Source organism: Heterocephalus glaber, unplaced genomic scaffold (genome assembly GCF_053883595.1).
Source record: "Heterocephalus glaber isolate CG9 unplaced genomic scaffold, H.glaber_assembly_v1.0 deba00001509, whole genome shotgun sequence".
Taxonomy (NCBI): Eukaryota; Metazoa; Chordata; class Mammalia; order Rodentia; family Bathyergidae; genus Heterocephalus; species Heterocephalus glaber.
Window position 1 is genome coordinate 28,659,822 of NW_028258325.1, and position 144,179 is coordinate 28,804,000.

Genomic DNA, 144,179 nt, shown 5'->3' on the forward strand with positions numbered 1-144,179 from the left:
TGAGCAAGAATTTTACAAGTGTATTGAGGAACCTGGATATCTGCAGTGAGAAAAAAATGAAACTGGACCCTAACTTAAACCACATTGAAAAGTCAACTAAAAATGGTTTAAAGGTTTAAACATATTTCTTGAAATTATAAGTATTCTAGAAGAAATGGGGAACATTCTCTTTGATATTGGGCTTGACAATTATTTTTTGAGATGTAACATCAAAGACACAGAAAACAAAAACAAAATGGATGAATAGGTATACAGTCAACAAGAAAAAAGATTTCAAGACTGCAAATAAAACAATCATCAAAAAGAAAAAGTAACCTTTGAAATTAAAATTTACAGTCCTTATTTGTAATTGTAGTTAATATTTAAAAGTATGAAGTACTCAAGTGTAGAGCAAAAATACAATAATTTGACTTACAAATGGAAAAAGACATAGATACTTCTCCAAAGAATTAACTGAAATGGTCAATATGTGAAAAGGTGCTCAATGTTGCTAATCATAAGAGAAATGCAAATCAAATCTACAAGGGGAAGTTATCTCACACCAGTTGCATAACTAACTGCTCCAAGACAGAAACATCTTGAAAAGAATGTGGCAGAGGAAATCTGTTCAACCCATGGTATCTGGGAAGCAGAGAGCAGGGGACAAGCCTAAGAGTTTCTGATCCACTAAGACACACCCAGAAGTTTGCTTCAATAATGTACTAGGCCTCTCTGAAGTCAATCAAATTAACAATCAATATTAATCATCATAATTACATTGAGAAATTATTAAGAAAGAAGGGAATCTTGCCACTTGTGATAACATGGTTGGAGTTGGAAGACATGCTAGGCAAAATAAGCTACATACAAAAAGAGAAATATTGAATGATTTTAGTTATATGTCAACTCTATAGCAGTAAATTCATGGAAATAGAGAGTAGTAGGATGATTACCAAGGGCTCTGGGGGTGGAATATAGTGATCAAAAATGATAACGTTGGTAAAGGGTACAAAGTTTCAGTTACAAATTAATAACTTTGGGAGTTACAACATAAAATATGGTGAAAATAGTTAACAAAAATGTATAGTATGCCTGTAATTTGCTTACAGGAAGATCTTGTAATAAATCTTACACTCACATGCACACACACATACACACACAATTGAAAATATATAGAATTAATAGATATGCTAATTAGATTTATAGTGGAGGTCATTTTACAATATTTATATTTTTCAAGACATCCAGGTGAACACTTAAATTTTTGCAAGCTATTAAGTCAAAAATATCTCAACCCTATTGTTAAAATGAAAAAGGAAGGAAAGAAAGAAGGGCGATGAAATAAAAAGACAAACAGAAAAAATGAAAGTAAAAGAAAGAAAGAAAGAGAGAGAGAAAGGAAGGAAGAAAGAAAGAAAGAAAGAAAGAAAGAAAGAAAGAAAGAAAGAAAGAAAGAAAGAAAGAAAGAAAGAAAGAAAGAAAGAAAAAGGTGGGCAAATATACTTATATACTTGCTGATAGGAAGTGAATTTGCCTTTAAAACACCCTTAATAGGATATTGCTCCCTCAGAACAACCTATAGCAAACAGAATCTAGGATTTGTCATACATATATTGGAGAATTCTTTCTAAGCTATTCAATTTTCCAATATCAAATAGAGCTGCCATAATTTAAATGCTTGCCACTGTGTGCAGAGCCTTACAAACCTATTAGGGAATTTATTTCTCCTGGGACAGAGGTATATCTCACACAAAAAAAATGAAAACCTGGGAAATTACTTCCATTTCCCAGAGCTTTTTTAATTTTTTTTTTTTTGCTTATCTGAGGCTGTTGCCCTTTTTATTATTAAATCAGGCCCATTCTATTTGTAAGATGCATTTTCAAGCATTAAAACTTTTCAGTCCATTTCACTAAGACAATTCTCACATTTTAAAGCCCCAATCCCTTTTACGTCTGATCACAGGCTCAAGAACCTGCAAGGGGAAGAACAGTGCCTCTCTTGTTCTCCGTTCATTCTATGACTGGTTTCCTCCATTGTGGGGGTGATAAAATAATGGATTAATGTCAAAAGGTAAAATCATTGGATGTATGACTGCTTTTCACAATGTTACTCTTTGTAGGTCCTTCTGTTCACATTTTGGGGGCCTCTTGGTGCTCTAGGAAGATCCACTCCTCAGATTTCAGATATGGATAATATATTTTCATTAATACTTAGAACTTCATGATAATATCCATCTTGTGACTGTCATCTTCAGATAGTGAATAGGTCTAAGAGTGAAAAACTATGGGAAACTCTGACATGCCTGTTAAAATGGGACCCTATGTGACTAAATAGCTGCAGAACTTTCCAGGCTTACCTGAATGAATCTCCGGAATGTGTGGCAAATAAACTTGTTTCCTGCTCTCTAAATGCATTGGTATCTAAGAGAAAACTACTACCTATCATAAAAGCATGGAAGACTCTTGCCTATTTTTCTGGTATATACTGCTCACATATCTTGCCATCTGCAGGAATCTAAATTATGTTTCTGGTATCTGCACAGGAAGAAAGAGAAAAATTGTATTTGCCAAAAGATTGAAGTTTGATAAAGGACTGGAGAGTACTTTGTTATATCTTAAAGGAAGGGGCAAGCACAAAAATGAGATGAATCTTAAGAATAAAAGTAAAATGGAACCACTAGGATTATTAGAGATCACCGAAGGGGAGATGTAAGACATGTGGCAAATCCTGACTGGACATAGTTGCTGGAGAATAACAAAGTAATTTTTTTATTTGTGCATTAAAGTCAACCCACTCAATGCATCAGTTGTATTTTTAACTCATTTGAGTTTCTTGTCTAAATTGTCTCTTTATAATTACTTTAACTTTTTCTTTTATGATTTTTCTTTTGTTTTTGGTTTATATGCTTTTAATTCCCTTCTCAATCAAGCAACATAAAAATTATTCAGCCATTGACATTTCACTATTCACTTTCTGTCCTCAAATATTAAGGCAGATGTTATATCTTCTATTACTCTATAACTGATTTTGTAAGATGTATCTTCAGTATACGTCTTATTGAGATTCTGATGCATTTGATACTGTTTAGCATTTTTTAAAACTCTACTTCTTTCTAGCTTATCTGACAATGCATTGTCTAATTTTTACTTTGAAACCTATTCTATTCTCATTTAAAGTTTTGACACCTATATTTAATCTTTAAATATACAATCACCTAAGGAATTACAAATTAGTCCATTGTTCATAGTTTTTGTATTTTCTGTTTAGTTTTTCTAATTTACTCCCTTATTAAAAATTTCATCAAAATATTAATGATTGCCAATATCTCTTTTTAGCTGTCACCTCATACTGCATTTCAGTCTTAAGCATTTAGGTACATGTAAGTCAGATCTGCATGTTTGAAAAGTTACCTCTAGCTCATAATATTTACAAAAAGAATTGAATACTATTTTCATGTGTTAAACTTCATATATATATATATATATATATATATATATATATACCTACATTCCTGATAAAAACATATTTTAGGTACACAGATCTACAAAATGCAATCCATTTTGTATTTTTTCACCTCCTCCCATCTCCATTCCATTATCAACACCATCAGAAAGGCTTTCCTGAAATTTACTTCATCTGCTTTGCTCTCATATTAACCTGCACATACTTATTTTAATACCTGCATTGTAGTTGGCCCACTCATGTGCTTGCCTCGCTCATTAAAATGTATACTTATGCAGGATGGAAGCTATTAGGCACTTTTCTAGTATTGAATCTGACAAAGTCTACAATCAAATAGTATAGATTCCACAAGTATTTTCTGCCTTGAACTGATTTTCAGTATTCTCTTCTGAAATAGTATTTTTCTTCTCACAATAATTTTGGTAGATGACATCTATGTGTTACACTTAGTAAACAAGAATTGTGGTGTGTAAATATTAGTTACAGCTAACAATCTCAATTTATTTCTGAAGTGGAGCAGTATATAAATAAAGAGCTTGCAAACTGATTGCTAAATTTAATTTATGAATTCTTTCATTGCTCTTTAACTATATGTAATAGAAATTTTTTAAAAAGTATCGAAAAAGTCAGGAAAATGTCAGTTTGTATGGAAGAAGCTGTAAAAGTACAAGAACACTTCAGTAAACTGCTGTAAAATAAATTTAAAATGTTCTTGTTTTTTCCATTTCTACTGTGCAATGTACTATTTCCCTTCTTTTGAATTAGCCAAAGCCCTTAGCAAACAGATTTATTTGATCTTGCTGTACACTGGATTTCTAAAGCCAGTTTTCTCACTTTTATTTTCTGCAAAATATATAAATTTGTAGTTTACAATGATGGCTGCTCTTTACCATGTTTTAGCATTTTTTCTCATTACAATCTGATGTCTACATCCTCTTGATATTTTTTCTCCATCATTTCACAGCATGTGGCAACGTTGACCACTTCCCTTGGACATACAGTACTTCTTCCTTCTCCAAATATTTTTCTACCCCAGCTGCTCATTCTGTTTCATTTGTCTTCAAGAGAGAAAAGGCAACATTGATTTATTCAATCAAAAAACATGTTAAATATCTCTTGCATCTCATCATTTTGCAAATGATAACACAGTGCTTCTTTCCAAGTAACTTCCTATTTTAATGGAAAGAGAAACCAATTTAAAAATGTAAAACTGGGGTCATTTTAATGGCAGAGTGTTTACAATGAAGAGCCTAATAATGGGTGTCATTCTGAATAAAGAGGCTCATTGGGGTTTTTTAATCAAAAGGACACTAAAAGAAAAAAATCTAGATATCATATATGAGTGAGCATAGTGAGAATTTTTCCATAGAACTTTTATTCCTAGGTAAAGCAGTGGAAAAGTAAATTCAACTACGAATCATTGGTAGAAAATAAGAAAGTATAAAATTAAGATTGAGCAGCTTTATGTCCATAAGTAACAGTCAGTGCTTTAGAAATTCTTATGCTAATTTCTCACCTTCTACAACTAATATGTCCTCTAACAGTTTTTTGATTGCATAAAAAGCTATGTGGTATTTATATAACATTCTCTCTTTTTCCCCATCTGGTACATTGTATATCTAATTTGAGTGCAGTAGTCTGCTGTAGCCCACAGCTTTTATCACAGTTTTTGTGATATTTCATACTGATAGGATGACTCCTGTCATTCAGAATGCTCTTACAAAGTCTTTTGAGGACTAATAAATATGAAAAATAATCCTTCATGACATTTCCTTCAATTTAAGGTAACAGTTTCTCTATAGCTGCCTGATTTACTGATAACTGTCATTGGGGAAAAGGAATTGTCTGCAGCCCAATGTAGATGAAAATAAATAATGCTGCAGATTAACTGTAAGTGTAACCTTGCTAGAGACATTGTATCTATTTGAGACATATTGCAGCTAGAAGGAAGACAAATACTGAAGATGAGAACCTTACAATTTGCAGAACAATGTAGTTTTCCTGTTTCCCTTAACAAAAATCAAACTTTTCTTTCTTTCTTCTTTTTTTTCTCTCTCTCCCTCTCTTCCTTCCATTTCTTTCTTCCTTCCTTTTCTTTCTTTCCTTCTTTCCTCTTTCTTTCCTTTCTTTCTTTCCTTTTTCTTTCTTTCTTTCTTTTCTTTCTTTCCTTTCTTTCTTTCTTTCTTTCTTTCTCTGTCTCTCTTTCTCTTCCTTTCTTCCTTTAGGCCTTTAAAAAAATTTCTATTTAACTAGACTAGAGACTACATCTCAGTCTCTTCCTGTATAATACTGAACCACAATTATACTTGCCTTATAAAATTGTTCTGATGATTAACTGTGAAAGTCTTACAATAGTGATGACATACAACAAGCACTATTTTCATGTTTTAATTTTTGAATCATATCCTAAAAATTTCTTTCAGAACCTTTACTCAGGGCTAGTCAAACCTTCAGGAAATCGTAATATAAGTGAGGGACTCATGAGTCTCTCTCTTACATTCTATAGATAGAGAGAATTGTCCCTAAGTTTTTTCTGTCCTAAGAGCAGGGAGCTGTGAACACCACTTTGCAAGGAAAAAAGAACTTTGAAGCTATAATTAAAGTTATGGTCCATAAAAAGATAGATAAGGACTCACATGAGCCCAATCTATTTGGATAAACACTTAGAATGCAATACTCTTTGGAATCAAAGATGCAGCAGAAAAAAGAGAGATGTTTCCACCAAGATAATTAAATAGCTACCACACCGTTATTGAAACTGAGAGGGAATAAGATGAAAGACAGAGAACTGGAATCAAAGAAGCAAAGAGCAAGAGAGAGAAAGCGAGAGAATGAGAGACACAGAGAAGATATAGACAGGAGAAGGAGAAGGAGTAAATGATAAAAATATATGAAAATCAGCAATACATAATTTAAAAACACGTCTCATTTTATAAAATCACTTAAGACAGGAACAAAGTTCTAAAATATATAGAAAGGAATCTAACAAAATTGTAAAAAGGTATAATTGAAAGGGAATTGGAAAACATGCATGGAAGACTTCCATTTACAAATTTTTTTAAAAAACATGAATGCTCCCCAAATCCAAGATGTTATGAGAAGAAACATGTTTTGAAGGACATCTTTGCTACTAATTAGAATATATTATGAAAAATACTATTTAAATTCTAGCAGTTGTTCAAGATTATAGAAAAAGACTACTATCTATTAAGGAACCCGGAGTCAAAAAGAGAATAATATTTATATACTCAGCTGTAATTTAGTAGCAAAAGCCTTAAAATAACCACAAAATATTATTCAGTAGGATTTTCATACAAAATATTTCAAAAAATTGAACAAATATAGGAAAAGAACAAATTAGATATATTTCTCACAATAGTACAAATACAAAAGCAATTAAATCTTTGGGAAAACTGAAGGAAAATCTTCTGACTTTATATATGTAAATATGCATTAAAAACAGAGATCAAGAATCTTAAAGAAACAATTTTACTCAAATAGTTTATTTAGAAAAAGACACTCAATGTCTAAAGAAGAAAAAGCCAAGTAAATTCATATAAAATAAGTATAAATTTATGAGTGAACTACTTTTGAAAAAAAAAATCAGAATCAAAGAAAGGATACTTCATAATGGTATGATGGGATAATGTAGAGAAAAGAATAAATTTTTCTTTATGAACATGTACCAACACAGTTATATTAACAGAAAATTATGTAGCATGAAAATAACAAGTGGGTAAAAGACAGTAATAGGGCAGAACTTTTGTGTATTGAAAACTTAGTTTCTTATTAAACAGGAAGCCTATTGTTTAAGATGAATAAGTTCTACAGATCTTCTATACAGTTAAGTGCTAATAGCTAAAAACATTTAAAATTTTCTAAGAAGGTAGAACTTATGTTATATTTTTTTCACAAAAATAAGTTAATTAGTTGATTATAAAAGGAACTGGAGAAAACTTTGTGAAGTGGTGGATTTATCTATGGCCTTGATGGTGGTTGTGACCTCATGGGCTTCATGTACTCTCAAACTCAATGAGTTGCATAACTTAAGGACAGCTTTTCACAGGTTCATAATAGTTTAATAAAGCAACAAAAAAAAAAGTTTGTGTGTATATATATATATGTGTGTGTATATATATTCAATATATAGAAATATGAATTAAACAAATATAATCTTTTCTGGGAATGTCTGTGGAATGATGTAACTAGGAAAATTATTCACATATTAAAAATTTAAATGTTATGTACAAAATTTTAATGTTACTCTTTGTGCTATTTATATGTTACAATTTTTTTTTAAATGGGTACAACTACCAGTCATTTGTTCTGGTTTACAACACTACATTCCTATTAAAAACAATTATCATCATAAATTTTGAAAAAGTTTGTATTTAAAAACTGGCTTGAGTTTTGTGAAAATATTTATATCTTTAAATTGTCTTAAAATTAACTATTTTTGTTAACCACTGAAAATGTGTCATAAGCAATACTGACTTTTGTATTTAAATTATAAAATGTATTATTTGATCGAACTCTGCTTTATATTTCTAGAATTTCAAGAGGTTATAGATTTCTTGTTTTATTCACAAATAAAAATTGAAAAATATTTTAGCTTTTAACTAAAATATTTTAGTTTTCATTAGTTGATTAGTTCATTAATTTGTTTATCCAACCAATGCACATACATTTACCTAAGCACAGTGCTAATCTTTGGACTTCAAACATAATTTTAAAAGCATGATTTCCATGTTATTTAGCATATTTGAAATTTTTCTTCCCACTATTTTGGTGTAAAAAAAGGTTTTTTCTAACTAATGCTGAATACCTGGTCAGAAAAAACTAGAAAAAACTTTTTTTTCTGCCAGATGAAAGTATTTGAGAAGAGATATATAACAAGAAGATAACCAAAGTAGTTAGCAGGTTATTAAAGAAATCTATTTCTGTTGATTTCAAAACCATCATTGTGTTCATGTTAAGCACACCATATACTACAGTCAACAAGACCTCCTTACTAATGTTTAAATGAAATAATATATGTAAATCTCACATCTAATTATGACAAAATATAATACAGTTATATTTCTAGAAGTAAATGAGTAAGGCACATTAAAGTATAAATTTCCCAGTTTTTTATTCTTTTATTTTAAAATAACTAGAAACTATACTCATCCTAGTTATGATGGGTGTAATTGTTAAATGCTTAAGTCATGTTTAAAACAATTGTAATCATTTGATCCTGATGATAAAAGTTATAATCACTCATTTTGACAACACAATGATAGGTTCTTTTTATAGATCACTTAGATGTTCTGATCTTAAGGAAGTGCAGTTAAATGACTTACATTTAAATTATAGACCTGTTTAGATTTTTTTTAAAGCCCTATTGGATATTTTAAAAATATAAATATGTCAATTTTAAAGCTCAATTATACAGAAAAGTTATTTTTCATTATCTATTCTTCCATCAAGTAAAGAACTGCTTCTCAAGAAAAGTAATTTACATAATGTTTGAATATATATGTATGTATGTGTGTGTATATATACATATTTTTTATGGCCTGCTTTGTAAATTTACATTCTTTGCAATTGTGAGACATATAGCCACATCATAAATGATTCACATGTTGCCCAGAGGTACAGTTAAAGAAAGCAAACTGATGTCCAGAATGCATGTTTGGATAAAGTTCTATTAATAATAAATTAGTCCTGTCATGTAGAGCTCAGGATATAGTGTCTGTGCACCAAAAATGATAATCTTGAAACTGGGCAACACTTTATTAAGAAAATGTGTCTTCCAGAAGGATAATATATATCATTTTACACTTTGTTTTGATTGCTTCAGACAAATAACAGTTTATGTGGATCTGGGCATTTAAAAAAAATTTGTATGGTATCTAATTAAAAATAAATAAGAAACTTCCATTAGTTTCTATATCAATATATTATCCTCATTTTTGAATACTTTATCAGGTTGATATACTATTCTAACAATATGCTATGAAAACCTTAAAAAAACTTTCATATTTAACCTTTATTTCAACAGACTTCTTATAGTCTAATGAGTTTATAATATTTGAGTCATTTTTATAATGTGCTTCTTTATATAGATGTGAACAATCGTTCACTATATATTTGTATTTTACAGTTATAATTATGAAATATTACACATTTTTTGCAATTTCACAATTATTTTTACCTCATGCAGAATGAATTTACAATTTTTAAGAAAAGTAAAGCTTCTGATTAACAATGTGGATTGAAGGCATCTATTTAGTTTCCTTATTTCTGAAAATTGCCACACTGGCCATAATGTGATTTTTAAAGGTCTTTCCCGGAAGCACAAAACAAAGGAAAGGAAAGAATAGCTAGACATGTTGAGATAAGGAAAGAAGATAGGCAAATAAGAACTGGCTTAATGAAACCAGAAGGTATGACTCTAAGGCAAAAAAGGAAAACTAAGTTTACATCATAAAACTCTCAAACACTGAGGAAGATATGAGAAAAGAGATTTGACAAAGAAATAAAAATGAAAGGAGGGTGAGGTTATCTTTTTACACTAAGGAACCAGTGGAGCTGTTCTACAACCCTGTAAACCTGGAAGTAAACTACAAAGCTTGCAAGAAAAACTCTCTAGCCAGGAGGCCCAATGGAGGACCTAGGTTTCACCCTGCAGTCATGACATTAAGTGAATGATTAATTTCAGGATGTGAAGTCCACCGTCTACTTTCTCCATGTACAGATCAAAATAACTAGATTTAAAAACAAAGAATATTGGAAGCCTCATTGAAATACAGTGCACTGTAAAGTAAATTCTTAACGATGCTCTTGTGAAGTGTGTGTGCTCCAGGGGTGGTCATCTTTTTCGATCAGCTTCTTACTTTTCTATAACTGAGTACAAAATTACAGCCAAAGATCACCACATATTTTAAAAAGTGGACACAAACAAGCAAACAAAAATCAAACAAATACAAATTGGAGGCAACAAAGATGAGATTGGGGTAATAAAACTGAAAAGATTACCATTAATATTCTTACAATTGAGTATCCATAATAAAAAGATGCTATAATAAGTAATTAACAGAAATAAAAATAAAAGTATGATAGGAGAAATTTTAATATATGGGTATATATAAACATATATACATATTCTGACCTAGAAATCAGCAGGGTTTTTTTCCTTTTAGTACCCCTTGTTTGTGATATTTTTGAAATGTTTGTGAATTCTTACTCCTCACCTTAGAAAGGCTATTAGGATGAAAATTAGAGACAGGTTTTCACACTGTGCTAAAACTGCGAATTTTTTCACTCTGATGGAAAGAATGTAAAAATGTTATTTAGAAAGTAATCACAAACACATTTTATCTGGTAGTTTTAAAGTACTATATGTCATATGTAAATTATATATATATATATATATATTTTTTTTTTTTTTTACTTTGAAATTTCCTATATCTCTTCCTCCCATGATTTTAAAGGCTCAGTATGAAAAAAATTCCACATACAGTCATAACAGTACCTGCTTGAAAACAATAAAAAATTCAGAACAAAAGTGAAAGAAATTTTTTCCCAATGTATAGCTTATTGTCTAGTTTCCAAGCCAAAGTGCAGAGAGTGGAATCAAGCTGTTCTGCCTCGGGCTTCCTAAGAGGCTCTTTTGTATACATCATATCAAGAGGTCAGCCAATAACTGGCAGGATATTTGCATTCTGATGACACTCTCCTTTCCGGGTTTCTTTCCTTGGTAACAACCAGTCCCAAATCCCTCTGGCACTTCAAGCAAGATTTCATGATGAGTTCTTAAGACCCCTTATTCATCAACAAGGGACTGATCTTAGGGGTGAAACCTGTAAATGTGTGTTTCACCTTCTGTAGTTTACTTCTTTTAAAAGGTTGATTTTTTTTCCAGATTCTGTTGGTTTGATTTGCTCCAATTCCACCAAATATTTTTTGTTATATTTTGTCCAGAATTTATAATTATTATCTGAGTTAAAGTTAGTCTAAAATTAATCACCTGAACCTATTTTTACTCATAGTTATTGAAACACATTTCTTAAATTGAATTGGAACATATATGTCAGGATATCAGTATTTACTCATATTTATTATAAAACATTCCAAGGCTTAATAATCTATTCTCCAGTATTCCTTATATTAAAAATGTACACAAATTATTTAGTAAACATGAATACCAAATATTTTAATTTTGATAAAAATTAAAATACATTTTGCCTATTTATGCTACTGATGAAGTTACAGTCTTGTTTTGTGAGATCTTATTCATCTTTTACTATTTACAAACAGTGACAAGTAGAATAAGTTACATTTATTTTTGAAAATAATTTTTGATCAGGCTGATTCATTGTCTTTTCAAGTACTTTGAATTTGAACATATTTTTACTGTCTAACAGTATATGATTTGATGCATAGCTAAAATATTTTTTAAAGATATGAATTATGAAGTACAGATTTAGATAAATATAAAGGAAAAGGAAAAGCACTGTTTTCCTACTTCGTGCAATGTTCATTATAGGCTGTTTGGAGAGGCTGACATTTAAGTGCAGCTATGGTGCATGAGAAGAGATCACTTCCACATGTTGGTATAGTATTAGAGTGCAAGTGAGTTCTGGGGTGGAAAAGAGCTCAGTGAGAGGTAAGACTATAATATGAACAGATTGTTATGACACATCAGCATAAATGAAAAGAAAGCATTTAGTAGGAAGATTTGCAAGGGCACAGACACTTGTAAGCCATGGTAGTATGGAGTTTTAATTTTTCTTTTAAGTGAAGAAACAAACAAAACAATCTACTAGAGAATTTGTGAGTTAATATTCTTACTTGTTTCTTAAGAAGGCCTCTGTCTTAGTCAGCTAAATTGGCTATAACAAAATGCCCAAGACTCAAACTGCAAGCATTTATATCTCACAGTTCTGGATGTTAGGGAGTGCCATACTATTTAATTCCAGGAAGAACTCTTCACACCTGACAAATGGCCAGTTCCTTGTTGCACCCATATCTCCCAAAGCCTCTATTTCCACCCATCACATTAGAAGTCAGTTCTTCACCATATAAAATTTGGGGCACAATTCAGTTCATAACAGTGACAATAGGAGAAAATAGGATAAAATGCTTATCAGAACAAGAAATAATTGAAATGAAATACTTAGTAGAGCAAGAAATGCATATTAGGTAAGAACGGTGGCTGCTGATTGGTCAAATATGATTGATTATATTTGCTGATTGGGGGAGTAGAAAAAAAAGTTGGTACAAACTGCAATCTCAGGGTATAATAGAGAAATTTAAAACTGTGTGGGTTATCTGGACAAGATAGCCTTTGATCCCTTTGGAATGAATTTTATTATAATATATTTTTTACTATTACAATGAAAAAATTAGGAAGGTGGTTATGTTATATTCTATCTGGTTGTAAAATGCATATTTACATGCAATTATTTTTTAAAATTTAATAAGCTTGTTATTAAGTTCTTCTGATAAAGTATTAATCTTATATCCATATCCCATTCAGGGCTCGTATATAATTAACTCCTTGTACATCTGTTCTACTTATTGAAATATGGAATTTCAACTCTTCTGCACTGGTTAGTTAGCACCCCACCCCTGGTGGTCTTACTCTTCATTACTCAGGACCTGTAGATCTTTGTGGCCCAGTAACAGGATGATTAAATCCTAGCATATTAAGGAGTGACCAGAACCCTGTTCTGATATTATTATTTAGTGCTGTATTCACTCCACATAACTGATCTAGAAAGTACGCATTTTGGGCACCACACAAGACCAAATACTTTATAGTTGCTCATTTTTTCTTCAGCTAAAATTCCTAGGCTATACTCATTATACACTTTGGACCAATTTCTAAGAAACATTAGAGAATTTGTGTTGTGCTTGTAATAAATATAGAGAGAAATTGAGGTAGACTAGAAATTTTGGTAAAACTATAAATTTTAATTAAGTTTATTCTTATGTTTAATTTTTAGGTCTTGAAATACACAAATTTTATTCACGTCATGATTTAGGCGTTTGTGAACTTTAGTGATTTCATTTGCTTTTGCATTATATTTGATAAATTAAATATTGTTAATGAACATTCTTCTTTTTTATATTTCCATCTTTCATGGATGTGTCACACAGGTCAGTATTCTTACCAAGTGTTATATGGTATCATTCTGAACATACTTATCATTACATTTTCTATTCTTTTCAAAAAGAGAAGGGGCTGAGGATTTAGCTCATTGGCACCATGCCTACCTTGCAAGTGCAAGGTCCTGAGTTTGATCCCTGGTTCCAGAAAAAAAGAAAAAAGAAAGAAACAAAATGTGCTTGCTTTTAGCAATAGTTACAAATGTTACTTAGTTAAAATTTTTTTTTGTATTCAATTCTTTTATTGCTACATTATAGGTATACAACACAATTACATTTCTCATTGGGAATTGTGCCCTTATATAATGCATCTTGGTTCTTATTTTTTCCCTATTCCTAGCCCTCCCTTCACGCCCTCCACCCTTCCCTATTTACAAAGACTTTATTTCCATTTTTTCCATTTCTCATCATGTATTCCTTTCCCTTCTTTCCTTTCCCCTGTGCCTCCCACTACCCCTACCTCTTTGGACCTTTTCTTCCTATTTTACATTATCGATTATTCATTCTAATAATTGGTACATTTTAGGGATACAATATAATGACATTCATCATTGGAAATTTGCACCTTTACATAGTCTCTCTTGGTTCTTGTTTTTCACCTTTGCCCAGCCCTCCCTTCAACCCCTCCAGCCCTCCCTATTTACAAAGATTTTGCACCTATTTTTCCATTTTCTCATTTTATTCCCATTCCCTTCTATCCTTTCCCTTAGCCCTCCCACTTCCTTCCCCTTTGACCCTTTTCTTCCTATTTCACATGACCTATTATACAGTTAATCCTTATTTACACTTTCAGTTTCTCACACCACAGAAACTATTCAGTATTTACACATCTGTGTCCTATTTATTTCACTTGAGTATTGCCTCAATGTGCATCCACTTTAAGCTATAAATGTCTCTAATTTCTCATTTTTTATGGCTGAGTAGTACTCCATTTTATAAAAAAAAACCACATTTTCTTGATCCAGTCTCCAGTTGATGGGCATTTGGGCTGTTTCCAAGTTTTAGCTATTACAAACTGTGCTGCTATGAACATGGGTGCACATATATCACTGTGGTATGATTCTTTTAATTCTTTGGGGAAGATCCCCAGCAGTGGAATAGCGGCGTCAAATGGGATTTCCAGTCCTAGTTCTCTGAGGTATCTCCATACTGATTTCCACAGTGCTTGCACCAGTCTACACTCCCACCAGCAGTGGAGCAGGGTTCCTCTTTCCCCACAGCCCCGCCAGCATTTGTTATTGGTTGATTTCATGATAGCAGCCATTCTTTCTGGAGTGAAGTGGAATCTCAGCACTGTTTTCATTTGCATCTCTCAAATGACCAGTGACATTGAACATTTTTTCATGTATTTATTTGCTATTTCTACTTCTTTGTCTGAGAAATGTCTGTTCATTTCAGATGCTCATTTTTGGATTGGGTCTTTAAATTTGGGAGATCTGATCTTTTTAAGTTCTTTATAGATTTGAGATAGTAGACCTTTGTCTGAGGAAAAGCAGGTGAAGATTTTTTCCCACATTGTGGGTTGTCTCTTCACACTGCTGGTGGTTTCTCTTGCTGTGCAGAAGCCTTTTAATAAGAAGAGATCCCATTTGTTGATTGTTTGTGCTAGTTCATGGGCAACTGAGGTTTTCTTCATAAAATCTTTTCCTACACCAATGTCTTCAAGGGTTCTACCTAACCTCTGTTCCAACTGGTTCAGAGTTTCTATTTTAATATTTAGAATTTAATCCATTTTGATTTTAATTTAGTGCATGGTGAGAGATACAGGTCTAGTTTTAATCTTTGGCAAGTTGAAGCCCAATTTTTCCAGCACCATTTCTTAAAGAGGCTATCTTTCCTCCAGTGAGGGTGTTTGGCTCCTTTATCAAAGATGAGATGGCTGAGTGTGTCTAGCGTTGTTTCTGCATCTTCTAATCTGTTCCACTGCTCCTGAAGCCTGTTTCTTTGTCAGTACCATGCTGTTTTTATCACAGTAGCTTTGTAGTAGAGTTGCAGGTTGGGGATTGTGATACCCCTTGCCATGTCTCTGTTACCTAGAATTGCTTTTGATATTCTGGGTCTCTTCTTATTCCAAATGAATTTTTGGATTGTTTTCTCAAGGTCAGTGAAGTATGCTGCTGGGATCTCAATTGGAATTGCATTAAATCTATATAGCAGTTTTGGAAATATGGCCATTTTCACTCTATTAATCCTTCCTACCCAGGAGCAGGGGATGTCTGTCCATTTTCTGATATCATCTTCAATCTCTCTTTTCAGAGTGCCATAGTTTTCAGACAAGAGGTCTTTGATTTCTTTTGTTAGGATGATTCCTACGTATTTCATTTTTTTGGATGCTATTGTGAAAGGAATTATTTGCCCTATTTCTCTCTCAGTGAGTCTGTCATTTGTGTAGAGGAAAGCTATTGATTTTTGTGTGTTGACCTTTAAACCAGCTACTTGACTGAATTTGGTTATTAAGTCTAGAAGACTTTTGGTGGAGTTCTTGGGGTCTTCTATATAGAGTATGATGTCATGTGCAAATAATGACAATTTGACTTCTTCATTTCCTATCTTTATTCCTTTTATTTCTTTCTCTTGTCTAATTTCCATGGCTAATGTTTCCAGAACTATATTGAACAAGAGTGGTGATAGTGGCCATCCTTGTCTTGTTCCTGATTTTAGTGTGAAGGATTTCAGTGTTTGACCATTTAGTATGATATTGGCTGTTGATTTTTCATAGATGGCTTCTACCAGTTTGAGGTAGAGACCATCTATTCCAATTTTTTGCAGGGTTTTTATCATAAATGCATGTTGGATTTTGTCAAATGATTTTTCTGCATCTTTGGAGATAATCATATGGTTTTTGTCCTTGGCTCTATTGATATAGTGTATTACATTGATTGATTTTCATATATTGAACCATCCCTGCATCCCTGGGATGAATCCCACTTGATCAGGGTGTATGATCTTCTTGATGATCTTCTGCATTCTGTTTGCCATTATCTAATTAAGGATTTTTGCATCTCTGTTCATTAGTGAGATTGGCCTATAGTTCTCTTTTTTGGTTGGGTCTTTCTCTGCTTTGGGGATCAAGGTGATGCTTGCTTCCAGGAATGAATTTGGGAGTATTGCTTCCCTTTCAATTTCATTGAAGAGTTTAAACAGTAGTGGCAGCAGTTCCTCTCTAAATGTCTTGTAGAATTCAGCAGTGAAGCCATCAGGGCCCGGGCTTTTCTTAGGTGATAAGTTTTTAATTACATTTTCAATTTCATTGGTTGATATTGGGTTGTTCAGAATTTTTAGGTCTTCTTCGTTCAACTTTGGTAATTCATATGTATCTAGGAATCTGTCCATTTCTTCTGTGTTGTGCATCTTATTGGCGTATAGGTTCTGGAAGTAGGTATTGATGATCCTCTGGATTTCTGCTGGGTCTGTTGTAATTTCACCCTTTTCATTCCTAATTGCATGGATTTGGGCCTTTTCTTTCCTTTTTCTGACAAGGTTGACTAAAGGTTTGTCAATTTTGTTGATTTTTTCAAAGAACCAACTCTTGGCTTCATTGATTTTTTGTATCGTTCTCTTAGTCTCCATTGCATTGATTTCTCTTCTGATCTTTATAATTTCTTCCCTTGTATGAGCTTTGGGGTTGTCTTGCTCTTCTCTTGCTAGAAACTTGAGGTTCAGCATCAGGTTGTTTAATTGGGCTCGTTCTGTTTTCCTAATATATGTATTCACTGCTATGAATTTCCCTAGTAAGACTGCTTTCATTGTGTCCCATAGATTCCGATATGTTGTATTGTCCTTGTCATTTAATTGAAGGAACTGTTTGATTTCTTCTTTAATTTCCTCTGTGACCCATTTGTTATTCAGAAGTGTGTTGTTCAATTTCCACGTGTTTATGAAGTTGTTTGAGTTTCTTTTGCTATGGATCTCCAATTTCATCGCATTATGGTCTGATAATATACAGGGGATAACTTCAATTCCTTTGCACTTACTTAAACAGGTTCTATGTGCAAGTATGTGGTCTATTTTGGAGAATGACCCCTGTGCAGCTGAGAAGAATGTGTATTCTGATTTTGTGGGGTGGTAGACTCTGTAAATATCTGTTAAGTTCATTTGTTCAAGAGTTCGATTGAGTTCTAGTATTTCATTCCTTATTTTTAGTCTAGTTGATCTATCTATTTGTGACAGTGGGGTGTTGAGGTCCCCCACTACAATTGTATTAGTGCTTATATGACTTTTCATGTCCATTAGTATTTGTTTTATATAGTTGGGTGCACTAGTGTTTGGTGCATAGATATTTATGATTGTCATCTCTTCCTCTTGGATTCTTCCCTTTACAAGGATGTAGTGTCCTTCATCTCTCTTAATTAATGTTGGTTTGGAATCTACTTGATCTGCCAAGAGGATAGCTACTCCTGCTTTTTTGGGGGTTCCTGTCGCATGGAGTATTGTTTTCCACCCTTTAACTTTCAGTCTATGAGTTTCCTTTTGAATGAAGTGTGTTTCTTGTATGCAGCATATTGTTGGATTTTGCTTCTTGACCCATTCTGCCAGTCTATTTCTTTTGATTGGTGAATTGAGACCATTAATGTTGATGGTTATAACTGAAATGTATTGACTTGTCATTGCCATGACTTTTTCTTTTTGTTGGGTTCTCCCCTTTACATTTAATTTCTTGTCATGCCAGATGGGTTTATTCTGCTTTGTTTCCTGGGGTTGTGATCCTCAAAGTCTGTTGCTAGGCTATTGTGTAAAATTCTTTGGAGTGCTGGTTTGGTATTCATGAAGTTCCTAAGGTGCTCTTTGTCATGAAAGTATCTTATTTCTCCATCCATTTTGAAAGATAGTTTTGCAGGGTACATCAGTCTGAGTTGGAGGCTGTTTTCTTTTAGGGCTTGGAATATGTCACTCCAAGCTCTTCTTGCCTTGCTGGTTTGTGTTGAGAAGTCTGCTGTGATTCTGATGGGCTTTCCTTTGTATGTGATTTGTTTCTTTTCTCTGACTGCTTGGAAAACTTTGTTCTTCTGTTGTGTTTCTGGAATCTTAACAATTATATGCCTATGTGTAGATTTTTTTTGATCAGGGCTATTTGGAGTCCTATATGCCTCACTTATCTGTATGTCAAGCTCTTTTCCCCTGCTTGGGAAGTTTTCTGCCATTATTTCTGTGAAGAGATTTTTTATGTCATCTGCACTCTCTCCTGTTTTTTCATTGAGCCCAATCAGTCTTATGTTATTCTTTTTTGCATCATCTAGCAGCTGCTGGATTGATTTCTCATGTTCCCTTATAATTTTGAAGCAATTTTTCTTTTCCTGGTCACTAATTGCAATCTTATCTTCTATATCTGAAATTCTGTCCTCACATTGGCTCATTCTGCTGTGTAGACTTTCAATGGAGTTTTTCATGTCCTGGAAATCTATTTGCATCTGTTTTATGGATTCCATTTGTTTCTTATGTTGGGATTCCATCATGTTCCTGAGCTCCTCTCTAGATTTATTAATCATGTCTTGCACTAAGGGCACAATTTCTCCTGTTATCTGAGAAATTATTTCTGATTTCATTTTTTCCAGATCCCCTTTTGTTGCCAGTTCAGTAGGTCCAGGTGGTTGAGTGTTAGAGGGTTCCATCTCATTTCCCTTTGGGGTTGCTGTAGGTGATCTGGAAGTCTGGTTTTGAGACTTATTTATGTGTTTTCTCATTTCGACTGGGGTGGGGGGCTGTTAGTGCCTGCACGGATTACCTCTTCTGAGCTGGGTGAGGTGGGCCAGGGGCCGGGAGCAGCGGTAGGGATGGTGACCCAAAAGCCCTTTCCTGTGGGCTGGGAGCAGCTGGAGGGATGGTGACCAGGAAGCCCCTTCCTCTGGACCAGGAGCAGTGGGACGACGGCTCAGAAGCCCCTACCTCTGGGCCGGGAACAGTGGGACTCAGTACCTTAGTCTGGTGGTCTGGTGTCCTCTGCACCTTGGTAATGTGGAATCAGGTGGCTGCCTGTCTGCAGTGGGGTGATTCAGTGTCTTCCGCATGACTCAGGACCTCGGTAGGGCGTGCACAGACCTGCCTGTCTGCAGCGGGCTGATTCGGCATGTCTTCCGTGCTACTGGGGACCTCGGCAGGTTGTGGCCAAACCTGCCTGTCTGCAGCGGGGTGATTCGGCGTCACTTAGTTAAAATATTGAATAGCCAGATAATCGTCCATCTTTCCTAGTACCTGACCTTGTTTTCAGGGCATAGCCTGTGGAAATGATTGTTAGGTTAGCGTGAGTACCTAACTCTAATGTCCTTTGTTTAAAAAACAATTGGTTCTGAAAAATAACCAAGATCTCCTAATAACAGTAAAACTCTTATTTTCCTAAACTATTGAAATCTTGAAATAATTTTCCCTTTATTATGTTTCATTATCTATTGACACTGTAGGATTAGGAAAGTACATATGTATATTTTATTGCGGGTGCTCCACCGAAGGAACACAATACATGCCTCTTGCATTGATTCAATAGGCATCATAATTAGAAGAAATTCTACAAACTATGCTCACTGTCATATCAGTCCCCAGGTTCAGCTCCTTTTAAAAAATTTTCTATGAAGATATATACATATATATATATAAGTATCAAAACAATATTGTGATGCACTTTTGCATGAATATGTGTGCCTGTGTGTGGTGAAATAATTTGTAAGCTTATAATACAAAACATTGTAAAAACCGCCTTTGTTTAAAAAAACACATTTAATTTCCTTTTCTGCCATACTAAAATGCTGTTACAAGCAGTTTTAAATTGCTATGTGTGTGTGTAATTTCCTACTATAGTTTAATAACTACAATTATTATTTCATGAGGCACCATTAACTTTTATGGTTATTTTCCTACATATATAAAGTTACTGCCCATTTGATGTCCTGGAAATTCTTATATCAAAACTAACATAAATGATTGCGAGTATAGGGCTCCAGTTATGTTTTTCTAAGAGCATAGTTTTACTGAATTTGAATGCCTTGGCCAGGAAAAATGACAAGGTTGCCAAACATAAAATCAGCCCTCCTTATATAGAACTTTATTTTTATTAATCTTTGGGGGATCTACATATCTTCTGTATCTATATTTCTATCTTTATATTTATCCTCAATGAAAAAATCTGAAGACAATGAATTTACTCTAAGTCAGTAGTCTTCCTCTTTTTGTATAGTTCTTTTGTAAAACAAATATATAATATGGTTGTTAGTTTATTGGCCAACTATTTTACCTCAAAGATGACTGTGTTTTATTTTAGATATTTAGGATCAAAATGTTCTTTATGGAAACTGATAGTTTGAGGTACAAATTAAATATTCCTCTATATATAGCAATCATAGTGGACATATTGGAAAAAATTTTAACCTGATGTTCCAAATACCAGAATGTACTCCGGGCTGTTGATCTCTAGATTCTGGGCTCTTTGTCTTGAAGAAGCTGTGCCACTGGTACTCACCACTCAGCCATCTTTTGTGTACCAGAATGGAATATATAAATGAGATGGGTTTTAAAGTGATAGTGAGTGGGAGAAAATATAATTTATATGGATAAAGAGCTTAAAATGTCCAAATTACAGATACTGTAATAAAAATTGAACAGATACTCTAATAAAAATTGAAGCAGTGAATTATAAGAAGAGTAGCAATTATTCTTCTAATTTATATAAACATATTCAAGAAGTAAGTCTTGCCATGTTCTAAAAGGTACAGGAAGAGGATTTTAAGAGTGACGTCACTCATTCTTAGATATAGTGTAGATTTTTATAGTCTCACCAATCCATAAGAATGAATACTGTCTTGATGTGTTTAGTTTGGAGGGCATTGAGAAAGATGAAGGACATTGCTTATGTTATTTTGCTTATCTTTTCTGTAATAGGTCAAGTTACAAAATTATTTTTTATTCCATTTCAGGCTTCTCATTTGGAAAAGCTCATGGATTTGATGTTCCTAATAATGTAACTCAGTTTCTGGATGTTGTGAGTCCCATTTTAAATCTTAAATTCTTAGGAAGGTAAATATAAATATCCAAATTGAACCCGTTGAGTGTAAGTGGAGTTTCAAATCCAAAAGAGGAAGAATGATAGGATGGTAATATTGTGGGTAAGGCAGACTTTTACAGCCAATGAATGCTGCCAAGCTTTATTAGTATATGTTTCTGATCTCTCTTGTTACTTCTGCAATATCCCCTCATATCATTATTTCCTTATTTCACTATGCTGCAAAACTCTGCTCTCCCAGTTCCTAGACTATACTAAAATACTTTCCTCAGATGTAGACTTTTCAAATTTTCTTCTAGCTGGAGTGTTTCTCCAGGGACTTCTTACAGCATTTATTCTGATGGCCTCTGCATTACAATCTTTTCCATATTAAAATTTGAATCTTCCTCTTCTGTGCTGGATCTTAACTTTTAACAATCTATGCAAAGGATTTATTATAATATGTAGTTTCCTTTATTCTTTTTTGTTTACATTGTATTATCTGCTTGCCATCAGAATTTAAGTTTCATGAAGCCACAATCTTCTTTATGCTTACTTCTCTGTCTCTAATGATTAGCACAACAATCAGCACACTTGTAAATGAATAAATTTAAATAATTTAATATCAAAACATAGACTTGAATTTATAATTCTTGAGATCTCCTTCCCTCATTACACAGCTTTAGAAAATAATGCTATTAGCATGTTAACATTATTAGGTACAATTGATGAATACATGTAAGTTATTGATGCAAAAAATGAGAAAATTACACATAGAAAAGCATTATCAACAGTTAATATTGCTATCAAGAAATATTCATGCTTAAAATATTCATTTTAACACTAATAATTAAAGTTCTTATACACCAGAAGACTGTGTTAATATGCCTAAGTGTGTGGCATCTAGAGTCAAACTGAATTTAAATTCTGGCTTGACTCTTTTATGCTTTTGCCACTTGATTTCTGTGTGTCTCAGTTTCTGTAGTATGATCAAATAACAATAGTGTCTTAATTAGAATATTACGAGCATTAAGCAAATAAATATACAAAAAGATATTGTCTGTAATGATGTTCTCTTTATATTCATTAATCATTTGTTTACTTACCTAAAAATGAGGGGCACAGAAGGTAAGCTGCTTCTTAGTTGTCTAAATTCTTTGTCTAATGAATGATCATTACATTTTCGTGGTATCAGGACCATTGCAAATGTGAATCCAATATAGGCACTTAAATTTGAGTCATACTTAATCTAAATTAATCTTAACTGGATTGGTTATTTATTTTATAAATCTTATTTTTTTTCTGTAGTATAGTTCTAAATTCTATTTCTCTTCTTAACCTATTTAACAATAACCTCTTTAATGTCCACACAGGAAAAAATTACTGCTTTTATCTTGTTTATTTATGCTCATACCAAAATTATTATTAGCAATAATTACAGCAAAAATCTCACTTTCATTTTTGCTCAATGCAGAATATATTTTTTTAAGTTTGGACAGACAAGATAGAAATATATTGACTGCTTAACCATTTGAATCCAGAGATAATATCATCAACTTTGTCAATGAATCCAATGTTTTGTTTTATTAATGCACTCTATATCCTAAATTATTTCCTTTTCAAAATGAAGAAAAAAAGCTTATCACAATAGTGCAGCATGTTAGGGCCACGTATTTAGCTCAGTGGTTCTGGCGCCTGCCTTGCAAGTGCAAGGTCCCGAGTTCGATCCCCGATACAAGAAAAAAAAAAAAAAGTGGAGCATGTGATTCAAGTGATTTGTTCACATAAAGAAAAGTGTTTAGTATTTGTGGTTTCCACAATTGGTTTTAAAAGACACTTTGAAAGGTAAAAAAAGCTTAACAAATTTTCTAATTTAAATAGATTATAAGGGATAGATGGATGTTTTAATGTATCAAGATGAAAACAGTGCACATAAAGGTCAACAATTAAGAACTTTTCTTGAAATCAGAGTCAGTACTTACAGTCCTTAGGTCTGCTGGTTGCCAATATGGTAACTTTATTACAATGAGCAAAAGATGTTGAAACTACTTCAGCAATGTTAATGTAGAATAAATCTAAACAAAAATAGTTATTTTCATTTAAAAGTGAACTTACTTAAAATATCCACTGGTCTAAGATCAGATCATTACAATACCAGACATTCATAGAACTGATCCTTAGCTGCCTTTCTACCTTAATTTTTTCTTTTCAACTAGTAATTGCAAACCAAAATTTTATTGTTCAACAGAACAAAAATAAAAGTCACATATAGTAATTCTCCTATCGTAACTGCTGATATTTATCTTTTTACTTTAATAATTCTTTTCAAATCAATTACGTTGTATAAAACAATTCTTACTTCCTCTTTTAGTTCCTTTCTCATTGTTGGAACACAATACTCAATACCCCAACTCTTAGGAGAAAAGGTTTATTTTGGTTCAGTTTGTAGAATTTCAGTCTATAGTTAGCTGGCTCCAATTCACTGAAGAGTATCATGCCCTTATTTTACAATTACCTCCCCAAAGTCCCACCTATGAGCACATGAGCTTTGAGGGAATATCTAGACATCAACCATGATATTTTGCTCCTGGCTCCCCAAAACACTCATGCAAATCTCTATGAAAAATCCACTTAGCCCATCTCTAAGAGGTGCCAAAAACCTAACATTTTTGCATTGCTGAAAAGTCTAAATCTAGTCTCTTTTGAGATTTTAGGCAAACTATTAGCTGTGAGCCCCTATAAGATTAAAAAGAAAGTTAAACACTACCCACAAATTCCCAAGGTAAAAATCCCATTCAAAAGGGAGAAATAGGGAGATAGGAATGGAACCAAAGCAAGACAGAAATCCAGCAGGGGAAACATTATATCCTGAATTCCACATCCAGCACCCAGGCAATTCTGTGGCTAGATGTGAATTCCAAAGGGTTTGTGTGGCCCCACCCCTGTGGCACTGTGGGTAGTTGAGCCAGCTTTGCTCACTCCTTGCAGCTTTTCTCAGATGATCCACATTTCTAGCTTTTCCAACATCCTGGGATGTCTGCTGCACTTTAGACTTCACAGACACAACTTCACACACTTCTCTGTTAGGGGCACACTGCCTGGCCTCCCAGGTCTTATAAAATCTGGATAAATCCCTTCCTGACCCCTCAACTCCTGCATTCTGCACACTCAAAAACTAGCACCACATGGATGATGCCAGGATCTGCCACTGGAGGAGTAAACAAATTCTTTTGTATCTTGGTGGAGGATACAGAGGCCTCCAAGTGCCTGAATGACTGAGCATAGTAAACTAAATCCAGGGCAATCAACTCCATGGGCAGCTCTTCTCCAACAGTATCCTGGGGCTCTCTTCTGAAAGCAAAGTGCTTCAGCCTTACATCTTTGAGACTGCAAAGAGTGAGGTCTTGCACATGCCCTCAAGCCACTTAATGCTAATCTTTTCAGCTCTCCTGAGATCCATCTTTCCAAGCCTCAACTTTACTGAATCTTCCCTTCTGGTCAAACTCAAAACCTTTTAAATCATTTAGCTGGACCATTCTTCTTGTTTTTCAATGTAGAACTGACTAGAAGCCTCCAACAGTAGCCATTCCACAGCTGCAACATAAGTCTGGTTTGAAATTTCTTCTGCCAGATTAATTAGTCTACCACATTTAATTTCAGTATCCAATGTCAGTATCAATGTTTTAGGATAGGAGCGCAATGCAGACAAATTTTCTGTCACAGAATAATGCACATGGCCTGGAGTCTAACTGCCCATGCAGTCCTTGTTCCCAACTGAAACTTCCTCAGCTGGGCTTTATCAGCTGCATTTTGTTCAGCATTTTGCTCTAACCAGAATCTCCCATCAAGTTCTGCTTATAGCATTCTAGGGCTGCTTCTCTAGCTGGCATCTCCAAACCTTTCCAATCTCCTTACATGAACCAGTTTGAATTCCAAAGGCTTCTGAGCCACAGGGTCTTGTAGTCATGGCAAGGACCCCACCAAAATCTGTCTCAGTTACTTTCTTATCACTGAGACACAATACTTATTTGTAAATTAAAGGAGGAGGGATTTATTTTGGCTCACAGTGTGTAGAGATTTCAGTCCCTAGTTGGCCGGCACCAAGACAAGGAAGCATAAGTTTATAGTGACAGACATCATAGTCCTCAGCAAGGATGGGAAATGTTTTCTGTCAATGATCACATTGTACATCTTTATGGTTCTGTGAGCATTAGCTTTAAGGAAGACAAAAAATCTGTGTTCCAAGAAAACTTTTAATGAACACTGAAATATGAATTGCATATAATTTTCATGTCTATTAAATAAAAGTTATGGAAAGCCATTGTTTTAGACTAAGCTCTTCTACCCAGCCTCTGCAGAATATGCTCAAAATCAAAATGCTAAAGTTCTGCCTCACAGAGCTGAAACTAAGCAGTTTATCTGACCTTCAAAGAAACCAGGATTAGAGAGATAAAAACTAGATTTCCCAAACAGCCCAATATCATTTGGCATGATAATGAAGTTACCTTTTCCTTAACTCTCACATGAAAAAAGTAACCTAAAGAAAGATGGTATTAACCAGTTATTTATTTTTTTTATTAATGTCTTCCCCACCTTTGCTTTACAAGGAAAATAATATTGAAATGACTTTTTCTTGTTTCATCCTTCTTCAGCCCTTCTCTAACCAGAAATCTATTGAAACTTTTACATGTTTATAAAATAAAGTTTTGCCCCATTTTGAAATAAAAATAGATAATGAAAATCGTTGAACTATTGTAATTTTGTCCTTTTACACGTCACATCACATAATAGTTATTCAAATTATTTTCAACCATTTAAAAATGTTGCAACCATTACCTCTCAGAGCTTATTGTGCCAAAATGGGTGTTGGGAAATTGGGCAGCCTGGTCCTCAGTCTCTGAGGCCTGATCTAGAAAGATGCTCTAGATGAAACTCAAAACCAATTGTCTCTTGGAAGCAGGAGTCAACTAATCTTTATTTCTTTTGTGATCCACTGCATTCTTAGGCTCAGGCATTTTTTCTTGTATTCAGAATCTTTGAAAAGTACAGTATCAGTGCTGTCACTAATAATATGGAGTCTGTCTCCCTGTCCCTTTATTTGGGAATTGATCATGGGCCTGTTTCGAACAATAGAATGATGCAGAGATGAATGCACCATTTCTGAGCTTAGGCCTTCAGGGAGTACAAAATTCATCCCAGGCTCCTAGGGTCAAGAAAGTGAGCTGGTCCCAGCACCCGGAAGGAAGCTCCCTGCCTCCATCCCAGGCTCCTAGGGTAGTGAAACTCAGCCGGTCCCAGCACCCGGAAGGAAGCGGAAGCTCCCCCGCCCCCATCCCAAGCTCCTAGGGCACAGAAGGTGAGCAGCGTGGGTGCCAGAAGCACCCCACCCCCCCACCCCCCGGGGAAATGAGAAAACACATAAACAAGCCTCAAAAACAGACTTCTGGATCACATACTGCAACCCCAAAGGGTAACAAGATGGAACAATCTGACACTCAACCACCTGAACTCTCTGAACTGGCAACAAAAGAGGATCTGGGAAAAATGAAATCAGAAATAATTTCTCAGATAACAGCAAAGATTTTGCTCATGGTGGAAGACATGATTGATAAATCTAGACAGGACACAGATACAAAAATAGAAGATCTAAGGAATATGATGGAATCCCAACATAGGAAACAAATGAACTCCATAAAACAGATACAGATTTCCAAGAGATTAAAAACTCCATTGAAAGTCTGTGCAACAGAATGAACCAATGTGAGGATAGAATTTCACATATAGAAGATAAGATTGCAATTAGTGAGGAGGAAAAGAAAAATTGCTTTAAAATTGTAAGGGAATATGAGAAATCAATCCAGCAGCAGATAGACAATGCAAAGAAGGATAACATAAGACTGATTGGAGTCAATGAAGAAAGAGGAGAGAGTGAAGATGACATAAAAAAAACTGTTCACAGAAGTGATGGCAGAAAACTTACCAAGGAGGGAAAAAGAACAGGACATACAGATAAGTGAGGCATATAGGACTCCAGCTAGCCTTAATCAAAAAAAATCTACACATAGGCATATAATAGTTAGGATCCCAGAAATCCAACAGAAGAACAAAATTCTACAAGCAGTGAGAGAAAAGAAACAAATCACATACAAAGGAAAGCCCATCAGAATCACAGCAGACTTCTCAATGCAAACCCTCAAGGCAAGAAGAGCTTGGAGTGATGTATTTCAAACCCTAAAGGAAAACAGCCTCCAACCCAGATTGATGTACCCTGCAAAATTATCTTTCAAAATTGATGGAGAAATAAGATACTTTCATGATAAAGAGCACCTCAGGAACTTCATGAATACCAAACCGGCACTCCAAAAATTTTAGACAATACCCTAGGAAAAGACAATGAGGATCACAACCCCAGGAAACCCAGCAGAATGAATCCATTGGGCGTGACAAATTAAATGCAAAGGGGAAGAATCCAACAAAAAGAAAAAGTCATGACAAGCCTTTTAAAACTTTTGAACTTCATCTCCCTAATGAGTGTATAATTCAATCTTGTCATTGCACTGATTAGTATTTTTCTGATTCTAGAATTGCACACCATTCCTTGTGCTATACTGGCTATTATCTTCTTATGTCTACATTTTAATTGGGTTGTCTATTAATGAGCTCTAAGAATTCTTTATATATTCTGGTCATAGGTTATATGCATTGTAAATATGGTCTGTTTAAGGACTACTTTTCATTTTAAGGATGTCATTTAAAGTTCTCAATTTTGATGGAATCTCATCAATTTTTTTTCTTTTATACATCATGTTTTTTGTATCCTTGCCTACCCTGAATTCATAAATAGTTTCTCTTATAATTTCTTCTTAAATTTTTATACTTTTAGGCTTTCTTATTTAGGTTTATAGAACCCTTCAAATTATTTTCATGTATGGAAAAAAAGGGTTGAGGTTAATTTTTTACATATGGATACCAGGTGTTCTAGTGTCATTTGCTGAAGACACTGTCTCTTCCTTGGCTCTGGAATTGAGTTTATATTCTATAAAATGCTAATGTTAAATAATCTTTCAAAACTCAGCGGACCCTATATGTGTGGTTCTATTTCTAGATTCTCTGTTTTATTCCAATGATCTATATGTCTTTCCTTACACCAACACCGTCTTGATTACTGTAGCTTTAGAAGAAATCTTAAAATTAGGTACTAAATGTCTTCCAACACTTTTTTTTTAACTTTTCTAGGTCCTTTGTACTCCTACATAACTTTTAAATTTCAATATCCAATTCTTCATTTATAGCAAGTATACACAGACCTGAATTTTTATATCTACCTTGTGTTTTCTAATCCTGCTAAATTCAAGTACAAGTTCTAGGGGCTCCTAGAGATTTCTTAGTATTTTCTCTGTAGATGATCATTTCATCTACATATAAAGATTTTGCTTCTGCCAGGCCAATCCTATCCTAGTTGTGTCATTTTATTGCCAGACTATTTTGGTTTAGACCTATGTTTCAAAGTCTAATGGATAGATGAAGAGTAGGCATGTATGCCCTTGTTCCCCACTTTAGGGAGAAAGCATTGTATCGTCTCCATTCATAGAAGGAGTTTTTGTTGGAAGTATGGAGTACATGTCTTTGATCTGTTGAGAAGGTTCTGCTCTACTTCTAGTCTCCTGATAGCTTTTACCATGAACAACTGTAGAATTTAGTCCAATACTCTTTCTCCAACTAGTGACAGGATCATATGGCTTTTTCCTTTCCTCTGTTAAAATGATGACTTTTGGGGGTGGATCTTCCAAAGCTGAACCAACACTGCCATCCCTATAATAAAACCACTTTCTACCTACTGCCAGATCTGACTTCTAAGAGTTTGTTTTGTTAAACAAATTTCTACCTATGTTCATACTTTTTTCTTCTATTATCTTTATCCAGTTTTAGGATTAGCACAATTTGATTTCCTAAAATGAAGGGAGAAGTGTTCCTTCTTTTTTCTGCTTTAAATGTTTGATATAATTTATCAGTTAAAATGTTTATGAGCCTGCTGTTGTCATATAGGTAGGTTTTCAAGCTAGGAATATACTTTCTTTAATAGGTGCTATTCAAATTTGATATTTCCTCCAGAGTTAGTTTCATTAATTGGTCTTCTAAGTTACTTCTTAGAAGTTGTCAAATTTATTTCAAAGAAGATATTTGTAATATGCTTTCTATATCCTTTTAAATTCTGTAAAATCTGTGGTAATGTCTCCTAGATCTTAATATTGTAATTTTAAAAATGTGTAACTGATATTGTGTAACAGGAAGAAAAGGTCTAAAAGAGCACAGGAATTGGGAGGGGTAGGGAAAGGGAAAAAAGGAAAAGGAAAAAATATGTGAAGGGGAAAAAATGGAAACAAGGTCTTTGCAAATAGGAAGGGTGGACAGGGTGAAGGGAGGGCAAGAGAAGGGGGAAAAAATAAGAACCAAGAGACTCATGTAAAGGTACAAGATCCCAATGATGAATGTAACTGTATTTTATACCTAAAATGTACCAATAAACTTAATGGGGAAAACAATTTTTTTAAAAAGTATATGCTTAATTTTTTCCTGTTGAAAAAACATAGAATTCTCTTTTCTCTTTTTTTCTGCGAGTATTTAAATTAGAATACTTGTAATTATGAGTTTTTTCTGTCTGTATAAAATGCACATCAACTTTTTAAAAATGAAATGTAATAAGTACGTTGCCAGCTTTTAGGCCTAGGAGCATGTTCTCAAGGACCGTGGTTTCATGTCCTTCAGAGATAATTATCAAGAAAGATTTTTCCCATCTCCTAATATCTTTAGGAAGATCAGAGTCTAACTTCTAAGGGCAAGTCACTCCAAAATTATCCTTTACCATAGATATGAGTTATTTTTGTTCCTTTGGATAAAGCCAATTAGTTTACACACATGGTAACCTAGAATACCAAGTGAATTTAGAATGACAAGTGTGACCAATAGTGCTACCAAGTGCTTTTACATGAGGAATCATTATTTTTTTGAGAATATGTATTTAAAAGGATGTTTTTACTTGGAAATACAAAGAAGTGAGCTTTGTTTCTGCTCTGTAATCTCTATGGATTGGTTTTGATGTGCTTTGCATTTTGGTTTAATACTTATTTTATAATAAAATCATGTTCATTCTCTTCATTCATGTGCAGATTTTGTGGGTTGAAAGAACTTTTTGTTTCAAGTTATATTTCTCCACATCCTCAGGAAGCATCATAGGTTTATGTTTGCTATTAGGAAGCTCTTTTACCAACAAAACATGAATAATCTAGCGCAGTACCCTCAAAATAAAGGTAATAAATAGATCCTCATGCCAGCTTCCCTTGAAGACTCCATGCCCAACCTTCCCTAAAAGAAGAAGTTTAGCTGCAATCAATGGAACCCACAGCATGGCTGTAATCCACAGAACACACAGGTTTCTTAAAGACATAGAAATGAATGAATAGTTTAAAATAACACTTCTTGTCTCATATAACAAGAAATACTTCTTTCTATTTTTCAATATTTAGTAAATTGTTGAGATAGCGTAATGTAGTAAGAGAAGCGAGGCTTCCAAATATATTGTATTAGACTTAGATTTTAGAAAAAATAAGTCACTTTTCATAGATGTATCTGTGAATAAATATAACATACATTGCATGTAAATCTGGGTAAATCTGAGTTGAACAGTTAAACAAAACTGTGTAGTATGACTTTCACTATGTATGACTGACTTATTTGGAGAGAAATCCTAAATTTTCATGATAACATAATAATACATTCTGTCTGTAAATGTTAAGGAAATTATAAATTTATCTGCTGTTTCTCTAAATCATTATTTCACTGATTTGCTTACATTGCAATAGTTATAATTGGTTCCTTCCCAAACTTAATCACTTCATATAAAATACCATGTTTATCAAGAGCAGAAAAATAAATTGGTGAGTTAGAAAGAAAGTTGTAAGATTTCTAAGTCTTTTAAAAAGAAAACAATGTAATGTAAGCAATTAAAATTATGTTGGGAGTAAAACTTTGTAAGCAATGTTACATCTTTTATTGAAGTTCCTTGCTCTAAACCATGTTATAGTTTTCTGAATTTTCTTTACCATAACAAATTTAGAGAAATTATTTTTAATTATTATTCCATTAAAAACCTGACTAGCCTGAAACTGCATTCCCCTTGTATATATGATAATCCTTAATAAAATGTGGTATCATTCCAACAGCAAAATGATAAATCTATATACTTGCATTCTGGAAATAACATATGAAAGGTGTGAAGAAATAGTATCCTCAATAGTTTTCATCAAGAAGACATGTTTTACTTTTTGCCTTATTCTTCCTGTTTTTCTATATAGTTTATTGTATTTTGTTATTTCCACAGTCAAAAATACTTGGGACAAGGCTTAAGGGTGATCAGTATCATGGAATAGCAAAAAAAAAAAAAAAAAAAGAAAGGAAAAAATAAAAAAAGTGAGAGCTAAACTTGATAAAACACTCTTGGTACTGTGAGGATTTTTAATACTGTTATATTTATGCTTGCATATACACAACAGAATTGTGCATTGCACTGATTCCATTTATTTTTTTCACACAAAAGTCTGCCAGTTACTATTTGAAGAGTATGTTACCTTTGTAATTATTGCCAAAAAATTTGCACCTGGCAAAGTTAAATAGGAAGAAAATATTTCTTTCAAGCTATTGCAAGAGGGAAGACAGACTGATCTCTGTTCCACTGAAATAAAAGGCACAATGGTTAAGCTACTGCTGAGTTAGTGGGAAAGGATTGGAAGAATTACAGTACACAATGAAAGATGGGATGTGTGAGGACAGTAATTATTTCTGAGTTTACAAACATCTTTTTTGGTGATGATCCAATTCGCCTTTGCTAATTGATGAACACTGAAGTTAGTCCTTCTCTCCCCTGCCACTGGGAAGTAGGAGTAATATCTCCCATGATAATTACATTTTAAAGGAATTGCTCTCCAGTCCTTCAGAAAGACAGTTCTGGCTTGTAAAACTTGCATGGGGCTATTGAAAATTTTTACATCTCAAAGGGAAAAATAAATGGCAATTATAAGTTTTGCCATTTTAAGGCTTGAAAAGAAAGTAGGTCAGGGTCTCCAGGCAAGACAATCCTCCCCCCATGAGTGCATGAGTTTTGAAGGGACATCTAGATTCAAGCCACAACATTTACTATTATCATCTCAAGTTGAAGCCATTTTCCTAAAAATAACTCAAATTTATCTTCCTTTATGGTAGAGTAGCATTCCAATGTGTATAATACATCATTTTCTTTATTCATTCATATGTTTATGGACACACAGCCTGCTTCCAAGATTTATCTATCATAAATTGTTCTCCTATAAACATGAGTATACATACATCACTATTCTGAGTCTTTAACTCTTTTAATAAGATACCTAGAAGGGGAATTGCTAGGTCAACTAGAATTCTAGTTGCTGTTTGTACTTCTACAGTGTCATACATGTCACATCATGTTCTCTCACACCAAGATTTGTTTCATAGGATTGCTAAAATAATGTTCATTAATTGGATTTAATCTCTCTGCAAATTCAGTGTTTATTAATTGGAGTCAATATAGCTCTATCATCTCTCACTTTTCAGTTATACTCCCTCCTCATCTCTTTCTGTCTTTCCCATTTCATACCCTCACAACTACCCTCCTTTCTACTTCTTTTCTTTCAAATAAATATTATCAATAAAATCTATTTTTTCTTTCTTTTTTAGAGGGTACATGTAGTGTGGATGTGTATATGCAACTGTGCATCAGTGATCATTATTGCTTTCTTTTCTATTTTTTATTTTATTTTATTTTTTATTTTTTGGTCCTGAGGATGGAACTCAAGTCCTTGCACTTGCAAGGCAGGTGGCGGAACCACTGAGCTAAATCCCCAGCCTAGCTAAATCCCTGGCCGGTCCTATTTTTTATCTTCATCAGGTCTGCCTCATGAATGGCTATTTCTTGAGTCCTCTAATTTGCTGTTTCTGCTAGTTTATAACTTAATCCAATCTCTTTATATTGTTTCTTACTTTCCATTTATATTTTCTCCCCTTTTCTTGTTTTTTTCTAGCCCCTCACATAATCTCTCACTCTTTCAAATTTTTTCTTTCATTTTTTCTTATTCCTCCTCTTATTTTCTAGCTTATCCTTCATTATTAGTATTTGCTTTCCTAGTTTACTGAAAAGTAGAGAACTTTTAAAGCAAGTTTTAAATTATGTATTTATGTATGACTGTTTTTTTGTATGTTGATTTTACAGAAAGTTTTTTTTTCACATAGAATGGTATAGATTGAAGCTAGGACTCCAGAATGTTGAATAGTGGGTTTTGTTTTGTTTTGTTTTGTTTTGTTTTTTGTACTAGGGATCTAACTCAGGACCTGTGCTTGAAAGGCAGGGACGGTGCCACTGAGCTAAATCCCCAGACCAAGTAGGTGCTTTTATGCTGAGCCACAACTGAAACATGAGCACATCACAGAGAGGTGAATTACTACAGAGATCTTCAAAGAAACAGCAGAGTATTCTATCCCAACTGATCTACAGTTTCAACACAAACCCAGGAATCATGAGAAAACAAGCAATGAGATATCTCCAAAAATTAATAAATCCACAAAAGCTGACTCCGCATATCCTCAAGTGGATGAAATCCCAGACAAAACATTTTAAAAATTGGTAGTTAAAATGATCGAGAAGATCAAAAAAGAGACAAATAAATGCCAGATTGAGCCAGCTACTAAATTCAATCAATGACCTTAAAGAAAACACATGTAAAAAGCTAAATGAAAATAGAAAGATCATACAGGAGGTGAAAGACTACTTCAGTAAAGAAATAAATGTTAGTACAAATAATTAAGCAGAAATCCTAGAAATGGAAAGAATCTAATAATCAAATTTAAAACTCAATTGAAAGTATTAGATGGAGTCAATATCAGCAAAAAAAGATAACAGAACTTGAAGACAAGGTGGACACACTAAAACAGTCAGTAATAATAAAAATAATAAAAACAAATATTATCTAAGAGCTCCTAGATGACTCTAAAAATAAGCTTAGGAGTCATGGAACTTGATGAGGGAGCTCAAATAAAGGTTAATGGCATAAAATTTTTATTTGCTGACATTATTGCAAATTTTTCAAAATTTGAGAATTAAAAATTATAGAACTTTAAAGAAAGAAATTGAAGAAAAAAAATTTTACATATAGAGACATTTTTCTCTGTGATGAGGCCATCTGCCTTTGCTAATTCATGTAGTGGCCACTAAAATGACAACAATTTTCTCTACAGAATTATGAAAAACTGCCTTGATATTTATATAGAATTAATAAAGACCCAGAATAACCAAATCAATACTGAGATAAACAAACAAAGCTGGAGTCATCACAGTTCAGGATTTCAAGTTATACTACAAAGATATAGTAATAGAAACATCACATTACCAGCACAAAAACAGACATGTAGATGAATGGAATAGAACAAAATACACAGAAACAAGTGCATGCACCTTCAGCCATTTGATTTTGACAAAAGGGCCAAAAATATATATTAAAAAACAGGCTATTTAAAAAATAATTCTAGGAAGCCTGGATAGCCAATCACTTGCAGAAGACTGAAGCCATATCCCCTTCTCTCACCATATAATAAAAGAAATTAATGCAGATCAAAGACCTAGATATAAAAAAGAAATGTTGAATATGCTGAAAAAAAAAAACATAGTGGAAATATTCAAAGCCATAGGCACAGGCAAAACATCTGAAATACAATTGCAACAGTACATTAAGTAATATCAAGATCAATAAATGAGATTACATCAAAGGAAAAAGTTAGTACAACCACTATGAAAATTGGTATATTAATTCCTCATTAAAGTAAAAATAGACCTCCCATTTGATCCATCTATTCCTCTCCTGAATATACTCCCAAAAGAATTGATGACATCATACTACAGTCAGTCATGTATATCCATATTTATAGCAGCTCAATTTATAATAACTGACTACACTCTGGAAACAACATGGATGCCCATCAATAGCTGAATGGATAAAGGAAGTTTAGTGTATATACAGAGTGGAATATGGTTAATAATGACAAATAATATCCTGCCATTTTCAGGCAAGTGGATGGAACTTGAGACCATCATTATAGGGGAAATAAGCCAGAAGCAAAAAGTTAGATGTCATATGTCATATCTTGCACAAGAGACACAAAATATAAATAAAAAAATGAATAAAATAAAAGAGTGAAGAGGGAAAGCCAGAAGATGAACTCTTGGAAATAGAGAAGGACATCAAAGTAGGGGATGAGAAAGGAGGAGAAGGACTAAAATTGAACAAGACATGTTCTATTCATACATCAGTTTCCCAAAATGATCATCATTATTTTGTAATACACACACATGCACATGCATACACACACAAGAACAACATTGCAGCTTCAGGAAAAAAATTATCCAATGTTACAATATCTTTCCCTTTTGGGCTATTCATTCCTCAATTATATTTTTTAAAAAGCTATACATTGAATCCATTCCTTTCTGCTGAAACATGAGCCTCTCATCTATAAATGAGCTCATGACTTTCACGTGTACATTAAGCTCTATAGGATTAATCCTTTACTTCAGATTCACTCCCTTTAGATTCACAAGTTCCACAGATTTTTCACTCCCAGCAACACCTCTCAAGAGCCCATAATCCCTTCTGAGTATTGTACTGTTTTCATTTTGCTTAATAAATCAATCATCTGTCCATCTGTTTATGTATCACTATAATTATCCTGAAATACTTTACTGTGACAAAAATGTTATACCTACAACCTTTTTCATGACTGCAGTGAGTTGAGGTATAAACATCCTATTTGGGACACTCCCTCAGACCTTGTCTTGTGATAATCCTCTTATGGATTAGATCTAAAAATATCCCCCAACAGCTCATGTTAAGATGTAGAGCTGATCAGAAGGAAAAAAAAAAATATATATATATATATATATACATATATATTATATATGTATATATATATTAGGCCCCATATCCTTCTTTCTCTCTCTGCTTCCTGGTCACTATAAATGGATTTTCTCTGCCACTCCCTTTATCCATGCTGTGTCTGCCTTAGGGCCTGCTAACTGTGGACTGAACCTGATGAAACTGTAAGCCAAAATGAATCTCTCCTCCTTCAAGTAGGGTCATTGAGTACTGTGTCCTAGTGATGAAAAACTAGTACAAATATCATATACATCTAGATAGTCATAAAATTCAGTCATTGATGTTCATATTTTCAAGATACTATTTTATAATTATATACTGTGTTTTGAATGACCCAGATGTGTTTTCACTTATTGCAAATGTTATTAGCCACTTAGCTTCATTCACTCTGATTTGTTTCCTCACCACTGACTAAATCAAAGGAAACCATTTGTTTTCATAGGAAGAAAAAAAATATTTAGTCAAAGCTATCTCAGAGGAGATGGAGGGGCCTCATTTGCCTCAAATCATCTCATTGTGTCTAGGTGTGCAAGGTTCTTCTATAGTAATGAACAGAGGGAGGATGAATAAAATGAGGCAATAAACATCTCCAGACTTGCTTTATTGTTTCCAGCCATTTTTAGCTCCCTTTCTTGTAGAACTTCTGTCACTTCACCTGGTCGAAAGAGAAGAGGTATTGATTATGTGTTTAGAAGGAAGTTTGGGGAAACCCATTAATTCTAAAAGAAAAAAATCTAACTTCTAACATTCCTTTTTGAAGTTAGATTTACAAGTTATTTTTTTAAATATAATTTAGTAATATGGTTACAGGAATCAATTGTGTGTACTTCTTAATTGTTAGGTATGATAGCTCTACATATTTGAATATATTTCTACATATACATGTACAGATGCACTTGCGTAGAAAAAGAAATTAAAAACTTTAGGTATGGATTATAGTTTACTGTAAACTGGAATAATACCCATATTTAATTTATTTTTAAAACTATACACCTTCCTATAAAATGATTAAAACCAAATTGAAATGTTCTATTCATCATTTTGTTTTGTGAACAAACATGAACTATACTCTGCTTATTTCATTTTATTTTTTGTAGAAATAGTCTGTATTCAATGTTTTAACATCTGTTTGACTTAATTCTTGAGAAATCTCTGACTATATTATTACACTATTGTTTTTCTTTATTCTATCATTTTAGGTGCATATAGTTGAAATTAAACATTTCTAAGTGTAAATGCTAAATAGCTGGATAGATAAAATCCAAACTGATTCAGTTCTCTATTTTACATCGTTACATGGTTTTTGCATAGGTATTTCACTTAAAAATATATTTAAATTCATAGGTGTTATGCTATTTTGGCTATTTTCTTTTCCTTTTAAATTTTTTCTTCTATTGTTCTTTCAGGAGTTATTTAATTTTTAATTTTTCTTCTCAATTATACTTGGTTCTGTAGTAGGAAATAATATACCATATTTCTATTTTTTGTTGTTTTTCCAAGAAAATTTAACATAAACCATAAAATTAATTAATATTATTACATTATCTTATTTCTGAGTAATGCAAATGCTTAGTTTTAACTGTGTTTACTTCTATTCTGTCATATTCTTTTTTTTTTTTTTTTTTTTTTTGGTACCAGGAATTGAACTCAGGACCTTGTGCTTGCCAGGGAGGTATGGCGCCACTGAGCTAAATCCCGGGCCCCTGTCATATTCTTTTGATTATCGACTATAAATTCCAACTTTTGTTTGTTATTTTGGCACGAAAATAGTAATTACCTTTATTATTTTTACAGTCAAAGTTTATTTAGATGCATTCATATATTTTCGATTTCTGACATTTTTATTGATATATGTTTGCAATGCACAAAATTTATGTTCATTTGGGATAGTTTTTTTCTTTCTTGCTAAAGGTCATACAGTACAAGTTACTTTGTTAGAATCTATTGAATGTAATTTTTTGGTTTTATTTGTTTGATTCTTATTTTACCCTCATTCTTAAAGCAGTGACTGTCAATTATCATTCAATATTTGTCTTTGGAGAAGAGTTTCAAAAAGATGAATTTGTGTGAATGATGTGTGTGTGCTGCATTCTTCTATTTTGAAAATATAAGACTATCTGAAACTTTTAATAACATCTAATTAATTCTGGAAAAAGTTTAGCTATTATTTTTGGATTATTGTCTATTATTTTTTCTCCTTTTTAACTAATTTTCTGAGAATTCAAATTAAATAAATGTTAATCTTCACTCACTTTTCCATTTTTCCTTACTCATTTTTATAGTTTTCAGTTCTTTGATATACTTAATTTGTTGACATCAGAATAGCATCTTCAGCTCTATCTTCCAATTAACTACTTCTTTCTTCATTTTGATCATCTAATCTTTTTTTTTTTTTTTTGGTACCAGGGATTGAACTCTGGTCCTTGCGCTTGCGCAGCAGGTGGCGAAACCACTGAGCTAAATCATCTAATCTTTATACACACATGTCTTCTTTCAGATTTTGGTTGATTCTTTCATTATGAGTTTCAAAGGCTTTATTTTAAGTTGGAAAAGAGTGGTACAGAAAATTTGTATAAAATGATATTTTGCTGTAAAAACCCAAGATCATCTCTGATTTTCTTTATATTGTGTTAAATGCCGAGGATAAAATGATAACTTATACAAGACTCTGCTCCCCATAACATTAATTACTCTGTAGAAAACATCATAGATTTACTATCCTACACTCACCTTATTGTATTACCTAGGTGTGGGAAATTGTAGAATTTAGCTATCTAGTTGTAAGAATTGATCACAAGAAGTTTGTTAACTGAGAAAATAGTCATTTCTGGGAAATTCCACAAGTCTGTTAAAAGAATGCTAGAAAACTTTAAGAGACATTGTAAAAGTCTCACAGGAGAAAAACAGGTTTTCCTAGTTTTCTTATTTACCATTTCCTGGGATCAGAAAACAGCAACCCAGTGACTCCAAATGGGTGGTGAGAGAGATACAACTCATTATACACATCTGTGATGTTTGTGGTGGGCCGGTGGGCTTGATTTTGGCTGAAGTTGTCCTGCTCTCTTGGTACCCTCTTTTCATTAGTCTGATTCTTTCATTAGTTTAAAAATGAAAGTATAGTTTTAAAATGCTTCCTTTGAAGACAGAGATGTACATAAAAAGCTAAGAATATATTTCATCTCTCAGAGTATACATTTAAAAATATATTTAATATATAACCCACCAACATTAGTTAATATACCACATAATATTTTATATATTTAGGTTATGAATAGAGTTAGATCTTGCATTGATTTCTTGAAATTAAGGCTTTGTAAATTGAATTTTTGAGTGATTTTCACAATTCTTGTAAGTCTGTACAATAGGAAAAGTTAAATTCCAAAATATAGCTCTCTGTATTATATGAAATATGAGAAAATGCAACAATGTGATGATAGTTTAAAAAAGTAACAATCTAAATGAAACTATTATATATATTGTTAGAAATATTTTGCTAATCAAATAATAGATCTCATGAAGAAATTGACTAAAGTAGACTTTATTGAAAGCATACTTGAGGTGTTTTTAAATTTAGTACAGTATTTGCTAAAATCAAAGCAGAATGAAAATTGAAGCTCATTTATAAAATGCTTTATTATGTATTTCTTTCTTGGGATCATAAGTTAATCAGGCAACATAGCAAATATTTATGGGTATTTATAATAAAAAAGGCTTTTTCATATTTAATTATCAAACAAATGCACTATGTCACACTTGAGAAGCTTTTAAATGCTTTAAATACTTTTTTTAGCATTCACCAAGAAACCTCTACCATCTCATTTGTTTGATGGGAATATTTCTGATTAAATAATTAATAACAACCTCCACATCAGTTCTGCACTGCTCTGAATTATTATACACTTTTCACACAACAAAATTTTGAAATGTGTATGGAACTCTCAGTTTCCTCCTTAAACCTATCTTCAAAATGTTCCTTTTCATTGGGTCTACATGCCCCTATATGTCACTGAGTGTGGTTTTTCATATAGACAATTTCCAAGACATGTGAGTGAAGAAAATGCTGCTTTTTAAAAAAAATTTATGTATACTTGATACAGACTAGACATCAATCTATTCCTTTCCAACCATGATAAATAGCTACCATCATTCTGGTGTTTTTTCTAAGCAAATGCCGGCTACAAGTAGGGTAAATTATATTTTATTTGATTTTTAGTAGACCTTTCTTTTCCCCTTGTATAGTTTGATGTATTTCTCTGTATGCTCTTTCATTTCTTTCCTTGTTTCCTCTGCTTTAGGAATCTTTCTTCTCTTTTTCTTTAATATCACTGTCTTTACCTGCAGTTGTCCTTCATCTACGTTTATACCAGTTCCATTCTTAAGAAACACATTTATCTGATTCTTCAGTTCTAGTTTAACAGAAAGAATTAGGGCCAGGGATTTAGCTCACTGGTTCTGCCACCTGCCTGACAAGTGCAAGGTCCTGAGTTTGATCCCTGGTATCAAAAATTTAAAAACAAGGAAAGAATTGCATGAGTGGTCTTCAAAATTATTATTTTTTTATTTAGCAGTTTTCAGCAGTTTTTTATGGTTTTATGGTATTGCAGACTTTCTGTTTGTCCTGTCATGTTGGTGTCAACTTGTGTATTTTGTTCCAGCTGCTTCTCTGTAGTCTAGTAGATAAATTGACCTTTCTCAATTCTCTGCCATTGCTTTTTCTTGGAAGATTCTATGTCTCAAAATATAATCTATTATCTTTATCTACCATCTGAAATTTTGGTTCCTCAGCACCAAAGAAAATTTCTCAAGTATTAGACATATTTAATCATATTTCTCATCCTCAAAGAAGTTAAGTAATTTTTCTTTAGACAGATTATATAAAACTTTCTTGAAGTAATACACATCTATTTTTAAGAGCAATTATTGATCTTTTCCAAACATTTAAAGAAGTTTCATCCCAGCTCTGTAACACAGTGATTGAAATCTAGCCTTGAAACTATTTTGGTAGTTAAGTGCAGCTTTATAGAAATCAATCATCATTTTGGCTGTAATATTAGTATTAAAATATTATAACTTAATCTACTTGTGAACTGCTATTATATTGATGCTCAAATTCAAAACCTTTACCATATTAAGGTTCAAATTCCATTAAAATAAGCCATTTATATCTACATTTTGAGATTAATGATCAAATTAAGTATGAATCTCACTAGTATTAAAATATGTTCTCTTTTCTAATATACTGATATAACAAAACCAAACAAAACAAAAACAAAAATTGAAAGGATAAGTATAAATTTCAGTTTACACTGAGTAAAAAACAAAACTAAGTTTCTTTGGTAAACTCTCTAAACCAGCAAAGCATTTCCAAAGTTTATGGCCTGATGTTTTCAGGGTTTACAGTTAGATGAGTGTTGGCATGGAGGGGACATGGAGGAGTATTCTCTCTCTTGGTTCCAGGGAATCATAATGGTCCTTGACCATGTCTGGGAGGGGATAGAGTTGAGTTAGAAGGCCACTTCAGAATTTGTGATTAACTTACATCAATGGTTCTGTCTCTGGGAACATTAACAGGTGATTTTTCTAGGCAATAGATATGGGGCCACTCATGCCCTTTGAAATTCACATGTTACTACCATGTATTCCTATAGCTATAAGACTTAATGTTTTTCCTGCTGTGTTTCAGTCTTGCTTCAATCTGATTCATATCTGTCCTTGTCTTTTCAAATGAGAATGTTTACCCTGTATCATTGTCCCTTGGAATTACATAACTTTTTTTACATTAAAGGTTCACAGATAAGATTTTGCCTTTAGTCTCATAAAATGCTTAGACTAGGAATTTTGAAAAAATGCTTGAACTCTGAGACATTGAGGAAAGAATTATTGCATGTCCAATTATATCTGGGACTGTTAAATTAAGCTATCTGGAGTTATAAATTTATTATTGCCTTTATTTGGAGAGTAAGTATGGTTTATGGAAACATGTTTGGCTATGAAGTTGACAAAGGCCAGATTGTGCCAAATTTAGTGGATTCTAAAATGCTTATAAAATTAGTAAACCACAATCTTTGGTATGTGGGTTAAAGAGTCATGACCTTGGTTACTGAACATAGTAATGTACCCATTTCTCACTGAAGCTCTTGCCTTATAGAGCTACATGGCCAACATGAACTGAACAGTTTTTCTCCATCAAGCTCTTTGGCCATAATGTTTCTGTTTGGAGCCTGGTTCCCATGGACTGAATATCCTAAACTATGAATCAAATAAACCTTCCCTCACTTTAAGTTGTGGGTGTCAGATATTATGATATTATGTTCAGCAGCTGGAAAACTAACAAACACAGAATATTGGTACTGAACAAGTGGGGTCATAGTTATGACTGTAGCTAACATGTGGTTTAGAACGTTTTGAACAGCTTCTGGGAGGATTTTAGAGAAGTTTGGTAATACAGGCTACAAAAGTCCTAGAATGCTTTAAGCCAAGCTTGATGAGAGAGTCTGGTCAGAACTCAGAAGACAAAAATGTTATTAGGAATGGAAAGGGTAAAAGTCTCAGAAGTCTTCAGTTTGGAACAAGGATTCCAATAGCAACTGGACTGAAGTCCATGTATTACACTCTAGAAATAAATGTATCTATATTTTGGCCATATTCTAAGATTTTGCAGGAGAGTTAGATTAAGAGAGGCAGAGTAATTAATCTGGAAGAAAAAATTTCAACCCAGCCCAATATTCAAGCTATGATGTATGTACTATTGGTTGCTTTCAGCCACGTTTATAGTGAGAATTGGGTGCAAAAGACAAAGCAGAAAAATTTGAAACACTTAAAAGTTGGCCCATAATGAACAATGTTTCAAGTTGGCGCCAAAGTAAGCATGACATCTAAAGAGATTATAGCATTAAAAATAAGTAAAGTACTTCATACCAGCACAAGTAGAAAGATAAATTGAGGTTATCTCAAGAATCAGCAAGACACCACTCCATCCACTGCAGGATCAAGGGTACAAATGTGTCAACCTTTCATATGATAAGAGATTCTTTTACCTGCTGCTAGAGAAGGGCCTCCTAGGGAATTGTTTTCCCACACTGAGCCATTCCTGCACTTGAAGGCCACAATGGGGCCTGCCAACAGCTTTCACTGACAGCAGACACTGGCACCATCCCACAGAATGTTGTATTTACTGCCATGCAGAAAGCAAGAGTTGTTGGGTCAGAAAGGCTGCCACTAAGATTTCAAAACAAAGTCTAGAAGGCCAGGCAAGAACTCTATTAAAGGGAACTGCATGAAACTGTCAAAATGAAGCCAAATGTACAGTGGACATGCTGCCAAGGAAAGCTGTAGGTCATGAATGGTGTCAGCCCAGGAGAGAGTCTGTGTAGGCTGCAACCAGCATGGCCATAAGGGTGGGTCTTCCAAGCTTTTGGAACTCACATTTTACTACTGTGTGCCTTGGATGCCAGATATTGAGTTACAGAAGTGAACATATGTTCTTCTGGGTTTTGGTCTCAGTTTGGTCTAATTCTTTTCTATCCCCCATCCTTTCATTTTCTAATAGAAACATTTACCCCATGTCACTGTAACTTGGGATTATGTAACTGGTTTTTGATATTTACCAAGATTTATAGCTAAAAGTTTGTCTTGAATCTTAGAAGAGAATTGGACTTTTGAAAAATGCTGAAACTTTGGAGACTTGGGGAATGGATTACTGCATTTTCCTAAGCAATACAGAATTAATTTTTTCAGGTATAGATAGAGGAGCCAATAGTGCAGCAGGTGAAAGACTTCTGTCACTCAGGGTAAGGAAATGTGTACTTGTGACAAAATAATTTTATCAGAATATAGGAGATCAATGTCCCCAGCTTCATCTGGTCATCTTAGACATCTCTATCCAAATTTACATTATCCCACTTCTTCTTTTTTAAGTTTATTGGTACATTTTAGGTATACAATATAATGACATTCATCATTGGAGATTTGTACTTTTACATAATACATCTTTATTCTTATTTTTTCCCCATTCCCCTGCCCTCCCTTCAACCTCTTCATCCCTCCCTATTTACAGATTTTGTATGGATTTAATATAAGAAAAAAAATGATCCCACTACTTTCTGATCCCACTACTAATTGTTTTAGCTGTAGGTAGTCTTTAAAGCTGAACATTAAACTTGTGCTGTATTCAGCTAATTACATTTTGAGGGTTTGTGCTTAGTTTTTTCCAACTTCAACCCTCCCACTAAAGGAGAGAAGATTCTCCTTCAGGATAAACTTAGAAGCCTCTAGATTTCTTATGCATTTCTAGAGATGAGAATTTAAATTTTTAAGCTCACTGTTTTCCTTTATTAGCTTGCCCAATGATTCTAAGAGCAACCAGACAGAATTATTTCTTTCTCTTCCAAAAATGTTCAAAATTATAGCACACAGAATCACCAAATTTCTTCCATATCACAGAAAATTAAGATAACCACATAAATTTAGGTTGAATATTATTTTAAATAGTTCACACCATGGACTCTCAGTACTTTGTATATTATCAGAAGGAGAGACCACGGCAATTTTAGTTCTCAACAAATTAGAGATCCAATTCCAGGAACTACTGAGCCAATTAGATAAGTTCATCCTAACAATTCTGTTTCTCCACCTCTACTTGCAGTTTCAAAATTTGCATTATTTAGTGTTCTCTAGAGAAGCAGAATCAAAATAAAATATATGTGTAATTATTCATAGAGTTTCACTGGGTAGGCTTACAGCATTCTAGGCAAGAGAGCTCAAAATAGCCATCTGCATACTATAAAACTAAAGGATCCATAGTTTCCCAACCCAGGGAGACAGAAGCTGCAGAACAAGAGCAATCAAGGATGCAACACCAGCCCAAGGTTCAAGATTGCAGGAGAGTCACTGTTACAAGTCTGCATTGCAAGGGGGAAGAAAGTGAAGACCTGAAGATACATATCCAAAAGTGATGTCAGCAAAAGTGACTGACGAAAACTGGAACTTCTCAGAAAAGGCAAATTTGTTCCTCTTTCCCCCTTTTTTCATTCATTAAGTTTATCAGTACATTTTAACTATACATCCTGATCACATTCATCATTGGGAATTTGTACCTGTACATGATACATCTTGGTTCTTGTTTTTTCCCCATTCCCCTTCCCTCCCTTCTCCCCATCCACCTCTCCCTATTTACACAAGCTTTGTTTCCATTTTTCCTTCTTTTCTCATATTTTTCCCTTCTTTTCTTTTCCCTACCCCCTCTCCCTACTTCCCCTTCCCTTTTAGACCTTTTCTTATTTCACATTATCTACTACACATTTTGGTTCTTTCCCTTTTTATTTCCATTCAGGCCTCAATCCTATTGGTTGGTACCACACACCACTGGGCTGGATCTTCTCATCTCAATTTAGTCAGTTGCACACAGACACACAGACACACACAGACACACACACACAGAGAGAGAGAGAGAGAGAGAGAGAGAGAGAGAGAGAGAGAGAGAGAGAGAGATCTGTTTTAGTAATCTGCCAGGCATTTCTTTTTTGGAGGGGTACCGGGGATCAAACTTGCTGGGCAGGCAGTGGTACCACTGAGCTAAATCCCCAGCCCATGCCAGACATTTCTTAATCTATTAAATTTGACATATGATATTTAACAGCCAAGACTCTCAGATCACATCTGAAATTTTTAAACACAGGTCACAGGATATGTCGGGGCATATGGAGTATATGGGTGGGATTGATATTTGCAGACCCATTATTCGTGGCAAGTATGTCTTCTCCTAGAAGATAGTGCTTGTAGCAGGACCTAGAAAAGAATGGATCTCTAAATGAGCCCACAGGAAAATGTAGAAGTTTCTGATTCTGTATTCTGGATCATGGTCAGTAAACCTGTCTCCTATCCACTGGTCTGACATCTCAAAATAGTCCTGCACAATCTCTGGTTTCACCATAGTTTTGCAGATTTCTACTTCCATATGAAAGCTCCCACAGAGGCACTTATCTCTATGTATATCTGCTAAGCAATTGTCTTATAAGCTGGAGACCTACTGTGTCATCTTATTGACAACATTGCTGCTTTTTCTGATTAAGACTGGCATCCCTTAAAGACTAGTAGATATTATATATTCTTTAGAGTGAGTTAAACCTCTCAATAATCTTATAATTACTTTTGTCTTCTTTGGTAAGATTTTCTCACTTCTCTGAATTATTGTTTTTGATCTCAGTGAAAATTTCTTCTCTGAAACAAGAGAACTATCTAATATCCAAGGATTGGTTCCCATCACATTATTTTCTCAGGAAAACAGCAGCAATGAGAATGTGGGCTTAGGTTGTTAGCTGCAATTACTCAGTTTATATAAAAGATGCCTGAAGTATAACTCCAAGGCCCTTCATGACACTGAGTGTCACCATGGAGTTGCTTCATGTGTCTGTTTACTCAGCAATAGCAATAAAACACACAGAATATCACTCAGGAATTAAACCTGCCCTGAGGACTGTTGAAATCCCAGGTTGAGGGCAGAGAAAAGTAACTCTGAAAAAAAAAAAAAGAAACAGGAAAAAAAGAGACAAATTTGTTACTGCTTAATCCTTTATTTCTCTATGCATTCAAAATATTTTAAAGTTTATTGATGCACAACTGTTGTATATAAATGTACAATTTTACAATAATGTCAAAAAGTATGAAGCTATCACCACTAAAAAAATGAAAATTTCCATAAATCCCTAATATTTTCTCATGTTTCTTTGAATTTCATCTCTCTGTTCATACTGTCACAAGACAACAGTGTGTACAAATTGTATTGTCACTATAAATTAGTTTATATTTTTAAGTATTTTATGTAAGCATAGTCTGGTTATATATTTTTTTAAAAACTCACTGCTATGATCTTAAGAATTACTCATGTTGTGGGTATTGATAGTTTGTGTCTTTATTTTATTGCACTTAAAATATTCCATGTAACATGAGCTTGACTCACTTAAGAAATATTTTGGTGTACAGTCTGCTATTGGGATTTATCAGAATGTCTTACAGCAGATACCTGGAAGTTTTTTATCCTGCTTAAATAAATAGTTTATATTGCTCTGGACTAATCTTTTCTTCTGAAATTTCCAATATTCTTTCAGAACCTGGGAGTATACATTTATTTCAAAGCTGTGTTTTCAGCTCTAGAAGATTAATATCAGTATTTGTAAGATTGTTTATTTCATTCACTGTCAAAGTAATGCTTTTCTCTTTCTGAACATTTGCAGTGTATCTTTAATAGCCATTTTAATGTCTCTGGTTAATATGTCCATTATCCATATCACTTTAATCTGCTTCAATTAAGTAGTTGATTTATTTTGTATGGATTGAATGTCCTTACTTCTTTTCATGTTTACTATTTTTATATAATCCCAGACATTGAATATTCTATATTAGTTAATGCTAAATGTTTAGTTTTCTTTCATTATTGCTAGGCTTTGTTGTAGAATTGTTATGATATCAGGAATTTTTTTTTTTTCTTTTGTACCGGGGATCGAACTCAGGACCTTGCGCTTGGCGAGGCAGGATTCGGAACCACTGAGCTAAATCCTTGCCCCGGGAAATGATGTTTTGATACTTAAAGGGTTGCTTTTAAGCTTTGTTTATAATGTCCAACACCATCTAGGTTACTTAGGTGTCACTGTAGCAATATAAGCCAATACCTGTCTCAGCACTTCGCTCGATGTTTTTTAGGTAAGGAGATATTTTCACTCCACGCATAAGCATGTGAACTATTTGAATTTTCCATGAGCTCTAAGGTATCTCTGTGTGCTTCGTTTTAGTGACTCTTTCCCTGGATTTGTTTCTTTTCATTATGTTTTTTTGGTATTCAGGTAAAGACTTGAGAGGAACGCTGGATCTCGAGTTGTCTGCAGTTTTCTCCTCTCGGACACTCTAGAAAGTTATCTCTAAACACTGGAATTTATTTAAGCTCTGAATCTGTTCTTCATTTTGGAGAACCACTAGTCTGTAAACTCTCTGGAGAGTTAGCTCATTCAATTCTATGGCTCATATCTCTTTCTCTCAGGAGTTAATGTCTCGTTTGTTGTTTAATTTCTGAAAGCTCTCATTTCATATGTTTTCTCTACTTTGTTCAATATTTAAGGTGAGTTGGTAACTAGATTTCATTTTCTCCCATCATGGAGAGAGGTGGTATTCTGAGCATTATTTTTAAAAATTAATTTCTCAAGTATCTCATTTATTGGTTAAGCAAAATATACTTTTCAAGAAGCAAAAACATTTCACGTATATTTTCCTACTCCGAAAACTGTAAAGTCAGGAATTTTAATAATGGCTGAGCTTATTAAAAAATCAGTAAACTATATTAATCAGTAAAACACCACACATTTTGTTAGTAAATTCAACCAAATATCCCTCTAGAGAGAAATGATAGGAAACAAGTGATATTTATGCATAAAAACCTGAATTTCCTAACATTAAGCTAAAGAAGCTAGATAAAAAATATAATATTACGGGAGACCATATTTGTACGTATAAAAAAAAAAATATGCCAAAGAAACATTTACCCTTGACCAATTCTGGGAGGAATATTGACTTCCACAGTTAAAAATCCTCATATAACATTTAACCCCTTCCAATGGTAACAGGAGGTGGCTATTAAATTATTAGAGCTGTGCAGTATGTAATAAAGCTTATTTTATGTGGCTATGATTTGATACTTCTGTATAAATGGATCCATGAAGTTTAAACTTGTGTTTTTTAAAGATCAACTCTATTCTAATAGCAATACAATTGGAAGTCACATTTATCTCATACCTCAAATAAAGAATGGTGATTAAATGGAGCATGGTCTCACCTTCTTGGATGCTAGTAACATTGTATTTGTAGATATGTCTTACAAACATTTCAACTTAAAGGATTTTGTTGTGTTTTATTCACAGGAAAGGATTTATATCTTATTTAGTCAAATTTATGAATATTTGATTTTCTAAAAGTCTATGTATTTTTGTATTCTTCTAAAATATTATATAATAATGTTTCATAATTGAATTTAAGTGTGATCTCAGATATATTTTGAACACATGTGAGAAACTATTTCTTTTTATTACAGTTTTGTTAATGTTGCCAAAGGAAACTTAGCTGGCTCCAAACCATTTCTTTAAAGAATTCGAAATACCACATTGTCATTTACAATCTTATTCAAAATTTCCCACTAAACATAACTACATGCAATGGATAAATTTTATTTTCTTTGAAGGCATATAAGAAATCAAACTATATTGAAGAATTACTGTCCAATGACCCAAGAATACACAGATCCTCACAAAGGTGGTGTATGATGGGGTTGGGATAATGCTCAGTAGGATCAGGCCCCATAGGCTGCAGACCCCAGCCTAGTTGTTAGAATGATCTATAAGTGCACTTATAATTCTGTCTGGAAGAGGATGCCATCATCCTAAATATCAAAGTATTTACTACAAAGATTTATACAAATCTAATATTTGGCAGACAATAAATAAACTTCAGGAATATAAGATATAATGGGATGGGGGCAGTGGATTTAGCTCACTGGTTCTGCCACCTGCCTCGCAAGTGCAAGGTCCCAAGTTCAATCCCCGGTACCAAAAAAAAAAAAAAAGATATAATGGGAAGAATGAAATCAAGGTAAGGAATATATCACAGGGTCAGATAAAAGGGCTGAAAAGCAAGACCAGACCAGGCCACAACAAGCCTTTATTAGGGGAACAGATCTGCTGGGCTGTCTCTGAACAAAGGAGAGACAAAAGCAATATGGCTGGAGCAGGGAGAATCTTTTATAGAGACTGAGGTGGGGCTTGTAGGGGCTGAGGTGGGGTTGAGTAAGGTAGTGACTAGGGAATGGAGGAGCCAGTGACGTCAATAGGTGGTAGGAGGTGAGTATTAGGTTACTCTCTAGGCGGGAACAGGGGCATGCTGGGAAGAAGGGTTTGTTCTTTGGTGGGAGCAACCATCTTGGCATGATGTCACACAGGGGAGGGGGCAAGGCACCATAGGAAGAGGGCAGCTACTATACACAATAATTGCTGAGGTAGTGGGAGACCTATCATTCCAGGCTTTTGTTTTATGATAATTGGGTGAAGGTCTCTTCTTCTGGAGCTGCTTCTTGCTGACAAGGGGTGAAAATTGGGGCTAGACGTGGATCTGATGAGACCCATGGCAAGTGGGGACCTCTTCCTTTTGTTGTAGTGGCTGGTACGCTGCCATGATGAATTCCTTGACTGTCTGGCTGGTGAATGCCCTCATTCGTTCCTGCAAGAAATTTTGAAAACAGCGAACCAGGCATGGTCCAAAGCAGAGAATTAAACAGATAATACTGAGGGGTCCCAAGAATAGTAATAGCCAGGGGAGCCTAGAGCTCCAGGAACCAAATGTACCCCACCATTGATTAGTACCTTGGAGGGGCATATCTATCTGGCCCATTGAGTCTTAAGTCTTTTACATTTGACATGCAATTTTTTTTCATTATTTACATAGGTTTTACAGAGACAGCTGGATGTTTAAGGGCTCATTTGTTATAGAAGAGACTGTTATAGAAGTAAAAGATCATATCTCATGATCTAAGGGCCCATGTGTCATGTCATTGCTCTTAGAGAATGAGTGGAAAAGTGATAAACACAATTTATATAATCTTTATAATCTTTTTTTGGAATATAAAAGGTGTATGTAACTGAGAAACTGTCTTTTGGAGGCCAACATACAGATGAATGTAGTGTAACTATGAACCTGACTTGTCCTTTAAATTCAAAGCCATGAAAACACACATTTTAGGTTGATAGTTCCAGCAAAGTCATGGAATAGTTGTGTAAAAGACAGTTTTATTCCTGTATCTCTGTTTTTGGAGGCCTCCTAGATATATTTAAAAATAAAGAAAACTGATAACCTCAACAAGGACACTGCCCAATTTAAGGAGATCAAATATAACATAAAAGGCTTGATCTTTTTAGACATGGGTAAGTATCCAGGAAATATGAGCACAATGATAGAAGAGGCATCATAAACAGAGAACAAGGATGTACATTATTTTAAAAGGAACAAATCTTGTAGCTGCTTGGTATAGAAATTATCTTGACTATGGCTGACGAGCAGGTGATTTTTTCCCAATTTTTTTTTCTTTTTTTTTTTTTTTGATCACTACACAATAGTTAATTAGTTATCACAGAATCAGGAAAACACATCTAAAAAGAGAGATCTGGAGACCAGTGGTTTCTAGGATTGGGTACCTGTAAAGAACTTCTTTTAATTTCTCTGAAAAGAATCTATACACACTTGTAGCTAATTCATGGTTTTCCCTTCTAATTAGTCCACAAAGTTTTGGCTTTTATTTTATTTTATTTTATTTTTTTGAAATGGCTGTGTCATGAGTGAACCAAAAGATTTTTATGGATGGGCTATGTCTTAATTTTTCTGAAGTCTAGCTTTATTTTTATGTCATTATTTTATACCTCTTTTGTTTATTTTTCTGCCAGGTGTTTAAGACCAAGTTAAAGTGAGATCTGTGTCAATCAATATGAGCCTCTTGTTATCTATCAAGGTCAGTTAAGTCTCCCCAGGCCATTACTTTGGAATCATGTATAGTGCCTCTCTACTCCTCTGTCAGTGTCAGCCATCAGGATGGGTCATGGCCTTGCTTGACCAAGTTGCTTTCAGTGAAAGCATTGGAGATTTTTTTTCTTGGTGACCCTCCTTTGGCACACAGTATATTGTCCTCTGGTGTCCAGCAATCTCCCAGTTTAGGAGGTTGACTGACTTACCAAAGATGTAGGACCCTGTAGAGAAGGTTCCCTCATGTCCTGGATCTTTGTTGACCTTGAGATGCCAGGGCCAAAATATTGGCTGTCCTCATAGCCCAGTTACCTTTTAGTTTTGGTCTCCAAACTTTAGTTGTTGAATACCCAGAAAAGAAGATCAATTGAGTTAGCATTGTAACAAGAGTAATGAACTTAACTATTATAATTTTACCTGAATATCAAGCATTTTGGAATTTAAAATATAGAGTACTGTTACTGTTATCAGTCATGGTTGTTTTTTAGTAGTTGAGTTCCTGTGGAATATTAACAGAAAAAGAGCCACAAATAATATTTTAACATGACAATTATGATGACTTTACCTTTGTAACACATTTAAATGTCCATCTTGATATAAAATAACCATTGTTAAACATACTCATTTTTTAAAAATACCAGAAGTTTTTATCTAAATTATTTAAAAAATAAATAAATAAATTATCTTTTGATAGAATATCATCTAAAGAAAATATCTCAGCCTATAAATGTATCCATTATCATAAATAGCTCCAGCTGGAGTATATGAAAAAAGCAAATACCTGAATCAAAAAGGTTATTACCATAAATGAATATTAGAAAACTTGTACAGTCAGAAAGTATAAATACATTTGGCACACCAGAAAAAATAAACCCTTGTTATTGTTGGATTTTTTACAAGATATTTAGTCCTTTAAAAATGACCAGTATAAGCATACCATAGTAGCATATTTAGAATTTATCCCTTTGATGACAATTGCTATAAATAGTATAATAATATATTTAAGTAATATTTATTGATATAAGTCTTTTATAAGGCTATGAAAACTATCGGATCAGTCTGTTGTCAGACAAAAACTTTTGAGGTCCCCCAGTGAACAAAGACTGGAAAATATTTCCATGAGGCTGCTCCTCTGAGCATGCCTTGAACTTAATAACCTTTATCTATAAACAAAACAGCTGCATGATTGTACAAAAAACAAAGATATAAGACAATTTATAAAACTAGAGTGCACTCAAATATATTTAGCCCAATGGAATTAAAATATCTTTATAATTTTAGGTTTATAATTATGAATAAGACTATTTAAAACTTTTTATGTCAATTAACAGAGATTTCTTGTAGAATTCGAATCAGAAGGAATGAAAACTCTATTCCTGTAAAACTTTTATAACAAACTTAAAACCAACAAGCAAACATATATGTTTCCTTCACAAATCACTTTTGCACACCTTCTTGACATACCTAGGCCTTTTGGTCTTGTCCTTTTAACCAGACAAACATATAAAATCCTTTTATATCAAAAATATATATTTTACTTATAACTTTTTAATATTTTGTCTCCAACTCACTATAAACCTTTTTTGAGGCAGAGAGTCATATGGTCTCTGCAGCCTCTATCTGCCTAGCCTAGCTGAGGGTACCATTGTGGGAAATTTTTTGATATAGACATCAGGATTAGAGAAGAAGAAGCCTAAGCATTTTTTAATTTGAGAAAGATCAAAGAAAGAGAATGGCACATGTACTCTAACAATGCTCTTGGTCCCAGCAACCTCTCAGAGAGGCATCTGTGTGGGTGGGGCCAATGTGAGAAGGTTAGGTAGGGAGAACAGGTGTGAGATGGTGGGGATGGGAGAGGAGGAGGTAAAGGAGGGTCACAAGATGGTGGAGAAGGGCCATGTGGTGAGGTGGAAGGAGATAAAGCAAAGGTACAAGATGGCGGCAGAGGAGGAGGGTCACAAGATGGTGGGGGAGAAGAAGCACAGGATGAGGTTGAAGGGTTTAGAGGGTTATAAGGTGGAAGAAGTATGAGTGGTGAGTGATCAGCTGGATTGAATGTGTTGGAATCAGAAGGAGTGGAATCTGGAAGGGTGGGAGTCGAAGCTCGGGCTGGGAGTACTTGAGAAGGAGAACAGGTTTGACAGAGGGAGGGTCGAGAGCACAGGTAGAAAAAAAGCTTGTATGTAAGGGACTTCTGACCATTTGCCATTGCCCTGACAGAAGTTGTGTAAATTACACAGTATGTTAAAATTGAAAGTGCCATTTTTGGGCCATGGAAACCCATTATCTAATTTATACTGGGGCCAAACCTGATTACAATAGAAAACAAGTCTTTTTGGATTTAAGTCTGGTCCCAACAATCTGAGGGGTTTAAGTTGTGCCAGGAGGCAGCCCAGAGGTTTTGAGGGAGGGGGTTTGGATTCTTGGCCCCCCATGTTAGAGCAGGTGAGGAGGAGGCAGCTCCCTAGGAGAAGGACAAATGGGAGAAGCGTCCTTGTCTCCTTTGACAATCTCTGAGTGAGTCTCCCAGAGGGAGAGAACGAGAGGAGCCAGGCTGATGGGATGTCTCCCAGGGGCACGGTTCTGGGCCCAGTGGCTGTGGGGGTTTCTCTGACCAAGCATTTGGATTTCTGAGAAGTCCCTGGAGGGAGAGAGAATGAGACAGAGAACCTGACAAGAGGGAGGCTGAACTCCCTACTCACTCAGACATTGGTGACTGGTGTGGATGTGTAGCGTCAGCAATGGCAAAGGTAGAAAACCCCAGAGGGTCCTGGCTCAGCAGATATGATCCATCCAATGGAGATGACCAAAAGGTCAATCAACCCCTTCCCATGGGGGATCGTTCATTAATGGACCATCTACCATCCGAGTCATGGCATCAGAAATGTAAGGTAAAAGGCCTGAAAACCAAGACCAGACCAGGCCACAACAAGCCTTTATTAGGGGAACAGACCTGCTGGGCTGTCTCTGAACAAAGGAGAGACAAAAGCAATATGCCCATATGGCTGGGGCAGGGAGAGTCTTTTATAGAGACTGGGGTGGGGTTTATAGGGGCTGAGGTGGGGTTGAGTGAGGTAGTGACTAGGGAATGGAGGAGCCAGTGACGTCAGTAGGTGGTAGGAGGTGAGTATTAGGTTACTCTCTAGGTGGGAATGGGGCATGCTGGGAAGAAGGGTTTGTTCTTTGGTGGGAGAAACCATCTTGCCATGACATCACACAGGGGAGGGGGCAAGGCACCATAGGAAGAGGGCAGCTACTATACACAATAGTTGCTGAGGTAGTGGGAGGCCTATCACACAGAAACAGAATTACACAGGCTGTAATTATTAGCTTTCTTTAAAGAAGTTAACAAGCTTTAGCATAACTCTGCTCTGTTCAGAATTAAAATATAAGAGAATTGCTGCAGAGAAATGATTGCTGTACAAGGTAATCAAGTGAGAATTTTGATTCTGAAAAACACAATAACTAAAATCAAGTTTTAAAATACTGAGCATAGTAAAAATTTAGGCATAGATAAAAGACTGATTTGGGGGGAATATAGTTCAGAAGAAAATACACAAATGAATAGAAATACCTGCAGGAATGATACTTTTTTTTGAGACAGAGTCTCACTAAGTAGTTCAGGCTGGCTTTGAACTCACTATATACTGCAGGCTGGCTTCAGACTTGGGCTGCTTCTTCTGACTCAGCTTCCTGAGTGCTGGGATTAGAGGCATGCACCACCATGGCTGATAGGAATGTTTTCTTAAATATGATTATGTTCATTATTTTCAAAGAGATTTTTAAGATCATGGTGTCCTTTGTGACCAAATCTTATAGAACTTTATATGTGCTTGTGTATAGAATTGGAAAATTTTAAATTCTAAGTTTTACAGAAAATGTTAAAGATCCAAGGATAGTCCATATATTTTAAGAACACATGAGATTAGTAGGTCTACTTAAAATATGATTTATTTATTGTTTTTTAAATGTATTAAATTCTTTTATTGGTACATTGTAGGTATACAACACAATTACATTTCTCATTGGGAAATGTATCTTTAAATAATGCATCTGTGTTCTAATATTTTCCCCATTCCTAGCCCTCCCTTCATGCCCTCCACCCTTCCCTATTTACAAAGACTTTATTTCCATTTTTACCATTTCTCATCATTTTTCCTTTCCCTTCTTTCCTTTCCCCCACCCCTACCACTACCCCTAACCCTTTGGACCTTTTCTTCCTATTTTGTATTATCGATTATTCATTCTAATCATTGGTACATTTTAGGCATACAATATAATGGCCAATTATACAATATAATGGAAATAATGACCAATTATACAATATAATGGAAATTTGCACCTTTACATAGTCTCTCTTGGTTCTTACTTTTCACCCTTGCTGAGCCCTCCCTTCAACCCCTCCAGTCCTCCCTATTTACAAAGATTTATTTCCTATTTTTCCATTTTCTCATATTAATCCCATTCCCTTCTATTCTTTCCCCTAGCCTTCCCACTTCCTTCCCCTTTGCCCCTTTTCTTCCTGTTTCACATGACCCATTATACATTTAGTCCTTATTTACACTTTCAGTTTCTCACACCAGAGAAACTATTTGGTATTTATGTATGTGTGTCCTATTTATTTCACTTAAGAGTATTGCCTCAATGTGCATCCACTTAGCTATAAATATCTCTAATTTCTCAATTTTTACGGCTGAGTAGTACTTCATTTTATTAAAAACCCACATTTTCTTTATCCAGTCTCCAGTTGATAGGCATTTGGGCTGTTTCCAAGTTTTAGCTATTACAAACTGTGCTGCTATGAACATGGGTGCACATATATCACTGTGGTATGATTCTTTTAATTCTTTGGGGAAGATCCCCAGCAGTGGAATAGCGGCGTCAAATGGGATTTCCAGTCCTAGTTCTCTGAGGTATCTCCATACTGATTTCCACAGTGCTTGCACCAGTCTACACTCCCACCAGCAGTGGAGCAGGGTTCCTCTTTCCCCACAGACCCACCAGCATTTGTTATTGGTTGATTTCATGATAGAAGCCATTCTTTCTGGAGTGAGGTGGAATCTCAGCATTGTTTTCATTTGCATGTCTCAAAAGACCAGTGATGTTAAACATTTTTTCATGTATTTATTTGCTATTTCTACTTCTTTGTCTGAGAAATGTCTGTTCATTTCAGATGCTCATTTTTGGATTGGGTCTTTAAATTTGGGAGATCTGATCTTTTTAAGTTCTTTATAGATTCGAGATAGTAAACCTTTGTCTGAGGAAGAACAGGTGAAGATTTTTTCCCACATTGTGGGTTGTTTCTTCACACTGCTGGTGGTTTCTCTTGCTGTGCAGAAGCCTTTTAATAAGAAGAGTTCCCACTTGTTGATTGTGCTAGTTCCTGGGCAACTGAGGTTTTGTTCATAAAATCTTTTCCTACACCGATGTCTTCAAGAGTTCTACCTAACCTCTGTTCCAACTGGTTCAGAGTTTCTATTTTAATATTTAGATCCTTAATCCATTTTGATTTTAGTTTAGTTCATGGTGAGAGATACAGGTCTAGTTTTAATCTTTGGCAAGTTGAAGCCCAATTTTTCCAGCACCATTTATTAAAGAGGTTATCTTTCCTCCAGTGAGGGTGGTGTTTCCTCCTTTGTCAAAGATGAGATGGCTGAGTGTGTCTGGCGTTGTTTCTGCATCTTCTAATCTGTTCCACTGGTCCTCAAGTCTGTTTCTTTGCCAGTACCATGCTGTTTTTATCACAGTAGCTTTGTAGTAGAGTTGCAGGTTGGGGATTGTGATACCCCCTGCCATATCTCTGTTACCTAGAATTGCTTTGGCTATTCTGGGTCTGTTCTTGTTCCAAATGAATTTTTGGATTGTTTTTTCAAGATCTATGGAGCATGTTGCTGGGATCTCACTTGGAATTGCATTAAATCTATATAGCAGTTTTGGAAGTATAGCCATTTTCACTCTATTAATCCTTCCTACCAAGGAGCAGGGGATGTCTGTCCATTTTCTGATATCATCTTCAATCTCTCTTTTCAGAGTGCCATAGTTTTCAGACAAGAGGTCTTTGATTTCTTTTGTTAGGATGATTCCTAGGTATTTCAGTTTTTTGGATGCTATTGTGAAAGGAATTATTTGCCCTATTTCTCTCTCAGTGAGTCTGTCATTGGTGTAGAGGAAAGCTATTGATTTTTGTGTGTTGACCTTGTAACCAGCTACTTGACTGAATTTGGTTATTAAGTCTAGAAGACTTTTGGTGGAGTTCTTGGGGTCTTCTATATAGAGTATCATGTCATCTTCAAATAATGACAATTTGACTTCTTCATTTCCTATCTTTATTCCTTTGATTTCTTTCTCTTGTCTAATTACCGTGGCTAATGTTTCCAGAACTATATTGAACAAGGGTGGTGATAGTGGACATCCTTGTCTTGTTCCTAATTTTAGTGTGAAGGATTTCAGTTTTTGAGCATTTTGTATGATATTGGCTGTTGGTTTTTCATAGATGGCTTCTATCAGTTTGAGGTAGAGACCATCTATTCCAATTTTTTGTAGGGTTTTTATCATAAATGCATGTTGGATTTTGTCAAATGATTTTTCTGCATCTTTGGAGATAATCATATGGTTTTTGTCCTTGGCTCTATTGATATAGTGTATTACATTGATTGATTTGTGTATATTGAACCATCCCTAGATCCCTGGGATGAATCCCACTTGATCAGCATGTATGATCTTCTTGATGATCTTCTGCATTCTGTTTGCCAGTATCTTATTAAGGATTTTTGCATCTATGTTCATTAGTAAGATTGGCCTATAGTTCTCTTTTTCAGTTGGGTCTTTCTCTGCTTAGGGGATCAAGGTGATGCTTGCTTCCAGGAATGAATTTGGGAGTATTGCTTCCCTTTCAATTTCATTGAAGTGTTTAAACAGTAGTGGCAGCAGTTCCTCTCTAAATGTCTTGTAGAATTCAGCAGTGAAGCCATCAGGGCCCGGGCTTTTCTTAGTTGATAAGTTTTTAATTACATTTTCAATTTCATTGGTTGATGTGGGGTTGTTCAGAACTTTGAGGTCTTCTTTGTTCAACTTTAATAATTCATATGTATCTAGGAATCTGTCCATTTCTTCTGTGTTTTCCATCTTATTGGCATAGCGTTTCTGGAAGTAGGTATTGATGATCCTCTGGATTTCTGCTGGGTCTGTTGTAGTTTCACCCTTTTCACTCCTAATTGCATGCATTGGGGCCTTTTCTTTCCTTTTTCTGACAAGGTTGGCTAAAGGTTTGTCAATTGTGTTGATTCTTTTGAAGAACCAACTCTTGGCTTCATTGATTTTTTTGTATCTTTCTCTTAGTCTCCATTGCATTGATTTCTCCCCTGATCTTTATAATTTCCTCCCTTGTGTGAGCTTTGGGGTTGTCCTGCTCTTCTTTTTTCTAGAAGCTTGAGGTTCAGCATCAGGTTGTTTAATTGGGCTCATTCTGTTTTCCTAAAAAGCATATTCACTGCTATGAATTTCCCTCATAAGACTGCTTTCATTGTGTCCCATAGATTCTGATACGTTGTATTGTCATTGTCATTTAATTGAAGGAACTGTCTGATTTCTTTTTTAATTTCTTCTGTGACCCATTGGTTATTCAGAAGTTTGTTGTTCAATTTCCACGTGTTTATGAAGTTGTTTGAGTTTCTTTTGCTATGGATCTCCAATTTCATCACACTGTGGTCTGATAATATACAGGGGATAACTTCAATTCCTTTGCACTTACTTCAACATGTTCTATGTATGAGTATGTGGTCTATTTTTGAGAATGGCCCATGTGCAGCTGAGAAGATTGTGTATTCTGATTTTGTGGGGTGGAAGACTGTTTAAACATCTGTTAAGTTCATTTGTTCAAGAGTTCAATTGAGTTCTAGTATTTCATTCCTTATTTTTAGTCTAGTTGATCTATCTATTTGTGACAGTGGGGTGTTGAGGTCCCCCACTACAATTGTATTAGTGCTTATATGACTTTTCATGTCCATTAGTATTTGTTTTATATAGTTGGGTGCACTAGTGTTTGGTGCATAGATATTTATGATTGTCTTCTCTTCATCTTGGATTCTTCCCTTTACAAGGATGTAGTGTCCTTCTTCATCTCTCTTAATTAGTGTTGGTTTGAAATCTACTTGATCTGCCAAGAGGATAGCTACTCCTGCTTTTTTTGGGGTTTCTGTCACATGGAGTATTGTTTTCCATCCTTTAACTTTCAGCCTATGAGTTTCCTTTTGAATGAAGTGTGTTTCTTGTATGCAGCATATTGTTGGATTTTGCTTCTTGACCCATTCTGCCAGTCTATTTCTTTTGATTGGTGAATTGAGAACATTAACATTGATGGTTATAACTGAAATGTATTGACTTGTCATTGCCATGACTTTTTCTTTTTGTTGGGTTCTCCTCCTTTCCATTTAATTTCTTGTCATGCCAGATGGGTTCATTCTGCTTTGCTTCCTGGGGTTGTGATCCTCAATGTCTGTTACTAGAATATTGTGTAAAATTCTTTGGAGTGCTGGTTTGGTATTCATGAAGTTCCTAATGTACTCTTTGTCATGAAAGTATCTTATTTCTCCATCCATTTTGAAAGATAGTTTTGCAGGGTACATCAATCTGGGTTGGAGGCTGTTTTCTTTTAGGGCTTGGAATATGTCACTCCAAGCTCTTCTTGCCTTCATGGTTTGTGTTGAGAAGTCTGCTATCATTCTGATTTGCTTTCCTTTGTATGTGATTTGTTTCTTTTCTCTGACTGCTTGGAGAACTTTGTTCTTCTGTTGATTTTCTGGAATCTTAACAATTATATGCCTATGTGTAGATTTGTTTTGATCAAGGCTATTTGGAGTCCTATATGCCTCAATTATCTGTATGTCAAGCTCTTTTCCCCTGCTTGGGATGTTTTCTGCCATTATTTCTGTGAAGAGATTTTTTTATGTCATCTGCACTCTCTTCTGTTGCTTCATTGAGCCCAATCAGTCTTATATTACTCTTCTTTGCATCATCTAGCAGCTGCTGGATTGATTTCTCATGTTCCCTTATAATTTTGAAGCAATTTTTCTTTTCCTGGTCACTAATTGCAATCTTATATTCTACATCTGAAATTCTGTCCTCACATTGGCTCATTCTGCTGTGTAGACTTTCAGTGGAGTTTTTCATGTCCTGGAAATCTATTTGCATCTGTTTTATGGATTCCATTTGTTTCTTATGTTGGGATTCCATCATGTTCCTGGGCTCCTCTCTAGATTTATTGATCATGTCTTGCACTAGGGGCACAATTTCTCCTGTTATCTGAGAAATTATTTCTGATTTCATTTTTTCCAGATCCGCCTTTGTTGCCAGTTCAGTGGGTCCAGGTGGTTGGGTATCAGAGTGTTCCATCTCATTTCCCTTTGGGGTTACTGTATGTGATCTGGAAGTCTGGTTTTGAGACTTATTTATGTGTTTTCTCATTTCAACTAGGGCGGGGTGCTGTTAGTGCCTGCATGGATTACCTCCTCTGTGCTGGGTGAGGTGGGGCATTGACCGGGAGCAGCTGTAGGTATGGTGAGCCAAAAGTCCTTTTCTGTGGGCTGGGAGCAGTGGGAGGGATGGTGACCAGGATTCCCTTTCCTCTGGACCAGGAACAGTGGGACGATGGCTCAGAATCCCCTCCCTCTGAGCCGGGAACAGTGGGACTCAGTACATTGGTCTGGTGGTCTGGTGTCCTCTGCATCTTTGTAGTGTGGAACTAGGTGGCTGCCTGTCTGCATCAGCGTGATTCAGTGTCTTCCACGTGACTCAGGACCTCGGTTGGGCATGCACAGACCTTCCTGTGTGCAGCGGGCTGATTCGGTGTATTCCATGTGACTGGGGACCTCGGTAGGGCATGGGCAGACCTGCCTGTCTGCAGCGGGCTGATTCGGTGTGTTCTGTGCAAGTCAGGACCTCAGTAAGGCCTTAAAATATGATTTATTGTGAGGCTTTAGTAATTTAAAAACTGTGTCATTGCACCAGAATAATCATGCAAACAGTGGAAGAACACAAGGTTAAAGATATGTGTTTACATAAAATGTATGTGGACCAGCTGCCAAACCAGAGTACTGCCATGCTTACAATTACATGAGCCTCCTGAGACATTTCTAAGTATGGGGGAAAACCCAAAGATATTATTGGTCCCTGGACAACACCTCTTTTGTGTTATTAAAAATAAAGACAATTTAGAAATTTTATTATTATTGTTTTCTAAAAAATTAAATTTTAAGATTTAGGAAAGGAATGCATGTGTTAATTCAGGACTTGACTCTGGCTGCATGGAGCTGACAGTATTAGTATTATAATCTCATCTTCCTAGACTCCCTGTTGTACTTTTTTCCCACACACATTTCACTATGATTTCCATTTCTAATAGGTAGAGTGATAACATTCTTGAACAACTGGAGACCCTCCCATATTCAGAGAAATCCAGAAATTCCTAGGAAACTACATTTCCAGATGGCTCTAAAAGAACAACTTAATGAAAGGAAGGAATAAGTTTGAAACTTCTCTGTGGGATGTTGTCTGCCTTCTCACTCTCCTGAGGCATCCTTCTTTTTTCATTGCTGTCTCCCCTACATAATCTTGGAATCTCCCTGTGGCCCCTAGTTAGCAGATCTCTTGCACTGAGATCTTTATTTGTGTCTATTTCTACGAAATCTAAGAGAGTGTAACATTAAACCAGTTATCGATTTTCTTTAATTTCTTCCACTGCAGTGGGGGGAAAATACCACCCTCATAAATTGCTATGGGAATTAAATTAGATAATATATTAAAGATAATTGGCACAGAACTAGAAGTGTACATTTTATGAATGTTTGCTACTTCCTGTTGACCAAACCTTGAAGGATTTCATTAGTCAGGATTCTCCACAGAAAGAGAACCAGTAGGATATACACTGGTATATTAAAGGGTATTTATTATGGGAAGTGATTCAGGCCATGACAGTGGCTGAGAAGTTCGATAACATGCTGTCTGCAAGTAAGAGACACAGTTAAATTAGTGGTATAATTCACTTTGAGACTGGAGTCTTGAGAACCAGGAGAGCCTGTGGTGTAAGGCTCAGCCCAAGTTTCAAGGCCTGTGAACCTTGCATGCTCAAGTCCAAGCATAGCAGATTATGGGGGACCTCGCTCCAGAAAAGAGAGCAAATTTGGCTTTCCTTTGCCACTTTGTTTTGGCCCATAATGGATTGTATGTTACTTATCATATTAGTGAGAACAGACCTTTACCTACTGATTCAGAAACAGCCTTAAAGATACTCACAAAAATATTTTACCAGGTACAGGTATCTGAGCCCATCTTATCCCACTCAAGTTGACTTATAAAATGAACTATCATAGTGATAAATCAATTAGTTCTGGAGCAATTTATGTGCTATATCTATATATGTATATATAGATACATATTACCTATATTACGTTAGTATAATATATATTATATATTATATATATTATTTAGTATCCTCTCATGATTTATGTGATGTGCTGGTTTCCCTGTTATGTTAAATCATTATACTGCTTTTGATCTGTCTTAGTGTATTGGCTGACTTTCAGAAAAAAACCCACAATATAGTACTGTTATACTAATTTGATCTCTAATCCATCTAAATAGGACTTGATTTTACAAAACTGTCATGCATTTCTAACAAATGCATACAATTATTTAAAAGCAGGCAAAAATCAATTGTATGTTAGTTTTGTTCATCTGAAAATGTTATAAAAAGTGCTACAAATCCTGGAGATGCTTGAATACAAATGTTAAGAATCCCTGTATATTTTTGAAAGAATAATACTTTTTTAAAAATCAAAAGGCTCCAATTCAGATTTTTTGAAGTGCCACATGGAAGAGTTAGCCACAGGATTTGCTTTAAAGTCAATGATCCCCGCTGACTATAATGGGAATCCCACAGTTACAACCCCAGGAAGCTCTTTGCACATTTAGTTATGTCTGTAAAACTGCTTAGGAAATTTAGGTATTATTTCGCTTCAATAATAAAAATAATTTGGTGTTCTTAAAGGCCTTTAGTTCTTACCAAAAAGCACAGTGTAAAACAGTTTAATATAATTTTAAAGGAAAAATACCCAAATAATTGCATGTTATGACTTAGTTTTGTCACTACTTAAATTTATATTACATTAAAAAAAAACTGTGGTTCAATGACAGGAACAATTAAATGAAAACAGGCTCTAACTTGAAGACCTTGTTTATTTATGCATGATTCACAGTGCTTTTGAAATGTTATTTCCTTCACTTTTCTTTCTTTTGCAAATGAGAGTGCTCACAAGACACTGAAACATGACTTTAGAAAATTTAGAGAAAGGAGAAAAGATAAACCCCATATGTAAAATTTTTTCATTTATGAACAGTAAACTTTAAGTTATTAATATCTTATTTATCAAAAGTCTCATTCCTCTCCATTTTCACTGCAGTCCTCTATTTCTTTTTAGCTTTCTCCTTGCAACACACACACACACACTCACACTCAGACACAATCGCAAGCACACACCTACACTATGAACCTACAATGCAGGAACAAACGCTTTTGTCTCTGTATACTGTGGTAACAAAGAATGGCTTCTCTGAAGCCGAACTGCTCAAATTGAAACCACTTTATGGCTAATTAATGTCAATAATAAACTAACCTTTTTATTCCAATGTTTTCTCTGCTATGTGAAAGGGAGAAATAAGATGTATATTATAGCAATAATATGAAGAATCTATTTGTTAATGTGTGGAATAATGCCTTGTACAGTATAAGAACCCTAAATATAAGCTAATGAATCTGAATTACTCACATCTATATTTCATCTAGTTATTTTGTATTATGAATAACTTTACCAGAGCAGACTAGGAAGGAAGTGAAAATTTGTAAGTTAATCATGGAATAAAGCATTATGTTTGACACTATGTTGTAGATTCTGTAAGTATGCTGCAAAGTTATATTTAATAATATCCTTATTTTACAGAGAAATAAGTTAACAGTAGTTATATAAATTATAGAAGGCCATGAGCCTACTGATTAGTAGAGCTATGAATCAAACTTAGATTTTCTGGCAATATAGTAATCCTTCCCAAAACAGTTTTTAGACGCTGGGATAATTTTCCTGAAAAAGGGTCTTCATCTGAGACTTCTAAGGATAAAACACATATATTTTAAAAAATAAATGATAATGCTGGAAACAAATAAAATGAAAATTCAATAAAGTATGTCTGTGGAAAGGAGGCTATGTTTTGTAGAGATATTAGAAAAAAGAGCATAGTTAACATTTGAACAGGGAAATTTCTAGCCACTCTAGGAGCAGTGCAAAGAAAAGGAACTCTAAGAAGGCAGGCCTTGGTGAGAGAAATAGTGCATTTAAGTGTGTGGAAACCATTGTATGCAGTATTACTATTCTAAAGACATAGAGGGGTTTTGGGGGGGCTCACTGTGTTTTCTGTAATGAAATCTGCCTTTTGACATTCATTCATAAGGTGCTAATTAATTGTCAAGTGCAATGCATCAAAACAAATTGTGATACATTTATGGAACATTCTGCAGAATCTGAACATTATCTAAAATATATCTAAATAAGCCTTCCTCAGAGTCTTTGAAAAGACCTCCTTCAGTTAACTGTATTTGTCAATTTCCTTGTACATCATGAGGAAATACAAATTCATAAATTGAATAATAGGGTTAAATCCTATATTTTACAATAGGCAGCCTGTTCTGTTCAACAACCAACTCAGGCAGCCCTAAAAATATTAGAAGAAAATAAAGAGTGGAGGTGACATCATTTGTTTGCTGCAATATTAGAAGTCACTACTCCATTTCAGTCAAGTAAAAAAAAACAGATTAGGATTTGTGCTTGGTCCATCTATCCATTTCACACTTCTGATCAAAAGAAAGTTATAGGACTATATGGCATAACTGATGAGATCTTTCTAGGAAGAAAATGTATAGGTACCTTTCTAGGAAGAAAAGTCATGGCAGATCCACAGAGTTAATAATTAATAAAACTATACTCATTATGATGCATGACAAAGATCTACTGATCTTAGAACAGCTCAGGGAATTCTAAGAAAATCCAAACAAATCTGACCAATAAAGCATTCTAGATTAACTATTATAAATGCCTTGGTATAATTTCCATATTAAAATATGTGACCATCTATTAGGCAATTGAAGAGTTTCTCAGAATTTCTTGTTTGCCACAGTGCAGAATTAGCCTAAAAATTATAATATACATATCTCTTGGCTTCATAGTCTACTGAGTACTCATGATTAACTGTTGACAAGAAAAAATATAAATAGTATGACTACATTATATGACTTGCAATCTCCTTTAAAAATAGACAAGTACAGTACTTGCAATAGTAAAGTTTATGCAGCATGTTATAGGCTTTAAGGGAAGAAAAGCAACCATGATGGAAATCAGCATTCTGAAGGTGTTAAGAAACTGTTTCCTTGAGGAAACTTTATATAAAATTAAACTTTTTTCTTAGAATTTTCTAAGGCAAACCTTGGAGAACATTTTTTTTCTAGCTGGTACCATTCATGAAGTAAATCAATTCATGAAGAATAAGATCCCAGAGTGAATAAGTAATATTTTAAGTGGCAACATTGGAAGGGTGTATGGAGCTCATATATTCAAGGATTATGAATATGAAGTCATTAAGTAGTCTAAAAGCAATTTTAGCTATAATTATTACATCACAGAGAAATAAGATTTTCACATTCTGAAATTTATTGATTTTTATTCCTGGGCAAATTGATGCTTCTTTTCCAGATATTATAAATACTATTTCTACAAAAATGAAATATAGCTTATAACAGCTAAATTGAATATTTATACAGGATTTTCTCTTTACTTAAACAATAAAAATTGTGGTAAAACAGAATTTCTGCATTTCTGTAGCCAACATCTATTAGGCAAAGAAAAATGTGATCAGCAATTGTGACCCAGCGAGGTATTAAATTTGCAAGGTAAAACTAGAGAGAGAATTACTCAAATACAGAAATAATTCCTCCTTATAAAAATTGGACAAGTTACACTTTTTCAATATCAAAAATGGATTATTCTAAAGTGTTATTTCATTCTCTTATTGAAATATTAGAAAAATTAATGTTTAAATCCTTAAGTTCCAAATCTGAAGGGAAAATGATCCATATAATTTATCACCATTTGATACCAATTGAAATAAAATTTTAAGGAAATATTAATGTATCAAAGGACTCAGATTCTGGATGATACTGATAACTGTTTAAAAGAAAATGAGTATTTATGAAATACTTCTGGGGCTGGGTTAGTAGCAAAAAGGAATAAGACAGCAGGGCAAGATTTATGATCAGCATGAGAAAAGCCATTGATAGGAGGGCAATGGAAATATAATTGTACTAGATGGTCTAATAATAAAAAATATAATAAAAAGATCAAAGGTTTATGGACTCATCAAACATTTTGAAATGTGAGCAATTTGTATTATGTTAACCAGACAGGAAAAAATACATATATAATAATTTTTTTTTCCCTAGAACTTACAGAAATGCTCTTTCCTACCCAGGACAATTCTTAAGTGATACGTATACTAGGATATTGCCTGACAACCTGTTAACCTATTTAATCTCAAAAGGAAATTAAGGCAAGATTTATACTGGGGTAATTTAAACTGAGGTGTCAAGAAAGCATATATATTGTAGATATTTGAGATCAGAACTAATAGCATAGAAAGATCACGTAAGGTAATACAAATGGAGTAATCTCTTTTGCCACTTCTCTCCTCTCTCTCTCTCACACACACATATTACTAGTTTCTCACATATTACTTTTGCTTGATACATTATATATGTCATAACAGACATGTAAATAATTAGTATTAAAAATAACAAACTCCAAGAAAGCAATGATATAAAATATAAATAACTGAAATAAAAAACTCCAAAAGTCATGAAAAGTGAGTTAATAGCGGAAGATATATCAATTGCAAAAAAAAAGAAAATGAAAAAGGTTAATCCTCATTAATGATGTCTTCCAAATAAAAACTTTTTTAGATAAAATTTTACACACTTTTCATTGGCACAAATGAAGAAGCCTGACATTAATATATGTTGGAGATGTGGATCAATAAGATTCCTTAGTGTTTGCGGAGGAGTAGAAGTACAAAAACACTTGAGAAAATAAATGGGTACTATTTTTTAAATTGAGCATTCACATTTTTTGCCATCTAAAAATTATGTCCTTGGTAAAAAACAAGATAAATTTCAGCACAGTTGAACCAAAACACAAGAAAAGAATCCTTACAATTTTGCTTTGTTGGTGATATAAAAAATAATAGTCCTGAAATAGTCCATATGCTCATTGGCAGGAAAAATGTATACATAAATTGTATATTCACTCAACCACATACACTGAGTTCTTAACTTATGAACATTCAAGTTGTGAACTTTTACAGGTATACTGTATAAGACTTACAGATGTACTATATAAGACCCATTGTGTTGGATTGTGAATGAATCCGACTTATGAACGTTCTCCTGGATGGAACTCCTTACTAAGTCTGGGACTTACTGTATTGTATAGCAGAGGCAATTAATGGAAGGATATGTTGAAATCTAGAAACTTAACGTTGAATTGAAAGAAAAGAAAACCAGGAAGAGGAATAGAATATTTTGTTCAATGAAAACTAGCTCATGTATTCTATTTATCTATCTATCTATCTATCTATCTATCTATCTATCTATCTATATGTCTGTCTATATTTGAAATAGACAGAAAAATAAACAGAAAAGTAATTATGATATCCACAAACAGAAAACCTCTGAGGTTTTGATGGTAGACTGAATGGATGGAGAAAGTTCATGAGTAGATATAAGAAACAAGAATTTATAATTGTTTGGGAAGAAAGCCCATGATGAGAATCATTTCACAATTAATTTTAATTGAATAATGTACTCAGTGGTTAAAGTCAGAAATGGCCTTATATAGAGAAAATCTGTGATACCAAGTCTCACTGTGCAGATATTTAGGAGGTAAATATACAAGGAATAGAAAATTGGACTGGGAAACAATATTATTTGTCACTTTAATGTGTAACAACAGTGTTCTATATGAATATCTTTCCAGAGGTCCTCTCTTCACCATCATATAAATAGTTTTCCAGGCTTTTCTAGCTTCCCATTCCACATTTGGAAATTAACATAATAATCCCAATTTTCTTAGTTATTTGAAGCACTACACATAATTTTAGGATTGAGAAAATGTGGAACAGCACATTTCCTCAATGAATGGTAATATTACCATCCTTTATGATGGCAGATATTGCCTTCCATTAAAATTGTTTGGAGAAGATCTTCCATATTGAAACCAAGTGTTTTAGATGGATAAACAGATATTCTCTATTAGGTATGCTAATCATCTGATGATATCTTGAGATAATTATAGACACACTCATTGTTTATAAAATGAGTATCATACTGGATATAGCATTCTGAAAGTTATGTTTTTGCTCAACATTATGTTACTAACATTCATCCAAATTATGTTTTTAATTCATTTCATTTTTATGGCTATGTTAACAGCTCACTGTGTTAATATATGCAGATAAGTTTTTAATTTTAAATAGGCATTGATTTCTTTCAAAATATCTTACTATTAATGGCATTATTACTGTTGCAACAATTTTTCTTATTTGAAATTCATTCTCCTGAGTAATTTCCTATAGGATATCAGATTTAGAAGCTATGCATATTTTTTTCATATCTTTATCATATACTGTGATTTTTTTCCCAATGCTGTTCTGACTAGAAATGTGTATAAAATACCATTAACTCATATTTTCCCCCTTAATGTTTCACTAAGATTTCTTATTTGGTAAATTAAATGTGTATAAAATAATCCTAATTTGTATTTTCCTGATTGCTAATAAAGTTAAAACCTTTATTCAGAAATCTATTCACCAGGGCTGGGGATTTAGCTCAGTGTTTCCGTCACTTGCCTTGCAAGTTCAAGGTTCTGAGTTCGATCCCCAAGACCAAAAAAAAAAAAAATGTCTATTGGCCATAACTGTTTCCTCTGTGAAATTTCTGTATATTACTTTTGCCCACACTTCTACTATATATGTGTTCTCTTTGAACTTCTTATACAGGAGGTACAGAAACAGCCCAATGTCCAACTACTAGTGAAATATTGATACATTTAATTATATTAAAATTTAAAACTCCTTGTTATGACATCTTAAGAAAGTAAGATTACAAGACAAAAGCTGGCAGAATATGTTTGTAACACATATAAACATCAAAGAAGTGAATCATATTTAAGAAGATTTCTATACTGAATAATGATTTTAGATACTTTATTTATACCCCAGAGCAGAAAAATTTGAAGTACTTGGGTAAATTTGAAGTCATGGTTATTTATAGAAACAGGGTCAATAGTAGGATGAAGAAAGGGAAGAAAGTGTATAGGTAAGGAAATAGGAAAGGAGGGTAGGAAGAGGTGGGGAAGAGAGGGAAAAGCAGTGGAAGGGAGAAGAGGGAAGGAGAGGGAGAGAGGAAAGGGGGGAGAGAAGAGGAAAAAGGAGAAGAGAAGGGCTGAGATTAGAAGGGGTGGTTGGAGAAGAGAGGGAGAAGGCTAAAGAAATACAAGATGCAGTGATGGCTTGATATTGCAGTTGGAATTCAGAAGAAGACTGAAAGCAGATTTCCTTCTTCAGGAACTTTTGTCTCTTTCTCTTAACCTTTGTCTCTTGTCTCTTATTTCAATAAATAATTTGAATTAAGTTCTCTCACATTCTGGTGGGTAATCTTCTTTTTTCAACATTTACCGATTTAAATGTTAATGTCATCTAAAAATACCCTAGCTGTGATATCCCCTTAGTATTTGATCATACAACTGGGCATCATGCTCTAACAAAGATAATAATTTAGCCATCACATAGAGGAAAACTGTTTATCGGTCTTCAGCTAACTGAGTATCTAAATTTTAATTAGTCTGTACCACATTTGTCCAGAGATAGATTCATAGATTGTCAGGTTAATCAAGGGAAGATGTAGAAATGGTTCTACCTCTTTTCTCTACAAATACTTCCTCCTTCACAGCACATGGCACAGTATCCAATTAAGGCAGTGTAGGCTGAGGATTTTTCAGACTCATGTTTTCTCAGAAACAAATTTTTAAAAAAACTTTCAAATTCTGACTTCAAAAGATATTATCTTTAGTGATCTTTCCTAGTCACCTATTCATTTGTTCTAGCCTTGAGAAGAAAAAGACTATTTTTTAAAGATGATTTAAGTTTACAAGTATTTAAGTACTTGGTTTTGTTATTAGAATTGAAAGAAATATGGTGTTGAGACAAAATGATGAGTTTGAAATTACCTAAAAGTAGTTTGTTTTACATTTTTTGTCTTTTTTTAATCACATATTTGCTGAAATGTGGATATTCTCTTCACTTAGCCCCTCCAACATACACACACACATTCATGTACACATGCACACACACTTGGAATCAGATGGAAAAGAAATACTATGTCAAATATACAAAATGTTGTAAAAAAGATATTTGCTTTTCTTTCCTTACTTATAAGTCATAGTTTCTGTTGTGGAAGGCAAGTGCTGTGGAATTCAAAGATTTCAGAAAAATGTTATTTGTTTTGTAATAATGAAGATAATTTATATAAATTATTAATAGAAAGCAAGCTAGATTTAACTTATTGGTATAGTAGATAGCAAAAACCCCTGGCAAGATGAAAAACTGAAAGCAAACACAGGAATCATTCTTTGATTAAGGAAGAGAAAATGTGACACTTTCTTACAAGGCCATTGAATACCTTAGTTGAACATAGAGGAGTTTTTGTATCAGAAGGTTGGGAGAAGATAGAGTGAGATTATTAAATTTTAAACATTATTTTTTATATGCTATACTAGGAAAAAAACAGGCGGATGTACAAACAGGCTCATTTGTGTTTTCTGAGGTTCCAGCGCAAGTTAATTTCTTGAGAATGTGTTCATTAACTGTTCTAATTATTTTAATTGAATACAATAAGTGCATAATAACAGTTAGTTGAATTAATTAAAATAAGAATAAATGCACAAATTATCTAGAGATACAATATGTATTTTTTTCTTCTCTTACTTCCTTTTTTTTTTTTTTTGTTACCGGGGATGGAACTCCTGTCCTTGCGCTTGTGCAGCAAGCAGCGGAACCACTGAGCTAAATCCCCCGCCCTGTCTCCTTATTTTCTTAATGCTTGCAATCTCAGTTCAAATAATTTTAGTTTTAATTCTTTCCGTCCAATATTATAGCCCTCTGGGATCACCCCTGTTCATCATTCTTATGATTAGTTTTGATCTCTGGCCTCATTACTGCACATTGTGGTATATTTAATCACACTAGGTATTTATTTAGCCTGTAAACTTCACCTAAGAGATTTGGAAAGACAACATAAATTTAAATTCATAGTTTCTTTTTGTGGCAATTTGAGTCTGCTACAAGTTCAAGGGCTTTGTGTTATTTAATTTAGATTCTGTAATTACATATAATATCATTTTGCTCTGCAGATCTCTTTTGGTCTATTTAAATCATAAGTTTTAATTATTTTTCTACATAGTGAGTATCATAAGTTTTGTGTATTTAAAACTAACAGCAAATTGAAAGTTATTACAGTTAAGATATAGGTCACAAATTAAATAGAAGTCAAAAACTAAGGATTTTATGACTAAACTTTAAAATTATGTGAAAATTATTCAGATTCAGATTCATCTTGGATCACTACTGATTGATTATTAGTACTTTTTTGATAATTTAATAAAATTCAACTCATTTCTTCATTTTACTTTATGTGCCCACAGGGCATATTCTTATGTTCATATTTCTCTAAGATTCAGTGGCAAATGTTTCTTGTAAATTCATTCTTAAACTTAATTATGAAGGAACTCTCAAATCCAATCAACCCACTTGGTCTCCACTAAAATCCACTAGTCTCCAATTAAAGAAGACTAGCCCCTTTTCTATGGGGGATACATTCTGAGATCCTAGGTCAATGCCTGAAACCATGGATAGTAAAATTATTTATCTATGAAACATAATATATGTATATCTACGTTAAATGTGTATATATATATATATATGTAAAAACATATTTATGATAAAGCTTATTTTTAAACTAGGCACAGTAAGGGATTAACAAAATAATTATAAAAGTGTACATAATAAAAATTATATGAATAAGGTCACTCTAAAAATATTCTACTGTATTTTCACATTTCTCTTTAAAAAGGCATTTTTGTTTTTGCAGTACTAGGGACTGAATTTAGGACCTTGCACTTGTGAGGCAGGTGCTGTCCCAGTGAGCTAAATCCCTGGCCCCTTAAAGAAGGTATTTTGCAAGTATCTCTTTAGTGTATCCAAATTTCTAGCATCATTATTGTGTTTTGGTGCCATTAATATGCAAAATGAGGGGTTTTTTTTAATGTTTTAGAGTCTTTGGTATTTTCTTATTTATTTGTTTATCTAACTGTTGGTGCACATTGGCAACACAGATTGGTGAGGTTCATTTTGGTAAACTGATACTGTACTTAACATATCGCGCTCTTTTCCTATCATGTTCTCTCCCTCCCCCTTTGATCCTTATCCAATTGATCCACTTCCACAACTCCAAAATTTACCTCCTAGTTTCCTATCTCCTTCCTTTTTTCCTTTTTTCTTTTTTTCCTTTCTTCCTCTCCCTCTGCTTCTCTCTCTCTCTCTCTCTCTCTCTCTCTCTCTCTCTCTCTCTCTCTCTCTCTGTAGCTCTGTGTCTGAGAAAATGGAGTGTGTTTACATGAGATTCCATTATGCAATTTAGAATTTATGAATTGTCTATTTCTGGAATTTTTTTCCTTATATTTTTATAATATAGTTGACCTAGTGTAACTGAAACTGCAAAAGGAAGCAATATATAAAGGAAACTAATGCATTAGGTTTTATTCAATCTTCAATGTAAAATAAACCAAATTGTTAAAGGAAGTTCATGTCCCATTGTAAGGAAGAAGGAACCATGGACTAGAAGCTCAGATGCAAGCAAATTTATTTAAAATATATAAAGGCAAGAAAGTAAAAGATATAAAGGCAAAGACTAAAGTTTCTGCTAGCCAAGAGGGCATTCTGAGTAGGATACACATGAGGGCTCTTTGTCTAGGAGTTTTTAAGGGATTTAGAAAGGAGCTTGGGCCATTGTGTAAGTAATATAATCTCTACTCTATAGTTGATACATGTTTCTTTTAGAACACAATCTATGCAGTTTTCATGCAGTATCCATGAAGGTCTATGTGCCTTTGAGCCAATGGCTCATGTGATCATGCTCTAGGGAGGTCTTAGATAGCTGAGGGATGTCTGGCAAATATTGTGCAAGGTTCCTGGTGGGTTGTGATTCAGCAGACTCCATTTTGGGTTTCCCAATTCCATTGTGAGACTATCTGTCTCACCCATACCATTACAAAATTATGCTGATACCTGAACATCATTTGATAAAGTCAATTCACATAATAGTGATTTTAAAATAATTAAATAATATTTATTTCCTGGCTCTTTAACTTACAGTTAATTGCTGTGTAATCTATAAAATACATTTAGTTTATTCTTAATTGTGAAAAACTAGAAATTTCCCTAAAAGAAGGAATAAACAAGGTACCAAATTACATGATATGATATAAAATTATAATTGACTTTTACATTAGTGCCTCCACATAAAACAAGCATTTTATGAGAAATTACTTCTATTGTAAACTGGATCCTTGAAACTGTTTACTTTCTCTATAAATATTTATTCTTCAATTTGTAGACAATCTATTTTCATACTTTATAATCTTTTTCTATAAAACTGTCTAATCTCCAGTGTTTTGTTTTAATCTACACATTTCAGTTTTCATTACTAAATGTTCCACTTGGTTCTTTTTTGTAACTTGTATTTATCTTATCACTATATGCTTGCATTTCTTTAAATACTTATTCATCCTAATAGCAGAAGTCTTAATCTCCCTGTCTGGTAATTCCATCATCTATTTTACTTCTGAGTCTGCTTCTACTGACTAATCTTATTACAGATTACATTTCATGCTTCTTGACACATCTAGCAACTTACAAAATTATCAGCAATTTGTGACATCTTGGGATTGATTAGCTCATAGCTCCTCATTCACACTCAGTCTTATTAATTCTACATACATGGATCTATTCATATGCTACCACATCTCCAGTGTGCTCTGTGCAAATTCCTATTATTATCATAATCATTATTATTATTAGTTCCTTTCTAGAACAATACTTTACATGTTTTCTTTTTCAGACTTGCACTTAGTACAACTTCTATACTGTTATGGTTTATATTTAGATATCCACCCAAACCCTCATGTGCTCATGGGTAGGGCTTTTGGGAGGTGATTGGATCATGAGAGTGTGCTACTCATCATATTCATCAGTGGATTGGTCCACTGTATGTAGCTAAATGTGATGTGGGAAGTCCAGCCTGGTCTGGGGAGGTGAATCACTAGGGGGATGGACTGGAAGGTTCTATCTCCCTCCTTCCTCTCTTGATATCTCTGTCTGTTTTCTGCCTGCCATGACATGAGCTGTAGCCTCTGCCATGCCACCTTGCCTGGGAGACGGATGACTATGGGCTGAAATCTCTATCAACTGTGAACCAAAATAAACCTTTCCTCCTTTACCATGTGTGTGTTGAGTATTGTGTCTCAGTAATGAGAAAGTAACTAAGATATGTGGTCTCTTTGGGATCTTTTTCTCTACTCATAATTCCATAATATGATTCCAGGAAGAAGGAATGCAGAATCATGAGAATCGCCTCATTATTTTTCCTTTCTCATGAGTGTAGTCTCATACTTTAGTTGAACTACCTTTAGTTGAAAAATGAAACCATCTTTTCATATCTTTTGTGTAATTTTCTTACTTTTTAAGTAGAGAATGTGCTTGTAGAATAGCTAAAAATTTCCCAACACTTTAGGAAGCCCTTTGGAATTCTCAGAAAAAATATGTCTTGTTATGTTTTATGCTTTCAAAAAATAGAATGCTAAGTATTTATTTAAAGATAATGCTTTTTTTTGGTGTGGGGGATGGAACTCAGGACCTTGTGCTTGCAAGGCAGACAGGGCACCACTGAGGTAAATCCCTAACCTTAAAAATAATGCTTTTTAATATTTGAATTATGTAAAATTATTTCAAAAGTCATGTACTTATCCAAATATGTAGCATACATATTTGAGAACTTTGGCAGAAGTTGAGATTAATAATCAGCTTGTACCTCTTTTTAGCCAAACTAAAAGTCCATTGTCTATTATACTGTATGATAGAAAAAAGGGATTAAATACTGGTAGATTTTCTAGTTTCTTTAAAACACTAGACCAAAAAAAGGAAAGAGTCCCTAGTAGCTAGATTTTTAAATGTAACGTTCTGTAAAGTATCTTCATAAAAGGAGTGGCATAAAATATGTAGCAATCAATATCAACACAAAAAGTCAAGAACCAATTAATAAATATGTGAATAAATATTTAGTAAGTACAAATCTTGTTCATTCATCTTGACACAGACAATTCAATGCTAATAGTTCCTAACACATGGCTGGCAGAAGGGAATGTTAGTACATCAACAAATAACCAAGAGCTATTTTATTGATCAAGCAAACCAGAATTAACCATTCCAGTTATAACATAAAATTATTTCCTTTCTGAATTCCAAAAAAAAGTTTATAAATCAATTTGGTCAATTTGATAAATTATTATAAACAATTAGTTTACATTTAATGATAAATGTTAAATCACGATTAACTTATGTTTCAATTTTTAATCAACACAAGTTACTTTTATAAATTATGAAAATAATCAAGTTTTTAATATTTGCTCAAAACATTTGATCGCTAGTACGTCATTTTCTTGAAGCAACACAAACATGTTTTCCCATCACCAAGTCAGTGTCATATACTTTAAAAAAAAATCTTATCCTGAAATAATAAAAAAAGAGTTCATGTAAAAGGGAAAAAAGGGGAATTTTATTTATTAATAAAACTTGATTCTATTTTATTAATATAAAGATTAAATATGGTCCAACATATAAAGAGTATCCAGTAATAATAACATTTTCCATAAAACTATGCTGCTGACAATCATGCATAGAAATAAGTTAAATTTCACCATTTGCTGGGACATTGGAAGAGAAAGAACTTTCTAAAGAACTTTCAACATTTCTTTCAGTTTGCTTATTCAGAGGAAAAGTAATGTATCTTACATTATAGGTTATGTATGCATGCAGTATCACTACGATATTCTGCTGTGTACTTTGCTCTAACAGAAAATAGCATTTTTCATTGGTGGGAGGATAGAATTTAATAGGTTATGCTTACAGGATCAGAAGCAGAGCTCCAACAGCCACCTATCCTATAGATGTGAAGGGATGCAAAACGGTCATCTGTATACTGGAGAAACAGAGGATTCCATCAAAGATCAAAGGTCTGGAAGTTCGCTACACAGTCCCTTGTCTGAAAGCTAATAGGGCTACATTGGAAGGTTGAAGAGTTTGCACTGGATGCCTGAAGAAACTGGACACAAATGTTCAAAGGCAATGGCAAAGACAAAATCTCTTCCCAAAGAAAAATAGGCAGACATCCTTCTTCAGTCACTATTTACTTGGTCCAGGCTATAAGCCTATTGGTTATTGCTACCCATGTTTAGGCTGAGTCTTCCCTCCTTTGTTTCTAACCTATGTGTCAATCATCCACAGGGCTTTATTAATCTGCTAGGTGGTTTTTATTCAATTCAAGTTGACACATTACACTTAATGAATGCAATGTAACATTTGAATAATGAAAAGAGAGAAGAAAAAAAGAGAAAGAAATAGAAGAAATATATGTAAAAGGATAATGACTGAGAATCTCATCCAAATTAATTCTAGACACCAGATCAAATAACTCAGAAGTTAGAGAACACCAAGTAGGATGAATGACAAAAAAAAATACCCAGAGGCATATTTCAAATTATGAAGAAACAAAAATGAAAAAAATCCCTAAAGAAACCAAAGGAAACAAAACATCTTGACTATAAAACAACAAAGATAACATTACATGTGATTTATCTTCAGAAACCATCCAAACAAGAAGGAAGTGTTGACATTAATGAACTCAACATCACTGACAACCAACTGGATACAAATGATATTAATAAGGCTACATCATTAAATAAAATGGGATACACATTCTTCTCAAGTTCTCATGGAACATTCCAAAGATAGATGATATTTTGGCCCATAACTAGACCTTAGAAATTTTAAAATATTGGAATTTATGCAATGGAATTAGAATAGAAAATAATGACAAAACTTAATAAGAAAATTCACAAAATACATCCAGATTAAATAAAATAATAAATAGCAAATGGCTAAAAGAATTTTTAAGAGAAAAGTACTTGAACTATATAAAATAAAAACAATTCAGCAAAATTTATGGTACACAGAGAAAGCAATGCTTACAGGGAAATTTTCAGCACTTGCTATATAAATCATAAAAGAAATATGATCTAACAATTAATAATCTTTCTTGCCACTTCAAGAAACTAGAGAAAGAAGAATAAATTCAATACAGAGTGTGCAGAAGAAATAGAATGAAGAGAATTAGAATAAACATTTATTGACAGTAAATACAGGATATACATAGAAGAAATAAATGTAACAAAAAGTACTTGAAAAGATCAATGAAATTGATAACCCTTTTCCAGGTAAATTATGAAAAAAGAGAGAGTACACAAATTACTAAATTTAGAAATGAAAAAGGGAAAAACTCCAAAGATCCTCCTGATATTAAGAAGATAATGAAGGATTCCTAAAAGTATCTCTATCATATTAATTTATAACCTAGATAAAGTGGACCAATTCCTTGAAATGCAAAATCTACTAAAAAAGAAAAACAAATACACAAAAATAGACATGCTATTAATAAAAATGAAATCATAATTCTTATCATTTCAAAACAGAAAGTTTCAGGCCAGATGAGTTCACTGGTGAGTTCAAACAAATTTAGTCAAGAAATTATATTAATTCTCTGTAGTGTCTTTCAGAGGATAAAACAGAATATTTCCTTTTGCCTTCTGAGTCTAGTATTATTTCAACAACAAGGGAAGACAAAGACATTAGAAGAAAACTACAAAAATAAAAAAATAAAAATAAATTTAAAAAAACTACAGACATTTATCTCTCATAATGATAAATGCAAAAAAATTAGAAAATAGAATCCAACAATGTAAAATGAACTTACTTTTATCCCATGTATGTAAGTCTGGATCAATGTTTGAAAATCAGTGCAATCCATTACATCAACAGGCTCAAAGATAAAAGTCATACAATTATACCATTGGATGCAGAAAAAGGATTTTTAAAAAACTGAACATACATTCATAAAAAGAACTCTCAGAAATCTTTAAAAAAGGGGAACTTTCTTAACTTGAAAAAAATCCTTCAGGTAATTTACACTTAATTAATAGAAACTAAGATCTTTGCTCTTAAGAACAGGAACAAGTTAAAGATGTTCTTTCTTATCATAACTTTCAACAGTATACTGGAAATTCTAGCTATTTTCATAAAACAGGGAAAGGAAATAAAAGACACATATATTGGGAAGAAAAAATAAAACTCTTTTTCTTTGCAAGTAACATGATCATCTATTTAAAAATCCAAAAGAATTGGCAAAAAAGTACAGAACTAGTAAGTAGGTACAGTTTTGGAGGGTATAAAATTGATATACAGATACACATTCACTTTTCCATATACCTGCAGTGAATACATGAAATTTTCAATTAAAAATAGATTACTGGAAGTCCTGAGTCACACAGAACATGCCGAATAAGCCCACTGCAGACAGGCAGGTCTGTGCACACCCTACCGAGGTCCTGAGTCACTTGGAAAATGCCAAATGACCCCTCTGCAGACAGACAGGTCTCTGCACACCCTTCTGAGGTCCTGAGTTATGCTGAAGACCCCAAATCACCCCACTGCAGACAGGCAGCCACCTGGTTCCACATTACAAAGACACAGAGGACATGAGACCACCAGACCAATGTACTGAGTCCCACTGTTCCCGGCCCAGAGGTAGGGGCTTCTGAACCACCGTCCCACTGCTCCTGGTCCAGAGGAAGGAGCTTCCCAGCCACCATCCATCCCACTGCTCCCAGCCTAAGGAAAGGGCTTTTGGGTCACCATACCTACCTCTGCTCCCTGCCAATGTCCCACCTCTCCCAGCTCAGAGGAGGTAATCCATGCAGGTGCTAACAGACCCATGTGCCAGTCAAAATGAGAAAACACATAAATAAGTATCAAAACCAGACTTCCAGATCACCTACAGCAACCCCAAAGGGAAATGAGATGGAACACTCTGATACTCAACCACCTGGACCCACTGAACTGGTAACAAAAGGGGATCTGGAAAAAATGAAATCAGAAATAATTTCTCAGATAACAGGAGAAATTGTGCCCCTAGTGCAAGACATAATCAATAAATCTAGAGAGGAGCTAAGGAACATGATGAAATCCCAACATAAGAAACAAAATGGAATCCATAAAACAGATGCAAATAGATTTCCAGGACATGAAAAACTCCATTGAAAGTCTACACAGCAGAATGAGCCAATGTGAGGACAGAATTTCAGATATAGAAGATAAGATTGCAATTAGTGAACAGGAAAAGAAAAATTGCTTCAAAATTATTAGGGAACATGAGAAATCAATCCAGCAGCTGTTAGAGGATACAAAGAAGAATAATATATGACTGACTGGGCTTAATGAAGAAACAGGAGAGAGTGGAGATGACATAAAAAATCTCTTCACAGAAATAATGGTAGAAAACTTCCCAAGCAGGGGAAAAGAGCTTCACATACATATAATTGAGGCATATAGGACTACAAATAGACTTGATCAAAACAAATCTACACATAGGCATATAATTGTTAAGATTCCAGAAACTCAACAGAAGAACAAAGTTCTACAAGCAGTCAGAGAAAAGAAAAAAATCACATACAAAGGAAAGCCCATCAGAATCACAGCAGACTTCTCAACACAAACCATCAAGGTAAGAAGAGCTGGGAGTGACATATTCCAAGCCCTAAAAGAAAACAGCCTCCAACCCAGATTGATGTACCCTGCAAAACTATCTTTCAAAATGGATGGAGAAACAAGATACTTCCATGACAAAGAGTACATTAGGAACTTCATGAATACCAAACCAGCACTCCAAAGAATTTTACATAATAGCCTAGGAACAGACATTGAGGATCACAACCCCAGGAAGCAAAGCAGAATGAACCCATCTGGCATGACAAGAAATTAAATGTAAAGGAGGAGAACCCAACAAAAAGAAAAAGTCATGGCAATGACAAGTCAATACGTTTCAGTTATAAACATCAATGTTAATGGTCTCAATTCACCAATCAAAAGAAATAGACTGGCAGAATGGGTCAAGAAGCAAAATCCAACAATATGTTTCATACAAAAAACACACTTAATTCAAAAGGAAACTCATAGACTGAAAGTTAAAGGGTGGAAAACAATACTCCATGTGACAGGAACTCAAAAAAAAGCAGGAGTAGCTATCCTCTTGGCAGATCAAGCAGATTTCAAACCAACACTGATTCAGAGAGATGAAGAAGGACACTACATCCTTGTAAAGGGAAGAATCCAAGAGGAAGAGATGACAATCATAAATATCTAGGCACCAAACACTAGTGCACCCAACTATATAAAACAAATACTAATGGACATGAAAAGTCATATATGCACTAATACAACTGTAGTGGGGGACCTCAACACCCCACTGTCACAAATAGATAGATCAACTAGACTAAAAATAAGGAATGAAATACTAGAACTCAATCAAACTCTTGAACAAATGAACTTAACAGATGTTTACAGAGTGTTCCACCCCACAAAATCAGAATACACATTCTTCTCAGCTGCACAAGGGTCATTCTCCAAAATAGAACACATACTCACACATAGAACATGTTTAAGTAAGTGCAAAGGAATTGAAGTTATCCCCTGTATATTATCAGACCATAGTGCAATGAAATTGGAGATCCATAGCAAAAGAAACTCAAATTTCATAAACATGTGGAAATTGAACAACACACTTCTGAATAACCAATGGGTCACAGAGGAAATTAAAGAAGAAATCAGACACTTCCTCCAATTAAATGACAATGACAATACAAAATATCAGAATCTATGGGACACAATGAAAGCAGTCTTATGAGGGAAATTCATAGCAGTGAATACGCATATTAGGAAAACAGAACCTGATGCTGAACCTCAAGCTTCTAGAAAAAGAAAAGCAGGACAAACCCAAAGCTCATACAAGGGAGGAAATTATAAAGATCAGAGGAGAAATCAATGCAATGGAGAATAAGAGAATGATACAAAAAATCAATGAAGCCAAGAGTTGGTTCTTCGAAAGAATCAACAAAATTGACAAACCTTTAGCCAACCTTGTCAGAAAAAGGAAAGGCCCAAATTCATACAATTAGGAATAAAAAGGGTGAAATTACAACAGACCCAGCAGAAATCCAGAGGATCATCAATACCTATTTCCAGAATCTATATGCCAATAAAATAGACAACACAGAAGAAATAGACAGATTCCTAGATACATATGAATTACCAAAGTTGAACGAAGAAGACCTAAAAGTTCTGAACAACCCAATATCACCCAATGAAATTGAAAATGTAATTAAAAACTTACCAACTAAGAAAAGCCCAGGCCCTGATGGCTTCACTGCTGAATTCTACAAGACATTTAGAGAGGAACTGCTGACACTACTGTTTAAACTCTCCAATTAAATTGAAAGGGAAGCAATACTCCCAAATTCATTCCTGCAAGCAAGCATCACCTTGATCCCCAAAGCAGAGAAAGACCCAACCGAAAAGGAGAACTATAGGCCAATCTCACTAATGAACATAGATGCAAAAATCCATAATAAGATACTGGCAAATAGAACGCAGAAGATCATCAAGAAGATCATACACCCTGATCAAGTGGGATTCATCCCAGGGATGCAGGGATGGTTCAATATATGAAAATCAATCAATGTAATACACTATATCAATAGAGCCAAGGACAAAAACCATATGATTATCTCCATAGATGCAGAAAAAGCATTTGACAAAATCCAACATGCATTTATGATAAAAACCCTACAGAAAATTGGAATAGATGGTCTCTACCTCAAACTGATAGAAGCCATCTATGAAAAATCAACAGCCAATATCATACAAAATGGTCAAAAACTGAAATCCTTCACATTAAAATCAGGAACAAGACAAGGATGTCCACTATCACCACTCTTGTTCAATATAGTTCTGGAAACATTAGCCATGGAAATTAGACAAGAGAAGGAAATAAAAGGAATAAAGATAGGTAGTGAAGAAGTCAAATTGTCATTATTTGCAGATGACATGATACTCTATATAGAAGACCCCAGTAACTCCACCAAAAGTCTTCTAGACCTAATAACCAAATTCAGTCAAGTAGCTGGTTACAAGGTCAACACACAAAAATCAATAGCTTTCCTCTACACAATGACAGACTCACTGAGAGAGAAATAGGGCAAATAATTCCTTTCACAATAGTATCCAAAAAACTGAAATACCTAGGAATCAACCTAACAAAAGAAATCAAGACCTCTTCTCTGAAAACTATGGCACTCTGAAAAGAGAGATTGAAGATGATATCAGAAAATGGACAGACATCCCCTGCTCCTGGGTAGGAAAGATTAATAGAGTGAAAATGGCCATACTTCCAAAACTGCTATATAGATTTAATGCAATTCCAAGTGAGATCCCAGCAGCATACTTCATAGACCTCAAGAAAACAATCCAAAAATTCATTTGGAATAAGAAGAGACCCAGAATATCAAAAGCAATTCTAGGTAACAGAGACATGGCAGGGGATATCACAATCCCCAACCTGCAAATCTACTACAAAGCTACTGTGATAAAAACAGCATGGTACTGGCAAAGAAACAGGCTTGAGGACCAGGGGAAGAGATTAGAAGATGCAGAAACAATGCCAGACACACTCAGCCATCTCATCTTCGACAAAGGAGGAAACACCACCCTCACTGGAGGAAAGATAGCCTCTTTAAGAAATGGTGCTGGAAAAATTGGGCTTCAACTTGCCAGAGATTAAAACTAGACCTGTATCTCTCACCATGCACTAAACTAAAATCAAAATGGATTAAAGATCTAAATATTAAAATAGAAACCCTGAACCAGTTGGAACAGAGGTTAGGTTATGTCTCCCTTGAAGACATCAGTGTAGGAAAAGATTTTATGAACAAAACTTCAGTTGCCTGTGAACTACCACAAACAATCAACAAGTGGGATCTCTTCTTATTAAAAGGCTTCTGCACAGCAAGAGAAACCACCAGCAGTGTGAAGAGACAACCCACAATGTGGGAAAAAATCTTCACCTGTTTTTCCTCAGACAAAGGTCTACTATCTCGAATCTATAAAGAACTTAAAAAGATCAGACCTCCCAAATTTAAAGACCCAATCCAAAAATGGGCATCTGAAATGAACAGACATTTCTCAAACACAGCAGTAGAAATAGCAAATAAATACATGAAAAAATGTTTACCATCACTGGTCATTGGAGAGATGCAAATGAAAACAATGCTGAGATTCCACTTCACTCCAGAAAGAATGGCTGCTATCATGAAATTAACCAATAACAAATGCTGGCGGGGCTGTGGGGAAAGAGAAACCCTGCTCCACTGCTGGTGGGAGTGTAGACTGGTGCAAGCACTGTGGAAATCAGTATGGAGATACCTCAAAGAACTAGGACTGGAAGTCCCATTTGACCCTGCTATTCACCTGCTGGGGATCTTCCCCAAAGAATTAAAAGAATCATACCACAGTGATATATGTGTGCTCATGTTCATAGCAGCACAGTTTGTAATAGCTAAAACTTGGAAACAGCCCAAATGCCCATCAACTGGAGACTGGATAAAAAAATGTGTTTTTTTTTTAATAAAAAGGAATACTACTCAGCCATAAAAAATGAGAAATTAGAGACATTTATAGCTAAGTGGATGCACATTAAGGCAATACTCTTAAGTGAAATAAATAGGACACACATGAATAAATTCTGAATAGTTTCTGTGGTGTGAGAAACTGAAAGTGTAAATAAGGACTAACTGTATAATAGGTAATGTGAAATAGGAAGAAAAGGGGCAAAGGGGAAAGAAGTGGGAGTGCTAGAGGAAAGGATAGAAGGGAATGAGATTAATATGAGAAAATGGAAAAATAGGAATAAAATTTTTGTAAATAGGGAAGAATGGAGGGGTCGAAGGAAGGGCTGGGCAAGGGTGAAAAATAAGAACCAAGAGAGACTATGTAAAGGTGCAAATTTCCAATGATGAATGTCATTATATTGTATATCTAAAATGTACCATTGATTAGAATGAGTAATCAAAAATGTAAAATAGGAAGAAAATGTCCAAAGGGGTAGGTGTAGTGGGAGGGGCAGGGGAAAGGAAAGAAAGGAAAGGAAAAATGATGAGAAATGGAAAAAATGGAAATAAAGTCTTTGTAAATAGGGAAGGGTGGAGGGGGTGGAGGGAGGGCAGGAAGGGCTAGGAATGGGGAAAAAATAAGAACCAAGATGCATTTTGTAAAGGTACAATTCCCAATGAGAAATGTAATTGTGTTGTATACCTACAATGTACTAATAAAAGAATTTAAAAAAAAATAAAAAATAGATTACTACCTATATTACCATTCCCCAAAATTAAATAGTTATGTAGAAATATAATAAAATATGAACAAAATCTTTACAAAAAAATTATAAAACTCAGGTGAAAGATACCAAAATCAGCAAAGTATTTGGTGTGATATCCCATATGGGTAGGTAAAAAGACTAGTCAACATAGTCAAGATATCAGTTATTCCTTATTTAATCACTAGATTTCACATATTTCTAGTTAAAACACAGAAATTTATTTTATGGATATTAACAAACTCTTAAAAAGTAATTTTATTGTTTTTGGCATACATAATGATCACAATCCTCATAGGGAATTTGTACCTGTACATAACATATCTTAATTATTTTAATTATTTTTTCCGATTCTCTTCTCTTACCTTCAATCTTTCTTCCAGTCTCCATTTATGAAACTTTGTTTCTATTGTTTTTCTCCCATTCTTTTTTTATTCCCATTCCCCTACCGTTCCCTTTCCTATTTAAAAATTTTTTCCTTCATCCCAGTATCTATCCTACATATTGGTACTTATTTACCCTTTGGGTTTCCCCACACAAGAGAAACAATGTAATATTTAAACATGTATGTCTGATTTATTTCACTTAAAAGTATGTTCTTAAATGAAGAAACAGAAAATGAATGTATGAAAAAATGTTCAACATCACTGGTCATTTGAGAAATGCAAATTAAAAAAACAGTGAGATTCCAGCTCACTCCAGAAAGAATGAGAACATCAAGGAATCCACCAATAACAGATGTTGATTAGACCATGGGGAAAAAAGAACCCTTCTCCATTGTTGGTGGGAGTGTAAATTGGTACAACCACTATGGAAATCAATTTTCTTCAAAAAAACTAAAACTAGAGGTCGCATTTGACCCAACTATTCCCCTTCTAGGTATCTTTCTGAAAGAGTTAAAACCGTAGTACCATAGCCATGTATGCACATTTATGTTTTTAGGAGGACAATTTATAATAGCTAAATCTTGGAAACAGCTCATATTCAGATCAATGGATAAAGAAAATGTGGTTTTTATATACAATGGAGTACGAGTATGACATAAAGAAGGATGAACTTGAGACATTTTTAGGTAAAGTGATGCACCTTAACAAACTTTTAAAAGTTGATATGGAGAGGTAAAATACCAGAACAGCCAGTGCTATATTGAGGAGCAGAGTTGTAGGATATACACCACTGAACCTCAAGACATAGTATAAAGCTACAGAAATCAGTGCCTTACAATATTGGTGAAGAAATAGAGACACATCAAATGAGGAAAATATAGATGCACATAATACACTCAGCTGGTTCTTGATAAAGAAACAAAGATAATAAAATGAAGCAAAGAAATCTTTCCTGTAAAAAATGAAATTAGATGCAGACATTAAACTCTTTTTTAAAATGTACTAAAATGGATTATAGATCAGAATGTAAACTTCAAAACTATGAATCTCCTGGACAATTACAGAGACGAGAACCTAGATGACCTTCCACATGGCAATGATATTGACAACAATGCAAAATAACACAATGCATGGAATAACTGATAAACTAGACTTCATTAAAGTAAAAAAAAAGTTTGCTCTGAGAAAGAGTATAGGAAGATATAATGCATACAGGAATAAATATATTCAAAAGACACATCTCTGAAACACTCAAAGAAATATCAGAATCAACAACAGTAATTAAAAAATCTATGATTAATGAATTAGCCAAAGGCCTTAGCAGACACTTCTTCAAAGAAGATACAAAACATGGACTGTCAAAATATGAAAGCCCTTCTCTTCCTATGTTATTAGGGAAATTCAAATCAAAACAACTGTTAGATTTAGTGAAATGCTTATCACAATAATTCAAATCCAAACACCAACATCACAAAATGCTGGTGAGGATATGTAACAACCTATTCTCTCTTTCCCAGTGGGTAAGAATGCAAAATGATGCAGACACACTGGAAGGCTTTTGAAAGTTTCTAACATAACTAAACAGACTCCCACCATCCATCCAGGAACTTGGCTCCTTGGTATTTACCCAAAAGGGTTGAAGCTCTATGTGGACAGAGAATCCTCCACACAAATGTTTTTGGTATCCTTCTTTCTAATTGTCAAAATTGAGATGCAAGTAAGATATCTTTCAGTCATTAATTTGACAAATAATCTAGAAAATACAATGTTATTCAATGCTAAAAAAGAAAGGAGTTATCAAGCCATGAAAAGCACAAGGAACATTAAATACACATTTATAAATGATAGAAGCCAGTCTGATAAGGCTGTATTGTGTATGTTCCCAACTATATGACATTCTGGCAAAGGCAAAATGATGAACCAATAGCAAATAATAGCATATAGTAATAGCAAAGGGTTAGTAATTGGGACAAAGGGATGAAGTGAGAAGAAGTAGGGAACTTTTAAAGCAATGAAAATAATTTCTATGGCATTGAAATGGGGGATATATATCATTAAATGTCTTTTCCTATTCACACAATAAGCAACACCCTGAGGGCACACTATGGTAAAAAAACAATGAATTTTGGATAGTTGTGATCTCAGTGTAGCTTTATCAATTGTAGTGAACTTACCACTCTGGCACGATGTAATAATGAAAGAGTTCATAATGTTTGGAGTCGAAGAATACATAGCAATTCTTTGTAACCCCTTCTCAAATTGTTGTAATCTAAAAACTACTTTAAAAAATAAAGCTCTAAAATAATTACAAAAATCACTATTAAATTAATATAATTGACAGTTGTCAATTCAATAACACGAGTAATTAAGATAACATGTCTGTATCTCACTAATAGCTGAAAATAATAAAAGGATTAAATGATAATTTGAATAAAAATATTTTAAAGAAATTAACATGTATTTCATAAAATAGTTTCAGAACTTTATTTATTTATTTATTTACACCCATTTTTTTTCCCATTAAGTTTATTGGTACATTTTAGGTATAAAATAGTTACATACATCATTGGGATCTTGTACCTTTACATGAGTATCTTGGTTCTTTTTTTTTCCCCTTCCCCTGCCCTCCCTTCACCCCCTCCACCCTTCCCTATTTGCAAAGACCTTGTTTCCATTTTTTTCCTTTTCTCATATTTTTTCTTTTCCCTTTTTTCCTTTCCCCGACCCCTCCCACTTCCCCTGCTCCTTTAGAATTTTTCTTCCTGTTATACAATATCAATTATATATTTTTTAAATTACAATATCAAGATCTGTTTTGAAATAAATTTGACAACTTCTAAGAAGTACCTTGGAAGATAAATTAATGAAACTCACTCCGGAGGAAATATAAAATTTGAATAGCACCTATTAAAGAAAGTATATTCCTAGCTTGAAAACCTACCCAAATGACAACAGCAAGATCATATACATTTTAACAGATAAATTATATCAAACAAAGCAGAAAAAAGAAGGAACACTTCTCCCCTCATTTTAGGAACTCAACACTGTGCTAATCCCTAAAACTGGATAAAGATAATAGAAGAAAAAAGTATGAACATAGATAGAAATTTGTTTAACAAAACAAACTATTGGAAGTCAGATCTGGCAGGATGTAGAAAGTGGTTTTGTTATAGGGATGGCAGTGTTGGTTCAGCATTGGAAGATCCACCCCCAAAAGTCATCATTTTAACAGAGGAAAGGAAAAAGCCATATGATCCTCTCACTAGTTGGAGAAAAAGGATTGGACTAAATTCTAGAGCTGTTTATGGTAAAAGCTATCAGGAGACTAGAAGTAGAACAGCAACTTCTCAACAGATTAAAGACATGTACTCCATACTTCCAGTGAGAATGCCTTATATAAATGGAGAAGATACAATGCTTCCTCCTTCAGGTGGGGAACAAGGGCAGATATGCTTACTCTTTATCTGTCCATTAAACTTTGAAATCTAGTCCCCACCAAAATAGTCTGGCAATAAAATGACACAACTAGGATAGGATTGGCACGGCAGAAGCAAAATCTTTATATGTAGATGAAATGATCATCTACAGAGAAAATACTAAGAAAACCCTAGGAGCCCCTAGAACTTGTACTTGAATTTAGCAGGATTAGAAAACACAAGATATATATAAAAATTCAGGTCTGTGTATACTTGCTATAAATGAAGAATTGGATATTGAAATTTAAAAGTTATGTAGGAGTACAAAGGACCTAGAAAAGTTAAAAACAAAAAAGTGTTGGAAGACATTTAGTACCTAATTTTAAGACTTCTTCTAAAGCTACAGTAATCAAGGCAGTGTTGGTGTAAGGAAAGACATATAGATCATTGGAATAAAACAGAGAATCTAGAAATAGAACCACATATATGGCCCACTGAGTTTTGAAAAATTATTTAACATTAGTATTTTATGGAATATAAACTCAATTCAAGAGCCAAGGAAGAGACAGTGTTTGCAGCAAACAGCACTAGAACACCTGGTATCTGTATATAAAGAATTAACCTCAACCCTTTTTTTCCATACATGAAAATAACTTGAAGGGATCTATGAACCTAAATAAGAAAGCCTAAAAGTATAAAACTTTAAGAAAAAATTATAAGGGAAAATATTTATGAATTCAGAGTAGGCAAGAACTACCTAGGATGCAAAAGACATGATGTATAAAAGAAAAAAAAATTGGTAAATGAGATTCCATCAAAATTGAGAACTTTAAATGACATCCTTAAAATGAAAAGTAGTCCTTAAACAGAACATATTTACAATGCATATAACCTATGACCAGAATATATAAAGAATTCTTAGAGCTCATTAATAGACAACCCAATTAAAAAGTAGACACAATAAGATGATAAATAGCCAGTACAGCACAAGGAAAGGTGTGCAACTCTGGAATCAGAAAAATACTAATAAGTACAATAAGAAGACTGAATTATACACTCATTAGGGAGATGAAGTCAAAAGTTTTAAAAGCCTTGTCATGACTTTTTCTTTTTGTTGGATTCTCCCCCTTTGCATTTAATTTGTCACGCCCAATGGATTCATTCTGCTGGGTTTCCTGGGGTTGTGATCCTCATTGTCTTTTCCTAGGGTATTGTCTAAAATTTTTTGGAGTGCCGGTTTGGTATTCATGAAGTTCCTGAGGTGCTCTTTATCATGAAAGTATCTTATTTCTCCATCAATTTTGAAAGATAGTTTTGCAAGGTACATCAATCTGGGTTGGAGGCTGTTTTCCTTTAGGGCTTGAAATCCACCACTCCAAGCTCTTCTTGCCTTGAGGGTTTGCATTGAGAAGTCTGCTGTGATTCTGATAGGCTTTCCTTTGTATGTGATGTTCCTTTCCTCTCACTGCTTGTAGAATTTTGTTCTTCTGTTGGATTTCTGGAATCCTAACTATTATATGCATATGTGTAGATTTTCTTTGATCAAGGCTATTTGGAGTCCTATATGCCTCACTTATCTGTATATCAAGTTCTTTTCCCCTCCTTGGGAAGTTTTCTGCCATCACTTCTGTGAACAGTTTTTTTATGTCATGTGCACTCTCTCCTGTTTCTTTGTTGACTCCAATCAGTCTTATGTTATTCTTCTTTGCATTGTCTCGTAGCTGCTGGATTGAATTCTCGTGTTCCTTTACAATTTTAAAGCAATTTTTCTTTTCCTGGTCACTAATTGCAATCTTTTCTTCTATATCTGAAATTCTATCCTCACATTGATTCATTCTGCTGTGCAGACTTTTGATGGAGTTTTTAATCTCTTGGAAATCTGTTTGTATCTGTTTTATGGATTCCATCATGTTCCTCAGATCCTCTATTTTTTTATCTGTGTCCTCTCTGGATTTATTAATCATGTCTTGCACCATGAGCAAAATCTTTGCTGTTATCTGAGAAATTATTTCTGATTTCATTTTTCCCAGATCCTCTTTTGTTGCCAGTTCAGAGAAGTCCAGGTGGTTGAGTTATCAGAGTGTTCCATCTCGTTTCCCTTTGGGGTTGCTGTAGGTGATCCAAAAGTCTGTTTTTGAGGCTTGTTTACCTGTCTTCTCATCTCCACTGAGGGGAGGGTGTTTCTGGCACCCGCACTGCTCACCTTGTCTGCCCTAGGAGCTTGGGATGGCAGTGGGGGAGCTTCCTTCTGGGTGCTGGGACCAGCTCAGCTTCTCTGCCCTAGGAGCTTGGGATGGCAGCGGGGGAGCTTCCCCTGTGTACTCATTTTCAAGGAGATAACAGAAATATTTTCAGTTCCAAAGCAATTGCTGTTGTCATGCCATTCCCAGCTCTTTTCTTAACTGCTTTTGCATACAGAAGCCTCATTTAAGGACAAAAATCTTAACAATCCTAGAAAAACATAAAAATTATTTTTTTGGTACCAGGGATTAAATCCAGGGCCTTCACACTAAGCTACATCTCCAGCCCCTTTTTAATTTTATTTTGAGACAGTCTCGCCAAGTTGCCCAGGCTAGGCTTGAACTTGAGATCCTCCTAACTCAGCCTCCCAAAGTGCTGGAATTACAGACACGTGCCACCATGCCCAGCCTCAAATAACATCTTAGACTACAAAACAGAGGTTCTCAAATTTTAGTGAATAACCTAAGGAACATTCTTTTTAAAAAAATGGTTCCCTCCTGGGCTGTTGTTTTAGCTCAGTGGCACCGCACCTGCCTTGCAAGCACAAGGTCCTGAGTTTGATCCCTGATACCCCAAAAAAAAAGGTTCCCACCTAAGGCTCTGGAGGTTCTGCCCTTGAAGAAGTGGTTCCCTAGAGGGAATGACAGGAAAAGCTGGAGCAGCAGCAGCTGCCCCACATCCTCAGGCACCATTTCATCCAGATCATTACCCACGCATTGCACTGCTTTGGCCTGAACAAGGTTATCCCAGAGTTTCCAATATTCATGGCTTTTATGGAAAGCTCTGCCTTTAAGTCCATCTAGTTCAGATGCTCTTCCTCACCTCACACACTCCTTACTGACTGGCAGACAACCTCAGAAAGGAAATTTGGAGGTTGCCAAAAGCCAGAGGCAGAGTCTAGAAGGGATGAAGGGCATGGGCAGCCCCTGGTGGGGTCCCTTTGTCACAGCGCCTTTCTCCAATCGACGCTTCTGTGCACACCACACACCTGACCAGGGAAAGTGGCCATGTGGACACCTCTCCCGCTATCACTGCCTTGGCCAACATCCGTGGGCCCTGGTCCACCCATGTATGAGGCCACAGTGAGCACAGGGGAGGCAGTGGAGACCAGGCAGCGTGGCACATCTGCCCAGGAGCCAGCATGCAGGGCTTCATGCTCACCATGTGCCCATGGGAAAGTGACTCAGGAAGGGACCTGGGCTTCAGCAACAGTGGCATGTGGCTGTGTTCCTGTCCTGAGTTCCTGAACTGTCCTGGGCTCTGTTCTGTTGCCCTGTCAGTTCCCACTGCCAGTCCCTGCAGCCATCTCCATGATGCAAAAGGACAGAATGGGAACAACAGGACTCATTAGGGCCCCCTACCTGAAGCCAAGTCCTCCAGCTTTACTAGAAAGCCCTGCACCAGGATCCTGGGTGCTTGCCTAGCTAGGAAGAAAGCTGGGCCTTGACCTCCACTCAGCCTCCAGCCCTGTGCACCCTGCTCAGCCGGAACAGCCAGGTCAGAGTGGCCCTGAGCTCCTACACCGTCCACACTGCACCTGGATTCTAACTGAAGTCATTTCTGGTGAGCCTTCTGAGAAATCACCTTCCTGAAGAGGCTGGAGATTGCATTTACACCAGATCCCCTCAAGAATAAAGCCTGGCAGCAAGTGTTTGGCTCATCTGCATTATATCCATTTAATAGATGAGAAGGGTTTATATAAACAGTTTTTAATCCTCTGGAAAAGAACTATCCAACTGCTCAGCCAGCTAAGTTCCTAGCCACTCCTCCTTCAGCAAGATAGTTTTCACACCCTGTGACATCATGTAGGGGCCTGAATTTCCATTCTACTCTTTTGTTTCTAACATTTTCAGCTGAGGCACTGCCCCTCCCTGTAATAAAGGTAGTGTATTACACAGATGAATCCTAACACTGTGCAGAAGGAAACTATTCTGTGAAATCCTGTCTTGTAGCTCTCTTTCTGTAGTCCAAATTCAACTGAAAACTTGCATAATACTGAAGTGAGACAGTGCCCGATTTTCACCTATCAGAAGACAGCAGAGTATAGCTAACCCTAGCAGACCCACAGCACAGGCACAAGGAGTGTCCGGCCTAGACACAAGGACAGCAGTACTTGACAGGAACAACCCACATGAGCTGCTCAGAAGGTACCATGTCGACATCCGGTCTTCCTCTGAAATCCAGGAGGAAAGGGTGAGAAAGGAGAGGGCAGAAGGCACAGAGCTGGTTGGGTCTGTGGGTCAGCACACAATCCTCCACATGTGCAAAGGCACACTTAGTATCTTCCATGACAGAAAGTGTGGTAAAAAGAAAAAGAGGTTAGAGCCAGGCCCAGAGGGTGTCTCCAGGACAACTGGGGCTGCTCTAGCCTGTCTTTGGTACTGGGCAGAGGAGCTTCCTCGTCAATCTTCCCTCCCATGACTTACTTCTATTTTTCTACTCAGCATGAGGTTTGAATAAGGACCAATTTCATTTTACCAATTATAAGGCAAGTGCTTGTTCTCTTGACCCTGGGCCTTAGAAAAGCACTGGATTCACTGGCCATTCTCTGAGACCAAAATGGAAGAAAAAGCAAAGGAGGAGAGAGGTTGATGCTGGTGAACACACAAACACAAAAATTTCCAGGGGCCAGGGATTTAGCTCAGTGGTTCCAGCACCTGCCTCACAAGCACAAGGTCCTAAGTTTGATGCCTGGTACCAAAAAAAAAAATTTTCCAACTGACATGAGACGAGTCATTTTTTTTTTTTTTTGAAAAATAGAAGTCTTCACTGCTATTACCTAACAAGAATGACCACAGAGGCAAGAGAGGCCCCAGAGCAGCCTGTTTGGAGGGATCCACACACATCCCTCTGCACACAGAGCCACTCCAGATGGGCCTTGGCAGTGCTGCTCTCCAGCACATCTGTGCACTCGAGGACAAAGCTCTGGGAGGGGCTGGGACTTCACTCTGCTCCCTGCCTGGCACAAAGGGCCCCAAAACAACCATGCCGAAGGTCAAGGAGGAGTGAGCACATTTCACACTCTCGTGTGTTTCTCTTGGGTTTTCTCACGTGGCCAGTCCCAGCTCCTTACGATCTTTGGATCTTTGCCACAGTTGTGCACTTCCTCTCTCGGACCTGCTAGGCACGCACCTGAGCTCCCTCCACAGGCAGGTCCCTGTGTGAGGTGCAGACCCTACCCTGGGAGACTGTGTCATATCCTGAAGCACCCGGCCCTCTAGCAACAGCACCCAGTCAGGTAGGAGGAGAGGCAGCTGGAGGGCAGCTCCACCTATTCTCCCACCAGGAGGTCAGAAAAGTGGCTGTGAGGAAACAAGGGGACAGGACTCAGGGTCCAGGGTCACACGGCTGGTGTGCTGCCTCCCTGTCCTTGGCCAGGGGGCTTTACTAGGTTTCTCTTGGGTCCTAAGTCCGCAGCATGTCCTGGGGCTTCTCATCCTGTACACTCACACCGATGGGCAGACACAGGCCTTGCCACAGCTCCACTTTCTGCTGCAACAGCAGTAACAGGACCGAGCTTCAGGCTCCAAGGCTCCTGGCCTCAGAGCCGGCAGGAGTCCTTCTGACTTAGCCCGTGACAACACTCCAGGTAGCCTTCAAGGGACACCAGGAGCCAGATGAAGCCCCTGTGAAAACATGGTTGGAGGCAATCTTGACCCCAGACCAATGAACTTTGTGTGTGTGTGTGTGTGTGTGTGTGTGTCCCACCTGCACAAAGAACTCAGGACCCTGCACTTGTGAGGCAGGCACGGTGCCACTGAGCAATACACTTTTGGTTTAGAGAAACAAAGTCTCTCATCAGCAATTCAAGGCACAAAGTCAAACCCAGACGCCAAAAAAAGTCCAGATGCCATACACACACAAACCACCTGTGCACACACACAGGAATACGGTCACACATGCACACACACCCACAGACAAGTGCACACATCTGCACACACAGATGCATACATGCCTTCCTCTCCCACCAGTAAAAAGGAAACTGAAGGCCTTGGGAGTTGGAAGACAAGCCGGGCTCTGTGAGACCCAGTGTTGTCCTCTCGTGGACTGCAGTTCCATCAAGGGCGCCACTGTTCCTCAGGTCTCTCTGTCCCTGGGAGGTGCATCCATAAAGACAGGGTGGGCAGGAGGACCAAGGGGCTGTCAGACTCACAGGATAAAAGAGGGAAAAGCCCCAGTTCTTGCTGACATGTTTTCCTCCCTTGGGTGGCATAGAGGGAGCTCATTTTATAGGATTCAAATCACTGCTCTTTCTAGCAATGTCCCTGGCTCTGCTATGCTAACATGTGCCAGGAGCAGGTTCTTCAAGCTCCTTCAGTCATAACCTGACTCAGCTTGCTCAGCCCTGGTCCCTCTGACAAGATGTCACCAGGCAGCCTCTGTGACAGCCCCCTGCCCGCCATCAGCTCTGACAGCAAAGATGGCCCCATGTACTTCTCCCATCCTCGGGGTGTGAGGTGGGACACACCAGTTGAATGAGAAAGCAAACCTCTTTTAAACATAGTTGGTAAAATTCTTTTCCAAACACCTCTGGTTGGCAGTGTCTTCTACTTCAGGCAGAGGATCTAGAAAAGACAGTGACCCGCCACTGGTACGCCAGTGGGCAATGCTGTTCGCCCACACACTGACTGGCAGGACAGGAGAAACATCAGCTCACCCTGATCAAAGCCACTGCGCCTGTAGTGGTCCAGCGCCAGCTCCTCCACAGAGCACAGGGCCATGGTGGGGGTGGCAGTGTCCCCAGCCTGCACAACAAACATGGACTTGCCCATCCCACGCTGCGGGCACAGCCTGCCCGTGATGGTCACATGTTTAACATCTTCCACAGCTACTGCCGGCAGCCGGTGGAAGAGATGCTTGTACTTTTTACAGCTAGGGGACTCCTGCAGGCACATGGCTCTCTGATAGAGTGAAAGGCGGTGCCCTGTCCTTACTTGTGGATCCGCCAGCCCATCAGCATTGCATCTGATAGCCGATTCCAGGCACTTCAGGTGCTGGTGCAGGTTCAGAGCCAGTCGGTCCCACCATCGGCCTCTACTGTCAGGACAATAGATTTCCTGAGACAAAGGTTTTCAAGTTCCTTGACAGCTTCCTCATACAGGTGAAGCCTCTGCAATATCTCAACAGTCCAGGACAAAATCTGTGCATAAATCCACCCAACCGTGAAACACCACAGGAAGAGTGGTAACTCCTCATGGTACCTCAGGGAAGGGTGGTTTTGCAGTTCGTTCCATTCCCTTTTTGCACTGTCAGAGAACTCCTTAGCTTCTTCCCAGTTCCCACTGGCCATGGTGGTGGAAATGTCACTCAGCATGTGTGCAGCCACTGCATATCTGATAAGATCCTCTCTGTCTTGGAAGATTTGGGTTTTCCGATTGATGGTATAACTAGGAAACTGCATTCGGCCAAGAGCGACCAAAAGCACTGTGGAAAGCTGATCTTGACCACAACGAGCACCTTCTTCTTCTTCCATAGAGTCGCTCAATGAAAACAGGAGTAAGATCCAAGCAAACACAGCCCTGGGACCTCTACAGACTCACAGTGGCTGTCCAGCCAAGCCTTTAGCTCTTTTTAAGATAACAGCTCCAATTCCAGGCCGATTCTTGCTCCAAGCGCAGACTGAAAGCTGCTTGGCCAATCTGAGAAAGGCATCTACCAGCTGCTGTTTCTGTCCATTGGGATTCACCAGGTGGAAGGTCTTGGCCAGGGATTTCAGATCAGGAGCAGAAAGGAGTTCAAGTACTTCAGAGAGCTCTTGTAACTCAGATTCTGTCTGTAGAAAGCCTGCATGTTGCAATTCTTCAATCACAGGTGTTAAGTCTGGAGCAATCTCTTCATATACTAATTTGTTCATTTTATTCCAAGTTAATTTACATTGAAAGAGCCTTACATATAACTTCTGACCACTAGCTGATAACTGATAAAATGTGGTTATAACTTCCTTATCCTTCTCATCAAAGAGCAGCCTGTCATCTTCGTTCTCTAGCATGGCTTGCAGGACCAGGAGGAAACCCCACAGATAGTAAGGATGACTTGAGGGTATTACAGCTGCGTCACTAGGAACATCACAACCTGACCCCAGCCCCAGAGGAATGTTGCAAACTACTTTATTCTTTAGGTCACTGTCATCCTCCAGAAGTTGTTCATGGATGTCACTCCATTTAGAACCATCATTTGTGGAACTAGATTTTGCCTCTGAACTTGACAACTGTGTTTTAACTTCTGAAGCAACAGTGATTTCTACTTTTTCACAACTGTACCTCTCACATTTTTCAACATCTTTATCATCTACTCCTCTGATGTTCTCTTGCTTTACAGCCCTATCTTCTGAAGTGGTCTTGAAATTTTCCCCAAGAGTTAAATCTGATGAAAATCCTATGAGAGCTTTATCTGACAAGCCAGGGCTGAGGGCTAATTTCCCACATTCCTGGGTAGCCTTTTGGCTTTCAGCTTCTCTTATTTTATTACTGTTTACCATACATTCAAGAGTATTCTCTTCCTTTAGAGAATCACGTGTAAAAATGTTTTCCTTCTGAGAACTACTCAAATTTTCATCCTCATCCTCAATTTCTGAACTGTTATCAGCCAGGCTCCTAACAGCTGTGGATATGGAACTCTGTGGACAATGATTGGCAAATTCTTCATTCTTATCTGGGACTTTTTGGCCTTCGTGTACTTTCTCGACAGCTTAGATGACAGGCTTCCCAAAGAAATGACTTTCACATTATGATTCCTCAACTCTTCCTGATTTTTGCATACTATGGCATCATCACTTTTAAAGTAGGGACTGTTCTGTTTTACACCCACTTCTGCCGAATCACTCTGGCCAGGGGTTAAACTTGTCTTTGGTGGTGATGGGGTCTCTGGGGTCACATCTTCTGAGGCAACACTGGTTAACTCTGCTGTGGATGAATTTGAATTCCTTAAGCCAACCTGCACTGGACCTACGTGAATGACATCACTGTTAGCACACATCTGAACGAGGTGCTGGTTTAAGTCTTACCTGAGCACCATTTTACTACAAATGGGGCAGGCAAGTTTAGCAGGTGGTGCATTGTTAAAATATGAAATGATAGAATTAGAGGCATTGCTTTTAGTTTTGCTGGTTGATAAGCTTCTACGGGGTCTTTTTTTGTCAGGAGATTTTCCTTCTGGCATCATGAGTACAGTATTAGGGTAAAAAGTGTAGTCCAAGTCGTAGAGCTACACAGGCTAAGGTGAAAGAGGGCATGTTTTATTTTCACTCTTTTGGCTTGAACTAATAAAAGGTAGGATTCTACGTATTCGTGTTAATCCTTTAGGCAATCGCTTCTTCCATTTTTAAAAAAGAGTAAATTGTGACAGAAGCCTTTTGCACAACCCGCATCAGTGACTTTCTCCAGGTGGACGACGCCCATTCGCGCGGCCCCGGTGACTGCCGCGTCCAGGCCACACCTCGCGAACACGCGCGGTCGCCACCGCCACGGAGCCCCGACCTGGAGAGCGCCCGGGCCGCACGACTCCGCTCGGCCGCCATCCTTCCGCCGCTACCCGCGCGACGCAGCCGTCCCCTGGCCCGCGGCACCTCCCACCTCTCAGAACTTTAATACGCTAATATGGACAGAACTCTGAGGTTTGTATTGTACTGAATTATCTAGCCTCACTCAAAAATAGAAATATTTCAGCAGCCAAATAGTGTCTCTCAAAACACTTACCTCTACTAGTGGGGATCAGCAAATATAGTATAAAAGGAAAACGGACCAGCTGCCTGTTTTTGTAAAGCTTAATAAAACTCTGCAACCCATATTTATATATTGTCTGTGGCTATGTTTGTGCAACAATGATGGGGTTCTATAGGAATTTTATATCCCACAACTTACTTTCTGTATCATTAGAAAAAAATTACTAACTCCTGTTTATATGAACAGTTTGCGAAGAGCATATATGTACAAACTTTCAAAAAGGTTCATATCACTGAATAAATCTTTTAATCTAAATAAGATACTCAGCATATATGTCATCTTTGGCAGGTAGAAAAGAGTCCAAAAACTAACATTCATTAAATATAAATTTTCACAGATTCTAGTATTTAGTCTCTATGAGTCTGAGCTACACTCTTATCTTCTTCATATTGTAAAGGCCAAATAGCCACTTAATATAAGGAATAGAGTAATCCAGTCCCTCTTAATTTGAGTTCAGAGGGTCTGAAGACTTCATCAGATCATGTTATATATGTGTGAAAAGTTACATTGATTTCTTTTCAGATATTTTAAAGCTTTTGTCATATTTTACTAAAATGGAGTAGACTAAGTTATAATTTTTGTCTTTTTTCTTGCTCATAAGGCAAATAGAAATTTTAAGCATAAAGTGTTTAAATACATCAGTATACTTGCAAGCAAAGCTGTTGACAGATTGGTAACATTTAGCCTCCTTTAGATCTCACTTATTATTTTTATTAAATACTAACGCCCATACAGCACATTGGGGTGACTGAGAAGGGAAGATATTTAATAAAATACATTAGGACCGAACATTTCTACCCCAAGCTCTGGTTGTCACATTGATGCATTTCTTTACCTTGTACTGAATTTTACACATGAGTTGGATTATAAACACTTTCTTTCTTCAGTGCTTTTGAGATCATTTCCTTCAGGGTCTCAGAATAAAGTATTTATTTAGAAGTAAGCAATGATTTCAATGTAGTAACTATTTGGGGTCTGTATGCCTTTTAAATTCTGCCTACACCATTAATTTGAAAACATTTACCAGTACCTTTCCTTTAGGCATTACATTTTGTAAGTCTTTCTCTTTTCCCTTTTGACCTGCCTTGCAACTCAGGGAAATTATTTTGAAATAATTATCCCAACAGAACGCAGTGATCAGTACATCAGCAGACTTGTATGTCGTGGGAGCAAAATCAGCAAATTAAAAGGGCATTTTGTGAAGAACAGGTCACTTAAAATAGTTCAACTTCTGAACTTGCAAGACAAACCATAATGAAGTGCTATTTTCCTAATGTCCTTGAGTATAACAGAATAAAATCTTCTCAAGTATTTTACACAAAGAGCTCTGTTCATAAGAAATTAGGTCAAACTATTAAACTCACCTCTGTTTGATGTAAAATAAAACTGCTTATTGCAGATCTAGCAAAAACACTCAGTGTCCTATTAGTTCCTTCAGAGAATATCCCAGATAACCTTAAAGTAATCTAAAGCACAAGTGAACTTCAATCCTTCCTGTCTACTCTGAGTCTTAAGCACATTAGAATAATTTAAAAATGCAGTCTTGCAAAAATATAGTCATTTCTTGCTGATTTTGTGCTTCTTTTCAATTTGTCAACTATGCTTTAATTTCTCTGTGCTTTATGTATGGTAGCAGATGATCAAGATAATAAAAGGTAAAATAAAGGAACTAGGCTAATTAATATTGAATTAATAAAGTTTTGAAATATAAATAAGTTTGTATAAACTGTCATTTGATTTTTGTGTAAGATAAACTCCACATTTTTCTGTCTCTTCTCTCATCCTTTAACCTCTCAGTATTTTATTGCTAATAACTAATTTCTTGTAAGACTACATTTACCCCTTTCATTTCCTAGAATAATTAAAAGGAATGTATTTAACCTACACTGGAAATAATATAAAATGCCTCTTTAAGTATCGGAAGTAATTTAATTTTAACACATGAATCAAATCAAATATTCAAAATTATGTGTTTATTAGTTATTTTGTATTCTTTCCTTATCTTGTACGAAGAAAGATTCATTGAAGAAATTGGAAGCTCTTTATGCATTTCACAGAAAGGCAGAAGAAGAAATTTCTATGTACTTTTGAAACATCTTACAATTTAACAGTGAAGTTTTGCAGCATGGCCAACAGTCTTAAGATGTATTGGCTTGAACAACATTGTTAATTTTGTTCCTGATTGATCTGCTTAGTTTTTTGTCCTCCTAGTCAAACTCTGCTGATTTTCATGAGTTCCTCATGAAAGGAGACAGAATATACAACCCCAAAATATGCCGCTCTGCCATGAGAATTACTTTTAACTAAAGGCTTTAGAAAAACACCAGGTACTCTTCAAGGAGTCTTCAAGTATCCTCTACCATTCACTGAAGCAGAATTATATACCTGTTCTGGCTTGCTTCTTTTCCTATGTGATTAAGCTTTAGCCAAAGAAGTGTACATGGAAACAATTTATTCCATCTCAGTAAGAAATTTTGAGTCCTGGCTTGGTTTTACAATTGTTTTTTCCTATTTTTCTTGGTCCAAAATGACTCAAATAAGGGCAATTCCTTTTTTTAAGCCTGAGATATAGTAAAAATAAATCAAAATTAAACTACCAAATAATGGCAAACATTTTTACATTAAAATTTTTATTTTACCTGAAAGAGGGAGTGGAGGGAAAGAGGAAACAAGAATTGAAATGTGTAATGTGCATGTACCAATTCCCTACAATGAATGTTATGGTTGCTAATTATGTGTAATGAAAGTTAAAAAGGAAATAAAAAAGTTTCTCCATGTGGAAATTGATTGTAATAGCTGAATAACTTAAACTCAGATGATTTATTCATGCTTCTTTTGTGCACAACCAAAGCACCTATATAAATTTGAAATAAATGAGGCCCACACAATATGTGATTATGTACAGAAGGTCCATAGATAACTAGTTGCCTTGACCTATCTATAACTTTATGAACTAAGACTTGACTCTATTTGCCAGCCTAGAAAACAACATCTTTCAATGCTCCCATTTTGTACCATTTTTAGAAATTATTACATAAACACAACTTACTCAGAGTCTTCTGGTTTCTGCAACCTGGACATTCTGTCCACAAAAGCACATGCATATGCAATCTGTAAAGACAAAATAGAGTGTAATTCAGTCATTTAATGGCATTAGCCTGGAGTGAACTAGTAGCAGACTAACATTTACACACATAGATTAGAATCTGACAGGTTGGTTTTGAAACTTGCTTCTAAATACAGTATATAACCTTTAGCAGTTTAATTCTTTTTCTGATTTATTTTACTGTCCTGTAAATGAGAATAAAGCTAGCATCTAAAGACAACTATTGAATTAATAAAGATGAGGTCAAGTAATATACATACACACTTAACAGAATCCACAGCACCTAGAAAATGCTGAAAAAATTACAGGTTTTTTTCATTTATACAACTGAGTAAATAATGCTCTTGGGCCAAGAGACAGCCTTCTTAGGATCTCTTGTTGGCCAACTTGATGTCTACCTCTGTGGCTCTGTAATAAATTATTCCTTAGTGATTACACGTCAGACTAACTAGCTACAGAAATGCTGTTCTGTCACCTTGTCAAGTACATCAAATTGTGGTTGCAGTAGGAAAATGCAGTCTAGTGGAAGAGGGCCTGTTACACAGTGCTGTGGTGGGGTGTCCCCTGAAAGCCTCATGTGTTTGAAAAGTGATAGGGTGGTGGGAGCCCCACGCTCTTCACCTCCTCCCTTCACTCCCTGCTTCCTGGCTCCATGACATGAGCAGCTTTCCTTCACAGCAGCTCTTGCCCCTCCGCCAGCTCTACACTTGGGCCAGACAACTATGGATTTAGAATTTCTGAAGTCTGAGCCAAAATAAACCACTTCTCCTTAAATTGTGGAATTTAGGGTATTTTTGTACCAGTAAAAAGGAAAATAAAACCCATAACGAGGTTCTGGTAAGCTTTCCTAATATCCTTATTATTACTGATGATGTTCGTTACTGTGGTAGATCATCAAGTTGGTTAAGAGGCCTTCTTTCATTAAATATATTAATGAAATCATTTATTGTAAAATCTTTATGTAAGAGTCTGTATGGTATTTTACCCTGAAAATTATTTGGATATATCTGATATAAAAGTATGGATTTGAATTTCAATTCTCATTCGGGACCTTTCTCTTCTATGTGGTATCATTCAGGAAAGTATTTATAAAATTATATGTTGATTCCAGTGTTTTGCACTTCCCACAAAATTGGTGCTAGTTTACAAAGTATGGTGTGTGTGTATCTGTGTGCATTTACATATGTGTGTGTTAATATTCCTGTTTTTGAAATTATACTTAAGAATTGTTAGCTAAAAATAGATTAGATTGTTTACTGAACTTTTAATTACAAGATGCATTTTGTCAAGATAAATCAAATAATTCTTCAGTATTTCATTTTCTTTAGTCACATTTCCTTATTACCATAATTATAAAAATGGACATAAATGGAATGAAATCTACAAGATATAACAAACTTAAGTGGCACAAACAGAATTTTTTACATTTCTTTTTACATCATTCCTTAATAAATCTATCCTGTATCCCTCATCTTGGTACATTCCACTTCTATGTTTTATATGCTCAGGAAATCTTAGGAACCATTCTAGAATCCATACTTTGTTTGCATTTTGACATATATCTTTATAAAGTCTTGGAATATAACTTTCTAAATAATTAAAATATATTCTGAGTCCAGCCACTTTGCTCTATGTTCTTAAAAAATTTCTTTAGTTCACAGGGTAATTTCTTTCTTGAAGCACTGAAAAACAACCTGATTTTTCCCTTCTTCTTGGCTTTTTAATACAGTATCAAATTAATATTTGGAGTGACTTTTATTAAAAATCGTAAAGTAAATCATGCTATCCCATAGACCAACATCTCCCTTTATCTCTCCATAATCCTTACAATGCAAATCTGAATTGTCTATCAGGCCCCTGCCTGCCTGGTCTGTCCTCTGGCAGTGCCTGTGAACTCAGGTTGCACAGCACTGCCCTAGTTCACAGGGTGTCACCTCCCAACCTACTGCTGCTGTCCTCAAGGAAGGCTTTGCAGTGCTGTGAGGACTCTGACTCCAGATGTTCACAAAACTGCCATTGTCTCATTGTTTGGCCCTAGATCATAGGTTCACTTTAAAAAAGGAGTATCTTCCTAAGTCAAGCTACAGAATCTTATACCTTAAATATTTACTATGTAATATATTTCATCACTACTTTCTTACTACACTTACCTTAAACTTTTTATCCAGTTACTGGATCACTATTAAATTTCTGTCTCTGTGTAACAAAGTACAGAGACTTTATTGTCTGTGATTCTTCCTGTTAATCAGAGAGTAATACAATCTTTGTTGAATGTATGAAAGTTCCCATAGAATTGTTGAATCACACTTAATGTTTATTTTTTTCTTTTGTGAAAAAAAATAGTTAGATTTCTGGGTTGGTATGCCACTTTCTAAATAGGTTGCCATGTAAAAACTTCCAAATTTAAAGACATCTGTGGAATTTTTTAATATAATACAAAGAAAGGCATGAGCCTAGAATTCCCTTTAAATTACAAATAAAGTGCAAATATAAAAAAGCTTCACTTTTATATTTTCATTTACTCTTCAATAAGCAGACAACACTTCATCAATAATTAGTAATAGCTATATAATTTCCATATAGTATTTTGAGAAATGAAGAGACTACTGTATGTTTAGAAATTAGAACTACTCTACAATACTTTCAGATTGTTTTCCAATTATATTTGCATTTTCTCTAAGTAAATAAAGGTAGAGAAAATCAGTATTTTTCAACATTAAGGTTTTAAAATTCTTGACTAATGACATAATCTAATTAAAAAATTATTATATTTTGATATTAATCTCTTTTGTTTCAGGTGATACCATAAGGCTGCATATGCATAGATCAACAAGCAGAAATATATGAAAACAAATTTATCAGAATGGTTTGCAGTATCTTCTTAAGTGCAACCATTATGGAGAAAACATTAAAAAAACCTGTTAAACACTAGTAAATGAAGAACAGAATTATTATGTAAATATTTGTGAATTAATATGCTTTAATATACCAAATTATTTAATGCAAAATGTAAGTGTGTTTAATATTCAGGAAGGTGAAATCATTCATTAGATGGTGTATTTTCACCTAGGTTGAAATTGGTTGTTGTTATGAAAATCAGCTTGTTCAGCTATCAAGTATTTCTGAATTTCATTTCTTCAGTGGTAAAATAGAGGTATGCCTTACATTTTTATAGCTGTCCTCATGACTACCATTATTTTTGTTTCTGTGACCTCTCCCTCTGGATGGTTTATTTGGCCTTCCTATAATGAATTGTTCCTTCTACACTTCCAATTGTACTCCAACTATTTGTGGTGTTCATTTGAATTTTCAATTCTTATGCTGTCTGCAGTCCTTACATGTATTTCCACTTCAGTTTCATCACAGTTTGTGTTCTTCATATTGCATAAGAGACAAAATAGGATATTAAAGCTGACATGGTTATTTATCACCGATTTTACTAGACTTTGGACTATTTAATGTAGACAAAAACATAAAAAAATCCCAGAGACCGACACATTACTGTTTTTTAATATAATGATAATTGCATTACATCAAGATTTCATACATGGTAAAATATGGACCCTATAATGATCAAAAGTTTCCAAATGTATGTACTTGCTACATGTTAAGGTCAAAATATAAGTTAAGGATTTGGTTTTGTTCTTTTTGTTTTTCTGTTTTGAATTTGTATTAAACATTTTATTTAAAGGCTGTAACACTAAAAAGAAGAACACAACACAGATTACATTATGATGTCCAAGGCAGCATTCTACATGAGAGAAATCAAAACAAAACAAATTTATACAGTAAATATACCAGTCCTGAACACAGTACTTGAAATTTAACCCAAGCTGCATATGCATAAAATGATCTGACTACAGCATTATGCAAAATAAATTTTTTTAGAACACCAGAATGTCAACCATTCTGACCATAAAGTGACTTATTCCCCTAAAGAGTATTTTGAGATAATTTCTATATGACATGAAAAGAACTGACATAACCCTTAAATACTACAAAAATAGTTGAAAACATATTTGTAATGCAGTTTTCTATAAAATATACAGTTATTACTTAAAAAATTGAAAAGCCAAAGACCACCCTGAATAATGGTGAAAACCTCAACAAAGAAAAATGCTTATTATTTGGATATCATTGGCAGAAAACTGATAAGATTTTGTTGAGGGGAACAAGGAAGGTATGGAATGAAATCATTCATGCAAAATTTGTTCAAAAATCTTCATAAAGTTGTAAATTTATGCTTGTAACATCTTAAAATATTATACCATGAACACACTTTCTATTATTTAACTGGAGGACAAAAGAATATCTTGAAGAAACTGTTTCTCAAAATGAGGTTCAAAAGCCCAAAAGAGTTCTAATGTGGGCTCAGTAATAAACATGGTAAACAAATACCCTGGGTGATTATTTGACACTCTGAAATGGCCTACGGAAAAGAGCAACACTTAAAAGCAAGATCCTAAACATATATCTGACATGTTAGAATTCTCTGTAAGTTTATGTTGTGAATACTGCTTTTTGTTTTAAAACCAGTTCCAGGCATTAAGAGACACATACATGCCTCGAAAATGAACAGGTGAATGCACATAAAGATTTTCCTTTGATGTTTTCATTAGTTTCAAACTAAATTATATAAAGAAAAGACAATACATGAGTGCAAGCCTTGGAAAAGTAATATTTCTCATGAAATGGGGCATCTAAAAATGGTTAAAAGATAATCTCTTAAATGTTTACAAATTTTAAATCATTCTGAATATAAAACTAGATTGTTAACTAAAATTAGGATGCTATATATCATCCTTCTGTTTTAGTATCATTTTTATGCCAAGGATGTGAAAGGTAATCATCATCATCTAAATGTAAATAAGTTATAATGGTACAATCTTAGTTTAATTTAATTTTAGTTAATGATCTAGTTTAAATTTAGAACAACTTAAAACTTATAAACATTTAATAAGTTATCTTTTAATCTTTTTCAGATGCCCCATTTCATGAGAACTATTACCTTTCCAAAGCTTGTAGTCGTATATTGTATTTTCTTCAAATAGAAAAGATACAAGCATATGTGTTTTTATTCACAATTGTTGGTATTTTTTGGATTTTCCTGAAGATTAAATAAACTGACCCCAAAAGGTGGCCAGTTTCAAAAGTGTAGTTGGAGAGAAACTAGCATAGGTAAGATATTTTACTGAAAAGACAAATTGTTCTCTTGTATCATAAGTAAAAAGAAAAAATATTAGCCACTATGTCCCCCTCAACAAATGGAATGTACATACAAGTATGGTTAACAAGCAATTGCCTCATTGTTATTTAAATCAGTTCATAAAAATCTAATCTATGAACAAAAAATTCCATATTCTCTACTATAGACTATAAGAATCAAGTATTACATATAAATATAGCTTCAAAACAATAACTTAAAATTAGCTTCCAGACATCTCTGAAATGGTTAATTCTATCTAGGCTGGTAACAAGTTTTTCTAAGCATTAAATGGCAACATAAGCAAAATGCATAGTTGAAAATTGGGGATCAGACCCCTTCTTCATACATCAAAAGATGATTGATATACTCAAAACCTGCAAATTCATATCCATCAAGCTCTCTCACAACATCATTAACATCTGGGGTGAGCTGGACAGGTTCATTAGTAAATTCAGGATCAAAGTTGTCCAAACTGAATCCCTCAGAGATATTTGGTTTAAATGGAGGCACCACCTGCTTTGCTTCCATCATGTCCCAGTCCACATTTTGAAAAAATGGATGCTCTTGAATATCAGCAAAGCCCCTGTCAAGATGAGAACCCAGTCACTCTTATAGGTTCTTGTTCAGAAAATCCTCTAGGACATTTGCAGCTTGTACAGACAGAAAACGAGGTATGACAATGTTTCTTTCCAAAATTACTTGCAAGAAATGCTCGACTGAGTTTTCATAAGGATTATCAGAGCTCTCATCAAGATTGAATGGAAACTCTCCAATCATCATGATATACATGAGTACACCAAGATTCCACCAGTCCACACTGAAGCTATAATCTTCCCTTCTTATAAGTTCTGGAGCCATGAAATTAGGAGTGCCACAGAAAGTGCAGGTCGTGTCTCCTGGATGTAAGCCTTCCTTACACAAGCAAAAATCAATGAGCTTAATGTACCCTTCTGAATCCAATAATACATTTTCCAATTTTAAAATTCTGTAAAGTATTCCTTGCTGATGAAGGTAGTTGACTGCTAAACTGATTTCTGCAGAGTAAAACCTGGCATGTTCTTCAGGAAGCCACCTTTGTTGCTGCACACAAAATAGTAGATCTCCCCCACTGACATAGTCTAGAAGAAGGAACAGTCTGCTTTCTGTCTGGAAGCAAGCATGCAGTCCAACTAGAAAAGGACAATTGAATGCCTGCTCTAGAATGTGCTTCTCTCTCTGTATCTGATCAATGTTGACATGCTCTTTTTTCACTGCTTTCATTGCATACATATGATTTGATTCTTTCTGTTGGACTAACAGTACTTTCCCATAACTTCCTCTGCCAATCACTCAAAGTAAATCAAAGTCCTCAAGACCTAAGCCACATGAAGCTTTGCCACTTTCCCCAGTGTTCCCTGCCTCATTCTCTTCATCAACTTGTTCTAAAGCCTCATGAGTTAAAAGGTTATGTGGGATCATTGTGTGTGCAGGGTCTGAAGCCATGGATAATGGATCGACTGACATCATGGGCTCTTATGGTAAAGAATGCTGCCCACATTCAATTATGACAAGTTTGTGGCACTTCTTGTGAACTGAGAGTTACAGTCCGTGAACTTATACACCCGGCAGCCAAGTCCCCCTACAGGGTCTGTGCAGACAGCACAGTGAGCTTGCCTGCTGAAGTGTTTGGCCTGAAAAGTGTGGCCATTCACATAATATAGTTTCTCCAGCACCCTGCAGCTCTGTGGTGGATGGATTTCTCTTCTCCTGGACAAGGTACTTTAGGATGTTCTGATATACAAGGTGATGAATGAATTAAGAGCTCAGAATCTTTCTTTAGCTCAGAAAGCCTAATGGCCTCTTCTAACTCCAACTGAGGTGACACAGTATACAGATCTCCTTCCTCCTCTACCCAGTGTGTGGTGAAAAGCTGTTAATTGTCCAAAGACCACACATCTTGTTCTTTATCACACAGGCCCTCAAAGGAGATGGAATTCTCAAGAGACATTGTCATGATGTCTCTTTCCAAAATCAGGGCCAATCGGGTAGAGGTGTGGGTGGTGGAGGTGCCTGGGAAAAAGGGAACATAGATGGGTTGGCTGCCCAGGGAAACAGGCAGGCAGGGCTCAGAGAACAAGAGCGACCTGGTTGCCTGCAGGGACCACACTGGCCGGCATTCTGCAAGGCTCTCTGTGAAGTTGTTTCCAATAGTGCTAGCCAGGCCTGGACAGATGTACACCAGGCTTTTCAGTGTCACTCAGGACTGTGGCTGTGACTTCAGTCTCCCCCTCTGGACTTTGACTCTCTAGGTTTTCTGTGCCTGGCTCTGGGGAGGCCTTCCCAGAGCTACTGGGTGTTTCTGGGCCTGGTGGTACTTGCCCCACACTCTTCCCAGTTTCTGTGCCATTGGTATTTGGGCTTAGGGAGACTTCACTGAGGTACCTTGATTTTGGTAGGTCACTGGTGGTCACTTCTGGGGAGACCATCCCTGGGGTGTCTGTGACAGTTGTGTGGCTGTTGCAGCATGGCCTGTGGCATCTGGATGGAGTCAGCCATCTTCTTAATGTTTCACAGATACTTTCTCTACCTGGGGTCCTGAGGCTGCAGCTTCTCAAAGTGGAGAAGCAGCTCAGCATGTTTGATGTTGACTGTCTCCAGCCAAGTGAGCTTGGGAGATGGCTGTTACTAGATTGTGACACCATTAACAAGGGTTCCAAGTTCTGTTTGGAGATGTTGTCAAGGAAGTGAGCTCATGTCTTGGGGATTCCATAACCTGAGTCTCCATGTACTAGAAAATCCTATAGCCCAGTAGCGATAGAGACCCCTAGGCAGGAAGAGATGAGCCCCTCCCCAAAGAAGTTCAGATAGCTGGCAGAACAGGCTTAACTACCCATAAAAAGCTGATAGTCTGCTGAGGCTATACCTCCTCTTCACTCTGTACCCTGCAAAGCTTGGTTTGCTAAGATTAAAAAGAAAAAGAACCTTAGCCCTAAGACTTAAATGGCCCCTGAAAAGACCCTTCCCTGTTGTCCCTAGTAATGAGCTAAGTTAATCATTAACTAGTCAAGTAGGGGCACCCTTAGCCCAGAAGCAGGATGGGCCCCAACTACTATAAAACCAGCATCTTGAGCCCCCCTGCAATCATGGCTCCATTTTGGGCCACCTGCCTGTCTCTCTGCAAGAAGGCAGAGTACTCTTACATGCTTGCTGAATAAAAGTACAACTTTGCTTCTAAGCTTTTGGTCTCTATGAGATTCCTCCACAACTTTGTGCTTCTTATTGGGAGAGTCAGGCCCGGGGCTATGGGGACTCTACTCCTGTCTCCGCCCATGACAGCCATTTTTTCTTCATAGTAAATAAATCAGTGGCCACTTATTTTGGTATTTGTATCCACTTAACTATGAATATTTTTTTTCTATTTCTCATCTGTTAGTTTTTCACTTTTGCATTACTGGGGCTTGTACTCTGCATCTCCTCAGTGAACTATATCCTCAAACACTGTACTCCAGATACACACTAAGGGTCTCACTAACTCACCAAATTGGTCAGACTGGACTTCACCATGTGACCTTCTTACCTCAGCTGTCCAGAGTGCTGCAGTCACACACCATCCTGCCTGATTCAGTGTGCAACTACAGTGGTCTGGGGTGCCTTTATTGCAGAGATTTTCTTCACTTTTCCAATGGACTTCCCTTTTCATCAAGGAGCCTGAGAGAGGCCCTCTTTCTGTTGCTCACTTCTACTCTGTCTTCTGGAGCTCAGAACAATGCCCTTTATGGCCCCCTGCACCTCTGTGCTGTGGATCCAAATACTGTCTCAGCACAGCCACTGGGGTGGGGGGAAAGTGGTGCTGCTGGCACCCATGCAGCTCACCTCCTCAGCACTGGGGGGCTCTGCTCCTCAAGTTTTTTGTTTTTCACTGTGAAGTACATCTGAGGATTTTATGTGGCTATGGTGTCCCTGAGCCCACTCTAGGAAGTTGTATAACAAATTTCTTCTATGTGAGGGTCAACCTGATACCAGCAACATTGAGCTATTGAAATCTTGATTTCAGGATCTGCAAAGAGGTGAACCTGAAGAAGACAGCTTGTACAGGACAGTACCCTTTGGAGCACTGCTTGTTTACCCTTCATGACTGTGCAGCCAGCTGGGAGTAGCAGTGTTTATCAGGAAGAAAGTATCAGGTCACATGTTGCCAGCAAATTGTTAACTGCTTCAAGATGTGGTGGAGGATGCTTGTAATCCCGGCACCAGGAGGCTGAGTAAATGCATTTGAAGTCAGCCTCAGCTATATACTGTGTTCAAGGCCAGCACAAACTACATAGCAATATGCTGTGCATGGGGCTGGTGTGGCTTTTGCACCTCCATCACAGGGGCTCTCTGATGTCCAAAAGGAGGCAGCACAGCTCCTTGTCCTTGCCTCACTCCCAGATCCTGATATCTTCACAGAAATCAGTATCCTGGTTCAATTATCACTGCATAATGAACCATCTCAGAATATAAAGACTTCAAATATCTTCAATATTAGGGACTGTGATTCTGGTTCCATTGTGGCTTCTTAAACTGACCCTTCCTGCATCATTCTTGGAACAATATTTCATTAATGGACATTCTCAGTAGTATGCTTTGAAAAAACATCTACAAGATACTGATGGATACCAACCCTTCTGTGCATGATGAGAGGCACAAATCTTTCTTGCTGAGATCAAAAATATGGCAAAGATTTCTCTTCTCACAATTTTTCTTCAATATCACAGTAGAAGTTGTACCTGTGCCTCAGAGCCTAGCCTAGCGGCCAGTGGACGCCAAGGCTTGAGCACCTGTGTGTGGTGGCTGGAGTGCCATGGAATCCTGCTGCAGCCTGTGTGTTTGTTAGGAGGCTGGTACCTTCTGGGGCATGGCTGGCATTCATTGCCCCCTATCAGCCATGACCCCAGTCCCTGAAGATCAAGAACAAAAAGCTGGAGTAGGATGTAGAGCCCAGCAGCCCCAGCGGCAGTAAAGAAGTCACTGAGACTGAGGGTGCTGGATAAGCTCAAGCGCTACTACCACGGCTTCCGTCTGCTGTGGGAAAGTTAAGGTTTGGGTAGCTTGATAATTACAGTAGCACATTGGTTCACAGACTTAATTCTTTCTACAATTTTGGTTGCAAACCAAATTGGCTGTAAACCAAATTGAATTTGATGGTTAGGTTCACTGTTGACCTTAAGTTTACATGTCTCTACATAATTAATTACTTTCTTCTATGTGGTGCTTTCAGTCAAGCTGGAGGAGATAGCATTTATCCCTTAGAAAAATCTAGAAAAGTTTACTGTTCAATAGGGACTTATCCAGGATATTTTCCTTAAATAGTTTAACTCCTTGAATATGGAGGGGCTTTTATTTTATTTTATTATTATTTTTTGGTACTGGGGATCGAACTTGGCTCCTTGCGCCTGTGTAGCAGGTGGTGAAACCATTGAGCTAAATCCCCGAGTGGAGGGGCTTTTATTAATTTGAAAAACATGTTTAAATATCTTTCTAGAAACTATTTCTTTAAACATTATGCCACGATGATTGTTGTAGTATACATCTGTAATTCCAGCACTCAGAAAGCTGAAGCAAATGGGTCATCAGTTTGAGGCCAACCTGGGAAACAGTGAATTTCAGGCTGTCTGGGAATACACAGTGAGAGCCGTCTCACAAAACTAAAAGGAGAAATAATTACATCCCAGGACTTCCTTAGCCTGGTTTTCCTACAATTGAATAATACACCATATTCACAGAACCAAGGACATCTGAATAGATGCAGAAAAATCATTTGACAAATTCCAACACTCATTCATGATAAAAAAAAAATAAGCCCTACAGAAAATTGGAATAGATGATCTTTATCTCAATCTAATAAAAGCAATCTATGAAAAATCAACAGCCAATATTATACTAAATGGTCAAAAACTGTCTTCACTCCAAAATCAAGAACAAGACAAATATGTCCACTATCAACACTTCTAATCAATATAGTTCTGGAAACATTACCCAGAGCAATTAGACAAGAGAAGGAAATAAAATTAATAAAGATAGGAAAGGAGAAACTAAATTATCATTATTTGCGGATGACTGAATATTCTACATTGAAGACCTCCAAAATTCCACCGAAAGACTTCCAGATTTAATAATCAAATTCAATAGCATGGTGAGATACAGAGTCAACACTCAAAACTCAATAGCATTCCTTTACAAAAATAACAAACTCACTGAGAGAGAAATTAGGGGAATCACAATAGCATCAAAAAGATAAGATACACCATCCCTCACACACACACACCGCTAACAATTTACAAATACGATTATAAAGTTTAAATAAATTTAGGAGGTTGTAGATCACAGTAATTCTTACCCCTCCCATAGACTGTTTAAAATTAAATCTTGCCTCAGCTGTTGCTGGCTCTTTCATAAGTGTTCATTCATCAAGGTGCATCCTACCTCAGGGTAGAAATTACACTATTACTTCCCAGTTTTGCTACTAGGATAGTTCTCTCTTCCCTGCTTTATTTAGGGAAAACTTGGTGAAGAAACTAGTTCTGCCTTCCACATAAAGAAAACTTTCCAGCTCTTCTTCCTCCTGATCCCTTAAAATTAAAGCCATTAGTTATTTTAGGAACTTTTTCATGGGCTCAGGTAGCAGCTGCCCTTCTAACATTTGTGGAATTAGTGTGTATATAAGCCATTCTTCCTGTAATCAAACAGTCTTCATGGCACCTTTCAACCTTGATTCAGCAAGGAGTTAACAGCACATGGGGGTCAATTTACATTATGTGATATATGGGCTGTAAATAAGTTGCCACATTTTCTGAGCTTTGTAGTTTGATAAACTCTGAAGACTAGAAAAAGAAAAATTAGAAGGCTTTATAATAAAGTTTTGTACAATCTCTTCAGAATTTTTTGTTGTGAAAATTGTGTTAATGGCTTTAATGACATGTTGGAATTTTCCTAGGGTGATGAATCTCTAAATTTGCATTATAACAAATGAATTTACAAAATACATTAAAAATATTTTTATTGGAGAAATTGCATGGAGTTGTTGTTATGTTCCATTTTGTAATAATAATACATAAAAACCATGACTATGACACCCACCAGCCATTGTGGAGCCATGCAGCCATCTGCAACAACAAAGCCCCCTCCCCACCCCCTGCCTCTGGTCTCTTGGCTGTGCAGCTACCTGGTTCCACACTACAGAGGCACAGGGAACATAAAGACCATTGTCCTGAGCTGAAGAAGGGAACAGGAGAGAGTTGGCCTCTCTCAGGCTCCCTGATGAAAACTGAAGCCCGCTGGAAAAGTGAAGAGAATCTCTGCAATAAAGGCATACCAGACCACAGTACTTGGTAAGTTGGAGGGATCATCACCTCCCATCAGAACCTGAACTATCTTCAAGAGAAAGGCAGCTGGAACCTGCAATAGAACCTTGCACAGTTCAACCCTGCAGGAGGTCAGGAAGCTCAACTTGGGACTTGCAGCCAGAAATCTGTCTGAATCTCATGGGTCTGTGACTGGCTTATGGAGACTTATTGACTTATAACTGCACACTTCGGCCAACATTGTCTATTGTGACAGTAGAGACATACCCTGAATGAGTCCCTTCATTTTTATCTTTTATTTGTTATTTTCAAAATTACCATTTTTTTTGCTCTTATTTTAAATTTTTTTCTTCTTTTTCTACTCTTTTAAAATTTTTATTTTTCTCTTTTTTCTTTCTTTTCTCTTTTCTTTCTCTCGCTCTCTCTCCCTCACTCCCTTGTTGTGCCACATTGTTCTTCATCTCCCTTTATGTTCCTCTTCTGATCCTAATTCATATTTCTTCTTTATTTTCCTTTTCTTCTCTTTCCTTCTCTCAACTGTGTCCTCTGGCCTCACTGCCAACCTTCCCCTACCATTCTAACTACCTATCCCTCCCTCCCCAGCTCCTTCTAATACCCCATTCTGAAGGGTAAAGTTGCTACATTGAAGAGTTTATTCTTGATTTTTATTTAATTCACACAGTTAAGGTGATAGATTAATAACTACCACAAATTGTCATTTTTGAAGAGGTACTCAATGATATTGTGTTACTAATTGTATCACTTGGGCTAAGGTATTGTGATTGATCTAATCAGTTGTCCTTCCTGGTACAATGAAAATGAGACAGGCTTGGGGCTGGGATTTAGCTCAGTGGTTCCAGTGCCTGACTCGCAAGCACAAGGTCCCAAGTTTGATCCCTGGTACCAAAAAAAAAAAAAAAAATTCAAGAATAGGCAAACTTCTTTGGGACAGGGATTTAGCTCAGTGGTCTCGCTGCCAGCTGTGCAAGCACAAGGACCCGAGTTCGATCCCTGGTACCAAAAAAAAAAAAAGAAAGAAAGAAAGAAAATGAGACAGGCTCAGAGCCATTAGAGACTGAAGACATAAAGACTAGCTATACCTGGATGACACCTCTGAGAAGCAATCATTCATAAGGGACCTAAATACATCAACAAAGATACTTACGATAAGCAACTTTAAAGTATCAATGCAGGAATTAAAACAAATACAATAGCAAAAACAAAAATGAGAAGACATTTATGCAAGGCAGAATCTCAGACTTCCACCCCACAAAAGGCAAATTCTGGGCAACAACCTGCACACAACCTGGACACCCTGAACAGATAGCACAGAAAGTAACAAAATAGATGAATGAGGCTCTAGAAAAATGCAAAGCAGAAATAATCTCCCAGATAACTACAGAGGTGGTGAGCAGAGTGAAAGACATGATTAGAGGCTCTAGAACAGAGACAGATAAAAAAAAATAGATGAGATCAGACACATCCTGGAAGCCATGAATGCCCAGCATAAGAAAGAAATGGAATCCATGAAACAGATTCAACAGATATTCAGGAGATTAAAAACACCATTGAAAGTATGCACAGCAGATTAAGGGAATGTAAAGATAGAATATCAGGTATAGAAGACAGGATTACAGTTAATGATGATGAAAACAGAGATTTCTTAAAAATAGTAAGGGACCATGAGAAATCAATCTAACAGCTGCTAGATGATGTAAAGAAGAATAACATAAGACTGATAGGAATCCACTAAAAAAACAGGAGAAAGTACAACTGACACACACAAAAAAATGTTCACAGAAGTAACCCAACAGAAGAACAAAATCCTACAAGCAGTTAGAGAAGAGAAACAAATCATCTACAAAGGAAAACCCATCAGAATCATGGCAGACTTCTCAACACAAACCCTCAAATCAAGGACAGCCTGGAGTGAAGTATTTCAAACCCTAAAAGAAAATAAAGTCCAACCTAGACTGTTGTATCCTGCAAAATTATCTTTCAAAATTAATGGGGAAATTAGATACTTACACGACAAAGAGCACCTGCGAAATTTCCTGAACACCAAACTAGCACTCCAAAAAATTCTAAGCAATATCCTAGAAAAAAACAATGAAGGTCACAACTTCATGTGGGCCAACAGAGGGAACCCACCAGGCAAGGCAAGAAACTAAAGGGAAAGGGAGGGAAATAAGAAATAAAAGAGCCAACAATAGTAAAACTTCATGACATGGATGAGTCAATATCTATGAATTATAACAATCAATGTTAATGGCCTCAATTCACCAATCAAAAGAAATAGACTGGCAGAATGGATCAAGAAGCAAAATCCAACAATATGCTATATACAAAATAACACACCTAACTCAAAAAGGAATTCATGAAATTGAGTAAAAGGATGAAAGTAAAAGGATGGAAAACAGTTCTCCACACCATAGGAACCCAGAAAAAAGTAGGGGTAGCAATCTTATGTGTAGACAAAGTAGATTTCAAACCCAAACTAATTAAGAGAGACAAAGATGATCACTACATCCTTGTGAAGGGAACAATCCAAGAGGAAGAGATGACAATCATAAATACATATGCACCAAATATGAATGCCCCCAGCTATACAAAACAAATATTAAGGGACATGAAAAACCAAATAAGCACTAATACAATTGTAGTGGGGGACCTCAATACCTCACTATCAAATACATGGGTCATCTAAATGAAAAATTAACAACAAAATTCTAGAACTGAACCAAGCTATTGAACAAATGGACTTAATAGATGTTTACAGTGTTCCACCCCACAAAATTAGAATACACATTCTTTTTGGCTGCACACAGGTCATTCTCCAAAATAGACCACATGCTAGCTCATAGGACATGTCTATGTAAATGTAAAAGAATTGAAGTTACCCCCTGTATAATATCAGACCACACTGCAATAAAATTAGAGATCAGTAACATAAGAAACAGCAAAACCCCAACAAACACATGGAAATTGAATAACACCCTCCTGAACAACCAATGGGTCACACAGGCAATTAAAGAAGAAATTAGACAGTTTCTACAAGTAAATGATAATACCAGTACAACATACAGGAGTCTATGGGACACAATGAAGGCAGTTCTAGGTGGGAAATTCATAGCACTGAATCCTGAAATTAGGAAAACAGAGAGAACTCAATTAAATAACCTAATACAGAACCTCAAGCTCCTAGAAAAAGAAGAGCACAACAAATCCAAAGCTCATACAGGAGAGGAAATTCTAAAAATCAGAGCAGAACTCAATGCAATCAAGACTAAGAGAATGATACCAAAAAATTAATGAATCAAAGAATTGATTTTTTGAAAGAATAAATAAAATTGATAAACCCTTAGCCAACCTTATCAAAAAAAGAAAGAAAAGGCTCAAATCTATGCAATCAAGAATGAAAAAGGTGAAGTCACAAATGATCCTGCAGAAATCCAAAGCATCATCAATACCTACTTTGAGAACATGTACTCTAAGAAAATGGAAAACACAGAAGAAATGGACAGATTCCTAGATGCATACAAATTGCCAAAGTTAAATGAAGAAGATATAGAAATTCTAAACACCCCAATTACAATGAGTGAACTTGAAAATGTAATTAAAAATTTATCAACAAAGAAAAGCCCAGGTCCTGATGGCTTCACTGCTGAATTCTACAAGACATTTAAAGAACTATCACCATTACTCTTTAAATTCATCAAGGAAATTGAAAGGGAAGCAAAGCTTCCAAATTCATACCTGGAAGCAAGTATTACTTTGATTCCAAAACCAGGGAAAGACACAATGAAAAAATAGAACTACAGGCCAATCTCTCTAATGAAGATAGATGTAAAAATCCTCAATAAAGTACTAGCAAACAGAATATAAAGGGTCATTAAGAAGATCATACACACTGACCAAGTCAGATTTATCCCAGGGATACAAGGAGGTTCAACATTCATAAATCAATAAACATAATAGACCATATTAACAAAGTCAAAAACCATATGATCATCTCAATAGATGCAAAAAAGGCATTTGACAAAATCCAACACTCATTCATGCTAAAATCCCTACAGAAAATTGGAATAGAAGGTCTTTAACTCAACTTGATTAAGGCTATCTATGAAAAACCAACAGCCAACATCATGCTAAACGGTCAAAAACAGAAAACTTTCATGCTAAAATCAGGAAGAAGACAAGGATGCCCACTATCACTTCTCCTGATTAATATTGTTCTTGAAACACTAGGCACAGCAATTAGAAAAGAGAAAGAAATAAAAGGAATAAAAATAGGAAAGGAAGAAGTTAAACTGTCATTATTTGCTGATGATATGATTCTTTACATAGAAGACCCAAAATACTCTGCCAAAGGACTTCTAGACTTAATTGACAGATTCAGTAGAGTAGCTGGATACAAGATCAACACTCAAAAAACAATAGCCTTTTTATATGCAAATAATAAACTCAGAGATAGAAATTAGGGAAACAATTTCTTTTAAAATAGCATCCAAAAAACTGAAATATCTAGGAGTCAACCTAACAAAGGAAGCAAAAGACCTCTACACTGAAAACTATAGCACTCTGAAAAAGGAGATTGAGATATAAGAAAATGGAAAGACATGCCTCGTTCCTGGATAGGTAGAAAAATGTAGTGAAAATGGCCATACTTCCAAAACTATTATATAGGTTTAATGCAATGCCGATTGAAATTCCAACAATATATTTCACAGAACTAGAGACAAAAATCCAAAAATTCATTTGGGACCAGAAGAGACCTAGAATAGCAAAAGAAATTTTAGACAACAGAGATATGGCTGGGGTATTACAATCACCAACTTGAGACTATACTACAAAGCTACTGTGATAAAAACAGTGTGGTACTGGCAAAGAAACAGACCCAAGGATCAGGAAAATAGATTAAAAGATGCAGAAACAACTACAGATATGCTCAGCCACCTTATCTTTGACAAAGCAGCCAACCATCCTCACTGGAGGAAAGATAGCCTATTTAATAAATGGTGTTAGGGCCGGGGATTTAGCTCAGTGGTTTTGCCACCTGCTGTGCAAGCACAGAAACCCGAATTCTCTCCCCGGTACCACAAAAAAAATACAAAACAGAAAAAATAAATAAATGGTGTTGGAAAAATTGGATTTCATCCTACCAAAAATTAAAACTAGACCCATACCTATCACCATGCACTAAACTAAGATCAAAGTGTATTAAAGATTTAAATATCAAGACAGAAACACTAAATTTGCTGGAAGATAAGTTAGGTAGAACTCTTGAAGACATTGGCATAGGAAAAGACTTTATGAACAAAAGCTCAGTGGCACAGGAACTTGCACAAAGAATCAACTGGGATCTCATCTTATTAAAAGGCTTCTGCACTACAAGAGAAACCATCAACAGAGCTAAGAGACAATCTACAATGTGGGAAAAATTTTTCAGCAACTGTACCTTAGACAAAGAGCTACTATCTAGAATGTACAAAGAACTGAAAAAAATCAGACCTTCCAAATTCAAAGACCCAATTCAAAACTGGGCATCTGAAATGAACAGACATTTCTCAGACAAAGAAGTAAATGTAGGAAATAAATATATGAAAAAATGTTCAACATCATTGGTTATTCGAGAGATGCGGATGAAAACAACACTGAGATTCCAGCTTACCCCGGAAAGAACGGCTGTTATAAAGAAATCATCCAATAACAAATGCTGACAGGGGTGTGGGGAGAAAGGAACCCTTCTCCATTGTTGGTGGGAGTGCAGACTGGTGCAACCACTGTGGAAATGAATATGCAGATACCTCAAAGAACTAGGCTTAGAGGTCCCATTCGACCCAGCTATTCCCCTGCTGGGTATCTTCCCAAAAGAATTTTTAAAAAATCATACCACAGTGATATATGTGCACCCATGTTTATAGAGGTACAGTTTGAAATAGCTAAAGCTTGGAAACAACCCATGTGCCCATCAACTGGAGACTGGATAAAGAAAATGTGGGGTTATTTTTATAAAATGGTATACTACTCAGCCATAAAGAACCGGAAACTAGAGACATTTATAGCTAAATTGATGCATATTGAGGCCATCCTCTTAAGTGAAATAAACAAGACACACATGTGTATATACTGAATAGTTTCTCTAGTGTGAGAAACTAAAAGTGTAATTAAGGATAGACACAGATGAAATTGCCTAATAACGTATTTCTCCAATTGTGCTTCCATCGAGTGTCATATGACTCTATCGAAATTTAAACTAGGGAGAGGTTTGGCTTATGTGGAGTCTTCTAGCTAACTGGAGTTCTTTTTCCAGACCACCATTTGTTCAATGTTGGTTTGGGGGATCTTTCTGAAACAAATCACATCCTCTGTTGCCTTGTTGGTGCTCGAGATGTTTTTTTGTAAGTTATATGGAAAAATGTTTAAGTGCTTTTCAGTTTTGTTTTGGTTGAGTTCTACTGAATTTGAATATTATTGTAGGTTTTTTTCCCTTGCATTGTTCTTTGAATAGTTTTAATTTCTGTATATGTGTGTGATTGATAATAAAATTATTTTTAAATTTAAAATAGAAAGAAGACATGCTTTGATTTGAACTTGAGCTTGTATAATTTTTATAATTTCATATAACTCCTTCAAATTGTCTCTATCTTCTGCTTATAATATACATACTTTTCCAAGCTGAAGTATCTTTATTAAGAGACATTGATGTTGTTTTCTCTCATGTGGTTAAAATGCTATTCCTAATACTGGATATAATCTTAATGTGAAGGGCTACACTAGTGAAAATAACAATGATGATGGCTATTCTTTGTTGAATATCCGCTGGACAAAGCTCTTCATGTGTACAATTTCATTTAAGTTTCTTCATGTCAAAGAAATAGAGACTAAAATTATATCAATTTTAGAGTGGAGGAAATTAAAGTTTCATGAGGTTAATTATTTTTCCAAGTTTGCACATATACTGAGTATAAAACTTTAATTTGAATTTATATATGTGTTAACAAAATTATCTCAGTTACCTACCCTGATGTCAAGATCTAGTAGCATTTTACATTTGAAATAATTTTTTGCCTAATAATTAATAATCTGAAAATATCTAGTAGCAGAAATAAAAAAGCCAATTTCATTTTTAATTAATAATGCATGATGATGGGGATATCGGTGTGGCTGGTATGTATTTGTATGTACGTGTATTTTCTAGTGTTTCTGACTAATATGCTTGTATCTTTGCAGGACTTTGTTTACACAAATTTACCACTTTGATTGAAAATTTGCAGTCCTACACAGTAACTATCAAACATTGACTCATTTTCAAAGGCATAAGTAGGTGAAATTATAACTTTATTTTTTAAAGAATATAAACCACATTAGTGTGACTTTGTGATATGCTTATGAAAGATGAGTGATGAGACATCCGGATGCTTAAAGATTGTGCTCATTCTCTAACTAAAATAGTGCTTCCAGTTGTATTTGAAAAGCAAAAAAAAAAAAAAAAAAAAAAAAACCTGATTTTTTTAAAGTGCCATAACTTCAGGTTAAGAAGAATGAAAGTCTTCACCATTTTTGAAAATGGAAAAGAGGAAATTTCACTATATTAAAATTAAAAGAAACATATCGACCTCCCCGCAAAGGCCTTGAAATTGTCATCAGTTCAGAAAGAAAGATAATTCAAGGGTGTTTCTCCCTCAATCTAGCCTATCCCAAATGGTGCACCCTAAACATTTGGAAGACTATTGACACATGAATCAATTTTTAGTTTTTATACAGAATAAAAAAGTACAAAATTGCCTAAAATGCCCATATTATAATTCAGAGAAGCAAACACAATTTGACTGTCACCATGTTATTTTAAAAGTATCCCCAAAGCTTCCAACGAAAGTCACATAATCACCAAGACACTGACCCTTCCTGGCAGCTGGTAGAGGAAAACAGACTGAGGGAACCGAAAGGCTTCTCACAAGGCTCCAAAAGTAACCTCTAAGGAGTCTGGACTGACCTTAACAAGAAAAAGCCTAATTTTTGACCTTTATAAGGGCTACCTCTTCATTCTTAAACATCCAGAAGGAAATTAGAGCCAGAAAACAGAGTAATGGTGATAATACAAAACACAGGTTTATTCTTCACCATTATTATAATATAAATAGGAGGAGATTAGGTTCCTTCATGACAAGTTGGCCAGATGTGTATGCCCCTAAACTCTCCCTGTTCTAGTTGGGTAAACACTCAGGACTGCTGGCTGTACTATAGCCCAGAAAAGCAAACACAACTGAAATAGAGGCCAATGTTAAAAATAAAAGGTTTATGCCAAATGATTTCAAAGTTCATCAGACTTATATCACTTTTGAGAGCCACTGTTCTCCTTTATTCTACTATTAATATTTGGCTCATGCTTGTTTATAACATGATTGCCAAGTGTGCTCACTCCAGACATCACTATTTTCAAATAAACCTGATGATCCTTCCATGGTTTTCAACTCATTCCACACTAAGTGCCTACACTGGCAACAGTTTCCATTTGATATGGAAAGATTTTATCTAGATATGCATAGCTATATTTATATATGCATAGCATATCTATATATAGAGAGAGAGATATAGATATATATCTTGTAGAAGATAGGATACATCAAATTAGTCCTTTTAAAATTAAAGAGGATAAAATCTCTTAGAGGGGAGATGAAATAAGACTGATACTTTCATGGGATAGGAAAAATGGTTTCTCTTTTTCTTTGCCTTCCCTTGTCAACAGTGAATGTATGGGATATGACCATTCCCTACTCTTCTACTGTTATTACAAGTATCAGATGCTCTATAATAGCAGAGGGTGTGCCCAGATATTGCCAGTGGTAAGAATGGTCACTGATCCCTACATTACACTAGAAGGAAATTTCCTAAAGCACAAAACCATACCCATGACCTATGGGATGCTACCAGCCCTGAACCTACTCCAGTGAATCAATAAAAGCTAATTTGATTCTTTTGTTAAAAGGAGAGTCCATTCCTCTTTATCAGACCTGTACTTTCTTCTGATCTTCAAATTAAAACTCCTTGTCTATTTTCTCTTACTTCCTACTTATGCCAAAATACACCTACCTGCCTATGCCTCACTTACACATTTTGAAATTCATTTCCCACGGGAAGGAGTGCCCAGTTCAGTTCCAATCCCAATCTCCTATGTGGGTGACCTCCTTAGGCCCTATCAAGAGACATGCTAATGTAATGGTTTCCACCTGAACTGAGCAAAAGTACTCTTAGTTGATTAGTGACAAAAGATTAAAATTCAGTCTTTCTTTTGCTACTGCAATGGATTTCAAAAAATCATTCCATCTATTCTTAGGTCCCAAATAGACCATTCTTAAATGAGAAGTAATAGTGACCCTTTTTCAAAATTCAACCTAGCTAATGTCATTCCTCTGCCTTCCCACTTTCTTTAGTGTAAAACTCAAAGATTTCATAATGCTCAATAAGACCTAATGAGCTTGCTGGCTTTCTCTCCTGAACTGCTCTCATTATGCTCTACTGGTTGGCCTCTTCAGTCTTCCTTGAATATGTCAAACATCTTCCACTTCAGGACCTTACACTGACTCTATCTAACAAGACTATTTTCCTTCACTATCTCTACCACCCCTACACAGTTCAAGGCTTTTCTGAAATATTTTCTTAATCAGTCCTTTTTTGACTAATCTATTGCAACTTTTATGCCTAACATGCTTAATTGTCCCCTAATTTGTCTGAAATTTTTATAAATACTTGGTACCACCTTAAATAATTCATTTTATTTCCTGTTACTATGAGAATACAAACTCCACAAGAAGGAACTTTGCACACTGGCATAAACCAAAACATACGTACATACATACATACATACATACATACATACCTGTCACCTGGTAAGAACTTAAAATTGCATAACAAATGAAAAACATATTTGATTAAATAATTTAATTAATGTATGAATGAATGAATAATCAGTAGCCTTCAGTATATTCAAAATGCTAATATTATTCATTAGAGGTAGATTTGGCAAAACATGTCACTCAAAAACTACAGGTAGGGCCAGGGATTGATCTCAGAGGTTCTGCCGCCTGCCTTGAAAGCACAAGATCCTGAGTTTGATCCCTGATACCAAAAACAAAACACAAAAAACTACAGGTAAATTCAAAGGTGAACCAAAATACTCAATTTCTTCTTAATCTCAGATCTGAAACAGGTGAGAGACCCTGTCTGGACACCTACTTTCAATTTTTTATAGTGTTCTGTAGAAGAACTATCACTTATTAGTTTTTCTTATGTATAAATATTTAGGAAATGATTGGTTAAGGAAAATTAAATGTACTTTGAAAAATAAAGTTTTTAGAGTCCAATACTCTGTCTGCATCACTTTTTAGTTGTAATGTTATAAGAAGGCAAGCCTGTGTGATTTCCTAACCCAAAAAAAGTGAAAAGCCACAGAAAACCTGTAAATTGTCAAATGTGACCTCACATATGTTTCACACATAAAAATAATAAAGTGTAAACATATTACTATGGGAGATCATTGTAAATGTGGTTAAAATTAAAAGGAAATAAATGAAATGAAATGATGAAAAGTATTGACAGTTATCGGTAGGTGTCCTGAAATTTATTGAACATGATCTTTGCCCACAGGTCACTGGAGCTCTTTCCATTGTTTTCCAAAATATTTCTATCTTCTTGAGATTGGAAATTTACATTAACATACTTTGAAGCACGTTGATCTTTTTTCTCCCATTACCAAAACACTGTTAACTCATCAATAGCTGTTTTAAAAGTATAGCTTCTCTTTTTCAATTCTCTGATTTCAATTTGATATTGTCTTGTAGCTCCATTTTACTAGTGAGAGTTCCCATCTATTTATTCTTTATGATCGTCCTTTCCTTTCAGTCTTTGAGCAGATTTATAATACCTGATTTAAAGTGCTTTTCTGAGTCATCGCAAAGCGTGTTCCTATTCACTACTACTTTTTTCTTAATTATATACTACATTTTTTGTCCTTCATGTGCCTGATGACTTTTTGTTTGTAGGGGATATCATGGCTGCTACTTGCTAGAGTCTCTAATTCTGTTACATCCTCTAAAGAAGTTTGTGTATTGTTCCTGCAAGCAGGTAAATTGGTGGATGACTACCAAACTTCTACAGATATTTTATTTTAATGCTGGATAGTGTAACTTTGTAGAAAGACCATAATGTTTAGTAAATCCATCTCACACGACAAAACTTAAATGTTAAAATTTGTTTCTATTGTAATGATTAGCAGCTAAAATACTTGCCTAGTTCTTTCAGCTTTCCATTTGTCACTTGGCTGAGATACAGATTAAATATTTGTATATCTCTCAAGTCTAAGTTAAAAATTAGAAAATGGTCCTTTTTAAACCAGGAAGTGAATGTCACCAGTACCATCCATGCAGACACAAAACTTGGGGTTCCAAACTTCCGAAGTTATGAATAATAAATTTACCTTGCTTAAGCCACCCAAGCTATAGTATTCTTTTATAGCATTTTGTACTGACAAACATGGAGAGGAACTTGAATACATGAAGTTCAGAGTCATGAAATGATATAAGACAACAGATTTTAGGATTCCTCCTCCCAATTTTCTGCCATTCTCACTATTGAACTCTCTCCAATGACATCTCAAGTCAGTAACACTGAGACTTTCTTGTTTTTAGGTCAAAATGACATGTAGTTGACCAGGAAATAATTTGTGGGAAATGTCATATGACTGTGTACATCTGGTTTTCTTCTTTTAAATGTTGATTTTTTTTCAATATGTCCTTGCTGTGGACATCTTTGGGGCATTTGATGAGCTCAGTGATATTTTTTAAAGTGTTTGAATTTATTGCAGGAATATTAGTCAGCTGCTTTGCTATTTCTAGGATGTTTCTAATATTTTAAAAGTTACCACACCAGAGTTCACATACCACAAAATTAGGCTGTCTCTCAAAAGTATTAGTACAAATCTTAAAAATGTGATAGATTTTTATCTGGTAGAATCTCTAGTAATAGATCTCTACTTTTATTGTAACCAAATCCTATACAGTATTAAGGAAAAGACTACTGATAAATTTAAAAATATTTTACTTATTAATGTCCTTGTTAATTTTTGAGCCTTTATTCTATTTACTGTAGTTATGCCATACACTAGTAATAAATACCTATGGCACAAATAACTTTTGAAAACAAATAGATTCATAAGCTAAAGGTATACTGTTTTATGCTATTAATATTTACTCAAAAAAATAGGTTTTCATTATTTAAATTAATGGTTTCATTGTGTATTTCCTATCACAAAAGATTTAGACAAAGTTTGGCACTTATGAACTATAAGGACACCAAATGTGCAGAAATTATGTAAATAATACAAATGAATCAAGCAATTTAATAAAAGTAAGATTTTTTATATATATAGACCTAGTAATTCTTTAGAGAAAAATAAGTGTACTAGAAAATTATTTCTCTAGTCATTATGGAAATAATTTTGCATGACTTTTATTTATTAAGGTGAGAGGTGAAACAGGATTAGATTTGAAAATATTTAAAATCTAAACTCCAAAGGAGTAGAAAGATTTTTACTTTAATAATGTACAGCTATATGTAGTGTCTGGACATTATTATTATAAATATATACACATACAATTATTCCCATGCAAAATTTACATTGTATTTTATTATAAATGTTTAAAAGACTGTGGTATCCATTGCTCCAAAGTTCTTCTGCTACACTGAGTTTGAGGAAGTCCAGTAGAAAGGGCTGATTAACTTTCTCTAAGCAAGTGTCAAGAGAACACTTTCCCCTTGGTGTTTATGAGCACAAAAACCTTCCTACATATAAACAAATACAGCAATATCCACTGTAATATCCAAATGTACCATTAAAACAATGAAAGAACTGAGCATAAGCAATTATATTTATTCATTCCTTGATTAAATTATTGAGCAATGTAATACTGCCTTTAGTGCATGTTAAGGCAAAAGCTTTACAGAGGCATTTCCTGAATGGCCTATTTTATGTGCCTAGGTGAGAATGACAAGTATATTTGTCTCCTTGAAAAGGTTATGAAACTATTTTGTAAAAACTTTCCCTTGGGGGCTTTCCCAAGACAACTGGGCCAATTCTATGTCAAAACACAATGAACAAAACATATAGAAGACCAGACTTTTTGAGCCAGCAGCTGGACTACCTGCAGCTCTCCTTAACAAGTGGGCCAATTCCACCTGGAAACAGAGTGAACACAAGATATAAAAAGATCAAAATTGTTTGAACCAGCAGCTGTTCTACCTGTAGCAGTTAATCTTTCCTGGCAATCTGTTAGATGGAGATTCCTCAGGCTAAAAGGATGAAGAACCTTTTTGCTGAGTGCTGTGCCTCTGGGACTGCTCAATAACAGTTCTTTCAACTAGTGTGCGGAGCATGTCAGCTGTATGCTTTAGCATAGAGAAACGGCCACTTTGATGTCAATTTGGCTATAAGGAAGAGAATATCAATGGCAGGCCTAACTAAAGGATGGAAATCTAGTTACTGTTTAGCTACTAAATTAGTCAAAAATAAATTTGAGACCTTTCAAAGTATGCTAAGGTCAATATTTAGTGTAAAACAATAGGATAATAGATTCTATTACTTCATTACAAAGAGTATATATTAAATACCACATGAGTAAGCTCATGTCAGCCACAGTTCCATGTAATTTACAGATACTACCTTATTTAATTAACCACTCAAAGGGATAGGTATTAGCCAGACAAGTAACTCAAGACACAAAGAAATTATATAACCAATCCCTTGCTACATAATTGACAATTGGCAAAACCCAGAGGCAAACACAGGACATCTAGATTCAGAGGCTATGTTCTTAATAAGAATACAATGCTGTAGGGAAATGAACATCCACTAGAAACATTTCCTTCAAAGAAATACAGAATGAAATATGTGTGAATGCTTTGAATTTTTAATTAAGAAGTACAATCCAAATTTTTATGTATTAATGATGATTATTGAATTCATTTTTGTGTTTTATTGTGCTGTCTTAGTTACTTTTCTCTCATTGCTGAGACAAAATACCGGGCACTCATAGATAGAGGGTAAGGGCTTTATTTAGCTTACATTTCTTGAGGTTTCAGTCCATAATTGGCTGGCTCCAAAGCAACAATGGCAAACAGGCATTGCAGAGGAGAAACAACATGGCACACACAAGGTAGCAAAGGTAACAAAGGGCTTTCACCATGTCTTTCTGCCTCTTTTATTTCATGCAGACTATTGGGATTAGGCCAGTGCAAAACCAATCACTCACGCATAGTGGTTTGGTAGTCACACACCCTTAATCCCATCATCACACGTTCCAGATTCAGCTACCTCTGACTAAATGAGGCTTTGGAGGACATCCAGACCCAAACCATAACATGTGCCAAATGTAAAAGGCATTAATAGTATGTTTAAAATACTAAGAAAATGAGACATTTCTGTAACCAGTTAAGTGCTTAAGAAATTTATGATAATTAAGGTAGAATATGGGATGCATAATTTGATTTTTCTATTTTTCCATTTCAAGCAGTCTTGTTTGTACATAATGGGCATAGGCAATCTATCTATAATCTAGTGATAGTCTAAATTGCTGAATTTTGATATATTATTTTTAGCTATAGTCAAGTTGTAGATATTACTTTAGATAGACATATATATGACTAATGTTTCTTAGCCCTTAGAGACCAAATAGCTTACAGGATGAAATCCAGATAGAAAGCACTGATTCAAATGTACTTGCAAACTAACTTTATAATAAAATATTAACACTATTGCAAAAGTATAAAATATATATGCAGTTTTCATAGATAAAGCAATTCTGACAAAGTACTTCAATATCAGATACCTTTTAGAAAATGTTATGATTCTGTTTAATATAAATGAGTTAAAAAATCAAATAGTAGTGAGTGATACAAGTATAAATTATATGAATACATAAACAGAAAAATTTGCTGTCTACCAAGGTTTTCTTCATTAAATCACTTCTAATGAGTGACTATTTTGTTAGAATCCATCTTCCCTTTGCAATCTCTAAATCTCAGATTCTGAATAGATAATAGGTTTGAACTTTAGATTTATCAGCATTTTCTTGCTGATAAAGGCATGAAGCCACTACACTTCAATTCTCATTTGGATTCTGGTAATAATAATAAAATTCATCACACACAATTATTATTAAAATAATAATACATAAAATGTATTTGTGTCAGAAATAAATAAAATATACTCAACCTATTAGGATAAAAAATCTTCCTAGGTTCCCAAAAAACGACTCTAATTTTACTATTACAACTCCTTAGTCTTAGATAATGGGACAGTTGGTCTCTTTACGTGGCTCATATAACATGCATATACATATACACATTTTCTTCAAGAATACAGCTAAAATGTAAAATGACAGAAAAAAAAACTGTAGATGAAGAAATATAAAGATAGCCAAATTAGCAACTTTTGATGCCTCAATTAAACAGAATTTAACTTTCCTCTATTTTCAAAAGATAATAATATGAAGGAGCAGGGAGAAAAAAAATTCTCTTAAAAAGCAAAATAGATTTTATGAAGACTGTTCATGCTGTCTACATGTACAAACAGCAACCACTTTCAAACAGAAACAATTTTACCAAGTCTGCTTATTGAGTTTACAAACTAAAAGCAAAATAGAAGCAAAACCATAGGACGAAGAGGGGCTGCTATTCACAGTCCACTCAGAAATGAACTTCTGGCTTTTCTGATGATCACACACTTCTAAAAGTACCATAAAATGTTTGAGGCTGTCATGATCATGATTATAATTAAAGATTCGAGTACAGGTAGACTCTATTCACACAGTTTAAATTATTGGCTGGCAGCTAAGAAGAGTATGGAAATATAAGAAAATAGACTATTAATTGCTGAAGGGTGAGTAAAGAATAGACAAGGTCAAATGCCTTGCCTTAAGAAATGATGTAAAGAAATGCAAAAAATTGATAATATGTGGCATTATGTTGAACTTCTTTCATATTATTGTGAAAGTGATTTGGGGGGTCTGGCAAGCATTTATATTTTTAGAATATGGTAGGGGAACAAAAATTACTGACCAAAATTACTCTGAATAGCCAAAAGACTGTAAAAGAATTAAATTCATGAGATAAAGAATGACCTGGAGGAAAACTTACAGAGCAGTCAGAATAGGTCTCTCCAAAGACAAGTCATTTGACCTGAGACCTGAATGATGAGAAATTCCCAATCTTATATAAAGGCCAGGTGGAGAGCCCTACAGAAATAAATGTCTCTGGAAGAAAAAAGGAGAAGGGATGGCTATGAGCACAGTAAGCTGAGTAAGAGCCATAGTTGTCTGAGACATGGTTTAGATGAGTGGAAAGCAATGATATCATGGACACCTTGTAACCCAGATAAAGTGGCAAGCAGGCAGTGGAAGGTTTTAAGATGGCAATAAGATATAATTTATCTGTGTCCTAGTTTCCTAAGGTTATGTAACAAGGCACTGGAAACTGTATGCCTTAAAATAACAGAGATTTATTTTCTCATACCTCTAGGAACCAGAATACTGAAATCAACATGTTGGCTAGGCAATTCTCTCCATGAAGCTTTGTTTCTTTCAGTGTCTGACATCCCCAGGTAACATTTGGCATGCAGCAACAATACTCCAGTCTCTGTTTCCATCTTCTCATGGCCTTCACCTAGTATCTCTGTGTCTTCTTTTAGGAATTTAATACCACTGGACAGACATGTAAATCAATGGAACAGAAAAGAGGCTATGGAAACATCCCCAGACACTTTTAGCTATTTGATATTTAACTAAGGGGTCAAAAGTGCATGTTGGAGGAAAGATAGCCTATTCAACAAATGGTGCTGGGCAATTGGATATTCGTTTGCAGATTATTGAAGCTGAATCATATCTCTTATCATGGGCTAACCCAAAATCCCAATGGATCAAAGATCTAAACATTAACACAGAAACAATGAATCTACTGAAATATAAAATAGGCAAAATACTAGAAGCCATAAGCGTAGGAAGGAATTCTCTAAACAAAATCCCACTTGCACAAAAAATAAGAGCAAGAATCAACAAATGCAATAACATCATATTTAAAAGCTTATTCACAACAAAGGAATCAATTGCAGAGTGAAGAGACAACCTACAGATTGGAGAAAGTTTTTTGCCAGCTATTCTTCAGACAGAAGATTAATATCCAAAATATACAAAGAACTCATAATAAAATTAGACCACCTAAAATAAACAATCCAATCGAGAAATGATCAAGTGAAATAAATAGACACTCCTCAGAAGAAGTACAAATGTCCAACAAACATATGAAAAAATGTTCAACATCACTGGACATTAGAGAAATGCAAATTAAAATGACACTAAGATCCCATCTTACACCAGAAAGAATGGTAATCACCAAGAAATCAAAGAATCACAAATGCTAGTTTGGCTATGGTGAAAAGGAACTCTTTTACATTGTTAGTGGGAAAGTACACTACTACTGCCATTCTTGAAATCAGTATGGAGATTTCTCAAAGAACTAAAATTAGAAATTCCACATGACCCAGGTATTCTCCTTCCAGGCATCTTCCCCAAAAAGCTAAAGATGTCATTTTACAGCAACATGAATTCCAATGTTTATAGCAGTGCAATTCATAATAACTAAATCCTGGAAGCAACCTGTATGACCATCAGCAGACAAACAGATAAAGATAATGTGATGTCTATACATAGCATACTACTACTCAGCTATGAAGAAGTATATATTGGAGACATTTGTAGGAAAATAGATGAACCTGGAAAGTATGAAGTATTTTCATATTTGAGTGAAATAAATCAGACACACAAGTTTAAATACCTAATGGTATCTCTCATTTGAGGAAGGCAAAGTAGAAACAAAGAGTATAATAAAGTATAGTTAAAAAGAAGCAAGAAGATAGATCTTTTGCAAATGGGAAGGGGTCCAGGAGACAGAAGGTGAGAGGAGAAAGGGAGAGGGCCAAATACAGGAACCTAACAACCTCAGTGAATTTAAGCATTATATGTCATAAACACAAGCTAAGAATAAGAATAACAACAGTGAAAACGGGGAAGGGGGATTTAGAGGCAGAAAGAGGGAGGTGAATGTGAAGAAAGTGATTAAAAATAAAATAAGCTATATTAACTACATGTACCTACACCCTAAGATGAATGTAAACTTCATGTACTGCAAACATGTATTAATAAAATAAAGTAATAAAAAGAATGTATTAGATTAGGAACCCATTCCACTCCATTATGACCTCACTTTAATTATACTGGTCACAATTCCATTTCCACAGAAGTCACATTCTGATAAACTAGAGGCTAAGACTTCAAAGAATCAATTGTATAGCTAACATTTCATGCTATAAAAACATGGATAGAGATCACTTGCTACATGATGGTAAGTGGAGTTTTATAGGACCACAGGATGAGATTGGCAACAGAAGTTGCAAAAAATTATGGTGGAGCTGAAAATACTAGATGTGGTTCTGAATTCAATGTGGAAGATGAGCAAAGAAGGAATTACTGTTTGGTATTTGAGTTTAACAACTGATAAGATGAATGGTGGTATTAAATAAAATGGCAAATATTACCGAAACAGCAAAGAAAACTTTGAAGGGTCAGGTGAAGGGCGTGTTCTTGTGTGATGAATGTATGTTTATCTGCAATGATGATATAGATCTGATGTCTTCAAGTGGAGATATAAGGAGGTAGTTGATATACCACACTGAAGCTCAAGGGAGGGTTATATAAATGGGCATTTCAGTTGCATACTGAAGGAATTTTTAAGCACAGAACTGCATGAGAAACCACAAGTAATTGAGCCCTAAGGCACTTTAACAATTTAAAAAGAGTGCTTATATAAGAGTGTTTCTGAAGCATGTCAAAAAACATGTTCTTCCCCATATAGCTGCTGAATAGATACAAAGATGAATCAAAATAGATATCCTGGGTGTCTATGAGATAATGCCATGGTGTGTGTGCGTGCGTGTGTGTGTGTATGTGTGTGTGTGTGTTGAGAGACAGTTGTCTTAAAGATTCTTCCAGTATAAAGATAGTTTTCTACAGATACATTAAAGTATACTTGGTAGGAAATGCTAGGTATAAACAAGTCTATGCAAGTCGTTATTTTGCTCTGTTGGTAATTGAGGTGGTAGGAGTTAATCCACTCCTTTTACTGGGAGACGAGGATTTCTAGGGGAAGTTATATGACATAATCAAATCTCATTGTAAAATATGTTAATAAGTGTCTTAATAACTGTCCTGGCAGTACATAAATGATATTTGCTAGGAAGCATATTTTTATCTATGGAAAATACTCTTGCTTTTGGTAAATTAAACTCTGAATCTAAAGATATATGGAAAATGTTATATTCGCTGGTGTATGAAATGCAACAGCTTCCTAAATTAAACACTAAAGGCCATGTCTGGTAATATTTCATGTTCTTTGCTGGCCCAGAGAATACATATTAATGCACCCATTGAAGGATCAGAGTAGCCGTTAGTTATGTGTCTGTCCATTTCCTGTTTTTCTGAGCTTCTTGGTACTTTCATAGTTGAAAGCATTAGTTACTGGGTGAGGTTTCTCATTTGTGTGAGTCTCATTTGTCCAAGGTATCATTTTGTTATGTAAGAAATAACTCTCATTCCAATCCTCTCTTGCCTCCTACAGCAAGGTTCCCTGAGGATATTTCTGATATTAGAGACACTGAACTATCACAGGTTCTCTAACTATCAATGAGGCTACTGCTGCTTGAGGGTTACTAAAACAGAGGTTATCAGGTAATTATTTTGGGCTTTTGAAATCATGAGCTTTGAAGGAAAGTTTCAATTCTATTTCTGCACTATTGTGTAATATTTTTAGAGCAGAAAATATATAATATGTATCAAAGAAAGTCCAAGGTAGAAATCATAAAATGTTTTGATTACTAGTGTAAAAAAAGTGAAAATTCAGCTTCTGAATGAATTTAAATGGCTTACAATATTACAATATTGTCTGAAATCTTAGCTAACATTTTGTAGTGCATAAAGTTGAGATAAATACTAATAAAAACACTATCAATTATATAGAAATTATTTAAACATGTTCGTATAGAAAGCAGGCATTTTCAACTCACAACCATTGACATAACCTGTGGTATTTATTAATTCCCAAGGTCCTTTTCATTTTCCCTTCTCTGATTTTTACCATTTCTCAGTTAACACTGCAAGCATTTCAGGCTCAGGAGGACACCACAGAATGAGTCAACTTTTAAGGATTAAAAATTATTCTTTTTTATTTATTAACCAGTACCTCAACCTCTACTTTAGACATTCAGAAAATTATGGTAACAAAATCATGGTACCATTTCCTATCACCACAGGTTCAACATATATGGATTTTACAGCAGATGGGAAATATATTTTTTTAATTTCAGAAATTTTCTGAAACCAAAATTTGTATTTAATGTGCATCTAGCACTATAATGAAACTATCAAAATGAAGTGAGGTGTAGCCACACCTTGCTGTAACCTCCTTCCGTTTCACAAATCCCTTAGTCTTTGTCCAGCCCTGATTGCTTGAGCACTGTTCAGCTTGTGTTACTTCCTGTATTCTGCAGTTAGGCCCAAAGTGATTATGTTGGCAAAGGACATGTACAGACTGTGTTTTCTTGTCGTCATTATTCCCTAAGTATTATAGCATAATTGCTATTTGCATAGTAGTTATATTGTTTTACATATTCTACATGATCTAGAGATGACTTAAAGTGTACAGGATGATATGCGTAAATTATGTGCAAATTCTACATTATGTAATTTTATAGCAGGTATTTGAACATCACAAATTTTGGTACCTTCAAGGGTTCAGGAACCAAACCCATAGATACTAAGGAACAATTTGTACTAACTTCAGTGCCTTCAAAGTCATCAGGACCTCCCTCTCTGCTGGTCTTTTTGTATGAATGAGATTAGGGGTCTGTATTTGATCACTGGTAGCCATGAACTGACATGTGACATATGCTAAAGCTGCATGGTTCCTACCCTTTTCTTTCTCTCTACTGACATCTTCCACAAAAGGGCAAAATCTTATCTCAACTCTGCTGGTGCAGTCCAAATCCATATTGCTTTTGTGCCCTCTTATCAATGTTGAAAGACTTTGGAGTTTTGTCTGTGATTTGACAAATTGTAGTATCCTTACTAAGGCCACTGGTCAAGAAGTTGCTCATCCAGAGTTCTGTAAAGGAATTAGGACAGCAGTCTTTTTCACTTTCATTTCCTAAAATATGCAATTTATTATTACACTCTTCATACCAGAATTCAGCTCAAAGTTCCCTCCTAGAGATTTTCAACACTATTAGATTATCCTTTTCTTTCCTGTGGTGTCCTTTCCATCCCAGCTGTAAAACTGAACCAAACATAGAGTAGACTATGTAAAGCATAAATAAGTAAATATTCTTTCCATACCAGGTGCAGGTTTTAAAGAAATTTTGAATGTAAATATCTTCAAAAAAGTTATCAAACTATAATGAGTTTTAGAAATTTTAACACACTAATTTTCAATTCAAAAATTGATCACTGATTTCCTTTGCCCTCCAGTGTTTTTCTGAAGTTCTACTTTCCAGACGGACACAAGTGGCTGACATGGCATGTGAGTGGGAGATCAAGATGACAGGAGGAAAAAGAAAGTGGGAAAGAATTACTGGAATAAATAAATATATTATTTTAAATCAAGCAGCAACACCGCTCTAGGTTTAATTATGGGATTATAGCAATGGCACCATAATAATTGAGTCTTTTCATAGACACAAATAGAACAAAGAGAAAACAAAGTAAAAAACTCATGAGCTATGTTCATTATGTACTACTGACAATGGCCAAGACATGGAAACAAGCTGACTCTCCACCAGTAAAAGAATAGATAAGGAAAATGTAATACACAAAAAAAATATTATTCAGCCTTAAACATGAAAAAAAGATTCCATTTGTTACAACATGAATGAGCCTTGGAAACATGATGCTAAGTAAATTGAGTCAGTCACAGAAAGAAAAATACTAATGGTCTAATTCACACCTGGAATCTAAAGAAAGCTGCAGTACATAAACACAGAGAAGAGTGAAGAAGGGTGGAAGTGCAGAGATTTAAGTCAAAGGGTACAAACTTGTATCTATATAGGATAAACATGTCTAGAGATCTAATATACAACAGGAAAGTGACAGTTAATAATATTGTCCATTCAAACTTTCCTAAGATTTTAGGACCTCTCACCACTCTCAAAAAAGAAATAGTTATAAAGATAGTGATTCACATGTTAAACTGCTCACCTGTAGTGATTATTTCTCTATATATTTCTGTAACAAAACATCATGTCATACATCTTCAATTTATACAATTAAAAATATAAATCAATTGATAAGACAGTTGCATAACTTGAAAGACAAGCACGAATCATCAGCACCTATGCAGGAGAAAACAAAGGGCAGCAATAGGCATTCCATGGACCTGAGAAAGAAGAGGTCCAGAATTTCAAGTAGGCATTTACTAGGTTGCATGGTGAGACAGTTTCAGAATAGCACCAGAGAGCGTGTGGGTTTATCCCAATATACAACACAATTTCTTCAAAAGTTTAGAGAAACCAAATCTAAACAAAGTTGAGCAAAGTATCAATATCACAATGGGTTGAATCATGTCTCATGTCCCCCCCGCTCCAAATTTGATATTTGGAAGTACTCATCCCCAGTATCTCAGATGGTGATCTTGTTTAGACATTGGAGATTTTATATATATATATATTTATATATATATATATGTAGGGGGCCCTGCCCCCCTCCCGCTGGAACTCTTGAGTGCCTTCTACGGACATGCCCGGGCTTGTTGCAGATCTACCCGGCAACAAGGAAGTAGCCCCAGTACACTCCTCTTGCTCCTCCCCTCTCGCCCTACGGTATATATGTTGTAGCAGCTTCCGTAATAAACGAGACTTGATCAGAAACCTGTCTTGTCTCCATCTCTCGTGTCCCCTGTCCCCTCTCATCCTCGCTCCCCCTCTAGGGTCTCCGTTGACTTACCCGCGGGCCGGGACAAGTGGCGCCCAACGTGGGGCCAGAGAACGGGGGATCCAGTGAAGGACGCTGCTCAGGGGCCCTAAGATTAAGATTGAGGAACAAAGAGCATATTCGACATAGAAGAGGCTTGCGATTGACGTGGACCTGCCGTCTTTTTGCACCTCGGTGAGTTGAGCAGCGATTATGGGACAGGGCATTAGTCAGCACGAACTGTTTGTGCAAGGTCTCAAAAAGACATTACAGGCACGAGGGGTAAAGGTTACAGCCAAACAATTGCTGAAATTTTTTGATTATATTAAAGATCTCTGTCCCTGGTTCCCTGCTGAGGGAACCATTGACGAAGAGAGATGGAAAAAGGTGGGGGAGGCTCTCCAGGATTATTATGCCACTTGCGGACCCGGGAAGGTCCCGATTGCGGCGTTCTCATATTGGAATTTGATTAATGATATTATTTCCCAAAAAGCGAGGGATCCACTGGTAGCTCAGGCTATACAGGTTGTGGAGGTAGCCCTCCGTAGTGGTGAGGAGCTGACACCCGCTGGTGACTCCGACGCAGTTCCCCGGGACGCCAATATGGCGCCGGGACCCAGGCCAGTTAAGGCCACGCCTTCCTCGCCAGACGAGGAAGAGGACTTGATGTCCTTTGACAGTGATGATGATCCCGCCCCCGACGGACATAACGTTCCCTCGGACCAATCCCAAACGGCCGCGATCCCTGCCAAGTCCTATAAGGCAAAGCCTCGCCGGACCCCCGCTTCCTCTTCCTCCGTTACTGCCTCTAAGGCAGCCCCACCCTCGCGGGAGGTTCCGCCCCTATATCCCTCCCTTCAAGCCTATCGCTGCTTGCCTCCGCCCCCAGATCCACCCCAAAAGGACTCCGGAACTGACGAGTCTGCGGGGGAAACATTGCGGGGCGGCTCTGGGTGCCCCCCTCCTTATATCCATCCGGGCCCCAGCACTCCCGCTTTGGCCTATCCTGTTGTTGATCCCCAAAAGGAACTCCGGGACAAAATAGATTTTCTAAAAGAACAGATAAGGTTAGAAAAGGAACATCAAGAACTTATTACCCAGCTTGAGGGCTTAAGAACAGGCAAGGCTCATGAAAATGTCCCTAGAGAGGACACCCATAAGCCACGACCCCCCATTAGAGGGGCGACCCCCAGGGTGCTGTCCGGGTCAAGGGTACCCCTAGAACTTGAGCCCGTGGAAGCCTTCCCTGTCACTGAGACTGTTGACGCACAGGGTCAGGCATGGAGACACCATAGTGGCTTTGATTTTAAGGTTATTAAAGAGCTTAAAACGGCTGCGGCTCAGTACGGGGCCACTGCACCTTACACCATGGCTATTCTAGAATCGGTGGCAGAAAATTGGCTCACCCCAATTGATTGGCAGACTCTGGCCCGTGCCACCCTTACAGGAGGTGACTACTTATTATGGAAATCTGAGTATGTTGAGAATTGTCAAGAGACCGCTAGACGCAATGCTCAGGCGGGGAATGGTTGGGTGCTTGACATACTTCTTGGGGAGGGGGCTTACGCCGCTAACGACCAACAAATGCAATTTGACGTGGGGTTGTATGCCCAGATTCAGACTGCAGCCACTAGGGCCTGGAGAAAACTCCCTTCCAAAGGAGACGTGAGTGCCTCCCTCACTAATATCCGGCAGGGCCCTGACGAGCCGTTTGCGGACTTTGTCCACCGCCTTCTCACGGCGGCAGGCCGGATTTTTGGGAGCGCGGAGACAGGGACGGATTTCGTTAAACAGCTTGCTTTTGAGAACGCCAACGCCGCTTGTCAGGCCACTATCCGCCCCTATAAAAAGAAAACTGACCTTTCTGGCTACATTCGCCTTTGCTCTGAGATTGGGGCCGCTTACCAACAGGGCCTTGCCATGGCAGCTGCCATGCAAGGCTTCACAGTCAAACAATTCTTACAACGCCACGTCGGCAATAAATGCTTCCGGTGTGGGGCCACCGGCCATTTTGCTAAAGAATGCCTGACCGCTAAAATGCGGGGCCCCAACGCTCCGCCCCCAGGGCCCTGCCCCCGATGCAATCGGGGAAGGCATTGGGCGAGTGAGTGCCGATCCAAGACTGATGCCTTGGGCCGACCCCTCCCCCCTCTCCAGGGTTCAAATTCGGGAAACGGGAAGGGGGGCCAGCCCCGGGCCCCCAATTCCAAGCAAATTTACGGGGCGCTCAATTTTGCTCCAATAAACAGCAATCCATTTCAGACCTTGTCAGAGCCACAAAAGGAAGTGCCGGATTGGACCTCAGTGCCACCGCCCACACAGTATTGACCCCAGAAATGGGAGTTCAGGCTCTTGCTACGGGAGTCTTTGGACCCTTACCTAAGGAGACCTTTGGCCTTGTAATAGGCCGAAGCAGCAGTACCATGAATGGGCTACTGGTTTACCCAGGAGTGATTGATAGTGACTACTCTGGGAAAATTAAAGTTATGGTTTCTTCCCCCAAAGTTATTAATACCATTCAATCAGGCCAAAGATTTGCTCAATTGTTACTCCTTCCCCTTCTCTCTACCTCTAATAAGGCTCTTAAGAACGCCCGAGGCAGCCAGGGTTTCGGCTCATCTGATGTCTACTGGTCGGAGGTACTTTCAGCACAAAAGCCTCTTATGACCTTGTGGTTAGATGGGAGACAGTTTTCTGGGTTGGTCGACACTGGTGCCGATGTAACTATCATAAAGGGAGAGGATTGGCCTCAGGCGTGGCCATTGAAGGACACCCTCACCCATCTCAAGGGTATAGGGCAGAGTCAAAATCCTAAACAAAGTGCCAAAGATCTGACCTGGAGGGACCAAGATGGTAATCAGGGCACCATTCAACCTTATATCATCTCAGGGTTACCCATTAATTTATGGGGGAGAGACCTATTATCGCAAATGGGGATAATTATTTCCAGCCCCAATGAAATTGTCACTATGCAGATGTTTAAAAATGGGTACATTCCAGGAACAGGGCTGGGAAAACACCCTACTAGCCTTACTCGCCCCATTGAGCCTGTCCCTCGGCCCCCTCGAGCAGGGTTGGGCCATTTTCCATAGGGGTCGCTGACACTCCTGCGGTCCATGCTGAAAAGATCACCTGGCTCTCGGATGATCCAGTGTGGGTCGATCAGTGGCCCCTCTCCAAGGAGAAGTTACTAGCAGCTCAACAGCTGGTGCAGGAGCAGCTTCATGCTGGCCATATCATTCCTAGCCATTCCCCTTGGAATACTCCTATTTTTGTCATTAAAAAACGATCGGGAAAATGGAGGCTCTTGCAAGATCTCAGAGCAGTTAATAAAACTATGGTACTCATGGGAGCTTTACAACCCGGTCTTCCCTCACCGGTAGCCATCCCCCTTGGATATTATAAGGTTATTATTGATTTAAAGGATTGCTTTTTCACCATTCCCTTACATCCTGCTGATCAAAAACGCTTCACTTTTAGCCTCCCGGCGACCAATTTCTGCGCCCCAATGCAGCGCTTTCAATGGCTAGTGCTACCCCAAGGCATGGCCAATAGTCCCACCCTGTGCCAGTCATTTGTAGCCGCAGCACTTCAATCCACCCGAGACGATTGGCCTCAAATGTATATTATCCATTACATGGATGATATCCTCGTGGCGGGACAATTGGGAAGTGAGGTTTTGGCTTGTTATGCTGACCTTCGGCGGGCCCTTGAATCTCATGGCCTCCAGATTGCCCCTGATAAGGTTCAACTAAAGGACCCTTACAGTTACCTTGGATTTCAGATAAAGGGACGTCATATTTCCTCCCAAAAGCTTACCTTGCGGCTGGACGATCTTAAAACTCTGAATGACTTCCAAAAACTGCTCGGGGATATTAATTGGCTTATGCCCTATTTAAAGCTCACCAAACATGACCTGAAGCCTCTCTATGATACCCTGCAAGGTGATAGCCACCCCACTTCACCTCGGGAGCTCACTGCCGAGGGGCGCAAAGCCATTGGCACGGTAGAACAAGCCATTCAAAATCAGACAATTACCTTTATAGATTATAACTCTCCTTTACAATATATCATTTGCAGAACCTCTCTCTCTCCCACCGCTGTCTTTTGGCAAACCGCTCCCCTTTTATGGGTTCATCTCCCAGTTTCCCCTAAGCGGGTCTTTTACCCTTATTATGTTGCAGTTGCAGACCTGATTGTTTTAGGTAGAGACCATAGAAAGATATACTTTGGAAAGAAACCTGATGTCATTATCCAACCCTACCCTAAAGATCAGATCGATTGGCTTATGCAGACTACCGATTCCTGGCCGATTGCTCTCGCTTCTTATTCAGGGTTATTGGACAATCACTATCCTCCCAACAAACTCATTGACTTTGCTAACAGACATGACTTCATTTTCCCAAAGGTCACTTCTCGTTCTCCTCTGCTAGAAGCCCTATCCGTTTTTACAGATGGTTCCTCCACCGGGATGGCTGCCTATGTGTGGGACGATAACATTGTTCAATTCCAAACTGCTCATTCATCAGCCCAATTGACAGAACTACAGGCAGTCATAGCGGCCTTTTCTGCATTCCCTGCCCGAGCCCTTAATCTTTTTACTGACAGTGCTTATATTGCTCAATCTGTCCCCTTATTGGAAACATGTGGATTGATCAAACTTGCTTCTCAGACTGGTGGTCTCTTCCTCCAATTACAAGATCTAATCAGAAAGAGATCCGAATCCTTTTTCATTGGGCACCTTCGTGCCCACTCTAACTTACCTGGCCCACTCACAAAGGGCAACCACTTAGCAGACCTAGCTACAAGACCTCAAGCTTTGGCCTGTTCAATAAATACTGATGCCCCCATTCCAATTGACCAGGCACAAAAGGCACACCAACTACATCATCTTAATGCTCACACACTTCGCCTTATGTATAAGCTTACTAGAGAACAAGCTAGACAAATTGTTAAGGCCTGCCCTACGTGCACTCTTCATCTTCCTACACCTCATTTAGGAGTTAATCCTCGTGGCTTAATTCCAAATGCCCTCTGGCAAATGGACATCACGCATTACCCTGAATTTGGAAATCTTAAATATATACATGTCAACATTGATACCTATAGTGGATTCATATTTGCCACCCTACAGTCTGGGGAAGCTACTAAACATGTCATCGCTCATCTCCTCATTGCCTTCTCAGTACTTGGATGTCCACAACAAATTAAAACAGACAATGGTCCTGGCTATACCAGCTCTGGCTTCTCCAACTTTTGCAAACAATTTGAAATAACACATATAACGGAAATCCCATATAATCCTCAAGGACAAGGCATTATAAAAAGGGCTAATCTCACACTCAAAATTACTTTAAACAAAATAAAAAAGGGGGAATGGTACCCTACTAAGGGGTCTCCTAGAAACCTGATATCACATGCATTACTCATTCTTAACTTCTTAAATTTGGATGCCAAAGGTTTATCTGCAGCCAATCATTTCTGGCAACCAGAGACGCAACGACAATTTGCCTCAGTGATGTGGAAAGACCCCCTGGACCACTCATGGCACGGGCCCGATCCTGTACTTATCTGGGGCCGAGGATCAGTGTGTATTTATTCCAAGGAAATGAAGTCAGCCAGATGGCTCCCAGAACGCCTAGTAAAACAAGTTGATAGGCGTGCTGATGATGCCGATGACCTGACGTTGTCCAATCCCGATCAGTTAACAATGGCGCCCGCAATTTCAATTTAAAATGAGCAAGGATATAATTCAGCTTATCTAGTTATGTTTGGGTGCACCCTGATGTTCTACACTGTCTTACATGTTTGTCTATTATTTGT

The 144,179-nt window shown here is 35.9% G+C and overlaps 1 protein-coding gene, 1 long non-coding RNA gene and 1 pseudogene across 2 annotated transcripts; all 3 read right to left on the reverse strand.

The window, feature by feature from the left end:
* Positions 1-50,029: 50,029 nt before the first annotated feature.
* Positions 50,030-102,772, reverse strand: LOC147825096 (uncharacterized). The gene is made up of 3 exons (XR_015441220.1): positions 102,709-102,772; positions 52,309-52,432; positions 50,030-50,806 (listed from the first exon to the last, which is right to left on the reverse strand). It is a non-coding gene; the product is annotated as an uncharacterized LOC147825096 (long non-coding RNA).
* On the reverse strand, positions 92,096-99,096 carry LOC101724064 (fanconi-associated nuclease 1-like). Its single transcript, XM_087187760.1, is given in 4 exon segments — positions 92,096-92,148; positions 96,596-97,006; positions 97,009-98,595; positions 98,598-99,096. Coding segments are annotated over 4 exon segments (2,550 nt in total).
* Positions 102,773-108,298: 5,526 nt separating the features above from the next.
* Positions 108,299-109,964, reverse strand: LOC147825097 (protein kinase C iota type pseudogene; annotated as a pseudogene).
* Positions 109,965-144,179: the final 34,215 nt, after the last annotated feature.